Source organism: Coregonus clupeaformis, chromosome 1 (genome assembly GCF_020615455.1).
Source record: "Coregonus clupeaformis isolate EN_2021a chromosome 1, ASM2061545v1, whole genome shotgun sequence".
Taxonomy (NCBI): Eukaryota; Metazoa; Chordata; class Actinopteri; order Salmoniformes; family Salmonidae; genus Coregonus; species Coregonus clupeaformis.
The window spans coordinates 6,018,094-6,162,272 of record NC_059192.1 but is presented as its reverse complement, the minus strand read 5'-3'; the positions used below and the strand labels follow the sequence as shown (position 1 = coordinate 6,162,272).

At 46.2% G+C, this 144,179-nt stretch overlaps 2 protein-coding genes across 4 annotated transcripts; both read right to left on the bottom strand.

The window, feature by feature from the left end:
• Positions 1 to 10,441: 10,441 nt before the first annotated feature.
• Positions 10,442 to 25,866, bottom strand: LOC121575318 (transcription factor 20). The gene is made up of 6 exons (XM_041888358.2): positions 25,656 to 25,866; positions 21,574 to 24,209; positions 21,183 to 21,276; positions 12,197 to 12,246; positions 11,693 to 11,766; positions 10,442 to 11,360 (listed from the first exon to the last, which is right to left on the bottom strand). The coding sequence occupies exons 2-5, from the start codon at positions 24,202 to 24,204 to the stop codon at positions 11,719 to 11,721; spliced, it is 2,823 nt and encodes a 940-aa protein (XP_041744292.2). The 5' UTR covers positions 24,205 to 24,209; positions 25,656 to 25,866; the 3' UTR covers positions 10,442 to 11,360; positions 11,693 to 11,718.
• Positions 25,867 to 31,709: 5,843 nt separating this feature from the next.
• On the bottom strand, positions 31,710 to 103,505 carry LOC121575182 (myosin phosphatase Rho-interacting protein). 3 transcript variants are annotated; one of them, XM_045224838.1, is made up of 22 exons: positions 102,594 to 103,505; positions 91,016 to 91,093; positions 90,400 to 90,465; positions 67,447 to 67,598; positions 65,590 to 65,855; positions 64,944 to 65,388; positions 58,958 to 59,084; positions 57,413 to 57,517; positions 55,114 to 55,170; positions 53,909 to 53,977; positions 52,057 to 52,146; positions 51,171 to 51,848; positions 50,922 to 51,059; positions 46,739 to 49,357; positions 44,065 to 44,212; positions 43,677 to 43,794; positions 37,745 to 37,904; positions 34,851 to 34,964; positions 34,626 to 34,712; positions 34,322 to 34,487; positions 33,885 to 33,970; positions 31,710 to 32,693 (listed from the first exon to the last, which is right to left on the bottom strand). In XM_045224838.1, exons 1-22 carry the CDS (start codon positions 102,714 to 102,716, stop codon positions 32,625 to 32,627), a joined length of 5,961 nt encoding a protein of 1,986 aa, XP_045080773.1. In that variant the 5' UTR covers positions 102,717 to 103,505; the 3' UTR covers positions 31,710 to 32,624. The 3 variants fall into 3 exon arrangements, with proteins under 3 accessions (XP_045080773.1, XP_045080790.1, XP_045080808.1); XM_045224855.1 differs by having other exon boundaries at positions 64,947 to 65,388; XM_045224873.1 differs by lacking the exon at positions 46,739 to 49,357.
• Between the last annotated feature and the right edge of the window lie 40,674 nt (positions 103,506 to 144,179).

The window sequence follows — 144,179 nt, the reverse complement described above, 5'->3', positions numbered from 1 at the left end:
TGAAAATTTGCTTTAGGAGTTTTCTGTTTGACTAATTTCAGTAAAGGTTTCTGGATGCTCTAGTGCAGCGGTGTCAAACTCATTCCACGGAGGACCGAGTGTCTGCGGGTTTTTGGTTTTTCCTTTCAATTAAGACCTAGACAACCAAGTGAGGGGAGTCCCTTACTAATTAGTGACTTTCATTCATCAATCAAGTACAAGGGAGGAGCGAAATCCCGCAGACACTCGGCCCTCCGTGGAATGAGTTTGACACGTGCTCTATTGCCAAATTTTTACTTGGTCGTCTGCAACACTTTTTGAACAGGAAAATTAATACTGTTGCAACAGCTGGATCTTGTAAAATCACTGCATTTAATAGTAGTTGTTGCATGGAGTATTCTTTCTTCAGTTTATCATTTAGATCTAGTCCGATGATGTGGTAGACATTAATATTGCAAAGATAAATAAAAATATAAAAAAGATTTTATATAATATAAAAAAGATTTCGAAGCCACCAGATGGAGAAGAGTAAGGCATTAATTTATAATAATTTATAATAATTTTACAGATAACTTTATTCTGCCGTTGGCAGCAAGCCAAGATGTCCCAGAGCCTCCTGTCTGGAAACAGACAGATAGCTGTTAATGATGTCCAACACTTGATCCCTGACCCCTTAACAGACACGTATCTACTTCATGGCAGAAAAATATATTTTTACACATTTTAGTCAATTAATTTGATTGTTGTTTTGTTTTAAATGTCTTGATGTTGATGAATGGTGTATTGTTTGGAGTTTTGATTATTATTTCGACATTTAAATTCAAGCTGAAAAATACAGTGAAGATGTACACCATCGAATTAAAAAAAAAAATTGCATGACAAGTAACTAAAGCATATCTTTATGGAAAATTTGAACTGGCTTTACAAAAAAGTTATGTCAAGATTGTTGTGATGTGGAATTTTGCTGTAGCACAATTTCTTGCATTATATCCCGGTGGGAATATTGTTGTGACCTCTCATGACATCTTAGGGCTAGAAACCAGACAGAACAATAGCAACGGCTAGTTTTGATTCAATGTGTTGTGTTTGTAGGCCGTTGATGCTGTTTCCATCTCACCAATAATATCTAGGATCCAGAGCTATTGAGCTACAATATGAAATGTATCTGTATCTACAGTATATGGAGACTTTCTGGATCCCATAATAATGCATTTTCTGATCAGGTGTGTCGGTAGCTTCTAAATTCTCACGTCTTGAGAAGTTGCAAGGGAAATCTGGAGATGATTTCTCACTTCATTGCCAAGCAAAACGTCACAAGAAAAGAGTGATTTAATGAGTCATTGTAAAGTCCGAAATAAGATAGAAAAAAAATGATACAAAAAAACATGTGTGTTGTGATTTCCGGACATATTTGCATGAATCTGTATGTGCTGGAAAACAACTGTGGAAAAACTATTTTCTGTTTTGTTGTCACAAGCGATAGTATTATGTTGTTCACACTTGGGTGTATGAATGTTGAATAACAGTCAGGTGAAGTTACTTTCCTCTTTCGTCTGGCATCTTCCAACAACGAACTGTTCAGTACGGTTTGTAGCCAGAATTCGACCACGCCCCGGGTAGAAGTTGCCATTCAAATCCTCACCTTATCCATCCAAGGGTGAATCAGTGTCAGTGATTACTACACCTAGTGACAACCTATGAACTTGTGTTCGGACTCAAAACAACTTCCAGTCCCAATGCAGAGGGCTGTAGGGCCGGAGTTGTTTCTCTAACTAGAGGCTAGTGGTCACCAAACCTGGTCCTGGGGAACCCACTAAGTGTGCAGGGTTTTGTTCTAGCCCAGCACTAACACACCCGATTCATCTAATCATCAAGACTGAAGGCTGGAACCTGGGTTGGAGACCACTGCTGTAGACAACAGATGAGTTGGTTTCTGCAAATCTATCATGATGTAATGTGTTGGAAGTTGTGTAACGGAGTTCTTTGTTTTTCTTGTCCAGTGACATATTTTGACGCGGCATCGTGAATTTAGTGGAGTTTTAGTGAGTAGGGGAACACAGCTCTAGAACTCGTGTCCGATTCTGTCTCTGCAATACAATTGTCTTCCCTGTAAGCTCCGATTTAGTCGACAATAAAATGACAACTCTTGTTGGAATGAATGCTGGTGTGAGTTCATTCCCTGGACTCAGAGATATGTGCCTGTACTCTGCAGGAGACGGACTTGCTCTTCTCACATTTCTAGCCATTGCAGTATTCATCCCCCTTGGCTTTTTTCCTATTTTGTTGCATTACAACCCGTAATTTAAATGGGGTTTTATTTGGATTTCATGTAATGGACATACACAAAATAGTCCAAATTGATGAAGTGAAATGAAAAAAACAACTTGATTCAAAAAATTCTAAAAAATAAATAACAGAAAAGTGGCGCATGCATATGTATTCACCCCCTTTGCTATGAAGCCTCTAAATAAGATCTGGTGCAACCAATTACCTTCAGAAGTCACATAATCAATTAAATAAAGTCCACCTGTGTGCAATCTAAGTGTCACATGATCTCAGTATATATACACCTGTTCTGAAAGGCCCCAGAGTCTGCAACACCACTAAGCAAGGGACACCACCAAGCAAGCGGCACCATGAAGACCAAGGAGTTCTCCAAACAGGTCAGGGACAACGTTGTGAAGTACAGATCAGGGTTGGGTTATAAAAAAATATCAGAAACTTTTAACATCCCACGGAGCACCATTAAATCCATTATTTAAAAAATGGAAAGAGTATGGCACCACAACAAACCTGCCAAGAGAGGGCCGCCCACCAAAACTCACGGACCAGGTAAGGAGGGCATTGATAAGAGGCAACAAAGTGACAAAAGATAACCCTGCTCCACAGCGGAGATTGGAGTATCTGTCCATAGGACCACTTTAAGCCATACACTCTACAGAGCTGGGCAATACGGAAGAGTGGCCAAAAAAAAGCCATTGCTTAAAGAACAAAATAAGCAAACACGTTTGGTGTTCACCTAAAGGCATGTGGGAGACTCCCCAAACATATGGAAGAAGGTACTCTGGTCAGATGAGACTAAAATTGAGCTTTTGGCCATCAAGGAAAACGCTATGTCTGGCGCAAACCCAACACTTCTCATCACCCCGAGAACACCATGGGGATGTTTTTCATCGGCAGGGACTGGGAAACTGGTCAGAATTGAAGGAATGATGGATGGCGCTAAATACAGGGAAATTCTTGAGGGAAGCCTGTTTCAGTCTTCCAGAGATTTGAGACTGGGACGGAGGTTCACCTTCCAGCAGGACAATGACCCTAAGCATACTGCTAAAGCAACACTAGAGTGGTTTAAGGGGAAACATTTAAATGTCTTGGAATGGCCTAGTCAAAGCCCAGACCTCAATCCAATTGAGAATCTGTGGTATGACTTAGATTGCTGTACACCAGCGGAACCCATCCAACTTGAAGGAGCTGGAGCAGTTTTGCCTTGAAGAATGGGCAAAAATCCCAGTGGCTAGATGCCAAGCTTATAGAGACATACCCCAAGAGACTTGCAGCTGTAATTGCGGCAAAAGGTGGCTCTACAAAGTTTTGACTTTGGGGGGTTGAATAGTTATGCACGCTCAAGTTGTTACACAAGAAAAAATATTTTGCATCTTCAAAGTGGTAGGCATGTTGTGTAAATCAAATGACACAATCCCCCCCAAAAAATCAATTTTAATTCCAGGCTGTAAGGCAACAAAATAGGAAAAATGCCAAGGGGGGTGAATACTTTCGCAAGCCACTCATATAACACAGGCCAGTTAGCAACCGCAACATGTTACAGCAGCTCTGCAATAGTATTATGAAGATTCATGTTTTCTATGGGAAGTCTAAGACAATGAGAAGTTTGAAAGGTTGGTCGTCTATACTCTATCACAGGGTTCTTCAATTCCGGTCCTGGAGGGCCGAACACTTCTGTTTTTTTATTTCTACCTGGTAGTTAATTGCACTCACCTGGTGTCCCAGGTCTGAATTAGCCCCTGATTAGAAGGAGGATGAAAAACAGAGGTGTTCCAGGACTGGAATTGAAGAACCCTGCTCTATCACTATTATGTAACTACTTAACATGTTGCTATTAAAATCAGGACTTACACAAAAAAGGGGTTCTACAAAATACTTATTTTAGTTACATTTACCTCTGTTACCCAGAGGTAAACCACAAAGTACAAAATAGCATCTGTAAAGTTGCCTTAAAATAAAGAGGGAGAGATGAGAAGTGACATTCGCGTTGGCAGTCCTTGTCAAACCTTAACCAAAACACCACTGACTGACAACTAACACAGATGAGGCATTGGAATGCGGTGTGTAGATTACACCAGTAGACTGTAAGGAAAAGGTTTAACCAGTAGACTGTGTAAGGGAAAGGTTTAACCAGTAGACTGTAAGGGAAAGGTTTAACCAGTAGACTGTGTAAGGGAAAGGTTTAACCAGTAGACTGTAAGGAAAAGGTTTAACCAGTAGACTGTGTAAGGAAAAGGTTTAACCAGTAGACTGTGTAAGGGAAAGGTTTAACCAGTAGACTGTGTAAGGGAAAGGTTTAACCAGTAGACTGTGTAAGGGAAAGGTTTAACCAGTAGACTGTGTAAGGGAAAGGTTTAACCAGTAGACTGTGTAAGGGAAAGGTTTAACCAGTAGACTGTAAGGGAAAGGTTTAACCAGTAGACTGTGTAAGGGAAAGGTTTAACCAGTAGACTGTGTAAGGAAAAGGTTTAACCAGTAGACTGTAAGGAAAAGGTTTAACCAGTAAACTGTGAGGGAAAGGTTTAACCAGTAGACTGTGTAAGGGAAAGGTTTAACCAGTAGACTGGGCAAGGAAAAGGTTTAACCAGTAGACTGTGTAAGGAAAAGGTTTAACCAGTAGACTGGGTAAGGAAAAGGTTTAACCAGTAGACTGTGTAAGGGAAAGGTTTAACCAGTAGACTGTGTAAGGGAAAGGTTTAACCAGTAGACTGTAAGGGAAAGGTTTAACCAGTAGACTGCGTAAGGGAAAGGTTTAACCAGTAGACTGTAAGGGAAAGGTTTAACCAGTAGACTGTGAGGAAAAGGTTTAACCAGTAGACTGTGTAAGGGAAAGGTTTAACCAGTAGACTGTGTAAGGGAAAGGTTTAACCAGTAGACTGGGTAAGGGAAAGGTTTAACCAGTAGACTGGGTAAGGGAAAGGTTTAACCAGTAGACTGTAAGGGAAAGGTTTAACCAGTAGACTGTGAAGGGAAAGGTTTAACCAGTAGACTGTGAGGGAAAGGTTTAACCAGTAGACTGTGTAAGGGAAAGGTTTAACCAGTAGACTGGGTAAGGGAAAGGTTTAACCAGTAGACTGTAAGGGAAAGGTTTAACCAGTAGACTGCGTAAGGGAAAGGTTTAACCAGTAGACTGTAAGGGAAAGGTTTAACCAGTAGACTGTGTAAGGGAAAGGTTTAACCAGTAGACTGTGTAAGGGAAAGGTTTAACCAGTAGACTGTGAGGGAAAGGTTTAACCAGTAGACTGTGAGGGAAAGGTTTAACCAGTAGACTGTAAGGGAAATAATAATATCAGAAGCCAAAAACAAAACACAAACAACTCGTATCTTTAGAAGAATTGGAGCCCTGAGATTTAGACATGGAAACAACATTACAAACCAAACACATTTTACAACCATGGAAATAATAGTCCAAAAGCCATATTTGGTACAATGCATCCGTTTGATTAAAAACAGCAGTGGCAATATGGAACAACACCAGAGTGGCTGGCGCTCATTTAGCTCAGTATTTGATAAAAATCAGTTTCACTGCAGCACATAGAAAAACATAGATTTTTTTTTCCAAAGATTGCACGATATAACGAGACGTGTTGCTAGGCGGAAGAGGTTTTGATGTGTAGCTAGCTACGCTCCAATAGCTCTCTGAAACTCACTTTGATGATAGAGGTAGCAATACAAGGTTATAACATTTACAGAAAATATAAATAGATACTGTTGAAGTAATATGGCTACAGGTTCATCTGCCTCACCTAAAGCCCATTCTGGTGGGAAGCTGCTTAAGACACACCAAGTGCTAACAGTCAGTATCTGGATAACATGTGTGAAATGCTTGATCATGTATGTGATATCAATAGAGGTATACTTTCTGGGGGATTTAAATATTGACTGGCTTTCATCAGTCTGCCCACTCAAGAGAAAGCTTCAAACTGTAACCAGTGCCTGCAACCTGGTTCAGGTTATCAGTCAACCTACCAGGGTGGTTACAAACAGTACAGGAATTAAATCATCAACATGTATTGATAATATCTTTACTAATGCTGCAGAGATTTGTTTGAAAGCAGTATCCAAATCCATTGGATGTAGTGATCACAATATAGTAGCCATGTCTAGGAAAACCAAAGTTCCAAAGGCTGGGCCTAATATTGTGTATAAGAGGTCATACAATAAGTTTTGTAGTGATTCCTATGTTGTTGATGTAAAGAATATGTTGGTCCGTGGTGTGTAATGAGGAGCAAACCGACACTGCACTTGACACATTTATGAAATTGCTTATTCCAGTTACTAATAAGCATGCACCCATTAAGAAAATGACTGTAAAAACTGTTACATCCCTATGGATTGATGAGGAATTGAAAAATGGTATGGTTGCGAGGGATGAGGCAAAAAGAATGGCAAATAAGTCTGGCTGCACAACCGATTGGCAAACGTATTGCAAATTGAGAAATCATGTGTCTAAACTGAATAAAAAGAAGGAACACTATGAAACAAAGATAAGACATAAAGAATGATAGTAAAAAACTTTGGAGCACCTTAAATGAAATTTTGGGAAAAAAGGCAAACTCAGCTCCATCATTCATTGAATCAGATGGCTCATTCATCACAAAACCAACTGATATTGCCAACTACTTTAATAATTTTTTCATTGGCAAGATTAGCAAACTTAGGCATGACATGCCAGCAACAATTGCTGACACTACACATCCATGTATATCTGACAAAATTATGAAAGACAAGCATTGTAATTTTGAATTCCATAAAGTGAGTGTGGAAGAGGTGAACAAATTATTGTTGTCTATTAACAATGACAAGCCACCGGGGTTTGACAACTTGGATGGAAAATTGCTGAGGATAATAGCGGACGATATTGCCACTCCTATTTGCCTATCTCCAGGGCAGCTGTCTAGGCCCCTTGCTTTTTTCCATCTTTACTAATGACATGCCACTGGCTTTGAGTAAAGCCAGTGTGTCTATGTATGCGGATGACTCAACACTATACACGTCAGCTACTACAGCGACTGAAATGACTGCAACACTTAACAAAGAGTTGCAGTTAGTTTTGGAATGGGTGGCAAGGAATAAGTTAGTCCTGAATATTTCCAAAACTAAAAGCATTGTATTTGGGTCAAATCATTCATTAAACCTCAACTAAATATCGTAATGAATAATGTGGAAATTGAGGTGACTAAACTGCTTGGAGTAACCCTGGATTGTAGACTGTCATGGTCAAAGCATATTGATACAACAGTAGCTAAGATGGGGAGAAGTATGTCCATAATTAAGGGCTGCTCTGCCTTCTTAACAACACTATCAACAAGGCAGATCTTACAGGCCCTAGTTTTGTCACACCTGGACTACTGTTCGGTAGTGTGGTCAGGTGCCACAAAGAGGGACTTGGGAAAATTGCAGTTGGCTCAGAACAGGGCAGCACGGCTGGCCCTTAAAAGTACACAGAGAGCTAACATTGATGACATGCATGTCAGTCTCTCCTGGCTCAGAGTGGAAGAGAGATTGACTTCATCACCGCTTGTGTTTATGAGAGGCATTGACATGTTGAATGCACCAAGCTGTCTGTTTGAACTACTGGCACACAGTTCGGACACCCATGCATACGCCACAAGACATGCCACCAGAGGTCTCTTCACAGTCCCCAAATCCAGAACGGACTATGGGAGGCGTACAGTACTACATAGAGCCATGACTACATGGAACTCTATTCCACATCAGGTAACTGATGCAAGATTTTTAAAAACAGGTAAAAATACACCTTGTGGAACAGTGGGGACTGTGAAGAGACACACACAGGCACACATACATATAGACACTCACTCTACACATGGATGTTGTATTGTAAATATGTGATAGTGGAGTAGTGGCCTGAGGGAACACACTAAATGTATTGGGTAAAGTGTTATAACTAACACTCTGTCTAATGTTATAACTGCCTTAAATGTTGCAAGACCCCAGGAAGAGTAGCAGCTAATGGGGATCCTTAATAAATACACATACAAATAGCCATACCACTTAGAACGAATGCACAATACATTGCTTTATTCTAGGCGCTATACTAGTGTGGATAGTGGAACAGACACACACGCGTGAATCTCCTGCTGTGTGAGGAATCCTCTCTCAGGGAGCGGTCTGCTGTAAAAATTCACCATCACTGCTGTTCTGGCTCCCTGTACAGACTGACTGACTTCACTGAACTCAGACAGCACCACAATGCCCCTACTGCCACTATGGACACACAGAGACGACAACCACCAGACAGCACCAACCGACAGCACCAACCTACAGCAACCAGCCACAGTGACATCTCCTAAATGTACAGTCTATCAAACCTGCTGCTTAGATCTACGTCTGCAGCAGGAGAAGCGTGGTAGCTGTCCTGGTTAGTTGTATTGATGTAACAGACCACAACGTCCTGGTTAGTTGTATTGATGTAACAGACCACAACGTCCTGGTTAGTTGTGTTGATGTAACAGACCACAACGTCCTGGTTAGTTGTATTGATGTAAAAGACCACAACGTCCTGGTTAGTTGTGTTGATGTAACAGACCACAACGTCCTGGTTAGTTGTATTGATGTAAACAGACCACAACGTCCTGGTTAGTTGTATTGATGTAACAGACCACAACGTCCTGGTTAGTTGTATTGATGTAACAGACCACAACGTCCTGGTTAGTTGTATTGATGTAACAGACCACAACGTCCTGGTTAGTTGTATTGATGTAACAGACCACAACGTCCTGGTTAGTTGTGTTGATGTAACAGACCACAACGTCCTGGTTAGTTGTATTGATGTAACAGACCACAACGTCCTGGTTAGTTGTATTGATGTAACAGACCACAACGTCCTGGTTAGTTGTATTGATGTAAAAGACCACAACGTCCTGGTTAGTTGTATTGATGTAACAGACCACAACGTCCTGGTTAGTTGTATTGATGTAACAGACCACAACGTCCTGGTTAGTTGTATTGATGTAACAGACCACAACGTCCTGGTTAGTTGTGTTGATGTAACAGACCACAACGTCCTGGTTAGTTGTGTTGATGTAACAGACCACAACGTCCTGGTTAGTTGTGTTGATGTAACAGACCACAACGTCCTGGTTAGTTGTATTGATGTAACAGACCACAACGTCCTGGTTAGTTGTATTGATGTAACAGACCACAACGTCCTGGTTAGTTGTGTTGATGTAACAGACCACAACGTCCTGGTTAGTTGTATTGATGTAACAGACCACAACGTCCTGGTTAGTTGTATTGATGTAACAGACCACAACGTCCTGGTTAGTTGTATTGATGTAACAGAAGACAACGTCCTGGTTTCCATCGATCATGCTTGAGATGTTTCTACAACTTGATTGGAGTCCACCTGTGGTAAATTAAATTGATTGGACATGATTTGGAAAGGCACACACCGGTCTATATAAGGTCCCACAGTTGACAGTGCATGTCAGAGCAAAAACCAAGCCATGCAGTTTGTAGAGCTCCGAGAAAGGATTGTGTCGAGGCACAGATCTGGGGAAGGGTACCAAAAAATGTCTGCAGCATTGAAGGTCCCCAAGAACACAGTGGCCTCCATCATTCTTAAATGGAAGAAGTTTGGAACCACCAAGACTCTTCCTAGAGCTGGCCGCCCAGCCAAACTGAGAAATCAGGGGAGAAGGGCCTTGGTCAGGGAGGTGACCAAGAACCTGATGGTCACTCTGACAGAGCTCCAGAGTTCCTCTGTGGAGATGGGAGAACCTAGCAGAAGGACAACCATCTCTGCAGCACTCCACCAATCAGGGATTATGGTAGAGTGGCCAGACGGTAGCCACTCTTCAGTAAAAGGCACATGACAGCCCGCTTGGAGTTTGCCAAAAGGCACCTAAAGGACTCTCAGACCATGAGAAACAAGATTCTCTGGTCTGATGAAACCAAGATTGAACTCTTTGGCCTGAATGCCAAGCATCACGTCTGGAGGAAACCTGGCACCATCCCTACAGTGAAGCATGGTGGTAGCAGCATCATGCTGTGGGGAAATGTAAATTTGATATTTCAGTTTATTTTTAATACATTTGCAAAAATGTATAAAAACCTGTTTTTGCTTTGTCATTATGGGTATTGTGTGTAGGTTGATGATCCCTCTTTAGAGGAAGTACATTCACAAAATGAATATACGATACACATAAAACAGTTCCCTCAACAATTATTTATATCACTGTCAAATGACAAAACAAAGTGCAAGTAAAATCAGTTGAAAAGCACGCCTCTTCTCACCCTCAGAACTAAAATCAGATGAATCTGGCATTATTTTCATCACATGAGAATAAACCTGTCAATTTAGCAAAGTATGGTCTTCATGAATAGATATCACAGGTACCTGTATTGTAATCAGATATGGTTCTGTCGATAAACTTGTGGTCGATCTGAATACTAGACCATTCTGCACTGCTGCTATACGACCACCAGTTCCTCTACCAAGTGGAGTCTTCATCATCAGGGTTCTTACTCATAACTTAAGACGCATACGAAACACACCTCCAGGTGAATTGCTAAATAAAAACTAAAGCCACAAGATACCCCAAAAAATAAATAAGCAAAAATATAAATCACATACTTTGAAAGCTTTACAAAATAAAATATCTCCAATTGTTTGATCAACAATTCAATTTTTAAAAAAAGGGAGCGCATCCTTTTTCCTAATAAATAATTACAAAGCGATAGCACGCATTTAGCCATAAGCAACATGAAAACATTTCTCTTCAATCGAATGGTGACGGACATTGGCTTTGGGCCCCGCTCCCAACCTCCTCGGTTCTGTTCAGTCATTGGCCCATTTAGTAGCCACCGTTGCCAGTTAGTCCAGAACCACGAGAAGGACTGAAAGGTAGCAGAACGTTAGGACAGCCTTGGTCTCCTGCTTAGTCTTAGCAGTGCTTTTATGTGGTGGAGATAAGAGGACAGGTAGCCGAGGCGTAGAGAGCCAGTTAAGGTTTGTGGGTGTTTTGCCTTCAGCCCCAGCCCAGCTGTCAATCAATCAGAGGACAGTTAGTGTCGCCACGGTTACCAGGCTCACAGGGGAAACCCCGTGTAACGCCACAGATGAACGACGTCTGGAACAGAAAAAAAAAAAAAACTCATTCAGTATGAAAAATGTATGCACTCACTAACTGTAAGTCGCTCTGGATAAGAGTGTCTGCTAAATGACTAAAATGTAAATGTTTCCAAACAAAGAGATTCTAACATTTAGCACTTTGGATATAAACATAAATGTCCTATTACCATCATTGTGATCAAAGAATGTTAGAATATGTCAAAACATATACAGATGTGTGACGCACGTGCAGATCAGTAATGCTGAAATAAAAGTGGACGACGACCAGAAGAGAGGTGTTGTTGTTGTTGTTGTTGTTGTGTATAAATGTTAAAAAAAACAGCAACTAACCATGTCAAGTCTGTCTTCTGGTTACGTCACCAGTCATCTCTTCTGCTCCTAGAAGGGCCCTGGAATGACTTGTTCTGGGGAGGAACAGACACGCAGTAAATCCCAGTAACACACAGTGAAACCAAACCGGAACAGTGAAAGGAGATCCCAGTGCACTGTGCACTACAATCATCACAGTGGGTGAGTGCTGGAGAAATCCAATCCCAACGTTCACTCTGATTTTTGTGGGACCGTACAGAGCATGCAGTAGAGCTGTGTAGTCAGCGTGAGCATGAAGCAACGCTGAACTGAAGCAAGCCATACCTCATCTCAGCGATGCACAATAAAATCATAAAACGGAGGATTGCTAAAATTGTTGGCTCCGTGACAGCAAACTCTTTCACAAAGACAATCAATGAGACAGTGAGACAGAAAAAACACTGACAGCAACTGAGTGAGTGAATGAGATCAGCTTAGTAAGGATCAAACCTACCAGTCACTTCAATTAAAATCAACCCTCCATACCTTGTGCTTGGTGCATTTCATGGAGAAGTTCTCTTCATTGAGGACACAGTCTGTGGGGAGAAGAATGACTGGTTAAATGAAGACAGTCGGTGATTCATCAGACAGCAAAACGGCAGCTGAACCAGCCTCCACACATACCAACAGATAGAGGCTACAACACAGAACAGCTATTTACACATACACAGGGCACGCCCGTGGAGCTGGGATGGCATTACCGTTTTACAACCACAGTACTAGTGTTATAATATGGGGGGGTGGGGGGGGTTAGTGTTAGGACACAGACAAACACACTATCCAAGATACACTTCCACACGCCATCCCCCAGGTGGCAGCAACTGGGTCTAGTTGCTGAGCCAGGGCATGATAAGCACGTCCGGTGCTGCCAATCAGGGCCAGTCAGTGTCCCAGCTGGCAAGCCGTGGGGCTGCTGGTTGGGTTTGGTGGCCCTGGGGCCTTTCCTTGGGTTTTGAATCTTTAGGTTCGGCACGCCTTTGGTATTTTTCCACCTTTTTGTACATATTTATTTTTCGTCACCATCTGAACAAATAATCCACTTGGACTGGCCGACCTAGAGGTCAAGAGAGACAGAGCTGGCCCTGGACCAAGGTAAGGTTGCCCTCTCCCTGGGCACATGCACATTCAACACCTGGTCGCATAAGCTGATTTCACACAAATGCACACATTCATTCAGGTTACAGACCATGTAACTAGGACTAAGACCTCTAGACATAATGAGTCAGGTTACAGACCATGTAACTAGGACTAAGACCCCTAGACATAATGAGTCAGGTTACAGACCATGTAACTAGGACTAAGACCCCTAGACATAATGAGTCAGGTTACAGACCATGTAACTAGGACTAAGACCTCTAGACATAATGAGTCAGGTTACAGACCATGTAACTAGGACTAAGACCCCTAGACATAATGAGTCAGGTTACAGACCATGTAACTAGGACTAAGACCCCTAGACATAATGAGTCAGGTTACAGACCAGGTAACTAGGACTAAGACCCCTAGACATAATGAGTCAGGTTACAGACCATGTAACTAGGACTAAGACCCCTAGACATAATGAGTCAGGTTACAGACCATGTAACTAGGACTAAGACCCCCTAGACATAATGAGTCAGGTTACAGACCATGTAACTAGGACTAGGACCCCTAGACATAATGAGTCAGGTTACAGACCATGTAACTAGGACTAAGACCCCTAGACATAATGAGTCAGGTTACAGACCATGTAACTAGGACTAAGACCCTAGACATAATGAGTCAGGTTACAGACCATGTAACTAGGACTAAGACCCCTAGACATAATGAGTCAGGTTACAGACCATGTAACTAGGACTAAGACCCCTAGACATAATGAGTCAGGTTACAGACCATGTAACTAGGACTAAGGCCCCTAGACATAATGAGTCAGGTTACAGACCAGGTAACCAGGACTAAGACCCCTAGACATAATGAGTCAGGTTACAGACCATGTAACTAGGACTAAGACCCCTAGACATAATGAGTCAGGTTACAGACCATGTAACCAGGACTAAGACCTCTAGACATAATGAGTCAGGTTACAGACCATGTAACTAGGACTAAGACCCCTAGACATAATGAGTCAGGTTACAGACCATGTAGCCAGGCCTAAGACCCCTAGACATAATGAGTCAGGTTACAGACCATGTAACCAGGACTAAGACCCCTAGACGTAATGAGTCAGGTTACAGACCATGTAACTAGGACTAAGACCCCTAGACATAATGAGTCAGGTTACAGACCATGTAACTAGGCCTAAGACCCCCTAGACATAATGAGTCAGGTTACAGACCATGTAACTAGGACTAAGACCCCTAGACATAATGAGTCAGGTTACAGACCATGTAACTAGGACTAAGACCCCTAGACATAATGAGTCAGGTTACAGACCATGTAACTAGGACTAAGACCCCTAGACATAATGAGTCAGGTTACAGACCATGTAACTAGGACTAAGACCCCCTAGACATAACGAGTCAGGTTACAGACCATGTAACTAGGACTAAGACCTCTAGACATAACGAGTCAGGTTACAGACCATGTAACTAGGACTAAGACCTCTAGACATAATGAGTCAGGTTACAGACCATGTAACTAGGACTAAGACCCCTAGACATAATGAGTCAGGTTACAGACCATGTAACTAGGACTAAGACCCCTAGACATAATGAGTCAGGTTACAGACCATGTAACTAGGACTAAGACCCCCTAGACATAATGAGTCAGGTTACAGACCATGTAACTAGGACTAAGACCCCTAGACATAATGAGTCAGGTTACAGACCATGTAACCAGGACTAAGACCCCTAGACATAATGAGTCAGGTTACAGACCATGTAACTAGGACTAAGACCCCTAGACATAATGAGTCAGGTTACAGACCATGTAACTAGGACTAAGACCCCTAGACATAATGAGTCAGGTTACAGACCATGTAACTAGGACTAAGACCCCTAGACATAATGAGTCAGGTTACAGACCATGTAACTAGGACTAAGACCCTAGACATAATGAGTCAGGTTACAGACCATGTAACTAGGACTAAGACCCCCTAGACATAATGAGTCAGGTTACAGACCATGTAACTAGGACTAAGACCCCTAGACATAATGAGTCAGGTTACAGACCATGTAACTAGGACTAAGACCCCTAGACATAATGAGTCAGGTTACAGACCATGTAACTAGGACTAAGACCCCCTAGACATAATGAGTCAGGTTACAGACCATGTAACTAGGACTAAGACCCCTAGACATAATGAGTCAGGTTACAGACCATGTAACTAGGACTAAGACCCCTAGACATAATGAGTCAGGTTACAGACCATGTAACTAGGACTAAGACCCCTAGACATAATGAGTCAGGTTACAGACCATGTAACTAGGACTAAGACCCCTAGACATAATGAGTCAGGTTACAGACCATGTAACTAGGACTAAGACCCCTAGACATAATGAGTCAGGTTACAGACCATGTAACTAGGACTAAGACCCCTAGACATAATGAGTCAGGTTACAGACCATGTAACTAGGACTAAGACCCCTAGACGTAATGAGTCAGGTTACAGACCATGTAACTAGGACTAAGACCCCTAGACATAATGAGTCAGGTTACAGACCATGTAACTAGGACTAAGACCCCTAGACATAATGAGTCAGGTTACAGACCATGTAACTAGGACTAAGACCCCTAGACATAATGAGTCAGGTTACAGACCATGTAACTAGGACTAAGACCCCCTAGACATAATGAGTCAGGTTACAGACCATGTAACTAGGACTAAGACCCCCTAGACATAATGAGTCAGGTTACAGACCATGTAACTAGGACTAAGACCCCCTAGACATAATGAGTCAGGTTACAGACCATGTAACTAGGACTAAGACCCCTAGACATAATGAGTCAGGTTACAGACCATGTAACTAGGACTAAGACCCCTAGACATAATGAGTCAGGTTACAGACCATGTAACTAGGACTAAGACCCCTAGACATAATGAGTCAGGTTACAGACCATGTAACTAGGACTAAGACCCTAGACATAATGAGTCAGGTTACAGACCATGTAACTAGGACTAAGACCCCCTAGACATAATGAGTCAGGTTACAGACCATGTAACTAGGACTAAGACCCCTAGACATAATGAGTCAGGTTACAGACCATGTAACTAGGACTAAGACCCCTAGACATAATGAGTCAGGTTACAGACCATGTAACTAGGACTAAGACCCCCTAGACATAATGAGTCAGGTTACAGACCATGTAACTAGGACTAAGACCCCTAGACATAATGAGTCAGGTTACAGACCATGTAACCAGGACTAAGACCCTAGACATAATGAGTCAGGTTACAGACCATGTAACTAGGACTAAGACCCCTAGACATAATGAGTCAGGTTACAGACCATGTAACTAGGACTAAGACCCCTAGACATAATGAGTCAGGTTACAGACCATGTAACTAGGACTAAGACCCCTAGACATAATGAGTCAGGTTACAGACCATGTAACTAGGACTAAGACCCCCTAGACATAATGAGTCAGGTTACAGACCATGTAACTAGGACTAAGACCCCTAGACATAATGAGTCAGGTTACAGACCATGTAACTAGGACTAAGACCCCCTAGACATAATGAGTCAGGTTACAGACCATGTAACTAGGACTAAGACCCCTAGACATAATGAGTCAGGTTACAGACCATGTAACTAGGACTAAGACCCCTAGACATAATGAGTCAGGTTACAGACCATGTAACCAGGACTAAGACCCCTAGACATAATGAGTCAGGTTACAGACCATGTAACTAGGACTAAGACCCCTAGACATAATGAGTCAGGTTACAGACCATGTAACTAGGACTAAGACCCCTAGACATAATGAGTCAGGTTACAGACCATGTAACTAGGACTAAGACCCCTAGACATAATGAGTCAGGTTACAGACCATGTAACTAGGACTAAGACCCCTAGACATAATGAGTCAGGTTACAGACCATGTAACTAGGACTAAGACCCCTAGACATAATGAGTCAGGTTACAGACCATGTAACTAGGACTAAGACCCCTAGACATAATGAGTCAGGTTACAGACCATGTAACTAGGACTAAGACCCCCTAGACATAATGAGTCAGGTTACAGACCATGTAACTAGGACTAAGACCCCTAGACATAATGAGTCAGGTTACAGACCATGTAACTAGGCCTAAGACCCCCTAGACATAATGAGTCAGGTTACAGACCATGTAACTAGGACTAAGACCCCCTAGACATAACGAGTCAGGTTACAGACCATGTAACCAGGACTAAGACCCCCTAGACATAATGAGTCAGGTTACAGACCATGTAACTAGGACTAAGACCCCTAGACATAATGAGTCAGGTTACAGACCATGTAACCAGGACTAAGACCCCTAGACATAATGAGTCAGGTTACAGACCATGTAACTAGGACTAAGACCCCCTAGACATAATGAGTCAGGTTACAGACCATGTAACTAGGACTAAGACCCCTAGACATAATGAGTCAGGTTACAGACCATGTAACTAGGACTAAGACCCCTAGACATAATGAGTCAGGTTACAGACCATGTAACTAGGACTAAGACCCCTAGACATAATGAGTCAGGTTACAGACCATGTAACTAGGACTAAGACCCCTAGACATAATGAGTCAGGTTACAGACCATGTAACTAGGACTAAGACCCCTAGACATAATGAGTCAGGTTACAGACCATGTAACTAGGACTAAGACCCCCTAGACGTAATGAGTCAGGTTACAGACCATGTAACTAGGACTAAGACCCCTAGACATAATGAGTCAGGTTACAGACCATGTAACTAGGACTAAGACCCCTAGACATAATGAGTCAGGTTACAGACCATGTAACTAGGACTAAGACCCCCTAGACGTAATGAGTCAGGTTACAGACCATGTAACTAGGACTAAGACCCCTAGACGTAATGAGTCAGGTTACAGACCATGTAACTAGGACTAAGACCCCTAGACATAATGAGTCAGGTTCCAGACCATGTAACTAGGACTAAGACCCCCTAGACATAATGAGTCAGGTTACAGACCATGTAACTAGGACTAAGACCCCCTAGACATAATGAGTCAGGTTACAGACCATGTAACTAGGACTAAGACCCCTAGACATAATGAGTCAGGTTACAGACCATGTAACTAGGACTAAGACCCCTAGACATAATGAGTCAGGTTACAGACCATGTAACTAGGACTAAGACCCCTAGACATAATGAGTCAGGTTACAGACCATGTAACTAGGACTAAGACCCCCTAGACATAATGAGTCAGGTTACAGACCATGTAACTAGGACTAAGACCCCTAGACATAATGAGTCAGGTTACAGACCATGTAACTAGGACTAAGACCCCCTAGACATAATGAGTCAGTTTACAGACCATGTAACCAGGACTAAGACCCCTAGACATAATGAGTCAGGTTACAGACCATGTAACTAGGACTAAGACCCCTAGACATAATGAGTCAGGTTACAGACCATGTAACCAGGACTAAGACCCCTAGACATAATGAGTCAGGTTACAGACCATGTAACTAGGACTAAGACCCCTAGACATAATGAGTCAGGTTACAGACCATGTAACTAGGACTAAGACCCCTAGACATAATGAGTCAGGTTACAGACCATGTAACTAGGACTAAGACCCCTAGACGTAATGAGTCAGGTTACAGACCATGTAACTAGGCCTAAGACCCCCTAGACATAATGAGTCAGGTTACAGACCATGTAACTAGTACTAAGACCCCCTAGACATATTGAGTCAGGTTACAGACCATGTAACTAGGACTAAGACCCCCTAGACATAATGAGTCAGGTTACAGACCATGTAACCAGGACTAAGACCCCTAGACGTAATGAGTCAGGTTACAGACCATGTAACTAGGACTAAGACCCCTAGACATAATGAGTCAGGTTACAGACCATGTAACTAGGACTAAGACCCCTAGACGTAATGAGTCAGGTTACAGACCATGTAACTAGGACTAAGACCCCTAGACATAATGAGTCAGGTTCCAGACCATGTAACTAGGACTAAGACCCCTAGACATAATGAGTCAGGTTACAGACCATGTAACTAGGACTAAGACCCCTAGACAGAAGGAGTCAGGTTACAGACCATGTAACTAGGACTAAGACCCCTAGACATAATGAGTCAGGTTACAGACCATGTAACTAGGACTAAGACCCCTAGACATAATGAGTCAGGTTACAGACCATGTAACCAGGACTAAGACCCCTAGACATAATGAGTCAGGTTCCAGACCATGTAACTAGGACTAAGACCCCTAGACATAATGAGTCAGGTTACAGACCATGTAACTAGGCCTAAGACCCCTAGACATAATGAGTCAGGTTACAGACCATGTAACTAGGCCTAAGACCCCTAGACATAATGAGTCAGGTTACAGACCATGTAACTAGGACTAGGACCCCCTAGACATAATGAGTCAGGTTACAGACCATGTAACTAGGCCTAAGACCCCTAGACATAATGAGTCAGGTTACAGACCATGTAACTAGGACTAAGACCCCTAGACATAATGAGTCAGGTTACAGACCATGTAACCAGGCCTAAGACCCCCTAGACATAATGAGTGCAGCAAAATGAGTAGGCTAGTTATTGGTTTCATAACACTAAACCCACCTAACCAGACAGAGTCTGTTCTAATAAGATGTAAAGCAACATTATGATAAATCACGTCTCAGAACTGACTACGAACAACATTCATCAGTCACTGAGGTGGCTCAAACTTCTAGACTGATTGCAACCAGGTCCCATCTGAAAGTCTTGGCACGCGACAGACTGCAGTCACAGGCCCTCTCCTTAACACTTCAGCTCCACTAGAAGTGGTGCATTGCTTTGCCCTCAGCGTCATGTCATTGTGATGTTGTTTTGAGAGCAGAGAGGAAGAGGAGAGGAAGAGGAGCAGAGAGGAATAGGCGTAGAGAGGAAGAAGAGAGGAAGAGGAGAGAGGAAGAGGAGAGGAGCAGAGGGGGAGAGGAGCAGAGGGGAAGAGGATAGAAGATGAGGGGGGAAGAGGAGAGGAGAAGAGGAGCAGAGAGGAAGAGGAGAAGAGGAGCAGAGAGGAAGAGGAGAAGAGGAGCAGAGAGGAAGAGGAGAGGAGCAGAGAGGAAGAGGAGAGGGGGAAGAGGACAGGAGAAGAAGAGAAGAGCAGAGGAGAGGAGAGGAAAAGAGAAGAGGAGAGGGGAAGGGGAGAGGGGAAGAGGAGGAGAGGAGAAGAAGAGGAGAGGAGGGAAGAGGAGAGGAAGAGGAGAGAAGAGGAAGAGGAGAGAAGAGGAGGGGAAGAGGAGGGGGAGAGGAGAGAAGAGGAAGAGGAGAGGGGAAGAGAGGAAGAGGAGAGGGGGAAGAGGACAGGAGAAGAAGAGAGGGGAAGAGGAGAGGGGAAGAGGAGAGAAGGGGAAGAGGAGAGAAGGGGAAGAGGAGAGAAGAGAAGAAGAGGAGAGGGGAAGAGGAGAGAAGAGAATATTTATTATGGCATTTGCTCTGCACCCAATCCTACAGCTGTACAGCAAATCAGCAATCTGTTCTCTGGCTCACCCGACCTTTGTTGATTGACAGTTTGCTGGTCCAATCAGAGTTCAGAGTGTGCGTTTCACTAGCCAATCTGTTGCACTTTTTATTGCAAAGGCGACGCTGCGGCTACTGCCTCTTGCTGCGTGGAGAGTAATCCACAGAGGCTCCAAGTCCAGAGTCTTGAGGCTCCAAGTCAAGTCTCAAATTATTTTATTTTCTATCAAGTCGAGTCTCAAGTCAAATTTGTGAGACAAGGAGACTCACCTGATTGTCCCCATCCCCTGCTGAGACCGAGGAGGACACTCACCTGATGGTCCCAGCAGGGGATAAGGACAGAGGAAGAGACTCACCTGATGGTCCCAGCAGGGGATAAGGACAGAGGAGGAGACTCACCTGATGGTCACAGCAGGGGATAAGGACAGAGGAAGAGACTCACCTGATGGTCCCAGCAGGGGATAAGGACAGAGGAAGAGACTCACCTGATGGTCCCAGCAGGGGATAAGGACAGAGGAGGAGACTCACCTGATGGTCACAGCAGGGGATAAGGACAGAGGAAGAGACTCACCTGATGGTCACAGCAGGGGATAAGGACAGAGGAAGAGACTCACCTGATGGTCCCAGCAGGGGATAAGGACCGAGGAGGAGACTCACCTGATGGTCCCAGCAGGGGATAAGGACAGAGGAGGAGACTCACCTGATGGTCCCAGCAGGGGATAAGGACCGAGGAGGAGACTCACCTGATGGTCCCAGCAGGGGATAAGGACAGAGGAAGAGACTCACCTGATGGTCCCAGCAGGGGATAAGGACAGAGGAGGAGACTCACCTGATGGTGCCAGCAGGGGATAAGGACCGAGGAAGAGACTCACCTGACTGTAGAGAACACCTGTAGTGATACTTGTTGGGGCATCCTTTGAAGAAGCAGCCCAAAGTGGCACCTGGGTTATGGCAGCGAGAACACGTCTGAAAACAGGAAATACAATCAATTGGTTTTGGCTTGTGTTACGGGCCAAGACCAAAGAACAGCTGCTATTTATTATTATTTTTATAAAAAAAATAAAAAAAATAATTAGTATTTTGCATTGCTAAACAGAGTTCTAACACTATTACATACTACCTAAATGTTAAATAGTAAACAGGTTACAACAGCAGACATAGTCCCCCATGGGAGATCGCTATATGTTCACCCCAATCGTAAATCAATAAAGACCAACAAACACAGAGATACATCCGTTTCTATCCTGCAGGATTTACTCTTACCGTCTCCTGAGCCACCTTGACCGCCTCTTCAAGGCCGTAGACCCTCCCCTTCACCAGGAACACACCTGCAGACCAGATGCTGCAGTCCTCGTGGAGCCAGTACTCAAACTGGTCCAGAGGCACCACAGGGGGGATGTACCAGTCATCCACTGCAGCCCCGGCCTCAGATGTAACCCCAGGCCCAGCCTCAGTCCTGGCCCTCTTAGCTCGAGGGCTGCCTGAGGGGTCACTGTCACTGGTCCACCTCCCCAGCCGGCCCTCCTGGTTCAGCCGGGGGCCAGGTTTGTGGGGCCAGGGGACCCCCGGGGGCCGAGCACACTTTCTGCCCTGGCCTCTCACGCTGCAGGAGGAGTCAGAGTCACTGAAATCCTCCTCCTCTTCGAGGCCTGCTTTGCTAGCTGGGGCTTTAGTGCTGGGTCTGTATCCCTCAGGGTAGTAGGGCCCGTGGAGGTCCCCCAGGTCCATGGCGTTAGCCGAGCCTCCACAAAGGCAGCAGACCAGGGAGCTGTGGTACTGGCTGTGGGTGGAGATGCGGCCCAGGTGGAGGCAGGAGGTGGAGGGTACAGCCCCTGGGATGAAACCCCCGGATCCTGAGCCTCCAGCCTGCTGTTGCCCCTGGCCCTTCTGCCTGGGCTTCTCCTCCTCTGGGTAGTTGATGACAGCACAGTTGGCGGGGGAGGTGGAGGAAGGCTTACGCTCCACGTGGATGAACGGAGAGAAGGTTTCCACCCTCACGTCCCTCTTCTCCTCCTTGTAGTTGATGTATTTTAGTTTGATCTCAGGCTCCTGAGGGGAGAACATAGAAGACTGATCCAGTCTGGGTTTCTTCCGTTTCTTCTTGGGAGCAGGGGCCTTCCTTGATTTGGCTGTGGGAGAAGCTGGTTCACTGCTTGCGGTCTTAGCTTTATGCTTCCCGGGTTTCTTTGGAGATGCTTTAAGTGACGGTGATACAGTCAGTACATCCATCTCAGAGGAGGGCTCTGGACCTGACTCTCTGTGTTCCATCTCCTTCTCTGAATCATTGTCTGGAGCAAAGGGCAGGCTGGAGGTTATGGGAAATGTGCTGTGGTTGTTTGGGTATTTTGGAAAACGGGTGTGTTCAGAATCTGAGGTAGACTCTTTGCAGCTGTCTGTGTTCATGTAAATGCTATCCATACGACCTGTCGGTGAGGCTACCGCTGCCTTTACTTTAGCCTCTCCCTCTGCGCTAGATGCTGCTTTATTCTGGCCCTTCTTCACTACAGACAAGGTCTGTTTGTTAGGACTAACACCGGCTTTAGATGGACTGCTCTGGGTCAGGGGATTTGTCTGAGGATGGGCCTTTGAGGTCTTGGGCTTCTTAGTGGATCCTTTATACCAGTTAGGGTTTATGTTCATCACTATGGCCTCTAACCTGGTTCCCCTGCCAGAGCGAGGGGCGAGTTGTTTCCTCTCAGAAGTCCTCTGCTCTGCCTTCACATTACCATTCAGGTGAGTAGCAGCCGTCTGCCTGGGCTTCTTTTCTAAAAACTCTGGCACAGCGCTCTCGTCTTCTGTCAAGTCGACAATAGGCTCCGGAGCTGCCTTGGGTTTACGTCCTGGCTCCTGGTAGTCCTCGCTGTAATCTAACCTTGGTGTATTATCCCCATTAGACCTTGTCCCCTGTACTGCAGACAGCCCAGGCCCTCCTCTCTCCAGCTCATCCCAGCGGGTATCAGACGTCTCGTCTGCTAAAGAATTCTCAGCGCAGGGTGAGCAGGAGGCCTGAGGCAGAATGAAACCGTCCTCTACGTCATGCAGTGAGACAGAGGGAGAGACCGGGTCCTCCAGAGGGCTGATATACTCCCTATTTGGAGAACACAGGTCCCTGGGACTCCTGCTGTCCTGCATCAGGACTGGCTCCTCTGTTCTAGAGATGAGAAAAAGAAGTTCTGAAGCCCTCCTCTGTCCCTCCTCCATGTCTGTAGTGAGAGACTCTGGGGAGGAATCGACACAGATGGCAGAGTTGGACCAGCTGCTACTACCCTGGTCGTTCTGCAATCCTTCGTTGTCTGTGTCCTGAGAAAGAGTGCGTTCCATTGAACTCCCTCTCTGTTGAGGCTTGTATTTCTCCACTCCTCCGTTACTTGCAACTCGATCGCCATTGATTTCATGAGACTGCTGTATCAGACAAACTCTTGGGACATTCTCACCCACCACCTGGGCTGGAGGGATAGAGTCAAACATTTCAGACCGAGGCGCTAAGGCCAGAGGCCTATCCACCTGCTGCAAGTAGCCATCCATTGTTGAGAACCTGCTGATCGACGGGACGCCGTAGAGAGGGGAATGCTGGGAGAGAGTGTCATGGGTGGAGAAGACATGAGACCGGCTCACATACGAGAGGGTGACTGTAGTGTTGGAGAAGGCATTGTCCGGCTGGATGTGGTCTACTGGTTGAAGCATATGGTCAGTCTCGGGGAAGGAGAGTCCCTTGCTGCTCCCAGAGTTTGGGTACCAGCTGGGAGGTTTGACCACCCGTAGGGCCTCCATGGAGTTGGCTTTCAGGAGGCATTCCTCACCTTTTCTGGTCAGGTCCATCACAGCGGGAAGGCTACGGGTGGAGGAGAGGTCCTGTGGCTGTAAATCATCCGAGTCCCCCAGCGGTTTCTCCATAGCAACTGAAATTGAGCAGAAATACAGGAAGGTTAGATAAATACATGACATTGAAATGATCGAGCTGACCTCAGTGGGAACATGACTGGATATAGGCCAAGATTGGGTTCTATCATCAACACCAAGCACATTGGTGGATTGCAACTTTATCTAGCTAGCTAGCTGCAGAGTACAGACAACAACAAATAGATTTAGCTACCTAAATATCTTCGGTGAAAATCTACTTTCAGAGTGCAACAAGCACTGCACACAAGTCAGAGCTAAAAGCTAAACGTGAACTAACGTTGTTTTCGTTGGCTGTAAGCGTTCACGCAGTTTTCCGTTAGTACCGTTCAAAGTAATGCAGTTGACGTGATATCAGCTAGAATGTTGCAGATTCATTAAGTGGCTGGTTATGCAAATTCGTTTTTTTTTTTAAAAACGCAATTGCAACGATGTAGCGCGTTGGCACTAGCAGCTACAGTACAACCTGACTTCGGAAAAGTGGCCAAAATAATAAAACTGTAAACTGAAAATGCATCAAAATAATTTAGATGGGTTAAGAAAAGATATAGTGACAAAAGTTAGCAAACTGCCTCCGAACCTTTTTTTGTCCTTTTTCCTTCCACAAACAAATACATTTAGCTAGCTACATTTCTGTTTAGCTAACTTTCCGTAACCTGGAATGACAGCTGACAGTCCCATGCTAGCTGCTACTAGCTAGTTAAATGTTTTGTCGTCAGTCAAATGGGTTATGACTAGGGAGTAGAGCTACGACCAGAAGTGACTTTTTCCGTAACAGGTTAGGAGAATTAACATGGAAGGTTAGGAGATTTAAATTAAGGTTGGGGAAAAGGGTTAGGATTTAACTAAAACGCTCTCCTAACCTGTTACCAAAAGTCACTTCCGGTCGTAGGTGTACTCCCTCAAGTCCAGCTACGACCAGTCAAATGTGAAGGATGATTCGTGCCACAACAAGAAGAGCTACAGTACCTCGCTAGTTATCAGATTAACCTAGTTGTGTAAACAGGATACGTGTTATGGTTTGGTTAGTTCATGTAACCAGTTCACGAAGAACTAAACTAAACTGGCTAGGTAGTTAGCCGCTTACCACAAAACAATGTCGCATTCCATTCCCTTATAAAAGTTGCACCTTATCAAATACTCTTCTAAACTGACCAGTTAATCTGTAGCTGATATGGTAACGTCCTTTTATTGGGAAATAATGGTGGATGGCTGGTGGTTATAATAATGTAATCATTTAATATTTGCTGGTTTTTGCCATTCAGTGTTGGGGATCGATTTCCCGCAAACCACGGAGGGGTGGAGTGATGCATTTATTGGATGAAGCTAGCTAGCTACCGACTTTGATTTATTCATGGTTTCCTAGCTAGCTTGCTAAGCTAATTTGCTAGGCCCTTCGTATGAAACAAAAGAGCGAGCATACTGCCCTGCCGGAGACTGAAACTTACCCAAACAGGAAGGAGTGGGGGGCTTTACAAACGTCCAATTCAACAGTGAGTCCCACCCAGCATCTTGGTCAAGAGCCAATCTACCTCTTGTACCCTAAAACTCCGAATTAGATGTTTGAAAAACTCCTCATTTGTGTCAGTAAACGGGATAAAAAAAAATCCCTGTACTTTCCTGGACGCGCGTAAACTGCGCAGCATTTCAAGTCAGCGCTTGTCAGCTCTCAGCTGGCGATCACAGTGAAGCATTATGGGAAGTTGGGAAACGACGAAACTTCATAGACAGTCATTGGGACGAAAGCTGGCAGAGTTGCTTTTCATCGGCAGGTTTTCTTGTCATGGTCCTTAATTTATAAGCATACTTTTTTCCCACACATATTATATATGGAATAATCGGGACATATTGTATAAAAATACTTATTTGTTTTTAGAATATTAGCAACGAAATAATATCCTATTGGTGAGCCAACTTGTAAATGCAGAGGGTCTTTTAATTAATTATAAGGAATTCTTATCACTTTACAAGATCCCTGTAACACCTAAATATTTTGCCATTGTTTTAGATGCCATTCCCTCAGGTGTTGCTTTATTATTCAGGAACGTGTCAAGACCTGACCTTCAGAACATACAGTTGAAGTCGGAAGTTTACATACACCTTAGCCAAATACATTTAAACTCAGTTTTTCACAATTCCTGACATTAGATCCTAGTAAAAATTCCCTGTTTTAGGTCAGTTAGGATCACCACTTTATTTTAAGAATGTGAAATGTCAGAATAATAGTACAGATAATTATTTATTTCAGCTTTTATTTATTTCATCACATTCCCAGTGGATCAGAAGTTTACATACACTCAATTAGTATTTGGTAGCATTGCCTTTAAATTGTTTAACTTGGGTCAAATGTTTCGGGTAGCCTTCCACAAGCTTCCCACAATAAGTTGGGTGAATTTTGGCCCATTTCTCCTGACAGAGCTGGTGTAACTGAATCAGGTTTGTAGGCCTCCTTGCTCGCACACGCTTTTTCAGTTCTGCCCACACATTTTCTATAGGATTGAGGTCAGAGCTTTGTGATGGCCACTCCAATACCTTGACTTTGTTGTCCTTAAGCCATTTTGCCACAACTTTGGAAGTATGCTTGGGGTCATTGTCCATTTGGAAGTCCCATTTGCGACCAAGTTTTAACTTCCTGACTGATGTCTTGAGATGTTGCTTCAATATATCCACATAATTGTCCTTCCTCATGATGCCATCTATTTTGTGAAGTGCACCAGTCCCTCCTGTAGCAAAGTACCCCCACAGCATGATGCTGCCACCCCCGTGCTTCACGGTTAGGATGGTGTTCTTTGGCTTGCAAGCATCCCCCTTTTTCCTCCAAACATAACGATGGTCATTATGGCCAAACAGTTCAATTTTTGTTTCATCAGACCAGAGGACATTTCTCAAAAAAGTAAGATCTTTGTCCCCATGTGCAGTTGCAAACCGTAGTCTGGCTTTTTTATGGCGGTTTTGGAGTAGTGGCTTCTTCCTTGCTGAGCGGCCTTTCAGGTTATGTCGATATAGGACTTGTTTTACTGTGGATATAGATACTTTTGTACCTGTTTCCTCCAGCATCTTCACAAGGTCCTTTGCTGTTGTTCTGGGATTGATTTGCACTTTTCGCACCAAAGTACGTTCATCTCTAGGAGACAGAACGCGTCTCCTTCCTGAGCGGTATGACGGCTGCGTGGTCCCATGGTGTTTATACTTGTGTACTATTGTTTGTACAGATGAACGTGGTACCTTCAGGCGTTTGGAAATTGCTCCCAAGGTTGAACCAGACTTGTGGAGGTCTACAAAATGTTTTCTGAGGTCTTGGCTGATTTCTTTTGAATTTCCCATGATGTCAAGCAAAGAGGCACTGAGTTTGAAGGTAGGCCTTTAAATACATCCACAGGTACACCTCCAATTGACTAAAATGATGTCAATTAGCCTATCAGAAGCTTCTAAAGCCATGACATAATTTCTGGAATTTTCAAAGCTGTTTAAAGGCACAGTCAATTTCGTGTATGTAAACTTCTGACCCACTGGAATTATAAGTGAAATAATCTGTCTGTAAACAATTGTTGGGAAAATTACGTGTGTCATGCACAAAGTAGATGTCCTAACCGACTTGCCAAAACTATAGTTTGTTAACAAGAAATTTGTGGAGCGGTTGAAAAAAACGAGTTTTAATGACTCCAACCTAAATGTATGTAAACTTCCGTTTTCAACTGTACCTACGATTATCCCTGTTGACTCATCAGTAGGAAAGATTCGTTTTTCTTTGTGTCCATTCAACAACAATAGAGCTATAGGAGCCTTGTTTCAACAGGATGTTGTATCTATACCTTATGTCATGCCTTATTGGAATGGTTTTATTGATAATATCTGTTGGAAAAAAGTTTGGATGTTGCCACACACAAACCTACTTAATAACAAAATTAAGGAAGTTTCTTTTTAAATTATTCATAAATATTATCCTGCCAACCACTATATGAAGAAGTTAAAAAAAATACTGCTTGGATTCTTTACCAATGATAGAAATAAGTTGAAACAATTGTATATAATTCATTTCATTATTATTTTGGCCAAATTTCATATTCACAAATGTACATTTACATTTTCTTACCTTACAAAAATTAATATAACTATATTTTAAGACATTTAAATACTCTACCAGCAAAAAAGCTGGTAGAATTATATGTGTTTATGTCCCCTAAAGATCCTTGTGTAATGTCATATTATGCCCCCTAGCCCAATTGTCCTTTGTATATTCTTTTAAAATTATATACTTGTGTTCCCCCATGTACTTTTTGTACTGATTTGTTAATAATAAAAAAATAAAAACGGCAGAGTTCAATACATGAATGTTGTATGTCGTTTTACTTGAGTGAGACAACTTGTATGGTGTGAAAATGTTTGCCGTGAGTCATATATTAACAATATATTATAGACATTTCCATTAGTGCTGAGCGATTAGTGCTTTTTGAGGTTGGTTCAGTTCGATTATTAAAACATTATCATGGTTTTCGATTTCGGTTTTGATTATTTGGGTTGAATGCTGTAACACAGAATAAAACAATTAATAAAAGCCCCATGATGGTAGTGACTGCCCATTACTGCTTATCACTTATTAACCATCATTTATTCACATGACTTTCCTTTAATAAAATATTTCAGTTGTTGTGTATTATACATTTGTTTTATTTGATGACTTTATTTAATTCCAAGTCGTCATCTCACAGTGGCTTGTATTCATGGATGCCAAGGGAAGCCAGTCTTCCCCAAAAAATTGACAACAAAGAAAAAAAAAAAAAAAAATGTATCTTTCGTCTCTCTGTGTTTCATACATTTCCTTCAATTCGCAAGAGGCTGAATGTACAGTGTTTCACTGTAGAAAGCATCCAAGAGGCTGAATGTACAGTGTTTCACTGTAGAAAGCATCCGAGCGAGCCAAACAGCGCCCCCTCTGTCTCTTTGTGTGTAGGCCATCTATCTGATGCTGTCTGGTCCAAAAGAGTATGACATTGTTGCCGCCCGTAGCGTTGTATGCAAGGGAGCCAGCGAGCACTTGGCCTCCCTTGATAAAAAAAGTATAAAAGAATTGCCAATGAGCTAAACTGAGTGAGCTCAACTGTGAATGGTAATAGCACACCAAAAAAAATGTGTTGAGGGAAGTGTTGAGGGAAGCCAGTTTGGATTTGGCATCACTCCTATCAATTCACATCTAGAGCATACTTCATTGACAGAAACAACTTGAATTGTTGCATCTATACTGAAAAAAAATATATAAATGCAACCATTTCTAAGATTTTGCTGAGTTACAGTTCATATAAGGAAATCAGTCAATTTAAATAAATAAATTAGGCCCTAATCTATGGATTTCACATGACTGGGCAGGGGCACAGCCTGGGAGGGCCTGGAAGGGTATAGGCCCACCCACTGGGGAGCAAGGCCCAGGCAATCAGAATGAGTTTTAAAAAGGCTTTATTACAGACAGAAATACCCCAAAGCTGACATCAGCAAACCACTCGCCCACACGACGCCATACACGCTGTCTGCCATCTGCCTGGTACAGTTGAAAATGGGATTCATCTGTGAAGAGCACACTTCTCCAGCGTGCCAGTGGCCATCGAAGGTGAGCATTTGCCCACTGAAGTCGATTACGACGCCAAACTGCAGTCAGGTCAAGACCCTGGTGAGGACGACGAGCACGCAGATGAGCTTCCCTGAGACGGTTTGTGTTAACCCACAGTTTCATCAGCTGCCCGGTTGGCTGGTCTCAGACCGTCCCGCGGGTGAAGAAGCCAGATGTGGAGGTCCTGGGCTGGCGTGGTTATACGTGGTCTGGGGAGGTCCTGGGCTGGCGTGGTTATACGTGGTCTGGGGAGGTCCTGGGCTGGCGTGGTTATACGTGGTCTGCGGTTTTGAGGCCGGTTGGACGTACTGCCAAATTCTCTAAAACGATGTTGGAGGTGGCTTATGGTAGAGAAATGAACATTCAATAACCTGGCAACGGCTCTGGTGGACAATCCTGCAGTCAGAATGCCAATTGCACGCTCCATCAAAACTTGAGACATCTGTGGCATTGTGTTGTATGACAAAACTGTAGATTTTAGAGTGACCTTTTATTGTCCCTAACACAAGGTGCACCTGTGTAATGATCATGCTGTTTAATCAGCTTCTTGATATGCCACACCTGTCAGGTGGATGGATTATCTTGACAAAGGATAGAATGTTCACTAACAGGGATGTAAGCAAATTTGTGCACAGAATTTGAGAAGAATAAGCTTTTCATGCATATGGAACATTTCTGGGATCTTTTATTTCAGCTCATGAAACACGGGACCAACACTTTACATTTTATGCGTTTATATTTTTGTTCAGTGTACATATTAAATTACCCTTTGAGGTTTTCATTCAGTTTGACTTACTGTATCTTCAGATCGTCTTTGTGGCAGCCACATTTATTTTTAGACAACCACAAGAGACCAATTAAAAGCCATTATCAAACATCTGCTAACAGAGGTCACATATGACAACACAGAAAAACATTTGATAAACAATGTTAACCTCACCAACAATGGCCTCCAGTCTTCTTATGTCAAGGGCCTACTTGGCAACAGGTCAAAAGAGGTAAGTAGAATAGGTAAGTATATCAATATGAACATACTGTATATTTGCACACAAACACAGACTTATTAGCTAGCATGACAGAGGCTACATAGCTACATTTCAATGGGGATAGCAAACAGCTAGGCTAAACACAAATCTCTATAACAACAAAACAGCTAACCGTTTAGGTAGGCAATCTTTTTGATGTGGTAAAAAGTTATATAAAGGTCTTAACGACATGAAAGTATTCATAAAACATAATGGAAAGTTCAATTTACAGATGGTTCCAGCAATGAAAGACACCATGACAAAGGATGGAAGATGATTACATTCAGGTTTGTCAAAAATAGTAGTTAGCTAACAACCAACTACTTCCTGTTTTGTCTTCTGCGGTTGCGAAAAGTGTAGTCTGGCTGTACATCAAGGAGTGCAAATCTCTACCTGATTACTGGAAACTACTGTTTTCCTACCGAACACTGCAAAACTCTACTTGTGTATCTTGAGTAGTGCATGAACTACACATTCACTACAAGTCTATAGTCACTACTGCACCAATTACGTTTTGTGTAGTAATTCAGTAGTACTTTTTCATGAGGGAAGATGTCTTTGTTTTTAAAAGTATTTTTTTTATTTAGAAAATGTGGAGAAGGTTGTGTAGATCTGTTGGAAAGAAATCCAATTTAATCCCTTTTTAGATGTAATTTTAAGGCAGCAAAAATGTGAAGAATGTGCAAGGGGTGTGTAGACTTTCACTAGACACCGTAAGAGTTCTCTCTGGGCAGCTGAGCAATGAAATAGCAGACAGAAAAAATCTACTTGACTGGGGCCCTTGAGAGAAAAGTGTTGCAGTGTATAATTCGTTTAATCAGTTTGGAAAAAGATTAATACAGTTTAGTAGATTAAAAACACTCAAACTAAAAAGACAGGGTGCAAAAATATTTATTGCTAATAAACCTGGTGTCAGTTGGTGTACATTTGCTGTATATTTACAACAGTAGAATACAGAGGGATGGTCATGTGAGACAAAAAACACTTAAATAAATACAAAGGGACTGCCACTGAACAAGACTACAGACATAACTGGCTGCAACACGACATCCTCCCATACAGATGTGCCAATACGATTACAGAGAGAAGAATGGAAATATATTTATATTATAATCAGCTAATCCCATCCGTTCTGTATCATTTTTAAAATGGTCCTGTTTCAGAAAACATTCTATGATGTTAATAGATCATCATATACAAGCCAACACCTCGGGCAATGAAGGAGCAACATCCAACGTAGCAGATAGTTTACTTGTACAATGATGCAGGCAAACATTTTCTTTCCATAGCTTGTTAAGCGGGTGAAGGGAAGCGACCGCATGTGAACACCTGACCTCACCTAGCATAAACACGCAGGCCTGAAGGCAAGATTGTTCCTACGGTTTTGCTCATGTAAGTAATTATTCCATCATCATTATTGTAGTTGTATTTAGCCTTTACAACATTACATTTATTCCTTCGGCTATTAACACAAGACTAAGGAGTTTAAACAGTAGCTTACACTGTCATCTTTTTTTAGTGTATGCATGATAGATGCTTCATTAAAAACCGTACAGAGTATTTACAGTAAGCCATGGCGATGAAAACAAATTGTCATAGTAACTGAAGTGCATGGAATGAGCCTAGACATAAAATTCAATCTTCATACCATGTTTTTTTTTATTTTTTATATACGACGTGTGTGTGTGTGGTGACCAGTGTGTTTCTAAATAAGTAATTACAGAAAAAATATAGTGGCCTTTCTAAACATGCAGCAGGGTGGCTGGAGCGGTGCGACACAGGCCACGCTGTCAGAACTCCTTAGTGTCTTTGTCAAACAGGTGGAGGCGCTGCTCGGCAGTGAGCCCTTCCTTAAGACTCTGGGGGGGAGGGGAGGACAGGAGAGGAGAGAGAGAGAGACCGAGAGAGAGAGACAGAGAGAGAGAGACAGAGAGAGAGAGACAGAGAGAGAGAGACAGAGAGAGAGAGAGAGAGAGAGAGAGAGACAGAGAGAGAGAGACAGAGAGAGAGAGAGAGAGAGAGAGAGAGAGAGAGAGACAGAGACAGAGACAGAGAGAGAGAGACAGAGAGAGAGAGAGAGAGAGAGAGAGAGAGACAGAGACACAGAGACACAGAGACAGAGAGACAGAGAGACAGAGACAGAGAGAGAGAATGTTAATGACCGTGGCCAGGTTTAACTGTGACTTTCTGGTGAACAGGACTGAATCCTCGACGAGGAAGCAGATTGATGCAAACAGAGACGTGCACAAAATTCTGTCACTGGTAAAACTGATATTTCTCTGTAGTCCCACTGGTGCCAACGAAAAGGTGATCCCATTCAAACCCATTATCAATATGTGATTTTGGCTGTTAATGTGTGTGATCCAGAGGGCTTTTCTCTCATTCCGTACCCCTCATTCGTACCATAAACGTGGGGTAATAATACTGTAAAACTCTTCTATCCACACCCAGAGTGACGTTGGAGACAATTTAGAATGAGCAAAAGAGGGTATAGTGATTATTTCTGGGTGACACACTGCTGAAGGGTGAACATATAAACATAATGGTGGTACACCAATGGATGCACTCCTATTGGTGGTAGTCTGGTTTGGTAAGTGACCAATAAGGAGAAAGGTAGTCCTTTAGGGCAGAGGGCATATCACAAGACACAGACTGAGGAGAGAAGGTGGGGGACGACGACGACGACGACGACACACTTCTCTCCACATATTATACAATCATTTTAACCCACAATCAAATAGCACACAGGGATTTGTTTCAAGGTTTTAAGAGTAAAATATATTTTTTAACTGCCAATGGAGCAACACAATACAGTACATTCACCTGCTGGGGGAATTAAAGCGTCTGCTAAATGGCATATTATTATTATTATTATTATTTAAAAAGTTGCAGTGTAGTGCAGTAGTTAACCTGAAGGTGGCATTGTGTCACAGCTCATTGGCACTTGGTTGCAACTGAACTGTTCTCACACACAACCTTCAGCTGTGGGAGACTTCTCTACTGGGTAAAACACATGAAAGATGTCTTATTCAGGTGTTAAGAAGGCGTACCTTTGACCTCATGGTGCGCTCGGCGCGTTTGGCTGCAGCAGCCGCCATCTTGAGAATGTCAGGGTTGCTTTTGGACTTCATGATATCTGAGGAGAGATAAGACAACTACTTTAAAAAGACAAGTCCTTTGGAAAAGAGGGCTACTGCGGCTTCTGTACAGTTTACTATAGACACTACTGTAATAAACGGACTTCTCTGGCTGCTTGTTGTAAGGAGGTCAGTGGGTTGCAAGTCGGAGACTATATTTGACATTGAGACATCTTCTTGTGTAAATGCAGAGACCAAATTCAAATGTTGAGGCATTGTGGCACATTGGTTATGACTGAAACAAAAGGGCTCAGGGTTTTGGTCAAAGGTAGTGCACTAAGTAGGGACTAGGGTACCATTTGGTAACACACACATGGAGTAGAAGGCTAGAAAGTCTTCTATATTCCTACCGTATCCTCCTGCCCTCTCCACCTCCTCTAGTGAGGGTTCCCCCAGTGCATCGTGGGCCAGCTGCAGCTGTTCTCCGAGCCTCCCTAGGTCTCTCTCTGCTTTGGCCCTCACAATGCTCAGCTCCGTGTAGATGTCCTTGTACTTGTCCGTCGCATACTTCTTATCCTGGAGGGACAAATGATACATTGTTTACGGTGGTAGGGTGAGGAATACAACCTCAGCATAAAATAATGAGAAAAGAGCATAAAATACATTGAGAAAGTCTAAAAAGCAGTTTTAGGTAACTTGGGTCTTGGGACTTACTCGTTGTGCGGCCTGGAGTTCATCCTTCAGAGAGTTGATCTCCTGTTTTAGATACTGGACCTCTGACTCCTTCACCCTCAACATCACCTGCAAAAGACCAAAACGGTAAGATTAAGGGGTATAAACTTCAGCTGTGCATAAAAGCAACGCACCCTTTCGACAAACAGGAAGACTTCAGCGCATTTAAAATCGTCCAATCTTATGTTCACCTCGAGCGGAGCTTACCTCTAACTCGTACAGTTCCTTCCCATGTGTGATGTTGCAGGTGTTTCCACCCCCGTCTTCAGTGGCCATAGAGCGCATCTTCGTGATCTCTGCAGCTAGACGGTTGTTGAGCTCCTACAGACACAAGACACATGTCATGGTAAGTGTGAGGACTATTACCTGGGTGTGTGTGTACCTGGGTGTGTGTGCGCGTGTACCTGTGTGTGTGTGCGCGTGTACCTGGGTGTGTGTGTGCGCGTGTACCTGGGTGTGTGTGTGCGCGTGTACCTGGGTGTGTGCGTGTGTACCTGGGTGTGTGTGTGCGCGCGTGTACCTGGGTGGGTGTGTGTGTACCTGTGTGTGTGTGTACCTGTGTGTGCGTGTACCTGGGTGTGTGTGTGTGTGCGCGTGTACCTGTGTGTGTGTGTGTACCTGGATGGGTGTGTGTACCTGGGTGTGTGTGTGTGTACCTGGTTGGGTGTGTGTGTACCTGGTTGGGTGTGTACCTGGTTGTGTGTGTGTGTACCTGTGTGTGTGTACCTGTGTGTGTGTGTGTGTGTGCGCGTGTACCTGTGTGTGTGTGTGTGCGCGTGTACCTGTGTGTGTGTGTGTGTACCTGGGTGGGTGTGTGTACCTGGGTGGGTGTGTGTACCTGGGTGTGTGTGTGTACCTGGGTGTGTGTGTACCTGGGTGTGTGTGTGTGTGTACCTGGTTGGGTGTGTGTACCTGGTTGGGTGTGTACCTGGTTGTGTGTGTGTGTACCTGGGTGTGTGTGTGTGTACCTGGGTGTTTGTTAGTACCTGGTTGTGTGTGTGTGTGTGTGTACCTGGGTGTTTGTTAGTGCCTGGTTGTGTGTGTACCTGGTTGTGTGTGTGTGTACCTGGGTGTGTGTGTGTGTACCTGGGTGTGTGTGTGTGTACCTGGTTGTGTGTGTGTGTACCTGGGAGTGTGTGTACCTGGGTGTGTGTGTGTGTGTGCGCGTGTGTACCTGTGTGTGTGTACCTGGGTGTGTGTGTGTACCTGGGTGTGTGTGTGTGTACCTGGTTGGATGTGTACCTGTTTGTGTGTGTGTGTACCTGTGTGTGTGTGTGTGTGTACCTGTGTGTGTGTGTGTGTGTGCGCGTGTACCTGTGTGTGTGTGTGTGTACCTGGGTGTGTGTGTGTGTGTACCTGGGTGTGTGTGTACCTGGGTGTGTGTGTGTGTACCTGGTTGGGTGTGTGTGTACCTGGTTGGGTGTGTACCTGGTTGTGTGTGTGTGTACCTGGGTGTGTGTGTGTGTACCTGGGTGTTTGTTAGTGCCTGGTTGTGTGTGTACCTGGCTGTGTGTGTGTGTGTGTACCTGGGTGTTTGTTAGTGCCTGGTTGTGTGTGTACCTGGTTGTGTGTGTGTGTACCTGGGTGTGTGTGTGTGTGTACCTGGTTGTGTGTGTGTACCTGGGAGTGTGTGTACCTGGGTGTGTGTGTACCTGTGGGTGTGTGTGTGTGTGTGTGTGTGTACCTGGGTGTGGGTGTGTGTGTACCCGTGTGTGTGTGTGTGTGTACCTGGGTGTGTGTGTGTACCTGGTTGTGTGTGTGTGTACCTGGTTGTGTGTGTGTGTGTGTACCTGGGTGTGTGTGTGTGTGTACCTGGGTGTTTGTTAGTGCCTGGTTGTGTGTGTACCTGGTTGTGTGTGTGTGTACCTGGTTGTGTGTGTGTGTACCTGGTTGTGTGTGTGTACCTGGGTGTGTGTGTGTACCTGTGTGTGTGTGTGTGTGTACCTGGGTGTATGTGTACTTGGGTGTGTGTGTACCTGGGTGTGTGTGTGTGTGTGTGTACCTGGGTGTGTGTGTGTGTACCTGGTTGTGTGTGTGTGTACCTGGTTGTGTGTGTGTGTGTACCTGGGTGTGTGTGTGTGTGTGTGTACCTGGGTGTTTGTTAGTGCCTGGTTGTGTGTGTACCTGGTTGTGTGTGTGTGTACCTGGTTGTGTGTGTGTGTACCTGGTTGTGTGTGTGTGTACCTGGTTGTGTGTGTGTATACCTGGTTGTGTGTGTGTACCTGGGTGTGTGTGTACCTGTGTGTGTGTGTGTGTGTGTACCTGGGTGTATGTGTACCTGGGTGTGTGTACCTGGGTGTGTGTGTGTACCTGGTTGTGTGTGTGTGTACCTGGGTGTTTGTTAGTGCCTGGTTGTGTGTGTACCTGGTTGTGTGTGTGTACCTGGGTGTTTGTTAGTGCCTGGTTGTGTGTGTGTACCTGTGTGTTTGTTAGTGCCTGGTTGTGTGTGTACCTGGTTGTGTGTGTGTACCTGGGTGTTTGTTAGTGCCTGGTTGTGTGTGTACCTGGTTGTGTGTGTGTGTACCTGGTTGTGTGTGTGTGTACCTGGGTGTTTGTTAGTGCCTGGTTGTGTGTGTACCTGGTTGTGTGTGTGTGTGTGTACCTGGTTGTGTGTGTGTGTGTGTGTACCTGGTTGTGTGTGTGTGTGTACCTGGGTGTGTGTGTGTGTGTGTACCTGGGTTTGTGTGTGTGTACCTGGGTTTGTGTGTGTGTACCTGGGTGATTGTTAGTGCCTGGGTGTGTGTACCTGGTTGTGTGTGTACCTGGTTGTGTGTGTGTACCTGGGTGTTTGTTAGTGCCTGGTTGTGTGTGTACCTGGTTGTGTGTGTGTACCTGGTTGTGTGTGTGTGTACCTGGTTGTGTGTGTACCTGGTTGTGTGTGTGTGTGTACCTGGTTGTGTGTGTGTGTGTACCTGGTTGTGTGTATGTGTGTACCTGGTTGTGTGTGTGTGTGTACCTGGTTGTGTGTGTGTGTGTACCTGGGTGTGTGTGTGTGTACCTGGGTGTGTGTGTGTGTACCTGGGTGTTTGTTAGTGCCTGGGTGTGTGTGTGTGTGTGTGTACCTGGTGTTTGTTAGTGCCTGGGTGTGTGTGTGTGTGTACCTGGTTGTGTGCGTTGAGCTCCTGGTTCTCCCTCTGACACTGTCTGAGGGCCTGTCTCTCAGCCTCCAGGGCCTGGGCCAGGTGGGCGTTCTCCAGGCACTTCTGAGAATACTGCTCAGACAGCACCTCGATCTCCCTCTGGAACGAACACAGCTCCTCTCTGGAGAAAAAGAGAAAGAAAGAAAGAACAAGAGGGAAAGGGAAAGAGAGGGAAAGAGAGGGAGGGGGAGAGAGAGAGGGAAAGAGAGAGAGGGAAAGTCAGAGAGGGAACGAGAGAGGGAACGAGAGAGGGTGAGAGAGAGGGAAAGAGAAAGAGGGAAAGAGAGAGAGGGAAAGAGAGAGAGGGGAAAGAGAGAGAGGGAAAGTCAGAGAGGGAATGAGAGAGGGAAAGAGAAAGAGAGAGAGGGAAAGAGAGAGAGGGGAAAGAGAGAGAGGGGGAGCGAGAGAGGGAAAGAGGGAAAGAGAGAGAAAGAGAGAGGGGGGGAGAGAGAGAGGGAAAGGGAGGGAGGGGGAGAGAGAGGGAAAGAAAGAGAGGGAGAGAGAGGGAAAGAGAAAGAGGGAAAGACGGAGAGGGTGAGAGAGAGAGAAGGAAAGAGAGAGAGGGAGAGAGAGAGGGGGAGAGAGAGAGGGGAAAGAGGGGGAGGGGGAGAGAGAGGGAAAGAGAGAGAAGAGAGAGAGGGAAAGAGAGGGGAAGAGAGAGAGGGAAAGAGAGGGGGAGAGAGTGAAAGAGAGGGATGGGGAGAGAGAGGGAAAGAAAGAGGGAAAGAGAGGCAAAGAGAGAGAGAGAAAGAGAGAGTGGGAAAGGGAGAGGGAAAGAGAGAGAGGGGGGGAGAGAGAGAGAGAACACAGGAAAACACTCAGTAAATCAGACAATACAAGGCAACACACTCAGCCAATCAATTCCATACATTTACCACCAATACCACACTCAGCCAATCAATTCCATACATTTACCACCCAATACCACACTCAGCCAAACAATTCCATACATTTACCACTCAATACCACACTCAGCCAATCAATTCCATACATTTACCACCCAATACCACACTCAGCCAATCAATTCCATACATTTACCACCCAATACCACACTCAGCCAATCAATTCCATACATTTACCACCCAATACCACACTCAGCCAATCAATTCCATACATTTACCACCCAATACCACACTCAGCCAATCAATTCCATACATTTACCACCCAATACCACACTCAGCCAATCAATTCCATACATTTACCACCCAATACCACACTCAGCCAATCAATTCCATACATTTATCACCCAATACCACACTCAGCCAAACAATTCCATACATTTATCACCCAATACCACACTCAGCCAAACAATTCCATACATTTACCACCCAATACCACACTCAGCCAATCAATACCATACATTTACCACCCAATACCACACTCAGCCAATCAATTCCATACATTTACCACCCAATACCACACTCAGCCAATCAATTCCATACATTTACCACCCAATAACACACTCAGCCAATCAATACCATACATGTACCACCCTCTCTTTTCCCTCATAATAGCTGACCAAAGGAAACAGCAGCACAGAGCATAGAAAACCCCTTCATTCTGTAGGGTGAGTTGGAAAACACCAGACTTAGTTCATATTTTAGTTCTGGCCTGACACTGGAACGTCAGTCTATTCAGAGGCCAGACAGACTGGGCCAGACTGCTGCTAATCAGTTCCTTAATAAGCCCCAGACAGACGGATGGAACTGGAACCGTCTTCGGTCTGTAATTCAGAGTTTGGCAAGGTCACCAGCTGCCACCTTAGTTCCAGGTTGCCCTGGTTACAGCTGGCAAGGCACAGCCAGTCACAGTCACATACTGGCTTCGTTCCCATGGCGCTGGGTTGGGTTTGAAGTTCAATAAAAAAAAACAGCATCACAAAATTAAGTTATTTATCTGAAATATCCCCATTTTGACGGATGATGGACAACTTGTGGTCCTCTGTAGCTCAGCTGGTAGAGCACGGTGCTTGTAACGCCAAGGTAGTGGGTTCGATCCCCGGGACCACCCATGCACAAAAATGTATGCACGCACGACTAAGTCGCTTTGGATAAAAGCGTCTGCTAAATGGCATATTATTATATTATATTATTATTATTAACATTCCCCCCCAACTCTGTTTTTCTCCTCAAACTGACAGGAATGAAACATTTTCATAAAATCGGCCATGTCAGGGCATCTGCAGTTACACCTGTGACTGAGGTGAGATGTGTCATACGATAACATGCACTCTGGCCACGTGAGGAGAAATACCCGGCACACAGGTCACAACTAGTCATCAGCACAAGCCGTATAAACTCAGAGACCTCTGGATAACGAAGAGACCCTTTTTGGGACTCAGGCCAACTGAACTGGGGATAGAAGGAGGACGCCGGATTGGTGCACATTCAACAAATCTGTGTGTGTGTGTGTACCTGTGTGTGTGTACCTGTGTGTGTGTGTGTACCTAGGTGTGTGTGTACCTGGGTGTGTGTGTGTGTACCTGGGTGTGTGTGTGTGTACCTGGGTGTGTGTGTGTGTACCTGTGTGTGTGTGTACCTGGTTGTGTGTGTGTGTGTGTGTACCTGGTTGTGTGTGTGTACCTGGGTGTGTGTGTGTGTACCTGGGTGTGTGTGTGTGTGTACCTGGGTGACCTACCAAAGTGGATATTCGTCAAATCCGTCATGATTGATGCATTATAACAGGCCCACAATGTGGGTACTAAAGTCACATTTTGATATAATTTGGCTGTTTTCTCTGCATAACATTTAGAAGTTGTACCTTTTCAGGTTTAGAAGAAGTGCCTGCTAAATGCTAACTCCCGTTCGTATTCACTGGTAACATACCTTGTACACAGAAATCGGTGGTGGTAGTCAGTCATTTTGAACTGTAATGCAGTTGATTGGTGACGACGTTATGAACATGTATTGGGGTTGACATCCATACAAGCATTATCCTACGATTTTTTACCTCAAAATAGTGTGAAATACACATATAAACAACAGGCTAAATGTAGGAGACTCTGGATCTTTCCCCCTGCGTTTCCATGGCATTTCCATTGTTTTGGTTGATTTTGATTGACCTCTTTATCGCGTGTATGGGTCGTTCAATGAATAGAGCACATTTTGGGTAGTGTATCTTGGTCACAAAAAGCAAGTAATTTCACCTCATTTTAACATTGTCATAAAGAGCACATGTTCAACTCCATAAAAAAACATGTTTTCCCATCATAAATATGATTTATTACTATATTAAGTGCCAATAAAAGGCCATTAAAGTAACAGAGTTGACCGTAACAGGGTTGAGGTTTTCATCTTAAATCAGCAATGAATCCCCTTGTAACAGGGGGGCTGGAAGCTTGTTGTGTGCAAAAGGGAGGGTCGTTTAAATGCAAGCTTCACAATCTTTTTAATTTGTTAAAAAATTTCTAGCCTGTCTATGGGTAACAGGGTTGACGTGTTATGCTCGACGCGCTCAGTTTTCCACCACTAAACACCAGGAAATGGCCAAAAAGAGTAGAACCAGCGCACCTGCTTTTACACTATGATTTGACTATCAGATGATCGAAACTTGACATTTTGGGGTTAAGTGGTTTAAAAACTTCCTAGAAGTTGCAGATTTTTGGAACTTTAGCAAGTCTTTACTCATATAAAAATCGGATTTATTGAAATTTCCACGGTCTTTATTAAAGGGCACTTCATAAAGGCATTTAATTCAATATTGGTGCACAATTTCTCCTTAAAATATCAAAAGGGACGCAAAATGTACCCGTATGTTGTAAGGCAGTTCTTTGGGACTGAAGGGGACTTAAGTCCTCAGTTTTGACTCAAGAGGAATAGTAAACATTGTAAATATTGACTCAAGAAGAGTCAGGACTGGAAAATTGAGTCTTGACTCTTATTGAAGAGTGTACGATCTCGGAGAGTCTCTGTGTGTAGTATAATGTGCTTGTGGTACTGAGGGGATATGACAACTTTAAGATAATATGGTCTTGGAGATGGTAATATGCTTGCAGTACTGAGGGGACATGATATCACATTTTATCACAAATCAATTTATAACATTTTTGATTTTTTTGTCTCTCACTGTTCAAATAAACCTACCATTAAAATTATAGACTGATCATTTCTTTGTCAGTGGGCAAACGTACAAAATCAACAGGGGATCAAATACTTTTTTCCCTCACTGTAGGTGTTCCTCTTGTCCAGGTGAAATAGGGCAGTGTGTAGCGCAATGGCGATTGCTTCATCTGTGGATATGTTGGATCATATACAAATTGTAGTGGGCCCAGGGTGTCAGGTAAGGCAGAGCTGATTTGGTCCTTGGGACCAGCCTCTCAATGCACTTCATGATGACAGAAGTGAGTGCTACAGGTCGATAGTCATTTAGGCAGGTTATCTTGGCTTGCTTGGGTACAGGGGCAATGGCGGACATCTTAAAGCATGTGGGGATCACAGACTGGGACAGGGAGAGGTTGAATATGTCCGTGAACACTCAAGCCAGCTGGTCTGCGCATGCTCTGAGGATGTGGCCAGGGATACTGTCTGGACCGGCTGCTTTGCGAGCATTCACACGCTTGAAGGTCTTACTGACGTCAGCCACAGAGATCGATAGCTCATAGTCTTCTACAGCAGTGGGGGCCCTCATGGGAGGATCGGTGTTGATTACCTCAAAGCAAGCATAAAAAGTGTTTGCTCGTCTGGGAGAGCGGCATTGGTGTTCGCTGGTTTTCCATTTATAATCCGTGATGGTTTGTAGTCCTTGCCACATGCGTCTCACGTTGGAGCCGTTCAAAAGCGATTCCACTTTATCCCTGTACTGTCTTTTTGCATATTTGATTAATTTCAGGAGGTCGTAGCTGGTCTTTTTGTATTCATCCATATCCCCAAACACTCGGCCTGAGGTTAAATGCATTGGTCCGCGCTCTCAGTTTTGTGCCATTTACCCATGTTTTCTGGTTGGGATAGGTGCGAAATAGTCACTGTTGAGAGAATGTCCTCTGCATTTCCTGATGAACCCCATGACTGAGTCTGTATACTCGTTGATGTTATTGTCGGAGGCGACCTGGAACTTTGTCCCAGTCCATGTGATCAAAAGCAGTCCTATAGCATAGATTCTGATTGGTCAGACCAGCATCGAACCGATCTTACCACGGGTACTTCCTGCTTTAATTTCTGTTTATAGGTTGGTAGGAGCAGGATGGAGGCGTGGTCTGATGAGGCACTTTTCTCAGATTTCCTTTACAGCCGTGATTATAACCACTGGGAATTATCTCAGGAGATAGTGAGGTCAGCATTTAACCGTGAGGTATTCCAGATTGGGAGAACAGAAAGTCCTGAGGAATTGTAAGTTACCACAGTCACACCATGAGTTGTTGATAATGAAGCTAATCCCGCCTCTCCACGCGATATATACGGAAAACCCAGCAGGCTGCATAGCCGAATCCAGCACAGAGCCCATGAGCCACGTTTCAGTGAGGCAAATTACGTGAGTCTCTCGGGTCCCATTGGTAGGAAATCCTCACTCTGAGCTTGTATAACTTATTGTCCAGAGACTGTACATTTGCTAGTAAAATACTAGGAAGCATTAGGTGATTTGTCCTTCTCCTTAGTCGGACCAGAATGACAGCTCTCTTTTTGGTAGGGCTCCTGGAATGAATGGAACTGCTTCAGGAGAACTGAACAAAGGGTCCAGTTCTGGAAAGTCGAATCTGTCAAATTTGTGGCGAGTAACCGCCGATCTGATGTCCAGGAGTACTCGTCTGTCATACAAGATAATACTAGAAACATTCTGAGCAAATAAAGTAAAAAAAGAACACTAAAATGAACAAAAGACTGCAAAGTTGGCTAGGAGCAAGCAACAGGGGCGAACGTGTCTGTCGGTGCCATCTTGTCATTATGATATGCTAACTTACTCGTGTTGCCTGCATATCTCCTCTATGTCTGCGTTCTCTGTGTTGCTGTTGGACTTGCGGGCCTTGTCCAGCTCCTTCTCCAGCTCCGACCGGTGTGCGTTCTTCATCGCCTCGATTGCTGGGGCAACCAAAACAAAGAACGTTGTTATTGAGGAGAGATCATCTGGCATAGCCGGACCACGTTAGGTTATCGTGTTGTTTTAGAAAGAAAAATCCACTGTTTTAGAAAGCAGAGCCTGAAGACCATGGTAACTCACATTTATGGGTTTGTGTACACAAGTGAACAAAATACTTCATGTTAGCCTGATGCTACTGCTGTGCCTATATAATTACCAAGGTGCTACTGCTGATAGGGTTAGCGTTAGCTGCTATCGCAATTACTACTGACCGGCTATGGTAGCGGCAGTCTCCTCGGCTAGCAGCCTCTCCTTTTCCTCGTGTAGGTTCTCCAGCTCTCTCTGGTTTTTCCTCTGCAGCTCGTCGACCACCCTCTGGTGGGACTCCTCCATGGCAGCAAAGCCCCTCTCACAGGTGGCCTATCAACGGAGGGGAATGGGTGCAAAGTGAATCTACATGAAACCATAAGATAGGGCCAGGGAGTTTCCTGCGTGACCATGTGAACCTGACTAGGAAAACCTCTGGACCCTAGTTATAGGGTATAGAGTGCACTGGAATTTTTCCTGGTCAAACTCTGGACCCAGAACTCCTGACCCCAGCCACAACCACTGCTGATCATCTATTCACTGACGACAAACACCAAGCTAGCTACTTTAGCCATTAACAACACAAGCCTCTGGTACAGAATACACAATACGTTGAAGAAATGCGTAGGCAGCAAGAACACAATGTGATTGAGAAGCAAAACAAAACAGAAGGCTGTGTTCTGTAGCCTAATTATCCCTGCAACAGTAAAGGTATTCAACCACTGCCAGGTTTTTTAGCCAAGTAAACCCGCTCGCTCATAAAACACCTATTACAGATTGAGTTAATGTCTAGTGTCTCATATTGTTAGCCGTCTATAAATGTGAAAAACCTCTAATCTGTTTTTATTGGATAAATCTGGGTGGAATGTAGGAGGTTGAGATGAGACCAAATAGAACGATGGATAATAGTGGGGTGATTCCGTGGGGACAGACAGACAGTGTTGAGTCTGGTGTGTCTCCATCATAAGGGGCCAGGGACAGCCTGTCTGTGTCAAATGAGGCAGGATTGCCAGCTTAGCACCAACACCTTTTAGCAGTATAGAGAAAGTTGGCTGGGGAGGGGAGGAGGGGGTCTGATCAACACGGTTTTAGCAAGGGCCATTCACAACGCTATTATAATTACAGTGCATGTTTCCACAAGAGGGGATTTGAATGGCCTTCCGACCAGCTCGACCCAAATCCTACTTCCGTCCTCTATTCAGCGCTGCTAATCTGAGTACTCAGTCAACGGAGCTGTCCTATAAATTCCCAGCGCTCGGGAAACTGGCCTAGGTGGGAACAAACTTTGAGACAGAGTGAACCAATCCCCCCCCACCCCCCTACTAGATGGATCTATGGGGGGCACTTCCTGCTGTGACATCACAGCAAGCAACACCTGCCCTTTGTTTAGTGTGTAAGGGATGAAACCTGTCCTGCACACGGTCATCAAGGACCAGGAAGAGCACCGCTACAATGTTCCCTACTGACACTACAATGTTATTGCAGTTAGAGGACCGCACCACCAGTCTGTCCCTATACACAACAGCAATACAAAGATTACATCTTCAGCAGCGACAAAAGACATGGTGTAGCATATGTCAACGTGTCAGCTGTGCTCCCAAGCCGTGTCATAGGCCTGAGTAGAAGACCCCATGTTTCCTTCCTGAGGTTTACAACCCCATGTCATCTGCTTAGAAACAGCCTCTATTCAGGCCTAATAAAACCATGCAGAACTCAACAGCTCTTCAAACTATTCCCATAGAGCTGGCTGGCTTCTACACGTCTACAACACAACGTAATGTAGAGACCATGACAATGGATACAAGTTGTTGTTTTTTTACTTGAATTCTCTAAAGAAATACACAAAACCTAGGATCTATGAGGTATGAAAACATCTGGGTAACTATATGTTTACATACATTACCAAGGATTCTGGGTAGATGATCACGGTGGAATGTGGTTAATAGACTTTTCATTTGCGATTAGATCTCGTTTTTGCATTTCTTCCTTTTTTAGAATGACTTTTCCAAGAAAGTAAATATGTCTATGCTTCAAGCATTCTGCAATGTTTTGATAGCCTGTCAATTATCATTACTTGTTAATCAGCATGTCAGAAGGGGGAAAGTTGTTTGTTGTCAGTTAAAGCAACATCACATCAAAGACAAAGAGGTAAGCCCCATGCATCTTTAAATGCAGTTCATTTAGGCTTCATCATCCTCAAGAAAAAAAGCAATATGTCCACCTATCTAAATCATGTATCTGTTGAGGACAACAATAGGTAGACAGCTTTAAAAGGGCTTCAACCATTTGTCTAGGACACTTCTAATATATACGACGCCTACTGTAGCTGCCGAGGAACTCATTTCATCAGCAACTATACCTGCTGGGATGATCATTTCAAATTGAATGTGTAAATATGCTGATAGACACTAAATAACATGACCTGAATTATTTGTCAGCCTCACTTTCATGGGACTGTAGGACAGGTTCTGGTTGGTCTCCCTAAGCAGATGGGTTGCCTCCCACATTAACAATGTTCCAGTTGGGATTTCGGAGACTAAGTTCTGGTTAACTAACCTTTTCCTGTCAAACAAAACGGGTTCCTCAGCGCACAACTAGCGTCAACAACCACATGCACTAACAGTGGATTAGTCACCATGCAACACTGGAGGATACTGGTTTACAAAGGAAAGGGAGGTACGAGGGGGTCGGGAGGGTGGGGGGGGGGGGGGTAAGGGAGGGAGAAGGGGGTCGGGAGGGGGGAAAGGAGGTAGGAGGGGGGGGTCAGGAGGGTGGAGGGGGTCGGGAGGGTGGGGGGTTCCACAAGGAGACAAGGCATCACGGACGGAGAGAACAGAAAGGACAAGGTACGGCTTCCACCTTCAGATTCTCCAGGTCTTTGTCGTATTTCAGCCGGAGGATAGCTGCGTCGCCCTGGAGCTCCCTCCGCTTCATCTCCTCCGTCATGGCCGAGATCTGGGCCACCAGCTCCTGGATGCGCTCCTTGAGGGCAGAGGTTGTGGAGGTCTCAGGGGACATCGTCCCATCCTCTGCCCCAGTGGGATAGCCTACTCCTGGGGTGACATCCATCTGGTGATGGAACTTCTCCAGTAGGACGCTCCCCTCTGTCTCGTGTTTCTTCTTCAGGTTCTCCATGCAGACAGTCAGAGAGTCGATCTCCTTCACGTTTTCTTCACGTTCTAGACGCAATATCTCGGCCACCTTTGCCACCTCCTGTCTCAGATTTTCTGTTTCCTGTGCGTAGACGTCCTTGATCTCCCGCAGCTCCAGCTTGTGCTTGGCAACTATGTCTTGCAGCTGTATGGCCTTGTCCAGTGAGTCAATGGGCTCCCCTTCGATCTGAATGTGTGTTACTGGTCTAGTATCTTCACTCATAGTGCTTTCAAGGCATGGCAGATGATTCTGTAGATCCGCCAATTTGGATTGGAGATCTCGGTTCTGTTCTCTCAGTAGAGAGCAGTTGGCACAGTCAGAGTTGCCAATCTGAAGTTTCTCAACCTGTGTTTCTTTCAGCTCTTTCTCGTGATGGAAGTTCAGCCTGCTGATGAGATAGGACATGTGAGCTTCTGTGGCTGCGTCTTGAAGGTGCTCAGACCAACGTTTCTTAAGTTTGCCGGAATCAAAGCTAGCTAAGACCAAGGACAGGAGCTTGTCATTTGTGGACATCTCAATGGTGGAGGCAATTAGGTTAAACAAATACACTTTCTCTTGCAATGCCTCTGTTAGATCTTTCAAAATGTGCGTGTTGGTGTCATTATCAAGCCAGCTGCACCAATTCAAAAGGTCTGCTTCCATGGTCTGTGCAGTCACAGTAATCTCATTATCAACTTCCATCTTGGGTCGAGGAGAAATCCTGTTCATCAACAGCAACATGCTCTTCTCAGCTACCATACGCTGTGCTACACACCTTTCAAAACGACATGCACCTTCAGTCTCGCATGGGCTAACCTCTAGAGCGCTCAACAGACCACTCCAGAACGCTGCCTCTAATACCAACCTTTTCATTACTCTCTGACTTACTTCATCTGGCTCCTCTTCAAAGGATCCGAGGCCGTCTGTGATATGTAAAGTGCTTTTCAGATCAATTAGCGTTTTCTCCACACTAACATCTACCTTCACTAACACCTCTAACACCCGACTAAGGGCCTCAGACTTCATCTTTATCTCACTTACTACTTGCCTTACAACACTTTCGTCTGCTACCTGCCTCAACTCTTCACTAACATTCACTTCTCTTTCTCCCCTAGCCGACTTCGCCTCTACCTCCAACTTTCCTCGCAACATCCTAATCTCATTCTCTGCCTCTAAAAGTTTCGGCCTCTGGACTCTCTCCGATTCCTGGTTTCTAGCTTGAAGTTCAACATTCTGAGCTTTAAGTTCTCTACAGAGCTCTTCCTTTTCTAATAGCATGGCCCCTGTTGCCTCCAGCTGCTCTTTGAGTTGCTCCTTCTCCTTAGGAGCACCTTCCTCGGCCATCTGGAATCCCAGACCTTTGAGAGTGGCCTCTTTCAGCTGCAGTCTCCTCTCCCTGTCCTTCAGGCTGCTTCCTAGCACCTCCAAGGTGACCAGGGCTTCGTGAAGCTTCACAGACTTCTCATTCAGCTCGCTCTCATAGAACTCCCTGTCGATAGCGTTGGCTTGGCTCTCCGCTAGTCTGACCCTGACCCTGTTCAGCTCCTCTAGGACCAGTAGGTGTTGTTTCCCGCCTTGCAGGTTGATCAGCTCCGCTTTAAGCCTGTCGATCTCCCCATCTGCCTCAGTTAGTTGGTTCACTATCTCCTGACAGTGCTGGTACAGCGCTCCATTTTCGCTGTTTAGAAGTTCGACCCGCCGGGACAACGTCCCGATGGTTATCTCGTGGCTTTCCGAGCGGTCTTCGATTTGACACAGTGGTCCGTAAGGGGTCTTCAGGCTCTCCGCCTTCTGAACACTTCCCAACATGTCCTCCATGGCCAGGAGACGTGATTCGTAACTGCGGATGCTTTCGCCCGCCCTGGTCAAGCTCCTCTTCATGTTCTCATTCTCTACCTCTCGTTGAGACTTCCAGCTCTCCAAGAGCCTCTGGCAGCTACCCTGTTCTCCTATATCCTGACTACTCTCCAGGCTGACTTCACTGTGCGATCTTAGCAATCTAAACAGTCCCTTCAGAGTCAGGGGCTTTCCTGATATCAAGTCCTCTAGCTCTTGAATCCTGTCGGCACTATCTTCGATCAAAAAGCTAACAGTCTTTTTGACGGGTGGCTCTGAGGAAGGCAGGCTTTCCAGAGGGGTTGTTGTTTGGGGGTCGGAAAGGTAAGGTTCCGCGAGGGAGAGGTGAGAAAGCGAGAGGCCAAGCTGCGCCTGCATATTACGCTTTTTCAGTTCTTGCAGCTGCAGGAGCTCTTTGGTCTCCTGGTACTTCCTTGCTAAGCTCTGAGCTTGAGAACTAACCAGTTCCGGCCTCTTCGTCTGGGGCTCGAGATCGGACTCCAGAACCAGCTTGGAGAAGGGGACCAAAAAGTTGGTTAACACACATAGCAAAGGGTGAGAAGGCTAGCTAATATTTTTTAGATTAATACATCAATTATTTCCCTCTGGATTCAGAGCAATTAAACATTATGAAATCATAATATATGTCATTTTGAGTTCAACATTATACCATTTAACCATAATGATGAAAAAACATTGCAGAAGTAGAATCCAGCTTCTATCATTAATGATGAGAATTAGAGCGCTGGAAAGAGATTTAATGGTCATGATTAGTGAATCACAAAATAGCATGCACATTAAATGGATGAGAGTTATTTCATGGGGTAAGTGATGAAAAGTTAGTGCTAGCTAGGTGGTTTCATTAGAGATGGGAGGCATACCAGGCTCTAGGAATAAACGATGTTTTTGAACTATCATTTTTCTGAATTCTTTGTGTTCTTCACAAAAACATTTCTCAAAAAAAGGCACTCATCACATCGCATCACACTGTGTAATAGCAATGTAACAATGCTGGTCAAAACTAAAATCAAACAGTGTAATGAATGTGAAAATTGCTTCTTAAATTAAATAAACCAAAAATAAGTAAAAACAACATGAACAGGACATTTATTATTTACTCCTGAAATGACCTTTTATTTGGCTTTAGAAAAATGCAAAAGGCAGCATAAACTAATTACATTCTCTCCCTCTCTAAACATCAAAGTCGTCAACTCAAAAATGTCTCCAAAGCCCCTTTTGAACTGAATCTCATTTAATTTGTTACATCCAAGAAAACCTACTATTTTTGATAAACTCAGATTTACACAATACGTGGTGAAGAATTCAAAAAGCATACTTTAACCCTCCATACGGACACACTCTCACCTCTCTCCCTCTCTAACACACATAAACACAAGCAAACATCCAATAGAAAACTATTATCTGCATAATGGTATGGCTCACACATCAGTTAAAAAGAAGAATGGATGGTCGGAACATTAGTTCATAAAAAATCTGAAATCCATGCAAAGAATTCATTAGGAGACAAGCCGAACATGTTATTTAAATACAGTTCCGAGCCAAATGTCATCATTTCAACAACTATGGCTGTACTGTTGAAGTCAAGCAGCCTAACGCATTCATGCCATTTACAGCATCACAGGAACATCGAAAAGGAAACTTATCCATCTAATGTTAATCATTAAATCGGATGCATCACATTCAATACACATGCATGAGTTTGGAACATCTGTCCTACCTGAAAAGAAACAACATCAGCAAGAGGTGATGGACGAAAAGAAGCCGTAAAAGGAGAAAAACAAGATCTTCACGTTTCTCCTCACATGCAACCAACGGACTCATGCAAAAGGCACGTTCTGGAGCGGGTTTTGTAGCTTTGATGTCAGTTTGTTTGATGTTTTCTCACAATAAAAATACAACATGCAAAGGAGGTTACGAAATGGAAAGAGAACACACAGCTCAATCTGTACGGTTGAGTTTATGAAATCTGAACTTGGGTATGAACTCAACAGGACTGCCTATAGAGAATAGAACAGCTCTGAGGAGGAGAACAAAAATAGCTGGTGCTGCTTACCTGGGAGATGTATCCGGAACGGACGTGCTGCTCTCTCTCCAGAGCCGTCCTCAGCTGGACCTCCAGATTGTGTTTGTGCTGGTTGGAGTCCACCAACTGCTGGTGACAGTTCTCCAACTGCACCTTGAGCTCTTCTACCTGGGAGAGGCACGGTACAATGGACAAGGTGAACGTGTGAGGAGAGCACTGACCTATCAAGAATCTCTGACCTTTGACATTGCATTGATCTCGGTTCACATAAACACCCACCCCTTTCTTGTAGCTCTCCAGGAGTTTCTCCAGCTCGGCCGTCTCCCTGGTCTGCAGCGTCGAGGGCAGAGGTACCCGCCTCTCATCCCTGATGGGTGTCTGCTCCACCTGCTGCCAGTGCTGCTCCATCTCCTCCTCCGCCTTCTGCTGCATCTCCAGGGTGGGGGGACCCCCACCCTCACCCCCAGGGCTGCCTTCACTCTCTCCCCCCCTCTCATAGTCCATCCTCCCACCTTCAGAGCCTGTTGATTGGTCCACGGAGGAGCTAGTCACAGACTCATACCTCCTCCTTCGTTCTTCCCTCCGCCGACTCCGATCGGGGTCTCCGATGTCAGTCTGCAGGGGCTCGGACTTCTGGGCCCGCTGCTGGGCCAAAGCCTGGGCAATGGGTCGGAACTCTCCCCAGTCGAAGGTCTTGGAACGGCCCTGTTGTCGGCGCTCGCGTGCCCGGCTCTTCTTGGGGCCTGGCCCTTGCTCACGCTCCACGGACGAGGTCTCGGAGGGAGGGGAGTCCTGGGTCACGTCCGGCTGAACCAGCCCCTCCAGTGGGGAGAAGGAGCTGTGGTTGCTAGCCACGTCTGGAGCGGTGGAGGGTCTGACGTTCTTCATGACAGCCTGGATCCAGTTCCTCCGTATGCCTGCAGTCATGGCCGACAGGGTGTGTACGCCCTCCTGGGTCTGAGGACGACAGTTAGGGCGTTAGATTCACACTGTACAATAACAGCTATAGCATTGGGTGACAGCGAAGGGGTCTGTTACTTCCATACACTGAAGTGCTTTTTGATAATAAAACAAGTGACAAAAAGGGTTACATGAACGCAAATCAATCAAATCATTACTACTACCGATGATAATCTGAGACTGTATGTGAGTGATTGGGGCTTACATGTATCTGGAAGCCGTAGTTGCGTTGAGCCTGGTATTCAGTGACATTATAACACGTACACAGGTCTATTTCCCCGTCCAGATCTGAAGCCTGCAAAACAGCAGCATTACAGATCGTGAAGTCAGGAACAGAAGACTATTATCAGCGTACAAGCAGCCAGTTGCAGGAGTTAAACAATTATTTTGAAACTGTGTACTTACACTAAACAAAAATATAAACGCAACATGGAATAATTTCAAAGATTTTACTGAGTTACAGTTCATATAAAGGAAATTAGTCAATTGAAATAAATTCATTAGGCCCTAATCTATAAATGTCACATGACTGGGAATACAGGTATACATCTGTTGGTCACAGATATCTTAAAACAAAGGTAGGGGCGTGGATCAGAAAACCAGTCAGTATCTGGTGTGACCACCATTTGCCTCATGCAGCGCGACACATCTCCTTCGCATAGAGTTGATCAGGCTGTTGATTGTGGCCTGTGGAATGCTGTCCCACTCCTCTTCAATGGCTGTGCGAAGTTGCTGGATATTGGAGGGAACTGGAACACGCTGTCATACTCATCAGTCCAGAGCATTGTGTACAGATGCTTGCAACATGGGGCCGTGCATTATCATGCTGAAACATGAGGTGATGGCGGCAGATGAACGGCACGACAATGGGCCTCAGGATCTCATTATGGTTTCTCAGTGCATTCAAATTGCCATCGATAAAGTGCAATTGTGTCTGTTGTCCGTAGCTTATGCCTGCCCATACCATAACCCCAGCGCCCCCATGGGGCACTCTGTTCACAACGTTGACATCAGCAAACCACTCGCCCACATGACGCCATAAACGCTGTCTGCCACCTGCCCGGTAGAGTTGAAAACGGGATTCATCCGTGAAGAGCACACTTCTCCAGCGTGCCCAGTGGCCATCGAAGGTGAGCGTTTTCCCACTGAAGTCGGTTACGACGCCAAACTGCAGTCAGGTCAAGACCCTGATGAGGACGACGAGATGAGCAGATGAGCTTCCCTGAGACGGTTTGTGTTAACCCACAGTTTCATCAGCTGCCCGGGTGGCTGGTCTCAGACCGTCCCGCGGGTGAAGAAGCCGGATGTGGAGGTCCTGGGCTGGCGTGGTTATACGTGGTCTGGGGAGGTCCTGGGCTGGCGTGGTTATACGTGGTCTGGGGAGGTCCTGGGCTGGCGTGGTTATACGTGGTCTGGGGAGGTCCTGGGCTGGCGTGGTTATACGTGGTCTGCGGTTTTGAGGCCGGTTGGACGTACTTCCAAATTCTCTAAAACAAGGTTGGAGGCGGATTATGGTAGAGAAATGAACATTCAATTCTCTGGCAACTGCTCTGGTGGACATTCCTGCAGTCAGCATGCCAATTGCACACTTCCTCAAAACTTTTGACATCTGTGGCACTGTGTTCCGACACAAAAATGCACATTTTAGAGTGGCCTTTTATTGTCCCCAGCACAAGGTGCACCTGTGTAATGATCATGTTGTTTAATCAGCTTCTTGATATGCCACACCTGTCAGGTGGATGGATTATCTTGGCAAAGTAGAAATATTCACTAACAAGAATGCAAATAAGTTTTTGCACAAAATTTGAGCGAAATAAGCTTTTTGTGGGTATGGAACATTTCTGGGATCTTTTATTTCAGCTCATGAAACATGGGACAAACACTTTACATGTTGCGTTTATATTTTTGTTTAGTATACAAAGTTATCAATAGGAAATCAATACCGTATTGACTAACACGTATTCCATTTCTTTTAAAGATAACCACTGCCCTTGCTACAGTCGTCACAGTTGAACTAGCACGATTGACGAGTCTGGATGGATTTAGAGATAAGTCACCTCTTCAGCAATTGAGTCCTTGTAGTATCGGAGGCTGTGGTCTGTCAGTACGAACCAATACTTCTTCCACTGTAGGGGAGAAAGGGAACACAGAGTTCACTGGGAATACAGAAACGGTTCTGCTCCCCATGTAGACTGAGAATAAAACATCTATTTAGCGCCAGTGGGAGTTATGATGGAGCAATTTTACATTTTTTAAATTTTAGTCATTTAGCAGCCGCTCTTATCCAGAGCGACTTAACAGTTAGTGAGTGCATACATTATTTTTGTATTTTTCATACTGGCCCCCCCGTGGGAATCGAACCCACAACCCTGGCGTTGCAAACACCATGCTCTACCAACTGAGCTACACCCCTGCCGGCCATTCCCTCCCCTACCCTGGACGACGCTGGGCCAATTGCGCGCCGCCCCGTGGAATGACATCAGGAGCTTGGTTCTGTGTGCAACACATAGATTTTAGTCATTTAGTGGTGCGTCTTACAGTAGTGAGAGCATACGTTTTTTCATACTTTTCGTACTGGTCCCGTGCGGAAATCAAACCCACAACCGTGGCGTTGCAAGCACCATGCTCTTAACAACTGAGCTACACTATACCCAGCACAGACAAACACCGAAACAAACCCCTGGAAGAGGAGACTGGGGATGTTGGTAGCCCCTCTGAAAAGTAAGGATTTCTATGAAAGCTGTGTGTTAACTTGGACTGTGCAATAAATCAAATCAAAGTTTATTGGTCACACACACATTATTACAGATGTTATCACAGGTACAGCGAAATTCTACTGTATCTAGCTCCAACAACGCAGCAATATCTACAAATATATAGCGTTGGCGCATCGGTCTACACATTAAACATAGCTGTAAAAGAACATGGATCTGCTGTATAAAGAGAGGCACCACATAACCCTTTCAACTGTCACCCATTGAAGCTGTGCCATCAAAGACTGACTGACGCTCGGCTCTAAAGGCCATAGAATACTAGAACATTCTAAAAGGCATTAGATGAACCTTCAGATGACTGTTTGAACTGCAACTGACTCCCTGCTTTGATGATCTGACCTAAAAAATTAAAATACCATTTAAAGAAATCTCAAGGCATCAAATAATGTTCATTATTCAAGAGTTTAAATTTCCCAGGAACATATAAAAAAAAATAAAAAAAACATCAGTTGTTTTGGTGATGTTGGTAGGTTTGGTTTGTTGCTTACTTGTCCTTCCTCATCCAGCTTCACCATCCAACCTTTCTTGAAGTTCAGCAAGTCGGGCTGGACAAAGAAACAAAAATACATAACTTTAAATCTTTAAAAATGCCAATGAAATCAACCCGAGGTCCAGTAAAGTTAGTCTAGTGAACCCACACAGCAACATCATGCAAGATGAACCAAGAGATGCTGAAACGCACAGATACCAGGTGACCAAAGGTGCAGCCTTTTAAAAACAACATCCATCTGAGATCCACGTAGCTCTTCATAACTTTAACATGTCATACTTACAGGCGCCCCACAGCTGAAAGAAAGGTACGAGTTATCCCGACTAGGCGTCTACAATACATAGCTGGCAGATGCGTTGCAATTTCAACAAGCTGCATTTTCTGCACTTTGTTACATAGATGTTACCGTATTTCGACTATTTTGAACATTTGTAATGACTATTTTGAACATTTGTATGGTTCAAAAATACCCTTTAATTAGTTAATTTTGGTCAACCTTAAAAAAAAAACGTTATGTTTGAGAAAGAGCAGAAAAAAAATTATCCACATTCTGGCTCTGTTCAAGGTAGAAATTTCCCCTGAACACAGACCTAGGATCATATTACCTTACTGCCAATCCTACCCAATCATTTGGAGGATACAATAATAACTGACCCCGGACCAGTGGTTAGGGGAAACACGTACCTACTCCACTAGGCATCACAAATCCTGCTATAGAAGTCTTAGTGCCCAGTAAAACAGTTCATGTCTGTTGTGGTTTCACACAGTGGGAGAAAACACACACACACACACACACACACACACACACACACACACACAGTGGGAGAAAACACACACACACAGTGCCCTGGGGAAGCGGTGCTGGTTTGTGTCGCACACACACGCACACACACACTTGAGACAGAAAAACACACACACAAACCGTGCGGAATGGGTGCCAACACACAGAGGCCTGAGAGCTATGGCTGAACACAGGAGAAGCAGGAAGAAAACCTGGAGAGGAGAGGGAGCTGTGCTGCCCCCTGCAGCACGGAGGACTGCATTAGGACGTCCACGACACCAACCAACCAGCTCTGAAAAAGCATGTCCCAACCACGTCACCCATCACAGCCCCCATTGACTGTACTGCCCCAGCCACGTCACCCATCACAGCCCCCCTTGACTGTACTGCCCCAGCCACGTCACCCATCACAGCCCCCCTTGACTGTACTGCCCCAGCCACGTCACCCATCACAGCCCCCCTTGACTGTACTGCCCCAACCACATCACCCATCACAGCCCCCCTTGACTGTACTGCCCCAGCCACGTCACCCATCACAGCCCCCCTTGACTGTACTGCCCCAACCACATCACCCATCACAGCCCCCTTGACTGTACTGCCCCAGCCACGTCACCCATCACTGCCCCCCTTGACTGTACTGCCCCAGCCACGTCACCCATCACAGCCCCCCTTGACTGTACTGCCCCAGCCACGTCACCCATCACAGCCCCCCTTGACTGTTCTCTACAGTATCATCCTCTACCAACCCAGTCATGAAAACCCTGGCCGCTAAAACAGCCGAAAAGAGTAGGAACCGAAAGACACCCCCTACGAGGTGCAGACTAATAGATCATTAACCATAACAATCTCTAGACTGCCTGTTTTATTAAACTAACAAAAGGCACGGCGTACCAAAATGGGTTCATTACATCATTAGTACGGCCGAGCCAGGAGCTGCTGCAGGGACGTGTTCCCAGCCAATCCGGCACCATGCGGCTGAACGGACACAGTGACTCATCATCATAACGTTTACATTAGCTAAGGCCTGCTGCACCCTTTCTCAACCCAAATACTTTATGCCCTTATCTTTTATTATTTCTTATTGTTGTTGCGTTGTCGAGTGGGGAACCTGAAAGTAAGCATTTCATTGGACGGTTTATAGAACGTGTTTCCCGTACATACGACTAATAAAACTTGAATACTCTTAACCCAACCTATATACTCCACCAACCCCACAACCCCTTTAAACCTCCACTCAGCAGGGCTAAAGTCCTGCATTGCTGATGACCTCTAACCCCGCAGCTTTGGGAGAACAGTAGAACTATTGCGGTGTTGTCTGGACCTGGAGAGAAAGCTCCTACACACACACACACACACACACACACACACACACACACACACCCCCTTGGGTAAACAACAGCGCTAACGGATTACAATGTTCTCATTTGAAAACTCTCCCTGGTGAGTTTTGAGTATGTCAGACTGACCCCATAGAAAGACTGAACGACAGAAGAGAGGAGAGTGAAATGGTACTCACGGTCATGACGGACTCGGTGGTCCTGCGGTCCAGGGACTTGGCTCGTCTGAGAGGCGGCAGAGTGGAGGGGAAGTCCAGGCCCTGGCCCAGGTCATGTCTCTGCCCCTGAGACACACAACATAACATCAATAATCCAGCAGCCATTTGGGTCAAAATGGTCAATGTCTGAAGACAGGGGTCACATCAATGTATCATGAGCCTAATTCCGTTCCTATAGAACACCTACCTACCTCATGGATTTCAGAGGAGCAAATCATATCATACTATAGCCTTAATGTATGTTATTTGTTTTTATGATCAGAACATCGACTCCTTCAATGTGAACAGTTTAACGTATGCTAAAATGAGATACCATCTCTGCACAGCTGTCATAAGAAGAACAAGTATTTTTCTATCAGAATCACACATCTTCAAACCAGAACTTGAACCCAACAGCCTTTCACTAAACCAGAGAGAATGGAAACCAAGACCACTCAGACATTGAAGAAAACAAGCCCCATCCAGGAGCAGTGTGTGTGTCTCAGAAAGAGCGAGAGAGAGTGAGAGAGAGATGGAGGGAGACAGAGCGAGAGAGAGAGAGAGAGAGAGAGAGAGACAGAGACAGAGACAGAGACAGAGACAGAGACAGAGACAGAGACAGAGACGAGAGAGAGAGAGAGAGAGAGAGAGAGAGAGAGAGAGAGAGAGACAGAAAGAGATGGAGACAGAAAGAGATGGAGAGAGAGAGAGAGACAGATAGAGAGAGAGAGACAGAGAGAGAGAGAGACAGAGAGAGAGAGAGAGAGAGAGAGAGAGAGAGAGAGAGAGAGAGAGGGGGGGGGGGGGGGGAGAGCGAGAGAGAGCGAGAGAGAGATGGAGGGAGACAGATAAAGATAATGGGTGTGTACGTGCAGGTGTTATGATGTTTACTATAACTGCCCTTTATTTGTGCCAGTCTGAAAATGCCAAACATGCTCGACAATACAGACAGGACAAACATGACAAAACAGACAGGACAAACATGACAAAACAGACAGGACAAACATGACAAAACAGACAGGACAAACTTTGTGTACAGGTCTTAAAAGTAGCTTTTAACAGTCTGACTTCTGGGGACATTTTTCTCTGGAATTTTTTTTGGGGGACAATTGCTCTCTTTTGAGGTCTTTCTGTTGTTGATGTTCCGGACCAGGCCAGAGCAGAGTCACGGTGGGAAAGGGAAGTTAGTATCATCAGGGGAATCGAGCCACAGAATGGAAAATGCAAATGAATACAGCACACGCTCCTGACCTCAAAATAAGGAAAGAGGGAGACTGTGTGTGTGTGTGTGTGTGTGTGTGTATATGAGAGAAAGAATCTGCTTCATATGCAACAGCTAACAGAATCTAGCTGAGCTATTTCATGTGATGTTGCTTGTAAAACACTGGGCTATAAAACAAGTAGACAATGTCCTGTGTCAGCTAGGGCTATCATATCTGGGCAGACGCTTTTCTCATACTTGATAACCTCTCTATGATCAGCGAACTGAACGGGTTTAAAGGTCATAGTATGACCCTGTAGTTGTACCTCTGTGTGGAAGCGTCGGTGTTCGCTGCGGCTCTGCCTGACTCCAGACCTCCCAGTCTCCTCCACCTCCATCCTCTCCGTGTTCTCCAGCTCCAACGCCTCCAGCTTCTCTATCACCCCAGATCGGCTGCAACACACAGGGAACAAGGTTAAAGGTCAGAGGTGAAGGGTAGAGGTTAGATGCCTTTAGTTGAACTTTCATTACATTTTCCTGTGGATAAAAAAAAAATGGATACAGCGAAAGATAGAATTCCTTCTCAGGTGGAGAGAATAAAATAACCATTGGATAGTTCAGTTTTGCGTGTGTGTGTGTGGGGGGGTCGTTCACCAAGTAAACATCGCATAATCCACATGCATATAAATGAACATTACTTTACACTGCTACATGAAACTGAGAAACCGTTCTAACTTCCACAAACAAACACAGACACACTGACAGCATTCCTCCACACACACATCTTTCTTTTAACCTTCTCTTTAGATAAGGAGGAGAGCTATTCGGCTTACAGGGAGCTTGGAAATATAACATTACTGTTTTTATTCTGCCCTTATTAGGGGAATCCTCTGCGGTAGCTGGCTTCCATAAAAGGCAACAAGCGAAGGAGGGAGAGAGAGAGAGAGAACGGAAGAAAAAAAGAAAGAAAGAGGTATAGACAAGAGTGGCAGCGTGTGTGTGTGTGTGTGTTACATTTACATCATTTAGCAGACGCTCTTATCCAGAGCGACTTACACATTGGTGCATTCAACTTAGGATAGCCAGTGGGACAACCACATCTTGATCACAGTAAGTACACTTCTTCAAACAAGCAGCTGTGAGCAAAGTCAGTGCAATCAGGGACAACTACGTCTCGATCCCAATAAGTACATTTCTTTAAACAAGTCAGTGCTAGCAGGTGAAATAAGTCAGGTGTTAGTTTAGACAAAAGACAGTGGTAGTAAAGGGGGGGTAGAATGATTACTATTATACTATTCCAGGTATTCCTTAAAGAGTTTATAGTTAGTTATAATTCAGTAATAGCGTGCTAGTTGGCTGCTGGGGTCCGTTGGCGGCGTTCCCAACTGAAACCAAACGGACAATCAGTCTACAGGACCGTCCTCCTCTCCTCCTTTCAGGACCAGTTCTGGATGAGGGGACGAGGCGGGTGGGGGTTGGATCTGGGAGGAAGAGGATGAAGCACACCCCGGTGTGTGTGTGTGTGTGTGTGACCTCTTGACCCTTTTCCCAGAACAGAGTCAGGAGTGGATGATGAGCGTATGGAAAGTACAAAGCCTGTTTATTCAGTGTGTTTATGTTGAACCTCAGCCCTGATAAAACCACAGGGAAAGATTATTATCAATAATCAACATAGTTCATGGGAAGCATACTGGATCTGTGGAAGACAGAGATTCACACATCTTACACTGGCTGGATTTCACCAAATACAGCCTTTTCCTCTGGGACTGAGTGTGTGTGTGTTGACGCAGGTGCGTTGGGGGTGTGTGTGCATCACAAGGATGTGTGTGTGTGTATGTGTGTGAGTTTAGAAGCAGAGACTGTGTATGTTGCTGCGTCATGGGATTCTCTACAGATGTCATTCTGCTAGTCTAAGATGGCAGTCAGACAGTTCACTAACCTGGTTTACCAGTCTATGTCAGTACCTGATTAACAGATAAAGCTTTACCTAGATAAATATATCCCGGGTAACAAACGGTGATTGCAGTCAGAATCACCTCCTCTCTGAACTAAGACAGGACAAAGACTCACCTCCTCTCAGGACTGAACACGGCCTCTCTCTAACGTCTCTCTGAACTAAGACAGGACAAAGACTCACCTCATCTCAGGACTGAACACGGCCTCTCTCTAACGTCTCTCTGAACTAAGACAGGACAAAGACTCACCTCATCTCAGGACTGAACACGGCCTCTCTCTAACGTCTCTCTGAACTAAGACAGGACAGACAGGACAAAGACTCACCTCCTCTCAGGACTGAACACGGCCTCTCTCTAACGTCTCTCTGAACTAAGACAGGACAAAGACTCACCTCCTCTCAGGACTGAACACGGCCTCTCTCTCCTGTCTCTCTGAACTAAGACAGGACAAAGACTTACCCCCTCTCAGGACTGAACATGGCCTCTCTCCTGTCTCTCTGAACTAAGACAGGACAAAGACTCACCTCCTCTCAGGACTGAACACGGCCTCTCTCGAACGTCTCTCTGAACTAAGACAGGACAAAGACTCACCTCCTCTCAGGACTGAACACGGCCTCTCTCTAACGTCTCTCTGAACTAAGACAGGACAGACAGGACAAAGACTCAGCTCCTCTCAGGACTGAACATGGCCTCTCTCCTGTCTCTCTGAACTAAGACAGGACAAAGACTCACCTCCTCTCAGGACTGAACATGGCCTCTCTCCTGTCTCTCTGAACTAAGACAGGACAAAGACTCACCTCCTCTCAGGACTGAACACGGCCTCTCTCTCCTGTCTCTCTGAACTAAGACAGGACAAAGACTCACCTCCTCTCAGGACTGAACACGGCCTCTCTCTAACGTCTCTCTGAACTAAGACAGGACAGACAGGACAAAGACTCACCTCCTCTCAGGACTGAACATGGCCTCTCTCTAACGTCTCTCTGAACTAAGACAGGACAAAGACTCACCTCCTCTCAGGACTGAACATGGCCTCTCTCCTGTCTCTCTGAACTAAGACAGGACAAAGACTCACCTCCTCTCAGGACTGAACACGGCCTCTCTCGAACGTCTCTCTGAACTAAGACAGGACAGACAGGACAAAGACTCACCTCCTCTCAGGACTGAACACGGCCTCTCTCTAACGTCTCTCTGAACTAAGACAGGACAAAGACTCACCTCCTCTCAGGACTGAACACGGCCTCTCTCTCCCGTCTCTCTGAACTAAGACAGGAGAGACAGGACAGACTCACCTCCTCTCAGGACTGAACACGGCCTCTCTCTCCTGTCTCTCTGAACTAAGACAGGACAAAGACTCACCACCTCTCAGGACTGAACACGGCCTCTCTCTAACGTCTCTCTGAACTAAGACAGGACAGACAGGACAGACTCACCTCCTCTCAGGACTGAACACGGCCTCTCTCTAACGTCTCTCTGAACTAAGACAGGACAGACAGGACAGACTCACCTCCTCTCAGGACTGAACACGGCCTCTCTCTAACGTCTCTCTGAACTAAGACAGGACAGACAGGACAGACTCACCTCCTCTCAGGACTGAACACGGCCTCTCTCTAACGTCTCTCTGAACTAAGACAGGACAGACAGGACACTCACCTCCTCTCAGGACTGAACACGGCCTCTCTCTAATGTCTCTCTGAACTAAGACAGGACAGACAGGACACTCACCTCCTCTCAGGACTGAACACGGCCTCTCTCTCCCGTCTCTCTGAACTAAGACAGGACAGACAGGACACTCACCTCCTCTCAGGACTGAACACGGCCTCTCTCTCCCGTCTCTCTGAACTAAGACAGGACAGACAGGACAGACTCACCTCCTCTCAGGACTGAACACGGCCTCTCTCTCCCGTCTCTCTGAACTAAGACAGGACAGACAGGACAGACTCACCTCCTCTCAGGACTGAACATGGCCTCTCTCCCGTCTCTCTGAACTAAGACAGGACAGACAGGACAAAGACTCACCTCCTCTCAGGACTGAACACGGCCTCTCTCTCCCGTCTCTCTGAACTAAGACAGGACAGACAGGACACTCACCTCCTCTCAGGACTGAACACGGCCTCTCTCTCCCGTCTCTCTGAACTAAGACAGGACAGACAGGACAGACTCACCTCCTCTCAGGACTGAACACGGCCTCTCTCTAACGTCTCTCTGAACTAAGACAGGACAAAGACTCACCTCCTCTCAGGACTGAACACGGCCTCTCTCCCGTCTCTCTGAACTAAGACAGGACAGACAGGACAAAGACTCACCTCCTCTCAGGACTGAACACGGCCTCTCTCTAACGTCTCTCTGAACTAAGACAGGACAAAGACTCACCTCCTCTCAGGACTGAACACGGCCTCTCTCCCGTCTCTCTGAACTAAGACAGGACAGACAGGACAAAGACTCACCTCCTCTCAGGACTGAACACGGCCTCTCTCCCGTCTCTCTGAACTAAGACAGGACAGACAGGACAAAGACTCACCTCATCTCAGGACTGAACACGGCCTCTCTCTAACGTCTCTCTGAACTAAGACAGGACAGACAGGACAAAGACTCACCTCCTCTCAGGACTGAACACGGCCTCTCTCTAACGTCTCTCTGAACTAAGACAGGACAAAGACTCACCTCCTCTCAGGACTGAACACGGCCTCTCTCCCGTCTCTCTGAACTAAGACAGGACAGACAGGACAGACTCACCTCCTCTCAGGACTGAACACGGCCTCTCTCGAACGTCTCTCTGAACTAAGACAGGACAAAGACTCACCTCCTCTCAGGACTGAACACGGCCTCTCTCTAACGTCTCTCTGAACTAAGACAGGACAGACAGGACAAAGACTCAGCTCCTCTCAGGACTGAACATGGCCTCTCTCCTGTCTCTCTGAACTAAGACAGGACAAAGACTCACCTCCTCTCAGGACTGAACATGGCCTCTCTCCTGTCTCTCTGAACTAAGACAGGACAAAGACTCACCTCCTCTCAGGACTGAACACGGCCTCTCTCTCCTGTCTCTCTGAACTAAGACAGGACAAAGACTCACCTCCTCTCAGGACTGAACACGGCCTCTCTCTAACGTCTCTCTGAACTAAGACAGGACAGACAGGACAAAGACTCACCTCCTCTCAGGACTGAACATGGCCTCTCTCTAACGTCTCTCTGAACTAAGACAGGACAAAGACTCACCTCCTCTCAGGACTGAACATGGCCTCTCTCCTGTCTCTCTGAACTAAGACAGGACAAAGACTCACCTCCTCTCAGGACTGAACACGGCCTCTCTCGAACGTCTCTCTGAACTAAGACAGGACAGACAGGACAAAGACTCACCTCCTCTCAGGACTGAACACGGCCTCTCTCTAACGTCTCTCTGAACTAAGACAGGACAAAGACTCACCTCCTCTCAGGACTGAACACGGCCTCTCTCTAACGTCTCTCTGAACTAAGACAGGACAAAGACTCACCTCCTCTCAGGACTGAACACGGCCTCTCTCTCCCGTCTCTCTGAACGAAGACAGGACAGACAGGACAGACTCACCTCCTCTCAGGACTGAACACGGCCTCTCTCTCCTGTCTCTCTGAACTAAGACAGGACAAAGACTCACCACCTCTCAGGACTGAACACGGCCTCTCTCTAACGTCTCTCTGAACTAAGACAGGACAGACAGGACAGACTCACCTCCTCTCAGGACTGAACACGGCCTCTCTCTAACGTCTCTCTGAACTAAGACAGGACAGACAGGACAGACTCACCTCCTCTCAGGACTGAACACGGCCTCTCTCTAATGTCTCTCTGAACTAAGACAGGACAGACAGGACAGACTCACCTCCTCTCAGGACTGAACACGGCCTCTCTCTAACGTCTCTCTGAACTAAGACAGGACAGACAGGACACTCACCTCCTCTCAGGACTGAACACGGCCTCTCTCTAACGTCTCTCTGAACTAAGACAGGACAGACAGGACACTCACCTCCTCTCAGGACTGAACACGGCCTCTCTCTCCCGTCTCTCTGAACTAAGACAGGACAGACAGGACACACCTCCTCTCAGGACTGAACACGGCCTCTCTCCCGTCTCTCTGAACTAAGACAGGACAGACAGGACAAAGACTCACCTCATCTCAGGACTGAACACGGCCTCTCTCTAACGTCTCTCTGAACTAAGACAGGACAGACAGGACAAAGACTCACCTCCTCTCAGGACTGAACACGGCCTCTCTCTAACGTCTCTCTGAACTAAGACAGGACAAAGACTCACCTCCTCTCAGGACTGAACACGGCCTCTCTCCCGTCTCTCTGAACTAAGACAGGACAGACAGGACAGACTCACCTCCTCTCAGGACTGATCACGGCCTCTCTCTCCCGTCTCTCCTCACCAGGACTCCTCACTCTGCTCCTCTTCTCTGCCTTCCTGGCCTCGGCCTCCAGCCTCCTGGACCGTGGTGTATCATGGTGCCCTCCAAGGGCCAGCCCTAACCGCCCCGCCGGGTGGCTCTCTGCGCTGGCCACCGTGCTGCCGCTGGCGTCAGAGTCCAGCGAGCTGACCGAGCCACTGATGTGGGAGCCGTTGGACAGCAGGGAGCTGCCGGAGGGGAAGGGGTCGCTGGGGACCGGGGAGAGACAGCGGGGCACCCCGCCCAGGCTGGAGCAGGAGCCTGTGGGGGACAGGAGGTCCTGGTGGGGGAGGGGGACCGAGCCGTGGAGGCCGCTTCGGTCCACCTCATCACCGTTGACTGAGCCGGCGTCTGAGCCCCGGCCCACGGAAGCACAGTCACCTGGAGAAGGCAGGGGGTGGAGGGTCAAAGATGGAGACGGACAGACGAGATCATCTCCAAATTGTAATGTTATGTTTTACCACTGTGCTGCTTGCTAACACCATACCAATGCTTTCAGATATATTTGATGTACTATTTATATTAGACTATATAATGGGGACTATGGGACTAGATGTGTAGTGCACTGTGGTTCCTCCATACCTGTAGAGGGCAGTGGTGAGCCCAGCCGGGCCAAGTCAGCAGCAGGCCACAAGGCCGCCCCTTCAGCCTCTCTGTGGCTCAGCTCCTCCTGCCAGATTATGGAGCTGGAGTCTGGAACGTTCTCCGAGCCCGCCTCAGGGATACCTGACCCCTTCACCGCCACCTTTGCTGGTCCTGGCTCCTGAGAAGTGTTGGGCTCCACCTTGCGCTTCTTCTTCTGGTTCTGCTTGTTGGTCCTGGGATACACCACCAGCTGTTCTGTCCAGCTGGGCAGAGAGAGAGGAACAGAATGTTAACCTGGGCATAGAGAACACACACCAGACACACACACCAGACACAGAGAACACACACCAGACACAGAGAACACACACCAGACACAGAGAACACACCCCAGACACAGAGAACACACACCAGACACAGAGAACACACAACAGACACACACACCAGACACAGAGAACACACCCCAGACACAGAGAACACACACCAGACACACACACCAGACACAGAGAACACACACCCCAGACACAGAGAACACACACCAGACACACACACCAGACACAGAGAACACACACCCCAGACACAGAGAACACACACCAGACACAGAGAACACACAACAGACACACACACCAGACACAGAGAACACACCCCAGACACAGAGAACACACAACAGACACACACACCAGACACAGAGAACACACACCAGACACAGAGAACACACAACAGACACACACACCAGACACAGAGAACACACACCAGACACACACACCAGACACAGAGAACACACCCCAGACACAGAGAACACACAACAGACACACACACCAGACACAGAGAACACACACCAGACACACACACCAGACACAGAGAACACACACCAGACACAGAGAACACACACCAGACACACACACCAGACACAGAGAACACACCCCAGACACAGAGAACACACACCAGACACAGAGAACACACCCCAGACACAGAGAACACACCCCAGACACACACACCAGACACAGAGAACACACAACAGACACACACACCAGACACAGAGAACACACAACAGACACACACCCCAGACACAGAGAACACACACCAGACACAGAGAACACACAACAGACACAGAGAACACACCCCAGACACAGAGAACACACACCAGACACACACACCAGACACAGAGAACACACAACAGACACACACCCCAGACACAGAGAACACACACCAGACACAGAGAACACACAACAGACACAGAGAACACACCCCAGACACAGAGAACACACCCCAGACACACACACCAGACACAGAGAACACACCCCAGACACACACACCAGACACAGAGAACACACCCCAGACACACACACCAGACACAGAGAACACACACCAGACACAAACACACCAGACACACACACCAGACACAGAGAACACACCCCAGACACAGAGAACACACACCAGACACAGAGAACACACACCAGACACAGAGAACACACACCAGACACAGAGAACACACTCCAGACACAGAGAACACACCCCAGACACACACACCAGACACAGAGAACACACACCAGACACAAACACACCAGACACACACACCAGACACAGAGAACACACACCAGACACAGAGAACACACAACAGACACAGAGAACACACACCAGACACAGAGAACACACACCAGACACAGAGAACACACACCAGACACAGAGAACACACCCCAGACACAGAGAACACACAACAGACACAGAGAACACACCCCAGACACAGAGAACACACAACAGACACACACACACCAGACACAGAGAACACACCCCAGACACAAACACACCAGACACACACACCAGACACAGACACACACACACCAGACACACACTTACCCATTGATGATTTCTTTGTTCTCCCCGCGTATGAAGTACTCCTGTTCGGGAGTGAATATGCAGAGAGCGTTCTTCTGGCCCGTCTTGGGCTCCGCGTCGATGACGTCAGTACACAGGTTCATATTCACCGTGCCCTGGGGAAGAGTGCTCGACTAGAGGGGGAAGAACAGACGAACAACATTCAGCCACAGGTAACGGCCAAACCTGACATGACACACTGTATACCAGGGGTAATACCAGTAGAACATGACTAGAATCAACACAATGATGAGAGGTGATTGCCCTTTAGCAAACTGGGAAATGTAGTCTACATCCGATTAGTCCCTTTCAACAGCCGCAGTGGAAACGTCAACTTCTGATAGGTCCTAGATCTGTCTGACAGGTGGATAGATCTCAGTCTGTGCCTAAGCAGCTGCTATATAACAGGTGGATAGATTTCTGCATCGCAGTGCTAGCTGTGCCACTAGAGATCCTGGTTCGAATCCAGGCTCTGTCGTAGCCGGCCGCGACCGGGAGACCCATGGGGCGGCGCACAATTGGCCCAGCGTCGTCCAGGGTAGGGGAGGGAATGGCCGGCAGGGATGTAGCTCAGTTGGTAGAGCATGGCGTTTGCAACGCCAGGGTTGTGGGTTCGATTCCCACGGGGTTATGAAAAAATGTATGCACTCACTAACTGTAAGTCGCTCTGGATAAGAGCGTCTGCTAAAATGACTAAAATGTAATGTACATGTAATTTCAGTCTGTGCCTGAGCAGCTGCTATATAACAGGTGGATAGATCTCACGTCCCTTCTCTGTTCATCTTCCCTCCCTCCTTCCACACAGAGAGAGGACGTGTATGGTGGGCTACTGTAAGTTCACGCCACTGTTATCCAGAGGGTTGCCATGACAAAGAGGGGGGATTCGCTTCGGTTCCAGAGAGGGCACAGCGGAGTGAATGGAAGAGGTGACAGCCCTGGGAGGCTGGACTAGAGAAGCGCGCGTGTGTGTGTGTGTGTGTGTGTGTGTGTGTGTGTGTGTGTGTGTGTGTGTGTGTTACTACTAACGCACATGTGTGGGTCTGCATATACAGTACCAGTCAAACGTTTGGACACACCTACTCATTCCAGGGTTTTTCTTTATTTTTTACACTGTAGAATAATAGTGAAGACATCAAAACTATGAAATAACACATATGGAATCATGTAGTAACCAAAAAAGTGTTAAACAAATCAAAATATATTTTATATTTGAGATTCTTCAAAGTAACCACTATTTGCCTTGATGACAGCTTTGCATACTCTTGGCATTCTCTCAACCAGCTTCATGAGGAATGCTTCTCCAACAGTCTTGAGTTCCCACACATGCTGAGCACTGGTTGGCTGCTTTTCCTTCACTCTGTGGTCTAACTTGAATGAGTAGGTGTGTCCAAACTTTGGACTAGTACTGTATGTGCATGTGTGCCTTTGGAGGGGCACAATTCATCACGGTTTCTCCCAAACTCGTCACCTCAGAATTCCCAGAAAACCCTAGGGTACTCTGCCTGTCCTGTCTTGGTGATTTCAGACCCAGACAGTACTGTACTCTGCCTGCCTGGTGATTTCAGACCCAGACAGTACTGTACTCTGCCTGTCCCGTCTTGGTGTTATCAGACCCAGACAGTACTGTACTCTGCCTGTCCTGGTGTTATCAGACCCAGACAGTACTGTACTCTGCCTGCCTGGTGTTATCAGACCCAGACAGTACTGTACTCTGCCTGTCCTGTCTTGGTGTTATCAGACCCAGACAGTACTGTACTCTGCCTGTCCTGTCCTGGTGTTATCAGACCCAGACAGTACTGTACTCTGCCTGTCCTGTCTTGGTGTTATCAGACCCAGACAGTACTGTACTGCCGCCTGTGTATCAGACCCACGTATGTACTTGCTGTCCTGGTGATCAGACCCAGACAGTACTGTACTCTGCCTGTCCTGTCCTGGTGTTATCAGACCCAGACAGTACTGTACTCTGCCTGTCCTGGTGTTATCAGACCCAGACAGTACTGTACTCTGCCTGCCTGGTGTTATCAGACCCAGACAGTACTGTACTCTGCCTGTCCTGTCCTGGTGTTATCAGACCCAGACAGTACTGTACTCTGCCTGTCCTGGTGTTATCAGACCCAGACAGTACTGTACTCTGCCTGTCCTGTCCTGGTGTTATCAGACCCAGACAGTACTGTACTCTGCCTGTCCTGTCTTGGTGTTATCAGACCCAGACAGTACTGTACTCTGCCTGTCCTGGTGTTATCAGACCCAGACAGTACTGTACTCTGCCTGTCCTGGTGTTATCAGACCCAGACAGTACTGTACTCTGCCTGTCCTGGTGTTATCAGACCCAGACAGTACTGTACTCTGCCTGTCCTGGTGTTATCAGACCCAGACAGTACTGTACTCTGCCTGTCCTGTCTTGGTGTTATCAGACCCAGACAGTACTGTACTCTGCCTGTCCTGTCTTGGTGTTATCAGACCCAGACAGTACTGTACTCTGCCTGTCCTGTCTTGGTGTTATCAGACCCAGACAGTACTGTACTCTGCCTGTCCTGGTGTTATCAGACCCAGACAGTACTGTACTCTGCCTGTCCTGGTGTTATCAGACCCAGACAGTACTGTACTCTGCCTGTCCTGGTGTTATCAGACCCAGACAGTACTGTACTCTGCCTGTCCTGGTGTCATCAGACCCAGACAGTACTGTACTCTGCCTGTCCTGTCCTGGTGTTATCAGACCCAGACAGTACTGTACTCTGCCTGTCCTGGTGTTATCAGACCCAGACAGTACTGTACTCTGCCTGTCCTGGTGTTATCAGACCCAGACAGTACTGTACTCTGCCTGTCCTGGTGTCATCAGACCCAGACAGTACTGTACTCTGCCTGTCCTGTCCTGGTGTTATCAGACCCAGACAGTACTGTACTATGCCTGTCCTGGTGTTATCAGACCCAGACAGTACTGTACTCTGCCTGTCCTGGTGTTATCAGACCCAGACAGTACTGTACTCTGCCTGTCCTGGTGTTATCAGACCCAGACAGTACTGTACTCTGCCTGTCCTGTCCTGGTGTTATCAGACCCAGACAGTAATGTACTCTGCCTGTCCTGGTGTTATCAGACCCAGACAGTACTGTACTCTGCCTGCCTGGTGTTATCAGACCCAGACAGTACTGTACTCTGCCTGTCCTGTCCTGGTGTTATCAGACCCAGACAGTACTGTACTCTGCCTGCCTGGTGTTATCAGACCCAGACAGTACTGTCCTCTGCCTGTCCTGTCCTGGTGTTATCAGACCCAGACACTACTGTACTCTGCCTGTCCTGGTGTTATCAGACCCAGACAGTACTGTACTCTGCCTGTCCTGTCCTGGTGTTATCAGACCCAGACAGTACTGTACTCTGCCTGTCCTGTCTTGGTGTTATCAGACCCAGACAGTACTGTACTCTGCCTGTCCTGGTGTTATCAGACCCAGACAGTACTGTACTCTGCCTGTCCTGGTGTTATCAGACCCAGACAGTACTGTACTCTGCCTGTCCTGGTGTTATCAGACCCAGACAGTACTGTACTCTGCCTGTCCTGGTGTTATCAGACCCAGACAGTACTGTACTCTGCCTGTCCTGTCTTGGTGTTATCAGACCCAGACAGTACTGCACTCTGCCTGTCCTGTCTTGGTGTTATCAGACCCAGACAGTACTGTACTCTGCCTGTCCTGTCTTGGTGTTATCAGACCCAGACAGTACTGTACTCTGCCTGTCCTGGTGTTATCAGACCCAGACAGTACTGTACTCTGCCTGTCCTGGTGTTATCAGACCCAGACAGTACTGTACTCTGCCTGTCCTGGTGTTATCAGACCCAGACAGTACTGTACTCTGCCTGTCCTGGTGTCATCAGACCCAGACAGTACTGTACTCTGCCTGTCCTGTCCTGGTGTTATCAGACCCAGACAGTACTGTACTCTGCCTGTCCTGGTGTTATCAGACCCAGACAGTACTGTACTCTGCCTGTCCTGGTGTTATCAGACCCAGACAGTACTGTACTCTGCCTGTCCTGGTGTCATCAGACCCAGACAGTACTGTACTCTGCCTGTCCTGTCCTGGTGTTATCAGACCCAGACAGTACTGTACTCTGCCTGTCCTGGTGTTATCAGACCCAGACAGTACTGTACTCTGCCTGTCCTGGTGTTATCAGACCCAGACAGTACTGTACTCTGCCTGTCCTGGTGTTATCAGACCCAGACAGTACTGTACTCTGCCTGTCCTGTCCTGGTGTTATCAGACCCAGACAGTAATGTACTCTGCCTGTCCTGTCCTGGTGTTATCAGACCCAGACAGTACTGTACTCTGCCTGCCTGGTGTTATCAGACCCAGACAGTACTGTACTCTGCCTGTCCTGTCCTGGTGTTATCAGACCCAGACAGTACTGTACTCTGCCTGTCCTGTCCTGGTGTTATCAGACCCTGACAGTACTGTACTCTGCCTGTCCTGGTGTTATCAGACCCAGACTGTACTGTACTCTGCCTGTCCTGGTGTTATCAGACCCAGACAGTACTGTACTCTGCCTGTCCTGTCTTGGTGTTATCAGACCCAGACAGTACTGTACTCTGCCTGTCCTGTCTTGGTGTTATCAGACCCAGACAGTACTGTACTCTGCCTGTCCTGTCCTGGTGTTATCAGACCCAGACAGTACTGTACTCTGCCTGTCCTGGTGTTATCAGACCCAGACAGTACTGTACTCTGCCTGTCCTGTCTTGGTGTTATCAGACCCAGACAGTACTGTACTCTGCCTGTCCTGGTGTTATCAGACCCAGACAGTACTGTACTCTGCCTGTCCTGGTGTTATCAGACCCAGACAGTACTGTACTCTGCCTGTCCTGTCTTGGTGTTATCAGACCCAGACAGTACTGTACTCTGCCTGCCTGGTGTTATCAGACCCAGACAGTACTGTACTCTGCCTGCCTGCCTGTCTGCTGCAGATTTAAAACAGGTGTTGTTTCTCTCCTACTTTTAAGGCCATTCACATGGATCCTGTTTTAATGCAGGCTGCCAGTAAACCCTGTGGGCTTCCAAATATGGCTATTACACTGGGTCATACTTGTTATGGTGCATAGGGGAGGAGGGGGATAGGGCTGGGAGAGGGTTCTCTGTCTCATAAAAGATGCACCTCTATCTTTGTGAAGGAGAAAGCTTGAAGGTATTACATGGCTTTTCCCTTGTTCCCCCCAAATGGTGGATAGGATTGAGAGAAGATAAGATGATTCTAGATCTGTGCCAGAGCAAGTCCAGTCCACACGGACAGAGAGGGCCAGTCCAAATGGAGAGAGAGGTGTGTTCTTTATGTAATGTTGTCTGATCTGATACAAGCGTCAACACAAAGAATCCTCCATCTGCCAACAACACTGCCATTGATCCTCTCTGGCTAAGTTCCAAATTGCACCCTATTCCCTATATTAGTGCACTACTTTTGACCAGAGCGCTATGGACCCTGGTCGAAAAGCAGTGCACTATATAGGGAACAGGGGGGCCACTTGAGATGCAGTCCATATGCTGTAGTGGGTTTGATTTCTCCAGATCCAATTCCATAGCCTCCTACTGTGCTACCCCACCGAAGACATTCTTTAAAAAAAAAAGTATACTCGGTCATAACAGACTTTATATGGGCAAATAAAACTCTGAGAATAAAAAGGAAAGTTTTACATCTTCCTAAATCTGAGCGTGGTTTTAACCTTCCAGACTTGGAATTGTATCAACTTGCCACCCAAGGCTTTTACTTGCAACATACTGTATAGTTAAATGCACTAAAGATGCGCACGCTCATCCCCAGAATCTTTTTACATGTCTATTTTCAAAGGATAAAGCTATGAACATTAACAACTTCATAGTTAAGAACACTATAACAATATTGAAGAAAACGTAACGTATTCTACAAGAACCAATATCACTTCCTAAAAACACAACCTCATGGAACAATCCTTGGATAGCTTTTCAGAATTCATCGATAAATTGGCCCACATGGAAAACTAAAGGTATAGACATTGTAAATTACTTGGTAATAGGAAATACATGCATTTCCATGACAGAATTAAAAAGTAATTTTGGACTGAACAAAAATATAAACGCAACACGAAACAATTTCAACGATTTTACTGAGTTACAGTTCATTTAAGGAAATCAGTCATTTGAAATAAATTCATTAGGCCATAATCTCGGGATTTCACATGACAGGGAATACAGATATGCATCTTTTGGTCACAGATACCTAAAAAAATACAAAGTAGGGGCGTGGATCAGAAAACCAGTCAGTATCTGGTGTGACCACCATTTGCCTCATGCAGCGTGACACATCTCCTTCGCATAGAGTTGATCAGGTTGTTGATTGTGGCCTGTGGAATGTTGTCCCACTCCTCCTCAATGGCTGTGCGACGTTGCTGGATATTGGCGGGAACTGGAACACGCTGTCGTACACATCGATCCAGAGCATCCCAAACATGCTCAATGGGTGACATGTCTGATTAGTATGCAGGCCATGGAAGAACTGGGACATTTTCAGCTTCCAGGAACTGTGTACAGATCCTTGTGACATGGGGCATTGCATTATTATGCTGAAACATGAGGTGATGGCGGAGGATGAATGGCCCGACAATGGTCCTCAGGATCTCGTCACGGAAACTCTGTGCATTCAAATTGTCATTGACAAAATGCAATTGTGTTCGTTGTCCGTAGCTTATGCCTGCCCATACCAAAACCCCACCGCCACCATGGGGCACTCTGTTCACAACACTGACATCAGCAAACCACTCGCCCACACAACGCCATACACGCTGTCTGCCATCTGCCCGGTACAGTTGAAAATGGGATTAATCTATGAAGAGCAAACTCCTCCGGCGTGCCAGTGAAGGTGAGCATTTGCCCACTGAAGTCAGTTACGACGCCAAATGATAGCCTAACTCATAAGTCATGTTGTAACCTATAGGCCTATATAAACGGTGTCAGAGTGAGACTCGCAGAGCCAGCTTTAGAATTAAGTGGAGTACACCCACTCCATAAATGATCAATTCTTCCGGGGGTTTTTATTGGCCGGGCCGGTGGCAAGTAGCGTCAGAAACCACTGCTCTGCTCTGCTCTGGGGTTGGAGTGAAGCAGGAAGCTGCTGTTTAATATGCCATATGTGCCTCGACACGCCGCTGCATCAAACAGAATACACACTACTCCTACCTTCCTTCCTTCCGCGGACAAAGAGACAGACAGTCTCGGTCACTCACTATAGTTTCTAGTCCCGTCGGCTGAATACTTAAATACCTCAGTGAATACTAGGGTTAAATACCTCAGTGAATACTAGGGTTAAATACCTCAGTGAATACTAGGGTCAAATACCTCAGTGAATACTAGGGTCAAATACCTCAGTGAATACTAGGGTCAAATACCTCAGTGAATACTAGGGTCAAATACCTCAGTGAATACTAGGGTCAAATACCTCAGTGAATACTAGGGTCAAATACCTCAGTGAATACTAGGGTCAAATACCTCAGTGAATACTAGGGTTAAATACCTCAGTGAATACTAGGGTTAAATACCTCAGTGAATACTAGGGTCAAATACCTCAGTGAATACTAGGGTCAAATTCCTCAGTGAATACTAGGGTCAAATACCTCAGTGAATACTAGGGTCAAATACCTCAGTGAATACTAGGGTTAAATACCTCAGTCAGGGGATCACAACGGCACTGTGAATTCAACACCTGGTGAAGACAGAGGTCCCAGGATGGTATCTACTCTGCTCCCTAGCATTATATCAGTCAAGTGTGGACTGTGGAGAGAACTAGACGACCCTGTTTCCTGTCACTCACTATCCTCCTGGTCATTGACCCTCTGGCCCAGGGTTTCTCAACCATTTATCATCAGGGACTGAGGAGCTGTAGTCCTCCTTCTTAGGAGGTCCGTTTAGATTAAAACAAGCACTTCAGAACTGCCCAACTGGTGTCAGTCGACTACCTAAGGGACTGTTCTGCAGCATCTCAGGGACCGGTGTCAGTCAACTAATGTTAGTACTATGTTTTGTGCTGCTGCCATGTTGTGTTGCTACCGTGTTGTTGTCATGTTGTGTTGCTACCGTGTTGTTGTCATGTTGTGTTGCTACCGTGTTGTTGTCATGTTGTGTTGCTACCGTGTTGTTGTCATGTTGTGTTGCTACCGTGTTGTTGTCATGTTGTGTTGCTACCGTGTTGTTGTCATGTTGTGTTGCTACCGTGTTGTTGTCATGTTGTGTTGCTACCATGTTGTTGTCATGTGTTGCTGCCATGTTGTGTTGTTGTCTTAGGTCTCTCTCTATGTAGTGTTGTGGTGTCTCTCTTTATGTAGTGTTGTGGTGTCTCTTTATGTAGTGTTGTGGTGTCTCTCTTTATGTAGTGTTGTGGTGTCTCTTTATGTAGTGTTGTGGTGTCTCTCTTTATGTAGTGTTGAGGTGTCTCTCTTTATGTAGTGTTGAGGTGTCTCTTTATGTAGTGTTGTGGTGTCTCTCTTTATGTAGTGTTGTGGTGTCTCTCTTTATGTAGTGTTGTGGTGTCTCTCTTTATGTAGTGTTGTGGTGTCTCTCTTTATGTAGTGTTGTGGTGTCTCTCTTTATGTAGTGTTGAGGTGTCTCTCTTTATGTAGTGTTGAGGTGTCTCTCTTTATGTAGTGTTGAGGTGTCTCTCTTTATGTAGTGTTGAGGTGTCTCTCTATGTAGTGTTGAGGTGTCTCTATGTAGTGTTGTGGTGTCTCTCTTTATGTAGTGTTGAGGTGTCTCTATGTAGTGTTGAGGTGTCTCTCTTTATGTAGTGTTGTGGTGTCTCTCTTTATGTAGTGTTGTGGTGTCTCTCTTTATGTAGTGTTGTGGTGTCTCTCTTTATGTAGTGTTGAGGTGTCTCTCTTTATGTAGTGTTGTGGTGTCTCTCTTTATGTAGTGTTGTGGTGTCTCTCTTTATGTAGTGTTGTGGTGTCTCTTTATGTAGTGTTGTGGCGTCTCTCTTTATGTAGTGTTGTGGTGTCTCTCTTTATGTAGTGTTGTGGTGTCTCTTTATGTAGTGTTGAGGTGTCTCTCTTGTCGTGATGTGTGTTTTGTCCTACTTTATTTGTTTAGCCCCCGTCCCCGCAGGAGGCCTTTTGCCTCTTGGTAGGCCGTCATTGTAAATAAGAATTTGTTCTTAACCGACTTGCCTAGTTAAATAAAGGTTAACTAAAATACAAATAAATATCCAAGGGAATGGCCTGCAGCAACATCTCAGTGACTGGCGTCAGTCAACATCACAGGGACTGGTGTCAGTCAACTACCCAAGGGACTGGTGTCAGTCAACTACCCAAGGGACTGGTCTGCTTCAACATCTCAGGGTTGGAGAAACACTGCTACAGTCTCCGTCTCTCGTCTCTTCTCATTCTCTCACCATATGTCTCTCACCTTCTCAACGCCCAATCCCAATCCGATGTAGTAACATTACATTAGCCTACATTAGATCTGGGTGCTTGCAGTGGCAGGCTGCGTGTGTGGAATGTTTTGGTCTGGGGCATATCTGGCGTTTCCGTGTGGTTTTGGGGTCTAATGCTCTCTCTCTCTCTCTCTCTCTCTAGCCCCGTTAGTTACTTGGAGTCCGCTGCACTTCACCAAATATGGGCATATCAGAGGAACGCTGTGTAGAGCCTAGACCTCTGAGCATCTCCTGGTCAGTCCGTCTCCTCGTGGGCTGAAATAGTCCAGTTACAAGAACACACTAAACATCTTCAGTGAAACCTTCCCTTAATTCTTCCCTGAAAGCCCTTATTTTTTATAACATTCCCCTAACTATTTCGCGTATATTATGTGTCACACGCAAAACAACATCTTGTGGGGAAATGTGGCCTTCCAATCTGCCTTCCACGCACGTCATGACGCACGTCATGGTTCCATGGCAACAAACAACCTGCTCAATGAATCATGACATGGGGAGATCATTAAGATCAATGTTTGAAATCCATCTACCCGTGAGATAGCTTTATATTTACCAGGATTCATCAAGTGCTGCTCTAGTCATTGTTGATGTTTCCACTAATCCCGTCGTGGCGTCGGCCCAGCCCTTCTACCCCCGTGGGTTGGGCTGGGTTACCTAACTCTGGCCTCTTCAGCTGGCCAAGAGCACAGGAATGACTAACAGTAACCACCACTTTTGGAGGAGAAGGGATACAGCAGTCCATATTGGGTCTTTTATGGGGGTAAAGTAGCAGACAGTCTGTCAGAGCAGAGGAGAATCAGGGCTGAGGTTCGTATTCTCTCTGGCACATCCCAGCTAGCTAATATCAACAACACATCTGTTAAGCGTGGTCATTCTCTGGCGCTAAGCGAAACCATCTTTAGCATTGTCAGGTGGCTGGCTAATCAAGAACATCTTCTGTCGATACAAGAGGAGAGTGTTAGAATGATCAGAGAACAATGGCATCTTTATCACTGGGAAAGCGAGGAGAGTACTGTACAGTGAGATATGGAGAGAAAAGCTCCTCAGAAAGCTGAAGGGCTGAGCAATAGAAGACAATATCCCTTCATCAAAAAGAGAGGTAGAGATATTAGTGCCATGTTGTATAGGGCCAGGATATAGACTATAGAGATATTAGTGCCATGTTGTACAGGGCCAGGATATAGACTATAGAGATATTAGTGCCATGTTGTACAGGGCCAGGATATAGACTATAGAGATATTAGTGCCATGTTGTACAGGGCCAGGATATAGACTATAGAGATATTAGTGCCATGTTGTACAGGGCCAGGATATAGACTATAGAGATATTAGTGCCATGTTGTACAGGGCCAGGATATAGACTATAGAGATATTAGTGCCATGTTGTACAGGGCCAGGATATAGACTATAGAGATATTAGTGCCATGTTGTACAGGGCCAGGATATAGACTATAGAGATATTAGTGCCATGTTGTACAGGGCCAGGATATAGACTATAGAGATATTAGTGCCATGTTGTATAGGGCCAGGATATAGACTATAGAGATATTAGTGCCATGTTGTACAGGGCCAGGATATAGACTATAGAGATATTAGTGCTATGTTGTACAGGGCCAGGATATAGACTATAGAGATATTAGTGCCATGTTGTATAGGGCCAGGATATAGACTATAGAGATATTAGTGCCATGTTGTATAGGGCCAGGATATAGACTATAGAGATATTAGTGCTATGTTGTATAGGGCCAGGATATAGACTATACTGGTATCTGTATTATGTAGGCATATATGTCAAGCAAGGGGAAATTCTCTCTCTCCTATATACAGGTGGCCTATATAGCTCTCTACTATATACAGGTGGCCTATATAGCTCTCTACGATATACAGGTGGCCTATATAGCTCTCTACTATATACAGGTGGCCTATATAGCTCTCTACTATATACAGGTGGCTTATATAGCTCTCTACTATATACAGGTGGCCTATATAGCTCTCTACTATATACAGGTGGCCTATATAGCTCTCTACTATATACAGGTGGCCTATATAGCTCTCTACGATATACAGGTGGCCTATATAGCTCTCTACGATATACAGGTGGCCTATATAGCTCTCTACGATATACAGGTGGCCTATATAGCTCTACTATATACAGGTGGCCTATATAGCTCTCTACGATATACAGGTGGCCTATATAGCTCTCTACGATATACAGGTGGCCTATATAGCTCTCTACTATATACAGGTGGCCTATATAGCTCTCTACTATATACAGGTGGCCTATATAGCTCTCTACGATATACAGGTGGCCTATATAGCTCTACTATATACAGGTGGCCTATATAGCTCTCTACGATATACAGGTGGCCTATATAGCTCTCTACAATATACAGGTGGCCTATATAGCTCTCTACTATATACAGGTGGCCTATATAGCTCTCTACTATATACAGGTGGCCTATATAGCTCTCTACGATATACAGGTGGCCTATATAGCTCTCTAATATATACAGGTGGCCTATATAGCTCTCTACTATATACAGGTGGCCTATATAGCTCTCTACTATATACAGGTGGCCTATATAGCTCTCTACGATATACAGGTGGCCTATATAGCTCTCTACGATATACAGGTGGCCTATATAGCTCTACTATATACAGGTGGCCTATATAGCTCTCTACTATATACAGGTGGCCTATATAGCTCTCTACTATATACAGGTGGCCTATATAGCTCTCTACGATATACAGGTGGCCTATATAGCTCTCTACTATATACAGGTGGCCTATATAGCTCTCTACTATATACAGGTGGCCTATATAGCTCTCTACTATATACAGGTGGCCTATATAGCTCTCTACTATATACAGGTGGCCTATATACAGACATTTGGAGCTGCTGACGGGAGAGGTTGTGTTTTCTCTAGCAGGAGAGGTAAGCTTGGCTTCGTTTATGGTGTTGAGTTAAGCTTAAACCATGTATTTAGTTTGTAGGTAGGTATTGTAGTTTGGTATTATAGGTAGCTTACTCCGGTAGTTATTGTAGGTTATTATTGTAGGTAATTATTGTAGGTAAGGATTTTATTCGGCGGAGCCCAGGCGAAGCACGAGGCTAGCTTACCCACTACCTGGACCAACAAAGCTAGCTAGCTAGAGGGTAGCTACCGGTAACTTTTAGCAACTGTGGGTAACTTTTAGCAACTGTGGTTAGCTGTTTCCAATGTTATTTCACGCTTAAGAGTACCTGTAATTGAGCCAGCTAGCTGCCACCTTCAGCTGTTTTTTCTAACCTCATTATCATTAACGTTAGGTGGTCGGTAGCTGCTGTACCTAATTTCGGCTACTGATTGCAGTCTGCCAGTTTGGCTTTATACATAGCTTGGGCTTTGTCGAGTAAGGCTTAAACTATGTATTTAGATTGTAGTTAGGTACTATAGGTAGGCATCGTGGGCTGTATATTATTAAGTAGTATAGGTAGGCATCGTGGGCTGTTGCGGGTAGCTGTTGTGTGTAATTATTGTAGGTTACTTTTGTATTCGGCGGTGCCGGATGTAGCACAAGCTAGCTAGCTAACTCACCTCCTGGATTAGCTGGCGAGTAGCTATTAGCAACGGTAGCAACTAAAAACAATATCCTTTTAGCCAGCTACATTCGCTCACAGCGACGCCGTTTTTCAAACAAAGTCAACACAGTAGCCATTGCTAGCTAGCCAACACTACCAGCAGGCTGTGGTAGCTAAATACAATGTCTTTGTGCTAGCTACCCAACGTTTAATCATTGCTGCGTTATGAAAGGTAAGCTTGGCTTCTTATATGGTGTTGAGTTAAGCTTAAACCATGTATTTAGATTGTAGGTAGGTATTGTAGTTTGGTATTATAGGTAGCTTACTCCGGTAGTTATTGTAGGTTATTATTGTAGGTAATTATTGTAGGTAAGGATTTTATTCGGCGGAGCCCAGGCGAAGCACGAGGCTAGCTTACCCACTACCTGGACCAACAAAGCTAGCTAGCTAGAGGGTAGCTACCGGTAACTTTTAGCAACTGTGGGTAACTTCTAGCAACTGTGGTTAGCTGTTTCCAATGTTATTTCATGCTTGAGAGTACCTGTGATTGAGCCAGCTAGCTGCTACCATTCAGCTGTTTTTCTAACCTCATCCGAGGCATTAACGTTAGGTGGTTGGTAGCTGCTGTACTTAATTACAGCTACTGATAACAGTCTGCTGTAGCTTACAACAATTCTAATTTCTAAAGTGGAAGTTGGGAGAGTTTTATTCGGGTGGTTCAGTGAAACAATTATAGTTTCTGAGGTGGAAGTTGGGAGAGTTATATATTTATTTATTTTTTGGTGAGGGAGGCCTGCTCTCTCCTTTCCCTGATGTTCAGTTCATTTCATCCCGATCTCCTCTGCATTATTGTAGCCATCTGTTGCAGCCTGTCAACTATGCCTCTGCCTATCCCTGTTCTCTCCTCTCCGCACAGGCTACACAAACGCCCCACACCGCGTGGCTGCTGCCTCTCTAACCTGGTGGTCCCTGCACGCACCCCACACCTGGAGTTCCAGGTCTCAGGCAGCCTCTGGAACTGCCGTTCTGCTGCCAACAAAGCTGACTTCATCCCAGCCTATGCTAATCTCCAGTCCCTCGACTTCCTGGCGCTGACGGAAACATGGATTACCACTGAAAACACTGCTACTCCTACTGCTCTCTCCTCGTCTGACCATGTGTTCTCGCATACCCCGAGAGCATCTGGTCAGAGGGGTGGTGGCACAGGAATCCTCATCTCTCCCAAGTGGACATTCTCAATTTTTCCCCTAACCCATCTGTCTATCTCCTCATTTGAATTCCATGCTGTCACAGTCACTAGCCCATTTAAGCTTAATATCCTTGTCATCTATCGCCCTCCAGGTTCCCTTGGAGAGTTCATCAATGAGCTTGACGCCTTGATAAGTTCCTTTCCTGAGGATGGCTCACCCCTCACAGTTTTGGGGGATTTCAACCTCCCTATGTCCACATTTGACTCATTTCTCTCTGCCTCCTTCTTTCCACTTCTCTCCTCTTTTGACCTCACCCTCTCACCGTCCCCCCTACTCACAAGGCAGGCAATACGCTTGACCTCATCTTTACTAGATGCTGCTCTTCTACTAATCTCACTGCAACTCCCCTCCATGTCTCCGACCACTACTTTGTTTCCTTTTCTCTCTCGCTCTCCTCCCACACTACTCACTCTGCCCCTACACAGATGGTAATGCGCCGCCGCAACCTTCGCTCTCTCTCTCCCACTACTCTCTCCTCTTCCATCCTATCATCTCTTCCCTCTGCTCAATCCTTCTCCCTCCAATCTCCTGATTCTGCCTCCTCAACCCTCCTCTCCTCCCTTTCTGCATCCTTTGACTCTCTGTGTCCCCTATCCTCCCGGCCGGCTCGGTCCTCCCCTCCAGCTCCGTGGCTTGATGACTCATTGCGAGCTCACAGAACAGAGCTCCGGGCAGCGGAGCGGAAATGGAAGAAAACTAAACTCCCTGCCGACCTGGCATCTTTTCACTCCCTCCTCTCTACATTTTCTTCATCTTTTTCTGCTGCTAAGGCCACTTTCTACCACTCTAAATTCCAAGCATCTGCCTCTAACCCTAGGAAGCTCTTTGCCACATTTTCCTCCCTCCTGAATCCCCCCCCCCGCCCCCTTCCTCTCTCTCTGTGGATGACTTCGTCAACCACTTTGAAAAGAAGGTTGACGACATTCGATCCTCGTTTGTTAAGTCTAATGACACTGCTGGTCCTACTCACACTGCCCTACCCTATGCTTTGACTTCTTTCTCCCCTCTCTCTCCAGATAAAATCCTGCGACTTGTGACTGCAGGCCGCCCAACAACCTGCCCGCTTGACCCCATCCCCTCCTCTCTTCTCCAGACCATCTCCGGTGACCTTCTCCCCTACCTCACCTCGCTGATCAACTCATCCTTGACCGCTGGCCATGTCCCTTCCGTCTTCAAGAGAGCGAGAGTTGCTCCCCTTCTCAAGAAACCAACACTCGATCCCACTGATGTCAACAACTACAGACCAGTATCCCTTCTTTCTTTTCTTTCCAAAACTATTGAGCGTGCCGTCTTTAGCCAACTCTCTTGCTATCTCTCTCAGAATGACCTTCTTGATCCAAACCAGTCAGGTTTCAGGACTGGTCATTCAACTGAGACTGCTCTTCTCTGTGTCACGGAGGCTCTCCGCACTGCTAAAGCTAACTCTCTCTCCTCTGCTCTTGTCCTTCTAGACCTGTCTGCTGCCTTTGATACTGTGAACCATCAGATCCTCCTCTCCACCCTCTCCGAGCTGGGCATCTCCGGCGCGGCTCACTCCTGGATTGCGTCCTACCTGACCGGTCGCTCCTACCAAGTGGCGTGGCGAGAAGCTGTCTCCGCACCACGTGCTCTCACCACTGGTGTCCCCCAGGGCTCAGTTCTAGGCCCTCTCCTTTTCTCCCTATACACCAAGTCACTTGGCTCTGTCATATCCTCACATGGCCTCTCCTATCATTGCTACGCTGACGATACACAACTAATCTTCTCCTTTCCCCCTTCTGATAACCAGGTGGCGAATCGCATCTCTGCATGTCTGGCAGACATATCAGTATGGATGACGGATCACCACCTCAAGCTGAACCCTGGCAAGACGGAGCTGCTCTTCCTCCCGGGGAAGGACTGCCCGTTCCATGATCTCGCCATCACGGTTGACAACTCCGCTGTGTCCTCCTCCCAGAGTGCGAAGAGCCTAGGCGTGACCCTGGACAACACCCTGTCGTTCTCCGCCAACATCAAGGCGGTGACCCGCTCCTGCAGGTTCATGCTCTACAACATTCGGAGAGTACGACCCTGCCTTACACAGGAAGCGGCACAGGTCCTAATCCAGGCACTTGTCATCTCCCCGTCTGGACTACTGCAACTCGCTGTTGGCTGGCCTCCCTGCCTGTGCCATTAAACCCCTACAACTCATCCAGAATGCCGCAGCCCGTCTGGTGTTCAACCTTCCCAAGTTCTCTCACGTCACCCCCCTCCTCCGCACACTCCACTGGCTTCCAGTTGAAGCTCGCATCCGCTACAAGACCATGGTGCTTGCCTATGGAGCAGTGAGGGGAACGGCACCTCTGTACCTTCGGGCTCTGATCAGTCCCTACACCCAAACGAGGGCATTGCGTTCATCCACCTCTGGCCTGCTGGCTCCCTTCCTCTGCGGAAGCATAGTTCCCGCTCAGCCCAGTCAAAACTGTTCGCTGCTCTGGCACCCCAATGGTGGAACAAGCTCCCTCACGACGCCAGGACAGCGGAGTCACTCACCACCTTCCGGAGGCATTTGAAACCCCACCTCTTTAAGGAATACCTGGGATAGGATAAAGTAATCCTTCTACCCCCCAAAATTGTAAAGTGGTTATCCCACTGGCTATAGGGTGAACGCACCAATTGGTGAGTCGCTCTGGATAAGAGCGTCTGCTAAATGACGTAAATGTGCCCTTGAGCAAGGCACTTAACCCTAATTGCTCCTGTAAGTCGCTCTGGATAAGAGCGTCTGCTAAATGACTAAAATGTAAATGTAAATATATAGCTCTCTACTATATACAGGTGGCCTATATAGCTCTCTACTATATACAGGTGGCCTATATAGCTCTCTACTATATACAGGTGGCCTATATAGCTCTCTACTATATACAGGTGGCCTATATAGCTCTCTACTATATACAGGTGGCCTATATAGCTCTCTACGATATACAGGTGGCCTATATAGCTCTCTACGATATACAGGTGGCCTATATAGCTCTCTACTATATACAGGTGGCCTATATAGCTCTCTACGATATACAGGTGGCCTATATAGCTCATGGGGTTGGGGTCCGATCAGGGCTGAGGATGTATGTTGATGATGAATAAGAAAACAAAACGTATCCATTTCCATCTTCTCCTGACGTGCGCTGAGCTCAACGCTGAACTCCCAAAATGTTGTATCAGCTACATTTTAGGAGCGTTCCTATTCTAGAGGGCTGGGCGCACAGTGACGGCAACAAAGCGGCCATTTTCCTGACCCAGTTTCCCGGTGCCGTTCCGGAGTGTTCCCTGAGCTGAAGATGAAAAGGCAGGAGGACAATGAGGCCCACCGCGTCAGACTAGCCTAACCAGGGTAACAATGAGAGGAAAACCCTGCTGCAACCCAACGAACAGGTGTCAGTCACACACAATTCACACTGGAAAAATGGACGCACGCAAGAATAGTCGGTGCACACACACACACACACACACACACACACACACACACACACACACACACACACACACACACAGAGAAACTGTGATGTTTCCTCCCTTTGTCATCGCGTGCGGAATCCATGATAACAAGAAGATAATTATTATGATTTCAAACATCTCATCTCCACAAAGCAACCACCTACACAAAAACACAGTGCCCTGGCCCACATCTCAGCAGTCATAACCAGCATTAACCCAGTGCCCAGGCCCACATCTCAGCAGTCATAACCAGCATTAACACCGTGCCCAGGCCCACATCTCAGCAGTCATAACCAGCATTAACCCAGTGCCCAGGCCCACATCTCAGCAGTCATAACCAGCATTAACCCAGTGCCCAGGCCCACATCTCAGCAGTCATAACCAGCATTAACACCGTGCCCAGGCCCACATCTCAGCAGTCATAACCAGCATTAACCCAGTGCCCCAGGCCCACATCTCAGCAGTCATAACCAGCATTAACACAGTGCCCAGGCCCACATCTCAGCAGTCATAACCAGCATTAACCCAGTGCCCCAGGCCCACATCTCAGCAGTCATAACCAGCATTAACCCAGTGCCCTGGCCCACATCTCAGCAGTCATAACCAGCATTAACCCAGTGCCCAGGCCCACATCTCAGCAGTCATAACCAGCATTAACACAGTGCCCTGGCCCACATCTCAGCAGTCATAACCAGCATTAACCCAGTGCCCAGGCCCACATCTCAGCAGTCATAACCAGCATTAACCCAGTGCCCAGGCCCACATCTCAGCAGTCATAACCAGCATTAACACAGTGCCCAGGCCCACATCTCAGCAGTCATAACCAGCATTAACCCAGTGCCCTGGCCCACATCTCAGCAGTCATAACCAGCATTAACCCAGTGCCCAGGCCCACATCTCAGCAGTCAAAACCAGCATCCTCTCTTCATCATTTTGGATTGCAGAGAACTGAGGGTTTGATCCAAGTGGGTTACTATAGGCCAGCGACTGAAGCAGCAGTGTGTAAAGGCCTCTCACACAAGCAGCCTAATCTCCAGCCTGATCTCCAGCCTGATCGGCCAGTGGGGTTGGTCACCCGTGTCACATTCCCCAGTGACGCACACACACAAAGAGGGGACGTCCTAAGCTGTAAGGGAATCTCTCTAGTCTATGTTCCTCTGTTTCTTTCTTTCACAATCTGTATTATTCTACCTCTGTTCCTCTGCTTCATACACTTCTCTCTCCCTCCTCTGTTCCTCTGCTTCATACACTTCTCTCTCTCTCCTCTGTTCCTCTCCTTCTCCCAGGGATGACCCCGACAAAAAAAAAATCTTTAGTAGCCCGAGAGTCATCTGTTCTTTCGACCAATCGGTTGGTCGACATTTTAAAACATGTATTTTTCCATACATAGAAAGAGCCCATGTTTGAATAAAATCAACTATATGTAGGCTACTGAGCTTGTCTGATGCTTTAAGCACTGCCATTAAACATTTAAGACACACAACATTACTAAAGAGGGAGCCAGAGATCAATACAGAGTAACCAGAAGAAGAAAACCTGTTCCCGACCCTTCTCCTCCCGCTGCTCCTGGCCTTTCTACCGTAATGCTCCTGAAGTTGCCGGTGATAGGCTACCAACCCTTTCCATTTAGAGTGCCAAGTTATCGTACCATTTCGACTGATCTGCGCGCCAGTTATGATTTTCATATGCACATTTTCGTGGAACAGTTTTCATTTCATTTATAATAAAGTCTTTGTATCTCAAAATCATTGAATGATATGATCCAAACCTAAAAAGTTACATCTATTGCCATTGCAAACTATGTAAAAATAGCCTCCATAAAGCCAACAAATAAAACCATTGTAGCCTGCAGGTAGAAAATATCCTGATAAAAATAAATATCCTATAAATCATATTGGCTACTAGTGGCCTGTCTGCAAGGAACTTGAAACATTGTATCATCCATCAGGTCCTGCCTGAAGCTGGTGCTAGCAAACTAGCAACATTGTATAAAATATTCTGGGCCCTCAGCGTTTCCTGTGCCAGTGAACTCCGGACAGACACAGCTGTAGACTATTTGCGCCAAGGGATAAGAAGTAATCAGGTAGGCCTGTACTATGACGTTTCCAGCGGATCAGAGCATGACGTGTTTTTCCTCTTTCATGCTGAGTCGGTTATCGAAAGGGAGAGAGCTGGAAAGATTTTTCAAATAGATTACGTTGAGGAACTATTGTCATTCTCAATGGATGTAAAAACAGACTTTGTTTACTTGCTGTTTGAGGCGAATCAAAAAATTGCTTTGAGAAGCTCCACAGTGATGGTGAGTTAAGACAATCAGAAATAGTATCAGATCCCCAAATGGGCACATTTATAGGCCTACATTTGCGCGTAGGCCAGGTAGCCTATAGGCCTACTTCTATATGCATAATTAGGTGCGTACCTACTCAAGACTGACAGGAGCGCTCGAAACAAAAGACAATGACTAAATGTACAACTCGTGAATGAAATAAACCAAAACCTTTCTTTGTGTAGCCTAGGTTGTGTACTCTGCAAACAACATGTCCACTCCTACAATGACAACGGTAAGACTGGAATAATAATATATTGAATGCATTAACTGAAATGAGCGTAACCAAACAAACATAGTAGATTAGACATTATGGTAATTAATGTAAATGTACTACTGGTGATGCTGGTGTACCACCCCCGCAGCTTCCGCAATGGATTAGTCCACTCAGACAGGCCTGAATCAGACAGGTGTCTGGACTAGTCCACTCAGACAGGCCTGAATCAGACAGGTGTCTGGAGTAGTCCACTCAGACAGGCCTGAATCAGACAGGTGTCTGGATTAGTCCACTCAGACAGGCCTGAATCAGACAGGTGTCTGGATTAGTCCACTCAGACAGGCGGGAATCAGACAGGTGTCTGGAGTAGTCCACTCAGACAGGCCTGAATCAGACAGGTGTCTGGATTAGTCCACTCAGACAGGCCTGAATCAGACAGGTGTCTGGATTAGTCCACTCAGACAGGCCTGAATCAGACAGGTGTCTGGATTAGTCCACTCAGACAGGCCTGAATCAGACAGGTGTCTGGATTAGTCCACTCAGACAGACCTGAATCAGACAGGTGTCTGGATTAGTCCACTCAGACAGGCCTGAATCAGACAGGTGTCTGGATTAGTCCACTCAGACAGGCCTGAATCAGACAGGTGTCTGGATTAGTCCACTCAGACAGGCCTGAATCAGACAGGTGTCTGGATTAGTCCACTCAGACAGGCCTGAATCAGACAGGTGTCTGGATTAGTCCACTCAGACAGACCTGAATCAGAAAGGTGTCTGGATTAGTCCACTCAGACAGAACTGAATCAGACAGGTGTCTGGATTAGTCCACTCAGACAGGCCTGAATCAGACAGGTGTCTGGATTAGTCCACTCAGACAGAACTGAATCAGACAGGTGTCTGGATTAGTCCACTCAGACAGGCCTGAATCAGACAGGTGTCTGGATTAGTCCACTCAGACAGGCCTGAATCAGACAGGTGTCTGGATTAGTCCACTCAGACAGGCGGGAATCAGACAGGTGTCTGGATTAGTCCACTCAGACAGGCCTGAATCAGACAGGTGTCTGGATTAGTCCACTCAGACAGGCCTGAATCAGACAGGTGTCTGGATTAGTCCACTCAGACAGGCCTGAATCAGACAGGTGTCTGGATTAGTCCACTCAGACAGGCGGGAATCAGACAGGTGTCTGGATTAGTCCACTCAGACAGGCCTGAATCAGACAGGTGTCTGGATTAGTCCACTCAGACAGGCCTGAATCAGACAGGTGTCTTGATTAGTCCACTCAGACAGGCGGGAATCAGACAGGTGTCTGGATTAGTCCACTCAGACAGGCCTGAATCAGACAGGTGTCTGGATTAGTCCACTCAGACAGGCCTGAATCAGACAGGTGTCTGGATTAGTCCACTCAGACAGGCCTGAATCAGACAGGTGTCTGGATTAGTCCACTCAGACAGGCCTGAATCAGACAGGTGTCTGGATTAGTCCACTCAGACAGGCCTGAATCAGACAGGTGTCTGGATTAGTCCACTCAGACAGGCCTGAATCAGACAGGTGTCTGGATTAGTCCACTCAGACAGGCGGGAATCAGACAGGTGTCTGGATTAGTCCACTCAGACAGGCGGGAATCAGACAGGTGTCTGGATTAGTCCACTCAGACAGGCCTGAATCAGACAGGTGTCTGGATTAGTCCACTCAGACAGGCCTGAATCAGACAGGTGTCTGGATTAGTCCACTCAGACAGGCCTGAATCAGACAGGTGTCTGGATTAGTAAACTCAGACAGGCCTGAATCAGACAGGTGTCTGGATTAGTCCACTCAGACAGGCGGGAATCAGACAGGTGTCTGGATTAGTCCACTCAGACAGGCCTGAATCAGACAGGTGTCTGGATTAGTCCACTCAGACAGGCCTGAATCAGACAGGTGTCTGGATTAGTCCACTCAGACAGGCGGGAATCAGACAGGTGTCTGGATTAGTCCACTCAGACAGGCGGGAATCAGACAGGTGTCTGGATTAGTCCACTCAGACAGGCCTGAATCAGACAGGTGTCTGGATTAGTCCACTCAGACAGGCCTGAATCAGACAGGTGTCTTGATTAGTCCACTCAGACAGGCGGGAATCAGACAGGTGTCTGGATTAGTCCACTCAGACAGGCCTGAATCAGACAGGTGTCTGGATTAGTCCACTCAGACAGGCCTGAATCAGACAGGTGTCTGGATTAGTCCACTCAGACAGGCCTGAATCAGACAGGTGTCTGGATTAGTCCACTCAGACAGGCCTGAATCAGACAGGTAATTTGTTAAAATATATTTGCCGCTGCTAGAATAAAATAATCTGGGTCGACCAACAGCCTATCGACCAAACAATCGACCAGTCGACTAAATGTGGTCAGCCCTACTTCCTCCATAGACATGCGGTAGGGTGGGCCAGAGCTAGGCTAAATGGAAGAGATAAGAAGGCTACCCAGTCATCTATTTTCCAGGCAGGTACCACTGATTACACCAACACTACACAGTCATGTCCTTCAACTTTCCAACATACAAGGGACCACATGAAACACTACTCTTCCCTGTCACCTTGGCTCTGCATGAACCCAGAAGGCAGGACAGCTAGTGATATAGCTGCGTCTGTGACCAGGTTAAGGAGCGCTGTTAGGCTGTTGGGTAGGAAGCAGAAGTAGCATGGCTTGACGCGACAGATCCTTACCGATTCGTCCAGGGCGAAACGCAGGCAGCCATGTTCATACAGCACAAAGAACCTCCGCTGCCATTTCTGTCGGGAGAAAGAGGAACGCCGTTAGACCTTCATCTGAAGACAGTTTAGAAACAGCCTAGAAACTAATACTGTACGTCTGCAGGGAGAGAAAGAAGCATTGTTATTGGGCTGATACATACCACAGGACTACTAGTGTGTAGTGAACATTCAGCTAAGAGAAGCTTAAAAAGATGCAGTAACTAACATGACGACCCTGCAACGGACCCTTAGGCCTACGTCCACTGTATCCAAGCACTACCTACGCAGGCTTAAGAGTCCTTTTCTCTGACTAGAAGATCATAGGTCTGTATTGTTTCAAACTCTTCCATTACCGCCCCAAAGAAGATCCAGCTTACTTCCCCAAATGGATTTGAAATGGATGAAAACCTCCTGATGGTCCAAGTTTACTCATCCCCTCTCTCACCGTGGGGTTCTGCTGCCTGGGGAATGGTGTTCGTCTAAATGTTTATCATGTGACTAGTGCTATGGAACAGCGAACGTACATTCTAACCCATCCCCCCCATTCCATGTGAGCGCACACACACGCGCGCCTCATGGGTGCTCTTACCCGGGATCTCTGCATGGGATTGCCAAAGTCTGTTCCCTCGGGGGCCAAGCACAGCCATCCGCCATAAATAGGTTTGGCCTGTAAAACAGAGGAAAGAGCAATTTAGACAATCATTAAAATGGTGGGGGAGGGGGGGGGAAGGCAGTGAAAGAGAAAGTCGGGGTGAATGAGTAGACAGAGAGAGACCCTCAAGGCGAGGCCATTTTAAAACCACACCAGTTAGCAAGCCTGTCAGCGTAATCAGCAACATTTGATGCCTTTCCTTCAAATTGCTTAGATGAGTCTAGAATTAAGCTTTCTTATTTTTGCTGTATATATGTACAGTTGAAGTCGGAAGTTTACATACACCTTAGCCAAATACATTTAAACTCAGTTTTTCACAATTCCTGACATTTAATCCTAGTAAACATTCCCTGTCTTAGGTCAGTTAGGATCACCACTTTATTTTAAGAATGTGAAATGTCAGAATAATAGTAGAGAGAATGATTTATTTCAGCTTTTATTTCTTTCATCACATTCCCAGTGGGTCAGAAGTTTACATGCACTCAATTAGTATTTGGTAGCATTGGCTTTAAATTGTTTAACTTGGGTCAAACGTTTCGGGTAGCCTTCCACAAGCTGCCCACAATAAGTTGGGTGAATTTTGGCCCATTTCTCCTGACAGAGCTGGTGTAACTGAGTCAGGTTTGTAGGCCTCCTTGTCTGCCCACACATGCTTTTTCTATAGGATTGAGGTCAAGGCTTTGTGATGGCCACTCCAATACCTTGACTTTGTTGTCCTTAAGCCATTTTTCCACAATTTTGGAAGTATGCATGGGGTCATTTGGAAGACCCATTTGCGACCAAGCTTTAACTTCCTGACTGATGTCTTGAGATGTTGCTTCAATATATCCACATAATTGTCCTTCCTCATGATGCCATCTATTTTGTGAAGTGCACCAGTCCCTCCTGCAGCAAAGCACCCCCACAGCATGATGCTGCCACCCCCGTGCTTCACGGTTGGGATGGTGTTCTAAGGCTTGCAAGCCTTCCCCCTTTTTCCTCAAAACATAACGATGGTCATTATGGCCAAACAGTTCTATTTTTGTTTCATCAGACCAGAGGACATTTCTCCAAAAAGTATGATCTTTGTCCCCATGTGCAGTTGCAAACCGTAGTCTGGCTTTTTTATGGCGGTTTTGGAGCAGTGGCTTCTTCCTTGCTGAGCGGCCTTTCAGGTTATGTCGATATAGGACTCGTTTTACTGTGGATATAGATACTTTTGAACCTGTTTCCTCCAGCATCTTCACAGGGTCCTTTGCTGTTGTTCTGGGATTGCTTTGCACTTTTCGCACCAAAGTACGTTCATCTCTAGGAGACAGAAAGCATCTCCTTCCTGAACGGTATGACGGCTGCGTGGTCCCATGGTGTTTATACTTGCGTACAATTGTTTGTACAGTTGAACGTGGTACCTTCAGGCATTTGGAAATTGCTCCGAAGGATGAACCAGACTTGTGGAGGTCAAAAATATATTTTCTGAGGTCTTGGCTGATTTCTCCATGATATCAAGCAAAGAGGCACTGAGTTTGAAGGTAGGCCTTGAAATACATCCACAGGTACACCTCCAATTGACACAAATTATGTCAGTTAGCCTATCAGAAGCTTCTAAAGCCATGACATCATTTTCTGGAATTTTCCAAGCTGTTTAAAGGCACAGTCAACTTAGTGTATGGAATTGTGATACAGTGAATTAAAAGTTAAATAATGTGTCTGTAAACAATTGTTGGAAAAATTACTTGTGTCATGCACAAAGTAGATGTCCTAACCGACTTGCCAAAACTATAGTTTGTTAACAAGAAATTTGTGGAGTGGTTGAAAAACGAGTTTTAATGACTGCAACCTAAGTGTATGTATACAGTTGAAGTCGGAAGTTTACATACACTTAGGTTGGAGTCATTCAAACTCGTTTTTCAACCACTCCACAAATATATATATATATATATATTATTTTTTTGTACCCCTTTTTCGTGGTATCAATTGGTAGTTACAGTCTTGTCCCATCGCTGCAACTCCCATGCGTCCTCCGAAACACAACCCAACCGCACTGCTTCTTGACACAATGCCCGCTTAACCCGGAAGCCAGCCGCACCAATGTGTCGGAGGAAACACCTGGCGACCGTGACACCGTGCACTGCGCCCGGCCCGCCACAGGAATCACTAGTGCGCGATGGGACAAGAACATCCCTGCCCTAACCTGGACGACGCTGGGCCAATTGTGCGCCGCCCCATGGGTCTCTCGGTCTCGGCCGGCTGCGACAGAGCCTGGACTCGAACCAGGATCTCTAGTGGCCTTAGACCACTGCGCCACTCGGGAGGCCCCTAGAATGAAGCTTTCTGTGGGAATGACAACAGCTCCCGCCTATCAATCAACATTCACCTCATGGAAGCTGTTTGAGCCAAAAAACCTTCTTGTTTCCAATGAAAACACGGAGGACAAGTTCAAAAGATGTGGAAACGTATAAACATGGAGCAGAGTTCCGACAGGGCGAGGGGGAGAGACGTTTAAAATGGGTGCTCTTTGCACTCTATTAAAACTCTGTCTGTCTCTGATTTTTACTGTTAAACATTACCAAGCAGCAGCTGTCTGCTGTCTGTCAGGCCTGTTTGGCTCTTTTCTACCCCTTAAATTCCAGGCTAGCGTCTCACCTGCAGTAGTGAAGTGTACGATTATTAGTCTGCGGGGATATTCACCGTGTCGCTAGCTAGCCCGTGTCCCTGCATGTCTGTCATAAATCCATATGTGCCTTGTTTCAGCTTGCAAAGAACTGCCTGAATAATAGAGACAGATAGATGAAGTGGTTCCTTTTAAAGGTGATTGAGGTAAACGTGTCACGACTTCGTCCTTAGACATCTGATAAGTAAGAGTCTGGCATTTTGACGGAGGATTTGACTGATGATTAGCATACACCACAGACGATCCAAAATGGATGTTTCCTGTCCTCAGATCCTATATGGGGCGGCAGATAGCCTAGCGGTTAAGAGCGTTGGGCCAGTAACCGAAAGGTCGCTGGTTCGAATCCCGAGCTGACTAGGTGGAGGGGGGAATCGTTGTGCCCTTGAGCAAGGCACTTAACCCTAATTGCTCCAGGGTCGCCGTCAATAATGGCTGATCCCAGGACGTGACCCCACTCTTCGAGTGCCTCATGGGGAGTGGGGTATGCACGAAACATTTCCAAATATATATAATAAATTATTATGGCTATAAGGGTAATGTTATCAATAAATGAGCCCATATCACACAGGTAAGTGGTGTTTTAAAGCATAACTTGTGCGAGAGACAGCGGCAGAGTGAAACAGAGCGAGCGAGAAAGAGACTGACAGGAGAGAATGAGAGAGTCAAAAGGAGAGGTAGAAGCGAGCGAGCAGCTGTGGCACGTAGTGATGTTGGTGGGCCTGAGGAGCCAGGAGGCCTGGAGAGGAGTGACACACCCTTGCACTCCGCCTCCACACACAGGCCTCACTTCCTCTACAGTGGTCCTCCCGTTACCTCGCCGTCCCCTCTCAGCTCTCCCCCACGGCCCTCCTATCCTCCCCCAAGGCAAGCCCTACCACTGGCAGTGAGGTTAAAGCTCAATCCCAATAGAGAGCAATAGTAATGGAGTCTTTTCCTAGGCACTAACTTCGCCATTGCTCGTTGGCCAAAGCCTATGGGGAAATTAATGTTTTTTGGGGGGTATTTTACCCCCCCTTTCTCCCAAATTTTCGATCTTGTCTCATCGCTGCAACTCCTCAACGGGCTCGGGAGAGGCGAAGGTCAAGTCATGCGTCCTCCGAAACATGACCCGCCTAACCACACTCCTTAACACCTGCCAGCTTAACCCGGAAGCCAGCCGCACCAATGTGTCGGAGGAAACACATGGCGACCGGGGTCAGCCCGCAGGCACCCGGGCCCGCCACAAGGAGTCACTAGAGCGCGATGAGCCAAGTAAAGCCGTCCTGGCCAAAGCCTCCCTTAACCCGGACGATGCTGGGCCAATTGTGGCACAGCCCGGGAATTAACCCGGATCTGTAGTGACGCCTCTAGCACTGTGATGCAGTGCCTTAGACCTCTGCGCCACTTGGGAGGCCCAATGAATGGGTTTTTTGTAGGGTTTTTGGATAAAAACGCAGAAAATAAGATCTGCAGTAAACACAGGCTTAGGAGATCTCAGGGTGCCGATGACGTGGACGTCGACTAAGGCAGACCCCCGCACCTCTCCGATTCAGAGGGGTTGGGTTAAATACAGAAGACATTTCAGTTGAATGCATTCAGTTGTGCAACTGCCTAGGTATCCCCTTTCCCTGACTTCTTACACGTTTTGTTCTATGAGATAATAGTCATCAGCTAACATCACTTTGTGAATTTTAAAGCATTTAAGTAAATCAAAACGAGTACATTGATGCTTCATAATTCATAAAGGTCATGTTAACTGACTGATATTCTCATAACCTCAGACGTTTATCCCAAAATACCATTCTTTCCCCATTCATTTCACCCATAGGAACGGCTGAACGAACCTGAGGTAACTAATTTCCGGCTTTTAGTCTTCTCTCTCCCTCCTCCCCACCATCTCCCAGTCTTCTCTCCCTCCTCCCTGCCCCCCACCATCTCCCAGTCTTCTCTCCCTCCTCCCTGCCCCCCACCATCTCCCAGTCTTCTCTCCCTCCTCCCTGCCCCCCACCATCTCCCAGTCTTCTCTCTCCCGCCTCCCACCATCTCCCAGTCTTCTCTCCCCCTCCTCCCACCATCTCCCAGTCTTCTCTCTCCCGCCTCCCACCATCTCCCAGTCTTCTCTCTCCCTCCTCCCTGCCCCCCACCATCTCCCAGTCTTCTCTCTCCCGCCTCCCCGCCTCCCTGCCCCCACCATCTCCCAGTCTTCTCTCCCTCCTCCCACCATCTCCCAGTCTTCTCTCCCTCCTCCCACCATCTCCCAGTCTTCTTCTCTCCCTCCTCCCTGCCCCCCACCATCTCCCAGTCTTCTCTCCCTCCTCCCACCATCTCCCAGTCTTCTCTCCCTCCTCCCACCATCTCCCAGTCTTCTCTCTCCCTCCTCCCTGCCCCCCCACCATCTCCCAGCCTTCTCTCTCCCGCCTCCCCGCCCCCACCATCTCCCAGTCTTCTCTCCCTCCTCCCACCATCTCCCAGTCTTCTCTCCCTCCTCCCACCATCTCCCAGTCTTCTCTCCCGCCTCCCTGCCCCCCACCATCTCCCAGTCTTCTCTCCCTCCTCCCACCATCTCCCAGTCTTCTCTCCCTCCTCCCTTCCCCCACCATCTCCCAGTCTTCTCTCCCTCCTCCCACCATCTCCCAGTCTTCTCTCCCTCCTCCCACCATCTCCCAGTCTTCTCTCCCTCCACCCTTCCTCCCACCATCTTCCAGTCTTCTCTCTCCCTCCTCCCTTCCCCCCACCATCTCCCAGTCTTCTCTCCCTCCTCCCACCATCTCCCAGTCTTCTCTCTCTCCTCCCTTCCTCCCACCATCTTCCAGTCTTCTCTCTCCCTCCTCCCTTCCTCCCACCATCTCCCAGTCTTCTCTCTCCCTCCTCCCTGCCCCTCACCATCTCCCAGTCTTCTCTCCCTCCTCCCACCATCTCCCAGTCTTCTCTCTCCCTCCTCCCTACCCCCCACCATCTCCCAGTCTTCTCTCCCTCCTCCCACCATCTCCCAGTCTTCTCTCCCTCCTCCCACCATCTCCCAGTCTTCTCTCCCCTCCTCCCACCATCTCCCAGTCTTCTCTCTCCCTCCTCCCACCATCTCCCCAGTCTTCTCTCTCCCTCCTCCCTGCCCCCCACCATCTCCCAGTCTTCTCTCCCCCTCCTCCCTGCCCCCCACCATCTCCCAGTCTTCTCTCTCCCTCCTCCCTGCCCCCCACCATCTCCCAGTCTTCTCTCTCCCTCCTCCCACCATCTTCTCTCTCCCTCCTCCCTCCTCCCACCATCTCCCAGTCTTCTCTCCCTCCTCCCACCATCTCCCAGTCTTCTCTCCCCTCCTCCCTGCCCCCACCATCTCCCAGTCTTCTCTCTCCCTCCTCCCTCCTTCTCCCGGTCTTCTCTCTCCCTCCTCCCACCATCTTCTCTCCCCTCCTCCCTGCCCCCCACCATCTCCCAGTCTTCTCTCCCTCCTCCCACCATCTCCCAGTCTTCTCTCCCTCCTCCCACCATCTCCCAGTCTTCTCTCTCCCTCCTCCCTGCCCCCCACCATCTCCCAGTCTTCTCTCTCCCTCCTCCCACCATCTCCCAGTCTTCTCTCCCCCTCCTCCCTGCCCCCCACCATCTCCCAGTCTTCTCTCTCCCTCCTCCCACCATCTCCCAGTCTTCTCTCTCCCTCCTCCCACCATCTTCTCTCTCCCTCCTCCCTGCCCCCCACCATCTCCCAGTCTTCTCTCCCTCCTCCCACCATCTCCCAGTCTTCTCTCCCTCCTCCCACCATCTCCCAGTCTTCTCTCTCCCTCCTCCCTGCCCCCCACCATCTCCCAGTCTTCTCTCTCCCTCCTCCCACCATCTCCCAGTCTTCTCTCTCCCGCCTCCCCGCCCCCCACCATCTCCCAGTCTTCTCTCCCTCCTCCCACCATCTCCCAGTCTTCTCTCCCTCCTCCCACCATCTCCCAGTCTTCTCTCTCCCGCCTCCCTGCCCCCCACCATCTCCCAGTCTTCTCTCCCTCCTCCCACCATCTCCCAGTCTTCTCTCCCTCCTCCCTTCCCCCACCATCTCCCAGTCTTCTCTCCCTCCTCCCACCATCTCCCAGTCTTCTCTCCCTCCTCCCACCATCTCCCAGTCTTCTCTCCCTCCTCCCTTCCTCCCACCATCTTCCAGTCTTCTCTCTCCCTCCTCCCTTCCCCCCACCATCTCCCAGTCTTCTCTCCCTCCTCCCACCATCTCCCAGTCTTCTCTCTCTCCTCCCTTCCTCCCACCATCTTCCAGTCTTCTCTCTCCCTCCTCCCTGCCCCTCACCATCTCCCAGTCTTCTCTCCCTCCTCCCACCATCTCCCAGTCTTCTCTCCCTCCTCCCATCATCTCCCAGTCTTCTCTCTCCCTCCTCCCTTCCCCCACCATCTCCCAGTCTTCTCTCCCCCTCCTCCCACCATCTCCCAGTCTTCTCTCTCCCTCCTCCCTTCCCCCACCATCTCCCAGTCTTCTCTCCCTCCTCCCACCATCTCCCAGTCTTCTCTCCCTCCTCCCACCATCTCCCAGTCTTCTCTCCCCCTCCTCCCACCATCTCCCAGTCTTCTCTCCCCCTCCTCCCACCATCTCCCAGTCTTCTCTCCCCCTCCCCCCACCATCTCCCAGTCTTCTCTCTCCCTCCTCCCACCATCTCCCAGTCTTCTCTCTCCCTCCTCCCTGCCCCCCACCATCTCCCAGTCTTCTCTCTCCCTCCTCCCACCATCTCCCAGTCTTCTCTCTCTCTCCCTCCTCCCATCTCCCAGTCTTCTCTCTCTCTCCCTCCTCCCACCATCTCCCAGTCTTCTCTCTCCCTCCTCCCTGCCTCCCACCATCTATCCTGAGTGTGTTCTCCCTCTCGCTGATGCCACAGGAACTACAGAGCAGTGTAGCTCAGCGATAGCCTAGATCCAGAAAAACAACCTTTAAAATTATCTCCTCTCCCAACAGAACGTACAAACTGCTCTCTCTGGCACACACCACATGAGTTTACAGGCATTTAGGCCTCAGTCTACACTAGGGAAATAAGTCATTTTTTCAGACTAAACTAACTGCAAAAGGAATCTGCTCCGACGCTCCCTCTCCTCCCACAGTTCCATCTTCCTCCCATTTGTGCGGTGTATAACGAAGGACATTGTTTATATTGGATACGGTTCCTCCACATTCTGTTCCTTTTCCTTCAGATAACGTATCCATGTGGGCTAGGATTTTTTTCTTTTTCGTCAATGCTGCAATCACGAGGGAGGTTTGATCAAATGACTTGTAAAGAGTGAAAGTTTGAGCTAAGCAACTCCCTTTTCCTTCATGTCTAGATTGAGAATAACTTGCTTTTAAAATTTAGGGCTCAAATTCAGTTAAGATTAAGGAGAGCCTCTCTTGGAGCCATTCATAGTGATTTTAACTTCATTAAGACACCACTGAAGCACCCTGACCTCTAGTAATCTACTTACTAGAGGCCCAGTGGATGGAAGTGGAACCACCCTCCATGTTTCACTTCTGATTTCTACCCTCCCACTTTCCTGTTCTTTTCATTTGGTCCACTCATCCCAAAAGAAGTCATTACAGAATACGAGAGAGCGGATAGGCTAGTTTTCAATCATGTTTACGTTGTCTTGTCGAAAATGGCGGTCAATGCCATGGATAGTTCCTTAGAATGGATTTGGGCTAGAAATGTGTTTATTTTAAAGTATTGTTTTATTTTATGAAATGAGGTCTAGCAAGCGTACAAGGTTGTTTCCATTGTCAGGTAAAGATTCCCTGGTAGGAGACCAACTCATGTCTAGCCCTAGATGGAGAGAGCAGCGAACAGAAGCATCTCTGGTTCCACTGGGCGAGAGCAGGGAAAAGTCTAAACAGGATCCTTGGGACTTCCCAACTCTGATGTCACCCCATTGAAGTGGACATTTAAAATGGTTTGGTAAGTGTTAGGGTTAGGTAAGGGTTAGGGGTTAAGGTATAGACCTCCCAAGGATCCGGATAGCACTAACCCAGAGAGCAGGGTTGGGTCTCAGGGAGATTAAGAAAGTGATGTAATCGCTTTAAGATTCTAGTCCTGACTCAGCAGTCCGGATCTGAAGGGGTTAACCCCGCAGCAATCACAAGCAGGCCGTCACACACACACTTTCTCACTCGCACATGCAGAGAAACACACTTTCTCACTCGCACATGCAGAGAAACACACACAGTCTCTGTGGAGGCGAGGATGCTTGCTGATGTTGCTGTTCTTAAGCCACGTTCAACGGCCCATCTGGACGTCATCGCATGGGATCAATTACAGGATACAACAGAGACTAGTTAACGATCTCGGAGAGAGATTGTCTCACTCATTATTTCACTGGCTGAAGGAAACCGGGGGGGGGTGAAGGAAAGGAGAGACGAGGAGAGGGAAGCTTTTTTTTTTACTGGAAACGTGTCATTCAACCAAAGACTTGTTTATAACGTGGACTTGAGTACACGCACGTGAGGACTTTGTTTATGTGTATACTTAAGTTACGTCTAGAGCTTCATATTTTCAGTTTTGTGCACAAACATCTTGAGATGGGGTGTAACGGTACACGTATTCATATCAAACCATTCGGTACCTCTGTTCGGTCCGCACTGTGAACCGGATGAATACATAAAAACAACATTTAAAAGACAACACGCCTATAAGGCTGCATTGTATGCCTCGAGTAAATCTGAGCTGAAAATTCTGTTAAAACAACTAGAGCCTATGCAGACGTTGTTATCTAAATTCAAATCTTAACTGGCACATTTCAAACTGTCCTTTAGTGAGGCGCAGCCAGGAACTAGTTCTGGACGGTGGCGAGTGGTGGGGTCCATAAACCAGGAGGATGCTCATCATCGTTTAAATCTCTAGTTTGGGAACATTTTGGCTTCCCAGTAGATTACAATGGCGATGGACATAGAGAGTATGTTGCCACTGCTCAACGAGAATAGCCTGTGCAACTGCCAACACCTCAAATACGTTGACACATTTACGCCGACATCACCCCAGTATTCCTACCACCGGAGCGAGACGGAAACTCAAAAAAAAAAACTTCTCCCCTCTGCATTAAAGCACCCCTTCGCAGCAGATTCTGACCGGGCCAAATAACATTACAAGGTATGTTTATAGCCATGGATATGCATCCATTCTCAGTGGTTGAGAATAATAGGGGTTTTTCAGTACATTTACATCATTTAGCAGACGCTCTTATCCAGTGCTCGAACCACGTCACAAACTTCGACGTCTCGCACCCATTTCAGCAAACAAGTAGCAACCGCTCTATGTAAGAAAGCAAAAGAAAGCAAAAGTTGTCAATGAATTGGCCAATGAACCCTGTGTTGCACTTGTCAGCAATCAAGTTTTCAAGATATGTAACTTTCAAAATACAGAAATCCTCCGCGTATGATTCATTGTTGATGAGTAATCGTGTGTTTTCATTTAAGAAAATCCAAAGTGTTGTTATTCCTGATGGTGCTCTCATCAGGCATTATATGACCGATGATCATATTTGGAGTCAGGAATAACAACACTTTGGATTTTATTAAATAAACAAAAATTAAACTGCTGTAACTTTTGGCATTTCATTTTCCCGCTGTTTACCGAAACTGAACTGTGACCCCGAAACCGCAGTAAGTACCAAAACGTGGCTTTGGTGAACCATTACACCCCTAATCTTGAGTCAGCTCAGCTGCAAAGAACCCATGGCCAGGGTCACGTTCAGGAGGGCAAAACCTTATCGTTTGCGGCCACAGTTATCTGTGTGACAGACAGTCCCTTGAGTCAGCTGGTGACCCTGCATGCCAGTGACAGACCTATGGGACAAGGGGATCTTTCAGGGTAATGTCTCCCAAATATTGGGCCAGGATCCATGATGGGTCAGCTGATTCCTCCTTTTGGGTGGGTGGTGTTATTTGCCAGTTAGAACTGTTATTCCTAACCAGAAGCTGGTCAAAAAACCTGGCTCATCTATCTATCCAAATCTAATGTTCATCTGTGGCTTTCCACCTTGCTTTATCTTGGCCAGGTCGCAGTTGTAAATGAGAACTTGTTCTCAACTGGCTTACCTGGTTAAATAAAGGTTAAATAAAATAAAATAAATATTACCACAGCTTATTCCTCATTTTGAACCAGTGGTTGATGAATACTAATTGTACTTATTTTGCACTATAGCCTATTTATTGCCTTACCTCCATAACTTGCTACATTTGCACACACTGTATATATTTTTTATATTTTCTGTTGTATTTTTTGACTTTATGTTTTGTTTTACCCCATATGTAACTCTGTGTTGTTGTTTTTAATCGCACTGCTTTGCTTTATCTTGGCCAGGTCGCAGTTGTAAATGAGAACTTGTTCTCAACTGGCTTACCTGGTTAAATAAAGTTGAAATTAAAATAAAAAAAATGGTGAGAAACACTGGTTCAGAACCACACCTTAGTTTATAGTCAGGCTGAAGCGGGGTCAACACCATTAGTTACTGAATGAGGATACAGCCTGAATGTCTCACTCACACACACACACACACACACTATTGGCAATAGGAACGCTGATTAATAGACTTGAGGAACACAAGCATTTCGCTACACCCGCAATAACATCTGCTAAATACGTGTATGTGACCAATAAAATGTGATTTCATTTTAAAGATGGCAAAGTAGACAGCATGAAATATGCCAACATCGTGTCACAATTTAAAAATGCGTTAGAATGTTATTAGAACCTACAATACTATGCGAAGATCCATTGGAAGTTTGACTAACTAACCGGCTAATTCGATTGTTACACAACTTGACCGCAACAGCAACCTTGATACGCCCAAATGGTTACATTGTAGCTAGATTAACAAGGAGTTCGTGGACGTTAACAAACACCTATGCTACAATGTGGCAACATCATCACAACAACAACGAATTACCTGATTCAGATCTTGATCGGTCAAGAGATGCAACTCCCGAGGTTTGAAGCAATTCTGACATTTACTTTTATTAAAAATGTTCGCCTGGAATTTCCTGCATGAGTTCTCTTTCGCCGTAGACATTGTATTTTGCCTCCGTTCACCGTAAATTGCAAATGTAAAAAAAAAAAAAAAAAGTGTATATACCAACAGTGTATATACCGTTGTTTTCTTTAGCTACGTTTCTTTCATCCAATTTGGTACATGGGCCCAGCAATCCAATGCATGATGATCCAAATAACTAGCTAACTAGTGGTCTTGAGTTTTGCACACACAATCCATATTCAAGGTCTTGTGTTGTTTAGTTGTACCCAATTTATATTATCCAAAATAATAATAGTGCTAGCCATCAAGCTAGTTAGACACCATTCGGGTGCGTTATTCAGTCCATGGCCAGTATCCACAAAGCCAAACGAGCAAGCGAGTAACAAGGTAGTTTTGTTGTAATCAATAGTTAGCTAGCTAACTAGCTAATGTTATTGTGCGAACCGCAAAAATAGAAATTGCACTGTGTTAACAGCCTCGTAGCTCCAATGCAAAAGCTTCCATCGGGTGGTAACCTACACCCATTTGAAGAAAAATCACAAAAGTGGAGGTAGCTGGCTACAATCGTAGCAGTTGCTCTTTGCGAAGTTTACCACCACTGTTTATTCGCTGGCTAGCAAGCTAGCTATTGAAATCCTCTCGCCTAGCTAGCTATTTAGCTAGGGTAAAAAAAATCCAGAATACAAATCTTCTGCATAATTCACTCCCCGCGGACACATTGTACTCCGACGAAGCGCTTCTTGCAGAATCATTGAAGCATAAACTAGTTTTCCGGTTTTGTTTTCATTGCTAGCTGCGCCCCCGGGTTTATTTTCTTCCTTTTTTCGGGAGAGATCTTTCCCAATGGAGGGAGGTGGCGAGCTCACAGATTTGCTGGAATTTTTAATGACATCTCGCGATAGTTGCTCTACAACGCCATCTTGCTAGGGATAGGGCAGCATCAATAATATATAAACACTAGATTTAGTTTTAGCTATGTATTGGCCAATGATAGGCTTTGAAGTTCCAGTCGGCCATATTGGTACTCCCCAGAGACGCAGTCCTCCATAGGAATTAAGGAAATTTTACAGTATTTCAATTAAATGTTTAAAGGACGAAAGTGCATGTATTTAAGTATTTTTGTTGTTGTGGTGGGGACAGTAACATTAGTAATCTAAAAAAATGACCCTTTAAGGAAAATGTATTTCTAAATGTTTACCTCACATAATATACTTTAAGAGCATTATGCAATAAAGTATCTGTAATAGAATAAACGTGGCAAAAACGAAAGTAGACATTCATAAATGCTTTTCTATTGCTTCTAAAATCGTTGTTTGGATAAAAGCGTCTGCTAAATGGCATATTATTATTATTATTATTATTATTATTATTATTATTATTACAACGGTGGGGGAGTAGTAAAATGGAGGAGTGGTGGCTTCAAAACAGCACCCACTGCTAGTCATCTAGTTTATATAAATCATTGGACACAGGGAGCGCTCCAATTACCATTTGTGCCTCTGAAAACGGATCTAGAATCAGATTTCTCTTCTGTTATTTCATCCTAAAGCCAACCCAGGATCAGTAGCTAATGGAATAAGTACCAAGGACAAACCAGTAGCGGTGCATGGGTAAAATCACTGAGGAAGCCAAGCCAAGACAGTAAAAAAGACATATTACAACCTACATTGTGATAATTGCTTTGTTTGCTCTATAACATTTTACATTTTTACATTTTAGTCATTCAGCAGACGCTCTTATCCAGAGCGGCTTACAGTTAGTGAGTGCATACATTTTTCATAACCCATTCGTTCATACGCCACCGTGATATACAACAAGGCTGTGACAACAAAAAGACAACATTCACACAATGGCAGAATAAATTGTTTCATCACAAAACCAGAGAGCAACATCTGTTCGGTGAAGTCCACAAAGCAAATATTGCATGTAACAAACCTGCGGTATGGTCACCTGCGGTATGGTCACCTGCGGTATGGTCACCTGCGGTATGGTCAAGCAGGTTCATGTTTTCAACAGTTTACTAAACAACTACTGATTTAGAACCACAGAGAAAGTCAGCACAAAGACAACAGGATCACTGCCTCCGCTCTTCCACCACCATTTCAACTTAAACTGCTTCAAGTTAGCATTCTAAAGCATTTTAAAACTGTGACACAATGTTGTCATATTTCGTGCTGTCTGTCTACATCCTCAAGTCTATTAACTGATGGGCATCAAAGTGTCTTCTGTGATTATAGCTCAGCTTTCCTATTGCCAAACATACAGTAGAACATCCCATTTACGCAAACATGCTTTCAATCCATAGAGTTTCTATCATGTTTTCTGACACATCACTGAAAATCACAGATCTTATCACGTACCATTGTAATATTCCTACTGTCTAGTATCACAAGTTTGTCCTACTATCTGTGGTGATAAGCAGAAGGCCATGTGAAACACCCCAACCATCCTCGGTCTTTATGAAATGAGAGCGAATCGAAATGGTTTTCCCATGCATGCGCAAATAAAAGCTTTAGTATATTGAGATCGGACTGCCTTCAATAGTGGTTTTTCCACCACATAAGTCAGGCCTCAGATGTCAGTGATAACATCTGCCTACAGAGGTAACCTACTTGTTATCAACATAGTCTGCATGCCCATAGTGGACCTCTGAAATAGATTTTGGGCACTACATATGCCTACTAATAAAAGTAACAATCAACAAAGTGTGAAAAAGCATACATCTGTAGAATCTGTTCACAGTGATGTTCAGTTATTTTGTTGATGCAGTGTAGATGGAGTGCGAGTCATCACACAGTTGCAGTTCAGTTTCAGTAATTGGGGCGGCAGGTGGTTTAGTGGTTAAGAGCGTTGTGGCGGTAACCGAAAGGTCGCTGGTTCTAATCCCCGGGAAAAATCTGTCTGTGCCCTTGAGCAAGGCACTTAACCCTAATTGCTCCTGTAAGTCGCTCTGGATAAGAGCGTCTGCTAAATGACAAAAATGTAATTAGTACGTCACACCTCAACACCCTTTCTCACAGCTTTGCTACTTTAAAAGCTGATTGGTAACCTAATCCTTAATCAGTGACAAGTAAGCGTCTGAATAGTTCTGATGCTAACAATAAGCGTATTGTTAGACAGAGTTAATACATTTGAACTGACAGAGGGATAGAGGCTTAGACCTGTTACCTAACTGAACCTGGAAAACAACAGGGGATTAGCTCCTTACGCAAGCTGTAAGTGATCCGAGAATAACCCAGATTACAGGTGCGTGTGTGAGTGTGTGAGTGCTGTAGCCGTATAGCCTATGTGTTAACCAGGCGATAACCCAGACAGATCCCTAGGCCTTGTGTCAACCTACCAGTGCTGTGGTCCCTGCATACAGAGCACAAATATCCCTTTTGTTTATGAGAATTGGTGTCACGATAAATTATATTTGTTATTGTATAGGGCAGGTAAGGTCATGTGTTTATGTCCCCATTTCCTCCCTGGGGGTATTCAGGGACTATCCTGGAGGCATTTAGAGACTATCCTGGAGGCATTTAGTGACTATCCTGGAGGCATTTAGTGACTATCCTGGAGGCATTTAGTGACTATCCTGGAGGCATTTAGTGACTATCCAGGGGGGCATTTAGTAAATTTCCTGGATGCATTTAGTGACTATCCTGGAGGCATTTAGTGACTATCCTGGAGGCATTTAGTGACTATCCTGGAGGCATTTAGTGACTATCCTGGAGGCATTTAGAGACTATCCTGGAGGCATTTAGTGACTATCCTGGAGGCATTTAGTGACTATCATGGAGGCATTTAGTGACTATCCTGGAGGCATTTAGTGACTATCCAGGGGGGCATTTAGTAAATTTCCTGGATGCATTTAGTGACTATCCTGGAGGCATTTAGTGACTATCCTGGAGGCATTTAGTGACTATCCTGGAGGCATTTAGTGACTATCCTGGAGGCATTTAGTGAATATCCTGGAGGCATTTAGTGACTATCTTGTAGGCATTTAGAGACTATCCTGGAGGAATCTAGTGACTACCCTGGAGGCATTTAGTGACTATCCTCGGGGGCATTTAGTGAATTTCCTGGAGGCATTTAGTGACTATCCTGGAGGCATTTAGTGACTATCCTGGAGGTAGTTAGTGACAATCCTGGAGGCATTTAGTGACAATCCTGGTGGGCATTTATTGATGATCCTGGAGGCATTTAGTGACTATCCTGGAGGCATTTAGTGACTATCCTGGAGGCATTTAGTGACTATCCTGGAGGTAGTTAGTGAATTTCCTGTAGGCATTTAGTGACTATCCTGGAGGCATTTAGTGACTATCCTGGAGACATTTAGTGACTATCCTGGAGGCATTTAGTGAATATCCTGGAGGCATTTAGTGACTATCTTGGAGGCATTTAGAGACTATCCTGGAGGCATCTAGTGACTATCCTGGAGGCATTTAGTGACTATCCTCGGGGGCATTTAGTGAATTTCCTGGAGGCATTTAGTGACTATCCTGGAGGCATTTAGTGACTATCCTGGAGGTAGTTAGTGACAATCCTGGAGGCATTTAGTGACAATCCTGGTGGGCATTTATTGATGATCCTGGTGGCATTTAGTGACTATCCTGGAGGCATTTAGTGACTATCCTGGAGGCATTTAGTGACTATCCTGGAGGTAGTTAGTGAATTTCCTGTAGGCATTTAGTGACTATCCTGGAGGCATTTAGTGACTATCCTGGAGGCATTTAGTGACTATCCTGGGGGGCATTTAGTGAATTTCCTGGATGCATTTAGTGACTATTCTGGAGGCATTTAGTGAATATCCTGGAGGCATTTAGTGACTATCCTGGAGGCGTTTAGTGACTATCCTGGAGGCATTTAGTGAATTTCCTGGAGGCATTTAGTGACTATCCTGGAGGCATTTAGTGACTATCCTGGAGGTGACACAGTGCAAGGCATTTAGTGGTGACAGGCAACTTGGTCCGGCCCAGAGTATATTTAGCTGTTGTCCTCAGACACTCTTTACATGGCCAGTGTGTCATCGATGCTACCTAACTCACCCTGCAAAACCCTGGAGGCTTACATGCACAGCGGAAAGACAGGGATATACATAGATCAACTACTGTACATGATTGGGGCTACTGGTCTGGCTATACTTTAGTGATATTTTCAGTGTGAGGAGTAAAGTACACTCTTAGAAAAAAGGGTTCCAAAAGGGTTCTGCGGTTGTCCCCATAGAAAACCCCTTTTTGGTTCCAGGTAGAACCCTTTTTGGTTCCAGGTAGAGCTCTTTTCGGTTCCATGTAGAACCCTCTGTTCTACCTGGAACCCAAAAGGCTTCTACCTGGAACCAAAAGGGGTTCTTCCAAGGGTTCTCCTATGAGGACAGCCGAAGAACCATTTTTGGTTCTAGATAGCACCTTTTTTTCTAAGAGTGTAGGGGTAAAATAGAAGTGTTTGCTCTCTAGGTGGTTAAGTGGTGTCTTGGGCATATGCATGCTCCTATCCAATCCTTGTAGATCTAGAGCCTTGGGGTTTGGGGTGGGTTTGGAAGTTGGCCCTGGGGTTTGAGGTGGGTTTGGAAGTAGGCCCTGGGGTTTGGGGTGGGTTTGGAAGTAGGCCTTGGGGTTTGGGGTGGGTTTGGAAGTAGGCCCTGGGGTTTGGGGTGGGTTTGGAAGTAGGCCTTGGGGTTTGGGGTGGGTTTGGAAGTAGGCCTTGGGGTTTGGGGTGGGTTTGGAAGTAGGCCTTGGGGTTTGGGGTGGGTTTGGAAGTAGGCCTTGGGGTTTGGGGTGGGTTTGGAAGTAGGCCTTGGGGTTTGGGGTGGGTTTGGAAGTAGGCCCTGGGGTTTGGGGTGGGTTTGGAAGTAGGCCCTGGGGTTTGGGGTGGGTTTGGAAGTAGGCCCTGGGGTTTGGGGTGGGTTTGGAAGTAGGCCTTGGGGTTTGGGGTGGGTTTGGAAGTAGGCCCTGGGGTTTGGGGTGGGTTTGAAGTAGGCCCTGGGGTTTGGGGTGGGTTTGGAAGTAGGCCTTGGGGTTTGGGGTGGGTTTGGAAGTAGGCCTTGGGGTTTGGGGTGGGTTTGGAAGTAGGGCACAGCTTTCCTCGGGAAGGGTTCAGAGTCAAACCCATATGACTGCCTCTACATGCTGAAATGTGACCCACGTGTTTCTCTGTCATCCTCATTCACATCTCTACATGAATATAGGAAGAGAGGTGTTGAATGTTGTCCTGCGGTAGACACCTGATCACCAGCATTCTTCCAAAACCCCAGGTTCATTCCTCAAATGTAGAAATCATGTTACACTGTGTTTACCACAGTTTAAATATCTGTTATTTGATAACATTATGGTGAGATATTATTTCTGTTTGTCAATGATACAGAAACATGATGGGAACTTAAAATATTGTACATCACAAACCGAAATACAAAACAATCACATATTAATTTACCAATGGCCCCTCTCTCTCTCTCTCTCTCTCTCTCTCTCTCTCTCTCTCTCTCTCTCTCTCTCTCTCTCTCTCTCTCTCTCTCTCTCTCTCTCTCTCTCTCTCTCTCTCTCTCTCTCTCTCTCTCTCTCTCTCTCTCTCTCTCTCCCCTCCCTCTATCACTCTCCTGCAGCAGATGGCGGTCCCCAGTGTGATGGATGGCGCTGCCCATGCTGATTGTGGTGGCTGCTGGGATCTTCTACATCTATAACCAGATCAGTCCAAGGTTAAGAACAAAGAGGAGGTCATCACTGATGTCAGGAAGTGGGAAGTGGTGGGGATTTTCCATAGTCTTATTCGTAATTCAATCTCAATTCAAATGGGGGAAATTTGAATGGACTGTATAATGCATCTCCATTCAAGAATAGCCTGGGAAGAATAACATTATATTAATGCTAATAATGTAATATTGTTCAATGCAGAAACAGAGGCATCCACCTTGGACTGGGTAAATACCACAGTTGACTAAATCCATCCCTCTCTCTCTATCTTTCTCTCACACTCCTCTCTCCCTCCATCCCTCCCTCCCTCTCCAGAGCGTGCTATTCTCTTCAGTAAGGGTGGTGCCAAGCTGATTCTGTGTGGGGCCAGCTGGGACAAGATGTAGTGTCTGTACAACACATTGACCAGCGGGGCTGACCCCAGAGTGGTGAGTCATTAACCAGCGGGGCTGACCCCAGAGTGGTGAGTCATTAACCAGCGGGGCTGACCCCAGAGTGGTGAGTCATTAACCAGCGGGGCTGACCCCAGAGTGGTGAGTCATTAACCAGCGGGGCTGACCCCAGAGTGGTGAGTCATTAACCAGCGGGGCTGACCCCAGAGTGGTGAGTCATTAACCAGCGGGGCTGACCCCAGAGTGGTGAGTCATTAACCAGCGGGGCTGACCCCAGAGTGGTGAGTCATTAACCAGCGGGGCTGACCCCAGAGTGGTGAGTCATTAACCAGCGGGGCTGACCCCAGAGTGGTGAGTCATTATCCTACGGGGCTGACCCCAGAGTGGTGAGTCATTATCCTACGGGGCTGACCCCAGAGTGGTGAGTCATTATCCTACGGGGCTGACCCCAGAGTGGTGAGTAACAACACTAATAGGAGCAAAAGAAGAGTTTCAGTTAAAGGTCTTGTCATAGTTTTGTGTGTTGTCTCTATCTCCCCAGTCACCAGTCCTCTTCTGGTGACAGACAATGGCAGGATATCCCCTCTGATATACTGTCCTCTGGGTGTCTCTCCTGCGCAGTGCAGAGCAGTGGTGTGTTCATGGAAAAATAACATACAGTGGGGAAAAAAAGTATTTAGTCAGCCACCAATTGTGCAAGTTCTCCCACTTAAAAAGATGAGAGAGGCCTGTAATTTTCATCATAGGTACACCTCAACTATGACAGACAAATTGAGAATTTTTTTCTCCAGAAAATCACATTGTAGGATTTTTTATGAATTTATTTGCAAATTATGGTGGAAAATAAGTATTTGGTCACCTACAAACAAGCAAGATTTCTGGCTCTCACAGACCTGTAACTTCTTCTTTAAGAGGCTCCTCTGTCCTCCTCTCTTTACCTGTATTAATGCCACCAGTTTGAACTTGTTATCAGTATAAAAGACACCTGTCCACAACCTCAAACAGTCACACTCCAAACTCCACTATGGCCAAGACCAAAGAGCTGTCAAAGGACACCAGAAACAAAATTGTAGACCTGCACCAGGCTGGGAAGACTGAATCTGCAATAGGTAAGCAGCTTGGTTTGAAGAAATCAACTGTGGGAGCAATTATTAGGAAATGGAAGACATACAAGACCACTGATAATCTCCCTCGTTCTGGGGCTCCACGCAAGATCTCACCCCGTGGGGTCAAAATGATCACAAGAACGGTGAGCAAAAATCCCAGAACCACACAGGGGGGACCTAGTGAATGACCTGCAGAGAGCTGGGACCAAAGTAACAAAGCCTACCATCAGTAACACACTACGCCGCCAGGGGACTCAAATCCTGCAGTGCCAGACGTGTCCCCCTGCTTAAGCCAGTACATGTCCAGGCCCGTCTGAAGTTTGCTAGAGTGCATTTGGATGATCCAGAAGAGGATTGGGAGAATGTCATATGGTCAGATGAAACCAAAATAGAACTTTTTGGTAAAAACTCAACTCGTCGTGTTTGGAGGACAAAGAATGCTGAGTTGCATCCAAAGAACACCATACCTACTGTGAAGCATGGGGGTGGAAACATCATGCTTTGGGGCTGTTTTTCTGCAAAGGGACCAGGACGACTGATCCGTGTAAAGGGAAATAATTAATGGGGCCATGTATCGTGAGATTTTGAGTGAAAACCTCCTTCCATCAGCAAGGGCATTGAAGATGAAACGTGGCTGGGTCTATCAGCATGACTATGATCCCAAACACACCGCCTCGGCAACGAAGGAGTGGCTTCGTAAGAAGCATTTCAAGGTCCTGGAGTGGCCTAGCCAGTCTCCAGATCTCAACCCCATAGAAAATCTTTAGAGGGAGTTGAAAGTCCGTGTTGCCCAGCGACAGCCCCAAAACATCACTGCTCTAGAGGATATCTGCATGGAGGAATGGGCCAAAATACCAGCAACAGTGTGTGAAAACCTTGTGAAGACTTACAGAAAACGTTTGACCTGTGTCATTGCCAACAAAGGGTATATAACAAAGTATTGAGAAACTTTTGTTATTGACCAAATACTTATTTTCCACCATAACTTGCAAATAAATTCATAAAAAATCCTACAATGGGATTTTCTGGATTTTTTTTCCTCATTTTGTCTGTCATAGTTGACGTGTACCTATGATGAAAATTACAGGCCTCTCTCATCTTTTTAAGTGGGAGAACTTGCACAATTGGTGGCTGACTAAATACTTTTTTTCCCCACTGTATGTCATCAACACCAACACTAGAAAGAGGAGATATGATGATGAGGAAAGACAGCAGCTATTTGGTGTGTTAGGGGATAAGGTAAATGTGTAAGAGGAGTTTAAAGTTAGGGTTAAAGGTTAAATAATCCTTTATTTCAAGCACAATTAGATACTCTAGCGCTGGCTGTCTTCAGACCTTCACACCAATGTTGCTATTGTGTTGCTTAATGTAAAGTCTTCTTAACAGTATAAAGTCACTCTTCTCTCCTCTCCGCTCTCCTCTCATCCCTCTCTCCGCTCTCCTCTCATCCCTCTCTCCTCTCCTCTCTCCTCTCTTCTCTCATCCCTCTCTCTCCTCTCATCCCTCTCTCCTCTCATCCCTCTCTCCTCTCATCCCTCTCTCCTCTCCTCTCTTCTCTCATCCCTCTCTCATCCCTCTCTCCTCTCTCTCTCCTCTCCTCTCTCCTCTCCCCTATCTCCTCTCTTCTCTCATCTATCTCCTCTCTTCTCTCATCCCTCTCTCCTCTCTTCTCTCATCCCTTTCTCCTCTCTTCTCTCATCCCTCTCTCCTCTCTCCTCTCCTCTCTCCTCTCATCCCTCTCTCCTCTCTTCTCTCCTCTCTCCTCTCATCCCTCTCCCCTCTCTCCTCTCTTCTCTCTCCTCTCTTCTCTCATCCCTCTCTCCTCTCTCCTCTCCTCTCTCCTCTCATCCCTCTCCCCTCTCTCCTCTCTTCTCTCTCCTCTCTTCTCTCATCCCTCTCTCCTATCTCATCTCTCCTCTCTTCTCTCATCCCTCTCTCCTCTCTCCTCTCTCCTCTCATCCCTCTCTCCCTCTCTCCTCTCTCTCTCTCTTCTCTCATCCTCTCTCCTCTCTCCTCTCTCTCTCTCTCCTCTCTCTCTCCTCTCATCCCTCTCTCCTCCTCTCTCCTCTCTCCTCTCTCCTCTCTCCTCTCTTCTCTCCCTCTCCTCTCTCTCTCTCCTCTCTTCTCTCATCCCTCTCTCCTCTCTCCTCTCTCCTCTCTTCTCTCATCCCTCTCTCCTCTCTCCTCTCTTCTCTCATCCCTCTCTCCTCTCTCCTCTCTCCTCTCTCCTCTCTTCTCTCATCCCTCTCTCCTCTCTCTCTCTCTCCTCTCTCCTCTCTCTCTCATCCCCCTCTCTCTCTCCTCTCTCCTCTCTCTCTCTCTCCCTCCTCTCTCTCTCTCTCATCCCTCTCTCCTCTCTTCTCTCATCCCCCTCTCTCTCTCCTCCCCTCTCTTCTCTCTCCTCTCTCCTCTCTTCTCTCATCCCCCTCTCCTCTCTCCTCTCTCCTCTCTTCTCTCATCCCTCTCTCCTCTCTTCTCTCATCCCTCTCTCCTCTCTTCTCTCATCCCTCTCTCCTCTCTCCTCTCTCCTCTCTCCTCTCTTTCCTCTCTCTCTCTCTCATCCCTCTCTCCTCTCTCCTCTCTCCTCTCTCTCCTCTCTTCTCTCTCATCCCCTCTCTCTCTCTCTCTCTCTCATCCCTCTCTCTCTCTCTTCTCTCATCCCTCTCTCCTCTCTCCTCTCTCCTCTCTCCTCTCTTCTCTCATCCCTCTCTCCTCTCTCCTCTCTCCTCTCATCCCTCTCTCCTCTCATCCCTCTCTCCTCTCTCCTCTCTCCTCTCTTCTCTCATCCCTCTCTCCTCTCTCCTCTCATCCCTCTCCCCTCTCTCCTCTTCTCAGACGTTCCCTCCCAAGCTGGTGCTGCAGTGACATGGACAGTATGACTGAGATGGTGGATGAGGGGGTGGATGAGGGGGTGGATGAGATGGTGGATGAGGGGGTGGATGAGGGGGTGGATGAGGTGGTGGATGAGGGGGTGGATGAGGGGGTGGATGAGGGGGTGGATGAGGGGGTGGATGAGGTGGTGGATGAGGGGGTGGATGAGGGGGTGGATGAGGGGGTGGATGAGGGGTGGATGAGGGGGTGGATGAGGTGGTGGATGAGGGGGTGGATGAGGGGGTGGATGAGGGGGTGGATGAGGGGGTGAATGAGGGGGTGGATGAGGGGGTGGATGAGGGGAGGATGAGGTGGATGAGGAGGTGGATGAGGTGGTGGATGAGGGGGTGGATGAGGGGTGGATGAGGGGGTGGATGAGGTGGTGGATGAGGTTCCCTTCAGAACCTCCTGTATGGATGTATTACATAGTTCCCTTCAGAACCTCCTGTATGGATGTATTACATAGTTCCCCTTCAGAACCTCCTGTATGGATGTATTACATAGTTCCCCTTCAGAACCTCCTGTATGGATGTATTACATAGTTCCCCTTCAGAACCTCCTGTATGGATGTATTACATAGTTCCCCTTCAGAACCTCCTGTATGGATGTATTACATAGTTCCCCTTCAGAACCTCCTGTATGGATGTATTACATAGTTCCCTGCTGCATTCCACACACTTTCTATGAGATGAAAAACATGTTGCACTTTCACAGAGGAACTTGTAGTTCTCACAGTGTGGTGCACAGGATTCCTGAACAGTACAAGATAATGATTAGGAACAGTATCTCTTCTGCAATGTATGGAATGAGCCTCAGCAATGGGTTTGTGTGTGTTATTTCAGACTCTGCCTCTAAGCATGCGGTGCAAGTCGAGGCGGAGGAGTATGGGAGAGTAGTCAGCACTTTTAGCAACACCTTAATCAACGCAGCTGCCCCCTCCAAGCACACTGCTAAACCTCAGAAGGGCCTGCCTGCATATACTGTAAATACAACAGACAACATACTTAACATACGCCATACCGAACATACACCATACTGAACATACACCATACTGAACATACACCATACTGAACATACACCATACCGAACATACACCATACTGAACATACACCATACCGAACATACACCATACCGAACATACACCACACCGAACATACACCATACCGAACATACACCACACCGAACATACACCACACCGAACATACAGCACAGCGAACATACACAACATTGAACATACACCACATTTAACATACACCATACCGAACATACACCATACTGAACATACACCATACCGAACATACACCACACCGAACATACACCATACCGAACATACACCACACCGAACATACACCACACCGAACATACACCACACCGAACATACACCATACCGAACATACACCATACCGAACATACACCACACCGAACATACACCGTACCGAACATACACCATACCGAACATACACCACACCGAACATACACCATACTGAACATACACCATACCGAACGTACACCACACTGCACATACACCATACCGAACATACACCACACCGAACATACACCACACCGAACATACAACACACCAAACATACACCACACCAAACATACACCACACCGAACATACACCACACCGAACATACACCACATCAAACATACACCACACCGAACATACACCACACCGAACATACACCACACCAAACATACACCACACCAAACATACACCACACCGAACATACACCACACCGAACATACACCATACTGAACATACACCATACCGAACGTACACCACACTGCACATACACCATACCGAACATACACCACACCGAACATACACCACACCGAACATACACCACACCGAACATACACCATACCGAACATACACCATACCGAACATACACCACACCAAACATACACCACACCGAACATACACCACACCGAACATACACCACACCGAACATACACCATACTGAACATACACCATACCGAACGTACACCACACTGCACATACACCATACCGAACATACACCACACCGAACATACACCACACCGAACATACACCACACCGAACATACACCATACCGAACATACACCATACCGAACATACACCACACCGAACATACACCACACCGAACATACACCACACCAAACATACACCACACCGAACATACACCAAACCAAACATACACCACACCAAACATACACCACACCGAACATACACCACACCGAACATACACCACAGCGAACATACACCACAGCGAACATACACAACATTGAACATACACCACAGCGAACATACACAACATTGAACATACACCACATTTAACATACACCATACCGAACATACACCATACCGAACATACACCACACCGAACATACACCACACCGAACATACACCACACCGAACATACACCACACCGAACATACACCATATCGAACATACACCATACCGAACGTACACCACACCGAACGTACACCACACCGAACATACAGCATACCAAACATACACCATACCGAACATACAGCATACTGAACATACACTCAAAAAAATTAGGGGTTCAACAAGGGTTATTCTAAGATCCTCAAAGTTCTTCGAAGAACCTTAAGGTTCTTGGCACTGAAAATTGCCCCCAAAAGGTTATTCCAAGAACCCCATAGGAGGTGGGGGTTCTTGCAGGAACCTAACTGGCCAACTGAAATATTTGGATTTGAATGGACGGCAGGTGCAGGCACGTAACAAAACATTTTAAGATCTCCTCAATTTAAGCTAAAGTTTGTCCCTTGTATGATCTAAAATCTTTCTAAAACAGAAAATGGACACAATTCAGGATATCAAATCAACAAAGAGGTAAGAATATGTAGGCTATAAGAATATGTTGAAGGCTAACTGTATTGGGTGCAGATGACTGAACTGCTCACTTTTGTGTCTGTAGGTATACAGACGAGGAGGCATACAAAGGTATGTCAATTGGTATTGGTATGTTATGCAGGGGGGGTAGTTCAAAAATGAACCCCAAAAGGTTATTCAAAAGTTTATTTGAGGATCTAATATGGTCCTCTGTAGCTCAATTGGTAGAGCATGGCGCTTGTAACGGCAGGGTAGTGGGTTCGATCCCCGGGACCACCCATATGTAAAAATGTATGCACACATGACTGTAAGTCACTTTGGATAAAAGCGTCTGTGAAATGGCATATTATTATTATCTATTAAAAGGGGTTCTTTTAAGAACTTATAGGAGTTCCCCCACAGTTTCAATTTGAAGAACCCCTAAAGGATACTCCAGGAACCTTTACTTTTTAGAGTGTACACCATACTGAACAGACACCATACTGAACAGACACCATACTGAACAGACAACATACTGAACAGACAACATACTTAACAGACAACATACTGAAGAGACAACATACTGAACAGACAACATACTGAAGAGACAACATACTGAACAGACAACATACTGAACAGACACCATACTGAACAGACAACATACTGAACAGACAACATACTGAACAGACACCATACTGAACAGACAACATACTGAAGAGACAACATACTGAACAGACAACATACTGAACAGACAACATACTGAAGAGACAACATACCGAACAGACAACATACTGAACAGATAACATACTGAACAGACAACATACTGAAGAGACAACATACTGAACAGACAACATACTGAACAGACAACATACTGAACAGACAACATACTGAAGAGACACCATACTGAAGAGACACCATACTGAACAGACAACATACTGAACAGACAACATACTGAACAGACAACATACTGAACAGACAACATACTGAACAGACAACATACTGAACAGACAACATACTGAACAGACAACGTACTGAAGAGACACCATACTGAACAGACAACATACTGAAGAGACAACATACTGAACAGACAACATACTGAACAGACAACATACTGAACAGACAACATACTGAAGAGACAACATGCTGAACAGACAACATACTGAAGAGACAACATACTGAACAGACAACATACTGAACAGACAACATACTGAACAGACACCATACTGAACAGACAACATACTGAACAGACAACGTACTGAAGAGACACCATACTGAACAGACAACATACTGAACAGACAACATACTGAACAGACAACATACTGAAGAGACACCATACTGAAGAGACACCATACTGAACAGACAACATACTGAACAGACAACATACTGAACAGACAACATACTGAAGAGACACCATACTGAACAGACAACATACTGAACAGACAACATACTGAACAGACACCATACTGAACAGACAACATACTGAACAGACACCATACTGAACAGACAACATACTGAAGAGACAACATACTGAACAGACAACATACTCAACAGACAACATACTGAACAGACAACATACTGAACATACACAATACGGAACAGACAACATACTGAACATACACCATACTGAACATACACCATACTGAACAGACAACATACTGAACAGACAACACACTGAACAGACAACATACTGAAGAGACACCATACTGAAGAGACACCATACTGAGCAGACAACATACTGAACAGACAACATACTGAACAGACAACATACTGAAGAGACACCATACTGAGCAGACAACATACTGAACAGACAACATACTGAACAGACAACATACTGAACAGACAACATACTGAACATACACCATACTGAACAGACAACATACTGAACAGACAACATACTGAACAGACAACATACTGAACATACACCATACTGAACAGACAACATACTGAACAGACAACATACTGAACAGACAACATACTGAACAGACAACATACTGAACAGACAACATACTGAAGAGACACCATACTGAGCAGACAACATACTGAACAGACAACATACTGAACAGACAACATACTGAACAGACAACATACTGAACATACACCATACTGAACAGACAACATACTGAACAGACAACATACTGAACAGACAACATACTGAACAGACAACATACTGAAGAGACAGCATACTGAACAGACAACATACTGAACAGACAACATACTGAACAGACAACATACTGAACATACACCATACTGAACAGACAACATACTGAACAGACAACATACTGAACAGACAACATACTGAACAGACAACATACTGAAGAGACAGCATACTGAACAGACAACATACTGAACAGACAACATACTGAACAGACAACATACTGAACAGACAACATACTGAACAGACAACATACTGAACAGACAACATACTGAAGAGACAGCATACTGAACAGACAACATACTGAACAGACAACATACTGAACAGACAACATACTGAACATACACCATACTGAACAGACAACATACTGAACAGACAACATACTGAACAGACAACATACTGAACAGACAACATACTGAAGAGACAGCATACTGAACAGACAACATACTGAACAGACAACATACTGAAGAGACAACATACTGAACAGACAACATACGGAACAGACAGCTCTCTCTGTCTAGTGCAGGGGTGGGCCAACCTTTTGGCTCAAGGGCCACATTGAGATTTTGAAACCAAGTGAAGGGCCACATACTATATGCGTGACAAAACATGTGAAGCCTTTATTCATTTTCACATTGACACGCAGCTACTAGTGTACTGTAGGTGTCCATATGCTTGCAGAACAATTCTACCCTTGTACCATCTCTACCCTGGTTTTTTGTGAACACATTTTCCACAAAAATGATATAATTTATAACATCACAGACACAGTCAAACACACACACAGATTCTGCATCTCTACCCTTGTAAAGTACAATCAAACTTACAGTCACAATATAGAAACTTAAAAATAGATATTTATTATATGACTGGAGACATGCTAAATGTAACAGCAGGTGTGTCGTAGTCCTGCGTAGCTCAGTTGGTAGAGCATGGCTTTTGCAACGCCAGGGTTGTGGGTTCGATTCCCACGGGGGGCCAGTATGAAAATGTATGCACTCACTAACTGTAAGTCGCTCTGGATAAGAGTGTCTGCTAAATGACTAAAATGTAATGTGTAAAAAAAAAAAAGCATTCTAAAATTTGAGTGAAACATACGGTAAGAGCATCTGTTTAATTTGGAACGGTCTGTTTTTGAAAGCATATTAAGGAACAATTATCTCCATTGTGAGCCATATTTACAGTTATCCAATCACCTCAGCCCAAATCTGACTGATTAGTTATTACCTGTATCCAAGTGCATTGCTGGATAATTCTCACTGCATAACCAACACTATGAAAAAGCGTAATCCTACCCCAGTCACGGTTATTCGAGTCTTAAAGTGAACAATGGGTCTGGTCACCTCTCTTGGCAAGGGCATCAAAGTCTGGTGTCATCTTTGATGTAGAGATTCTCAGAACAGCTGACAACTGGTCATTTGTTAAATTTGACCTGTGACGGGATTTGTTGTAATTCATGACTGAGAACGTTTGTTCACACACATATGTGGACCCGAATAAAACAAGCATCCTTTGGGCGTGCTTTTTAATGTTTGGAAACTTTTTTTCATTCAGTGAGCCATAGAACTGGTCTATTGTTGCTGTTTTGTACTTCTCCTTCAAAGCACTGTTACATTGGATATCGATGAGCTCCAATTGTGTGTCTGGTGGTGCTTTCTCCCTGTTGAAAGACAGGGGGCATGATACAAGCTCCAGCTCAGTCTCAATCTTGGTGAAGTCTGAGAAGCGGCGGGAAAACTCAGCATGCAGGTCGATCAAAGTGCTACTGTATGTCTCAGTGCGGCACTGCGGTGTGGGCGCGTTCAGTGCGGCCAGTGTCGGAAAATGAGCGAGAGACCGGCTGCTCATTTGCCTGGAGAACAACATAAGTTTGGCCTTGGAATGCTTTCACATTGGAACACAGTTCACGCACAAAAACACCCTTTCCCTGCCGTTTCACATTTAGATTGTTCAGTTGCCCCAATATGTCCACACCGAAAGCAAAGTCGCCCAGCCAGTCTGTGTCTTTCAACTCTGAGAAGTCGTCAGATTTACCAACCGTATCAAGGAACATACCGATCTCCCCTCTCAGTTCCCACACACGGCGAAATACTTTTCCCAGGCTTAGCCAGCGCACATTTGAATGGTACAACAAGTCCTGGTGCTCTGCCTCTGTGTCATTGAGCAGCTGAATGAACTGACAATGGTTAAGACCCCTTGCCATATAAAGTCTTACAACCACTTTGACATTTTCCAGCTTTAACACACTTTTACACAGGGCTTCCTGATGAATAATACAGTGAAGAAATATCAATTCCTCTGAGTTAGGGCTTTCTTCTTTTACTTTGCTTGAAAAATGACGATTGAGATTATATTCCTTAAAAAACGGCAACACTTTCTTGGCATGTCAGACATACCGCCTTATGTCCAATATTAGTAAAAATGTATGTTGCTGTCCATTCTTCTTTAAACACATGATATTCAGAGTCCACTTTTCTCATTTTCGCAGCACTCATTTTTCACGTCAAAGTCATCAAGCAATGAAGTGGCAATGATGACTGAACGCATTCTGAATCTGACTGTAGGCCCAAATACAGAGCGCGCTGCCAGGCTACAGCGCCATCTACTGGAGGTTGTTTTGTATATCATGGAATTAGTCATTTTAGGCCAAAAATCGTAACTCAAATATAATAATATTTAATACGCTTAAAAAATGTATCGCGGGCCGGATGTAAGTGCCCCCAACCCCCCTTGGTGTAGTGTCTCCAAACACATGCATATACACCGATAGTTACCGGAGTGTAACTCCAGTTCTATGAGTGGAGCAGAGCCCCATAGGGGAGCTCTGCTCCTATTGGTTTACCCTCTGCCCTAAGGCAGCAACAGCCTGAGACAGACGCTGTTTTGAAAGTGGTCTACCTAGTGCAGCCATACCGTGACACACAAACAGCTGAGGCGATGACCTAATCGCTGCTGTGCGCTCAACGTAACACGCCAAAGCGCGCACTGGGCACAGGCGATGGAGCCTTTCCTCTCTCCTCTCCCCATGAGGAGGGGGAGAAAAAGCCCACAGCTCCACGGTCTGTGACCTATATGAACTCCTAATAACCTTCAGCACAAATGCCGGGTTAGGAAGTAACACCGCTCTGCTCAAATCGCCATTAATGGCAAGGCAGTCGGGTCTCGTCGAAAGAGCACACAAATCACTGACACGCTTAGCAGTAGTCAAAGCGAGCAACAGTGCCGTCTTCATAGACAGCATCTTGAGGGGTATTTGATTCAATGGCTCGAACGGCGACTCACAGAGCGCTTCGAGTACCAAGGCTAAATCCCACTGAGGAAGCGTGGCTCTAGGCATTGGCCTAAGCCGCCGCGTTCCTAATAAGAAACGTTTCACTAGAGGATGGCTGAAGACATTGTCTCTGCCAAACCCCTTGTGACAAGCTGAAATCGCCGCTGCAAACACCTTAATGGTGGCAGGCGATAGCTGCTTATCAAACATAACCTGTAGGAAAGAGAGAACACTCTCAACCTGACAGTTCATGGGGTCTACATTCTCTGTGACGCACCATTGTGAAAAAACGTTCCATCTACTGGCATACATCCTGGAAGTGGAACTTGGACGTGAACCCTGTATGGTCCTGATCACTGCCTCAGATAACCCACGGCGCTCTAGCCTGTCCCTCTCAGCAGCCAAGCCTTCAGTGGTTGGCCGATTATGGGCAACAATGCAGAGAAAGCGGGCGAGCGCGAAGCTGTGGTACATTCAGTAGGAAGGACCTGTATTCCTCGATGGCCCTTGCCGCCGCTGTTCTCCAGCACTGAGGTGGTGGAACAGCCCAAGGCGGGCCTCCCATGAAAGGGAGAGGAAACATCAGCGCGTTCTGAGAGAAATGGGGGCGCCAATACGTTGGTTACACCAGTAACTCTAGTATTCCGACCCTCTGTGAACGCAGCACGGGTCTGAGCTGCACTGACTGAGGCGTTAGCCTGAGACAGAGCACCATCCCCAGATAGCGGTCGCGTCATCATGCCATTATCTGGCTGAGACTGCTGCCTGCTATGTGAGACACTCACTACAGCACTCCTAGGGGTCTGTGACGTGAGGTCTCTAAGAGGTGCCACAAGACGGCACCTTGATACTTTTTAACACTCGCCTTTTTAACACGCACCCCTGGTGGGCTGAGCTACACTCAGAGTGGTGAACATCAGCGCGTTCTGTGAGAAACGGGGGCGCCGATACGTTGGTTACATCCGTAACTCTAGTATTCCGGCCCTCCGTGAACGCAGCACGGGTCTGAACTGCGCTGACTGAGGCATTAGCCTGAAACAGGGCATCATCCCCGAATAGCGGCTGCGTCATCATGCCATTGCCTGTCTGAGACTGCAGCCTGCTATGTGAGACCTTCACTACAGTACTCCTAAGGGTCTGTGGTGTGAGATCTTTATGAGGTAAGCTAAGGCTGCGCCTTGCTACCTTTCTCCTCCTCGCCTCCTGTGTGTGCTCAGCTACGCACCTTAGGTGGGCTGAGCTACACTCAGAGTGGTGGGGGAGAGACATAGGGCGTCAAGTGTCCTGAACGTTCTCAGACGTATTATGGAAAAGAGCTCTCTTGTGACAATGTCAATGGGAGCCAACTCTTTATTAAACACATCAAAACAAACAGTCTCCTCCATACCCTCAACAGAAGGGTGGGGGGGAATAGTGGGCTCAGTCGTACCCCGCGCCGAGCCAGCTCCCATTCTCTCCCCCTCGTCCCGTCATTGACGTCGCCTCTTATTCGCCCCCTTAGGGTGCTGCCAGGTCGACGTCTTGATCACCTCCCTCGCCGGTGGAATCGTCGTAGCTACAGGTGCTGCTGGGGGGGAGGGGCCCACTCGCCTGCTGCTCGCGGCTGAGGCCTGACGCCTGGCACGCCGCCTTGCTGTAGATCCTACTCTACTGGGGGCGTTGGAGGTAGACGGCTTCTGTGGCGTGTGGCTAGACTTCCCTGCCAATGGCAGGTGTCTTGCCAGCTGCTTCTTCTCCTCGTCCATCTTTTGCAAAAACGCTCCGTCACCTCTTTGACGCTCTGTCGGTCTCCTTCATGGCCGTCAAAGACAGCCAGAGGTGTCGCTCCGTGACCACCGAAGTGGCCACGGACCTCCCCGCACATACAGCTGACGCCTGAGTTAGGAGAAGAATAGCGCCAGATATTCTAGACGCCTCTTCCACCTCCTCCCTCGTGAGCTCAGTTCTACCCGTTGTTAAACGGGATAGAGAGGCCGCGAGGAGGGCAACATTGTTAGCTGCTGCTACAGCCTGGGCTCCCAACGTGAAGGACTTCTCTGCCAGCTGCGCTGTGAGTCTGTCCTTTTGTGTTGGCAAAGTGGCTTTTTTGGAGGAGGGCCAGGGACTCGAACCCGGCACTAGATACGCCGCCATGGCGCTCTCGAGCCTGGGGATTCCCTTGGCAGCCATCTCCCTTCCTTCCACTCTAGTGAATGGGCAGTACATTTTAGCTGGCGAACGCGCCGCTAAAGGTGCCTCCCATGAGCCCTCAACGTATTTGCTGAAAGAGGGCATGGCTGGAGCCAATGGCTCTGCCGCCCTTCTCGGCCGAGAATACGGTCCGCCCTCCATCATATCCACTTCCGCAGCGGGGGGAATGGGGGGCAGCGCTATCTCTAGTCGTTTGGCAGCCCGTTCAATGAGCCCAGGAAAGTCTGAGCGCAGAGAGGCCGCTGCGAAGGACAGGGCTACTGATCTCTCAGAGCCTGTGTCGTCATAGCCTAGGGAACTACAAGCCCTCTCACTCTCCACTGGAAAGGGGGTCTTGAAAGTCTGGGTCAGAGGGACGGATTGTTCCATTGGAATATCCATCTCTTCCCCATTCTCCCTGTCATCCTCAGAGTCGGCACCCTCAGATGATGCCTCAGAGGCTGAGGCTAGCACTGAGAGCACATCCTCCAAGGGGATATCCTCCCTGAAAAACGCCCAGCGCTGCTTCCTCTCCTTTAAAGAAAAGAGGGCGCAGCTGGCGCAATTAGGGGGATCGCTGACGCCCTCCTTGGCGTGCTGTGAGCCCAAACACATGAAACACAGCCGTCATGGAGGTGCAGCGGCATTGGGCTCTGAAAATAGCTTTTGGGGGTGGAAAATTCCCTGGTGTGCTCATTGTAGGACGACGTCGATGACTGGAAAATCCGACGGCGTATCTCGTCCTGAGTCTTCTCTTCGTCTCTTCTTGGCTTCTTCAGTCTAGTCCAGTCTCTGAAGATAAAGGGAGGCTGATTGAGGGGAGGCATCCCCTCTTATAGGGACACCTGTACTCCTATTGGCTGCAGGTGGGTGCATAATTTTGTCTCAGGCTGATGCTGCCTTAGGGCAGAGGGTAAACCAATAGGAGCAGAGCTCCCCTATGGGGCGGAGCTCCACGATATAGAACTAATGGTTTCCGTTTCTGTTTTGAGACCTTTCATTTTCGACCAATCCCTGTTATGTTATGCTAACTCCTGTCTTCCTCCTTCTCTCCTCAGTTGGCGTGCGGCCGGCCAATCTGGCCAATGGGATTGTGTGAACGGTGAGCAGGAAGAAGAAAGAGGTTCTGCTGGCCCACCCCCATCACCATGGTCGCTCTCTACCTCCGCTCCTTCTTTCGCTCGTTCTTCTTTGCCGCTGGAGTGAAGGACTTTGGCATGGCAGAACAGACGCAGTGGAAACAAGGGAAGAGAGAAAGGAAGAGAGAAAAATAAAGAAGGACAATATAATGTATAGTGTATGACAGCACAGTGCAATACACTGTAATCTAACCCATCAGGTTAGAAGCCTATATTCTACATGGCAATGGCCTCTGATGACATTGCAGTTTGCCGTGGTTCCTGTAGATGGCAGCAGTTAACTGTTATTGTATTCAAATCAAATCAAATGTTATTTGTCACATACACGTGTTTAGCAGATGTTATAGCGGGTGTAGCGAAATGCTTGTGCTTCTAGCTCCGACAGTGCAGTAATATCTAACAAGTAATATCTAACAATTTCACAACATATACCCAATACACACAAAACTAGTAAGGAATGGGATTTAAGAATATATACATATATGGACAAGCAATGACAGAGCGGCATGGACTAAGATACAGTAGAATATTATAGAATAGAATGCAGTATATACATATGAGATGAGTAGTGCAGGATATGTAAACATTATTAAAGTGACTAGTGTTCCATTTCTTAAAGTGGCCAGTGATTTCAATAGGCAGCAGCAGCCAATAATGTGCTAGTGATGGCTATTTAACAGTCTGATGGCCTTGAGATAGAAGCTGTTTTTAATTCTCTCGGTCCCAGCTTTGATGCACCTGTACTGACCTCGCCTTCTGGATGATAGCGGGGTGAACAGGCAGTGGTTTGGGTGGTTGGTGTCCTTGATTATCTTTTTGGCCTTCCTGTGACATCGGGTGCTGTGTGTGTCTTGGAGGGCGGGTAGTTTGCCCCAGGTAATGCGTTCGGCAGACCGCACCACCCTCTGGAGAGCCCTGCGGTTGCGGGCGGTGCAGTTGCCGTTCTTCTGACGTGCCTGTGCCAAACGTTACACCACTTACCACTAACAAAATGCACTTGTTTGGCTCCCACTTTAAATATAGTTCTTGCTATTGGATATTTCACTGTGTAGACTAACCACATTATATGGCCTCATATGAAGATGTTGTTTTGTAGGTGATGGTTGTCTTTTCATTTGACCTTATCCTGTATCCAATACACTTGTCCGTGTGAATTACTTTCTTTGTCTGTGATTTTTATAGAAAACATTGATGTAAATATTTGATTGATTTCATTTATATTTTAGTGCTATTGTATATTGCATTAATGTCGAGCAATAAGACATACTTGGGGTTGATTTTGCTAACAACAAACACACGCGCGCACGCACGCACGCACACACACTCAGCCATGTGACCACCCATCCCTTGCTTGCACACACACACACACACACACACACACACACACACACACACACACACAAAGCATTGTGACAACCATTTCTGTGATGACCCCTCCCTGTGAAATTGTCATGTAAATGAAGGAGTCAGAAAGAAGGTTGAAGGTTGGGCATTAAGTCCCAGCCAATGTCATGTCTAGTTTAGTGGATCCATGTCTGTGAAATGTTGTCTATTGTTTATTGTCTATGTTTCTTATAAAATAAAATAAAATAAAATCTTACAAAACAAATATATGAAGGAGTCAGTGAGTGAGGTCATCATCTCTAAGCCTGCACGTGTGTGTGCCATATTCAAGTGTGTGTGTAAGTGTAATGACGCTCCAGGAGAGTGAGGATCCATTTGCAGTTTTATTACAATCTGGGTCATACAAACAGGGTCAATCGCCAGCAGACACAACAGTAGGGATAAGGCAACTCGTAAACCAGGTACAGGCATAAGGTCAGGGCAGGCAGCAAGCTTACCAAAATCAGTCCAGTAAAGAATATAGTCCAGGGCAGGCAGCAAATAATCAAGGAGGGAAAAACAGTCCAGAGTAAATCCACGGGCAGACAGACACAGGCGAAAACGCACAGAAATGATCACCAGGGTAAACAAGACTTCGCAAGGGGAGAGAGTTTGAGAGCACCTAAATAGTCTACTGATGGGAGTCAGGTGCAACGGTAATCAGAGCCAGGTATGTGGGAAATGTAGTTCAGGGGTTTAATACTCAGGAGAGGGTTCCCTCTGGTGGTGAGCAGGAGGAACAGCGGAGTCTCGTTTGTGACAGAGCCCCCCCCCTGCGAGCGGCTCCTGACGCGAAGAGGCGAACGACGCCGGGGTCTTCCTCGAGGTCGGGGGCCCGGTTTCTCCGGGTGCGTCCTATGGAACTCAGTCATGAGTGCGGGGTCGAGTATGTCCTCTGTATTAACCCAGGATCGCTCTTCCCGGTCCGTACCCCTCCCAATCCACCAGATATTGGAGGAGCCTGCCCGGCGTCTGGAATCGAGTAGATCTCGAACCTGATATGCCTCCTCGCCGTCCACCAAGATGGGTGGGGGGCCCTGATCACTGGTCTGCTCCTCCTCCTCCGCTCTCGGACCACCAGCGGGTTTGAGAAGTGATACATGAAAAGTGGGAGAGATACGATAATTAGAGGGTAATGCCAAACGGAAGGAAACTGGTGTAATCTGTTTAACAATTTGGAAGGGACCTACATACCTGGGACTGAGTTTCTTGCAAGGAAGTCTGAGGCGTAGGTCTCGAGTGGATAGCCAGACCCATTGACCTGGAGTATATTCGGGATTGGGGCGACGGTGACGATTGGCCTGCAACTTCTGTCTCCTGACAGCACGTAGCAAGTGGGTGTGAGCCTGACTCCAGATGTCCTCGCTTCTCTGGAGCCAGTCGTTGACAGAGGGTACCTCGGTGGGTTCCCCTGACCATGGAAATAGGGGAGGTTGGAAGCCCATTACACATTGGAATGGAGTTAGACCGGTGGAGGGTTTCTGGAGTGAGTTCTGTGCATACTCCGCCCACATGAGGAATCGACTCCAGTCTGCTTGGTTCTGATGACAGTAGGCTCTGAGAAACCGGGTGATCTCCTGATTGAGGCGTTCTGTCTGACCATTAGATTGTGGGTGATATCCTGAAGTGAGGCTAATGTTGATGTTAAGTTGTTGGAAGAATGCTGACCATACTCTGGATGTGAATTGGGGCCCCCGGTCCGACACGATGTCCTCAGGCAGGCCATAGAAGCGAAACACAAGGTTGCACATGAGTTCGGCTGTTTCCAATGCTGTGGGCAGTTTGGGAAGTGGAATCAACCGGCAGGCCTTGGAGAAGCGATCTATGACAGTGAGTATTGTGGTGTTCCCATTGGACTTGGGAAGATCGGTAATAAAGTCTATGGCAAGATGGGACCATGGTCGGTGGGGAACTGGCAGTGGTTGCAGTAGGCCCGATGGTAGTTGTCTGAGATGTTTGCTTGTGTTACAGGTGGTGCATTCGTTAATGAATTTTATTGTGTCTGCCCGCAAGGTTGGCCACCAAAAGCTGTTCTGAAGCAGGTGAACAGTGGCAGCGATTCCAGGATGACCGGAGCTGAGTACGGAGTGAACTTGCTGTAGCACTTTCTGACAGAGATCCTGAGGTACAAAAGTTTTGTTAGGGGGCATTCGGGAGGAGGGTCTTTTTGTGAATTGGCCTGGGTGAGCTCTGTCATGATGTCCCACTGAATAGGGGCCACGATTAATGACTCAGGAAGCAGGGTTTCCTTGGATTCAGTGGGAACTACACCGTCGTGTTGGCGTGATAATGCGTCTGCTTTGGTGTTCTTTGAACCGGGACGATAGGTAACGGTGAAGTCAAATCGTGTAAAGAAGAGAGCCCACCTCGCTTGTCTGGGATTCAGTCTCTTGGCAGATCGCAAGTATTCCAGATTCTTGTGGTCAGTTAGAATCACAAACGGGTGTTTAGCTCCCCTCCAGCCAATGACGCCACTCCTCCATAGCTGCTTTCATGGCCAACAGTTCTCGGTTCCCGACGTCGTAGTTCTGTTCGGCTGGACTAAGTTTGCGGGAGTAATAGGCGCACGGATAAAGCTTGAGTGGGGATCCGTGCCGCTGTGAGAGGATGGCTCCAATGCCCGTATTAGAAGCGTCCACCTCAACTGTAAACGGGATTTCAGGATTAGGGTGGTGGAGGATGGGGGCAGATGTGAAACGTGACTTGAGTTCTGCGAAAGCCTCCTGTGCTGTAGTTGACCAGGTGAGGTGTGGTGCATTTCTCTTAGTCATAGAGGTTAAGGGAGAGGCTACCGAGCTGAAATTCCTGATGAAGCGTCGGTAGAAGTTCGCAAATCCCAAGAAGCGTTGTAACTCCTTTAAGGTTACTGGCAGTGGCCAGTCTAGAACGGCCTTGACCTTCTTCTCGTCCATGGCGACTCCCTCCTGGTTGATGATGTAGCCCAAGAAAGACGTGGAAGTCTGGTGAAATTCGCACTTCTCTGCTTTGGCGTATAATTGGTGATCAATGAGTCGTTGTAATACTGTTCTCACGTGTTGCACGTGTTCCTCATAGGTGTTGGAATAGACGAGAATGTCATCGATGTAAACAATTACCCAACGATTAAGCATGTCCCGAAAGACGTCATTGATAAACGACTGAAATACGGACGGACTATTGGACAGCCCGAAAGGCATCACCAAATACTCATAGTGCCCAGTGCTGGTAGAGAAGGCTGTCTTCCATTCATCACCGTCCCGGATGCGAATGAGATTGTAGGCGCTACGGAGGTCCAGTTTGGAGAAGTACTTGGCTTTGCGGAGTTGTTCTAGGGCAGCTGGTACCAGCGGTAAAGGATATCGAAACTTGACGGTGATGTCGTTGAGACCCCGGTAGTCGATACAAGGGCGTAGGCCACCGTCTTTTTTTTAACAAAGAAGAAGCCAGAGGCTGCAGGTGATGTCGACGTTCTAATGAACCCCTTCGAAAGTTCCTCCTCGATGTAGTTGTTCATGGCTTCTGATTCGGGTTGTGATAGGGGGGAAGATTCGGCCCTTAGGTGGTGTTGTGCCTGGTAATAGTTCGATGGAACAGTCGCTTGATCGGTGGGGGGGAGTTCCATCGCCTTGGTCTTGCTAAAAGCTTCGATGAGGTCAGAGTATTCAATGGGAAGAGTGGGGAAAAGGACCGGCTCGTCCTTTAGCGTGACGGTCTGAATGGAGAGTGAAGGGCTGCCAGTTAAGCAGTTGGCGTGACGGGTCCCATTTGATGATACGACCCTCCCTCCATGAGATGAGGGGATTATGTTGACGTAGCCAGGGGAGTCCAAGAATAACCGGGTTATGAGGTGATGAGATGACGTAGAAACGAATTACCTCAGTGTGAAGGGTACCGGTCTGTAGTTGAAGGTCCACGGTGGTGTGCAGGACCCTCCCATCGCCGAGAGGCCGTCCATCTAGCGCCTCCACTGCCAATTGAGAGTTACAGGAGATTAATGGGAGTTGTTGTTGTTGGGCAAACTCGTGAGACATAAAGTTCCCGGCTGCTCCTGAGTCTAATAGAGCTGATGTGGATATATGATTGCCCTCTAGAGATAATACTATAGGTACTTTGATGCAAGAACTGGAATGATGTGCTTGAACACAAGGACTCACCGAAGAGGGATTACGAGGAGGTGGTCTTGTGGGGCAAAACGCCCTCAGATGGCCCGGTTGACCACAATAGAGGCAGAGATGTTGACGTATGCGGCGTTCTCGTTCTTCCGGAGTCAGGTGAGTATATCCGAGCTGCATGGGTTCAGTTTGAGACAGAGTGACCGGGTATTGTGTGCTGGTGGGTACCGTTCTGAGTGGACGACGTGAACGAATCAGATTGTCAATCTGAATGGTTAGTTCGATGAATTGATTCAGCGATTTCCCTTCATCTCGGCAGGCCAGTTCGGATTGCAACTCCAAGCTGAGTCCCTTGCGAAAGAGCAGTTTAAGTGTGCTCTCCACCCAGTCGGTTTGAGCTGCTAGAGTGCGAAATGTCAAAGCATATTCTGCTGCGGTATTCCTGCCCTGGCTCAACGCAAGTAGTCGGTCATCAGCTCTCATACCTCCCTCCGGGTGTTCAAATATTTCCCGGAAGCGTTGAAGAAAGGTACCAAACGATGGAAAAGCAGTGCCATCCTCTCTCCAAACCGCCGTCACCCACTCTAACGCCTTGTCAGCGAGGAGTGAGCATACCAAGGAAATCTTGCTGGCGTCGGTGACATACATAGCTGGTTGTTGATCAATGAATAATGAACATTGCAGTAGAAATCCCTTACTTTTAGTTGGGTTGCCGTCGAACTTATCAGGGAGAGCCAGACGTGGGTTAACTGTGAGTGACGGTGGTGGAGAAGCGCCCACACTCACGTTCGGTGGAGGAGGGGCTGGGTTTGTTAGCGACACCGGCAACCTCTGTAGCGTCCTGACGAGTTCCTCTGTTACTGTAGTTAAATGGGTTAGCTGCTGTTGATGAATGGCGAGTTGGTGAGCTTGAGTGGAGATCTCCGTGGACATCTGAACCAGAGCTGCTGGATCGTGTGTTGGCGAAGTCTTCTGTAATGACGCTCCAGGAGAGTGAGGATCCATTTGCAGTTTTATTACAATCTGGGTCGTACAAACAGGGTCAATCGCCAGCAGACACAACAGTAGGGATAAGGCAACTCGTAAACCAGGTACAGGCATAAGGTCAGGGCAGGCAGCAAGCTTACCAAAATCAGTCCAGTAAAGAATATAGTCCAGGGCAGGCAGCAAAGAATCAAGGAGGGAAAAACAGTCCAGAGTAAATCCACGGGCAGACAGACACAGGCGAAAACGCACAGAAATGATCACCAGGGTAAACAAGACTTCGCAAGGGGAGAGAGTTTGAGAGCACCTAAATAGTCTACTGATGGGAGTCAGGTGCAACGGTAATCAGAGCCAGGTATGTGGGAAATGTAGTTCAGGGGTTTAATACTCAGGAGAGGGTTCCCTCTGGTGGTGAGCAGGAGGAACAGCGGGAGTCTCGTTTGTGACAGTAAGTGTGCATCTGTATTTAAGTGTGTGTGTGTCCCAGTCTGAGGTGCAGCTGGCCTGCAGGTCTCTCTCTCTAGGGAAACCTCTTCTCTCCCTCCGTCCTTGAGAGGAATCTATCTCTGACAGGCAAATGAATAAATGCAACTCGCTGACATTTTGAAATGCAAAAAACTGAGGGATTTATTTGAGTGCTCAGCTGGACCTTCCAAATTGACGTTTTGATCTGCGGTATTTACGTCTGTCATGGTGGAATTATGTATGTTTTGGTGGAATTATGTATGTTTTATTGTACGCAATAAAGGCTGTATAATTCACTTATCCATGTTTCATGAGTAAAGGTGGACCATGCATGGGAAATTAAATGATCATGCATATTTGGGTATTTTGTGACTTTCAAATGAGTGTCAATTCATGGTGAACAGCTTTGAATGACTGAACCAGATATATTGTGCAGTTGGATGCAATGACAACTAAAGACTAATTACACATTTACAGTCTCTCCCCATTCACTAATATAACAGAGCTGAAGCCATTATGTGAAGTGACATGTCTTAAATATTAGCCATGACACCATGTACCGATACATACCCCCTCAGGCATGGGCTGTGAGAGAGGGAGGTGATCACCCTTATCCATATTTAAAGGCTCTGTGTTGACTCTATCCTGAGTTATGGAGGTTATATAGAGGGCAGGGTAATGATCGTCCAAACCTTTAATCTACACAACACCAGCAGGCTAGGTTTACTACTAGGCCTAGAGTAGCTGACATATCGGATACTGCCAACACTGCTGCTTGACTAGGCCTAGAGTAGCTGACATATCGGATACTGCCAACACTGCTGCTTGACTAGGCCTAGAGTAGCTGACATATCGGATACTGCCAACACTGCTGCTTGACTAGGCCTAGAGTAGCTGACATATCGGATACTGCCAACACTGCTGCTTGACCAGGCCTAGAGTAGCTGACATATCGGATACTGCAAACACTGCTGCTTGACTAGGCCTAGAGTAGCTGACATATCGGATACTGCCAACACTGCTGCTTGACTAGGCCTAGAGTAGCTGACATATCGGATACTGCCAACACTGCTGCTTGACTAGGCCTAGAGTAGCTGACATATCGGATACTGCCAACACTGCTGCTTGACTAGGCCTGGAGTAGCTGACATATCGGATACTGCCAACACTGCTGCTTGACTAGGCCTGGAGTAGCTGACATATCGGATACTGCCAACACTGCTGCTTGACTAGGCCTAGAGTAGCTGACATATCGGATACTGCCAACACTGCTGCTTGACCAGGCCTAGAATAGCTGACATATCGGCTACTGCCAACACTGCTGCTTGACTAGGCCTAGAGTAGCTGACATATCGGATACTGCCAACACTGCTGCTTGACTAGGCCTAGAGTAGCTGACATATCGGATACTGCCAACACTGCTGCTTGACTAGGCCTAGAGTAGCTGACATATCGGCTACTGCCAACACTGCTGCTTGACTAGGGCTAGAGTAGCTGACATATCGGATACTGCCAACACTGCTGCTTGACTAGGCCTAGAGTAGCTGACATATCGGCTACTGCCAACACTGCTGCTTGACTAGGCCTAGAGTAGCTGACATATCGGATACTGCCAACACTGCTGCTTGACTAGGCCTAGAGTAGCTGACATATCGGATACTGCCAACACTGCTGCTTGACTAGGCCTAGAGTAGCTGACATATCGGATACTGCCAACACTGCTGCTTGACTAGGCCTAGAGTAGCTGACATATCGGATACTGCCAACACTGCTGCTTGACCAGGCCTAGAGTAGCTGACATATCGGATACTGCAAACACTGCTGCTTGACCAGGCCTAGAGTAGCTGACATATCGGATACTGCCAACACTGCTGCTTGACTAGGCCTAGAGTAGCTGACATATCGGATACTGCCAACACTGCTGCTTGACTAGGCCTAGAGTAGCTGACATATCGGATACTGCCAACACTGCTGCTTGACTAGGCCTGGAGTAGCTGACATATCGGATACTGCCAACACTGCTGCTTGACTAGGCCTGGAGTAGCTGACATATCGGATACTGCCAACACTGCTGCTTGACTAGGCCTAGAGTAGCTGACATATCGGATACTGCCAACACTGCTGCTTGACCAGGCCTAGAGTAGCTGACATATCGGCTACTGCCAACACTGCTGCTTGACTAGGCCTAGAGTAGCTGACATATCGGATACTGCCAACACTGCTGCTTGACTAGGCCTAGAGTAGCTGACATATCGGATACTGCCAACACTGCTGCTTGACTAGGCCTAGAGTAGCTGACATATCGGCTACTGCCAACACTGCTGCTTGACTAGGGCTAGAGTAGCTGACATATCGGATACTGCCAACACTGCTGCTTGACTAGGCCTAGAGTAGCTGACATATCGGCTACTGCCAACACTGCTGCTTGACTAGGCCTAGAGTAGCTGACATATCGGATACTGCCAACACTGCTGCTTGACTAGGCCTAGAGTAGCTGACATATCGGATACTGCCAACACTGCTGCTTGACTAGGCCTAGAGTAGCTGACATATCGGCTACTGCCAACACTGCTGCTTGACTAGGCCTAGAGTAGCTGACATATCGGCTACTGCCAACACTGCTGCTTGACTAGGCCTAGAGTAGCTGACATATCGGCTACTGCCAACACTGCTGCTTGACTAGGCCTAGAGTAGCTGACATATCGGATACTGCCAACCAGGGGCGCAACTTTGGTTTTAGAAGTGGGGGGGGGGGACATAATAGCAAAAAAAATACAGTACCAGTCAAAAGTTTGGACACACCTACTCATTCCAGGGTTTTTCTTTATTTTTACTATTTTAAACATTGTAGAATAATAGTGAAGATATCAAAACTATGATTTAACACATATGGAATCATGTAGTAACCAAAAAAGTGTTAAACATATCAAAATATGTTTTATATTCTTAAAAGTTGCCACCCTTTGCCTTGATGACATCTTTGCACACTCTTGACATCCTCTCAAACAGCTTCACCTGGATTGCTTTTCCAACAGTCTTGAAGGAGTTCCCATATATGCTGTTTGAGAGGATGCACTTGTTGGCTGCTTTTCCTTCACTCTGCGGTCCGACTCATCCCAAACCATCTCAATCGGGTTGAGGTCGGGGGATTGTGGAGGCCAGGTCATCTGATGCAGCACTCCATCACTCTCCTTCTCGGTAAAATAGCCCTTACACAGCCTGGGGATGTGTTGGGTCATTGTCCTGTTGAAAAACAAATGATAGTCCGACTAAGACCAAACCATATGGGATGGCATATCGCTGCAGAATGCTGTGGTAGCCATGCTGGTTAAGTGTGCCTTGAATTCTAAATAAAACACAGACAGTGTCAACAGCAAAGAACCACCACACGATAACACCTCCTCCTCCATGCTTTACATTTACGTCATTTAGCAGACGCTCTTATCCAGAGCAACTTACATTATTTAATTTTAGCACCTTTTTTTATTTTTTTTATTTTTTATACTGGCCCCCCGTGGGAATCGAACCCACAACCCTGGCGTTGCAAACGCCATGCTCTACCAACTGAGCTACATCCCTGCCGGCCATTCCCTCCCCTACCCTGGACCAATTGTGCGCCGCCCCATGGGTCTCCCGGTCACGGCCGGCTACGACAGAGCCTGGATTTGAACCAGGATCTCTAGTGGCACAGCTAGCACTGCAATGCAGTGCCTTAGACCACTGCGCCACTCGGGAGGCCCGGGTGGGAAATACACATACGGAGATCATCCGTTCACCCACACCGCGTCTCACAAAGACACAGCGGTTGGAACCAAAGGACACATTTCCACAGGTCTAATGTCCATTGCGCATGTTTCTTGGCCCAAGCAAGTCTCTTCTTCTTATTGGTGTCCTTTAGTAGTGGTTTCTTTGCAGCAATTCGAAAGGCCTGATTCACACAGTCTCCTCTGAACAGTTGATGTTGAGATGTGTCTGTTACTTGAACTCTGTGAAGCATTTATTTGGGCTGCAATTTCTGAGGCTGGTAACTCTAATGAACTTATCCTCTGCAGCAGAGGTAACTCTGGGTCTTCCATTCCTGTGGCGGTCCTCATGAGAGCCAGTTTCATCATAGTGTTTGATGGTTTTTGCGACTACACTTGAAGAAACTTTAAAAGTTCTTGACATTTTCCGTATTGACTGACCTTCATGTCTTAAAGTAACGATGGACTGTTGTTTCTCTTTGCTTATTTGAGCTGTTCTTGTCATAATAGGTCTATCTTCTGTATACCTACCTTGTCACAACACAACTGATTGGCTCAAACGCATTAAGAAGGAAATAAATTCCACAAATTAACTTTTAAGAAGGCACACCTGTTAATTGAAATGCATTCCAGGTGACTACCTCATGAAGCTGGTTGAGAGAATGCCAAGAGTGTGCAAAGCTGTCATTAAGGCAAAGGGTGGCTACTTTGAAGAATCTCAAATATAAAATATATTTTGATTTGTTTTAAAAAATGTTGGTTACTACATGATTCCAAATGTGTTATTTCATAGTTTTGATGTCTTCACTATTATTCTACAATGTAAAAAATTGTAAACAAAATGAAGAAAAACCCTTGAATTAGTAGGTGTGTCCAAACGTTGGACTGGTAGTGTATGTATAAAAATAAAAATCATTTTTTTTTCTTCCCCTAACCCTACCATCCCTCCCCTAATTGGAGTAAACTAATGGACAACAACACTTAGGCTTCTAATTCCAGCTTGCACATACTATATACATTTAACGGACACAGTATATTTTACAATAGTTATCTTTTGTTTGCTTTTAGTCCCATCCTTCAGCTCCACTCAACCCCTCCCATCTATCTCTGAAGACCATCCAGTTTTGATTTAAATTTTGCATATATTTTTCAACTGTGCTGTGATGTTTCACAAAACCTTTATATTCTCATAGATTCCACATTTTTGCTAAGTGTATTATTATATTATTGATCGTTTGCTGGACAAAGAGAATAAAGTGTTGTATCTGCAAAAATTCACCTCACCTCTGTCACAGACTGGTCTTCCCTGGCTGCCTGACTCTGCTGTGTCCCCTGTCACCATCTGATCCTCCTTAAATGAGGCATGACAAAGAATTACCTTGGGGGGTTTGTATCATTTGATTTACACAACATGCCTACCACTTTGAAGATGCAAAATATTTTTTTTGGGTGAAACAAACAAGAAATAAGACAAAAAAAACGGAAAACTTGAGCGTGCATAACTATTCACCCCCCCCAAAGTCAATACTTTTTAGAGCCACCTTTTGCAGCAATTACAGCTGCAAGTCTCTTGGGGTATGTCTCTATAAGCTTGGCACATCTAGCCACTGGGATTTTTTCCCATTCTTCAAGGCAAAACTGCTCCAGCTCCTTCAAGTTGGATGGGTTCCTCTGGTGTACAGCAATCTTTAACTAGGCCATTCCAAGACATTTCAATGTTTCCCCTTAAACCACTCAAGTGTTTCTTTAGCAGTATGCTTAGGGTCATTGTCCTGCTGGAAGGTGAACCTCCGTCCCAGTCTCAAATCTCTGGAAGACTGAAACAGTTTTCCCTCAAGAATTTCCCTGTATTTAGCGCCATCCATCATTCCTTCAATTCTGACCAGTTTCCCAGTCCCTGCCGATGAAAAACATCCACACAGCATGATGCTGCCACCACCATGCTTCACTGTGGGGATGGTGTTCTCGGGTTGATGAGAGGTGTTGGGTTTACGCCAGACATAGCATTTTTCTTGATGGCCAAAAAGCTCAATTTTAGTCTCATCTGACCAGAGTACCTTCTTCCATATGTTTGGGGAGTCTCCCACATGCGTTTTGGTGAACACCAAACGTGTTTGCTTATTTTTTTCTTTAAGCAATAGCTTTTTTCTGTCCACTCTTCCGTAAAGCCCAGCTCTGTGGAGTGTACGGCTTAAAGTGGTCCTATGGACAGATACTCCAATCTCCGCTGTGGAGCTTTGCAGCTCCTTCAGGGTTATCTTTGGTCTCTTTGTTGCCTCTGATTAATGCCCTCCTTGCCTGGTCTGTGAGTTTTGGTGGGCAGCCCTCTCTTGGCAGGTTTGTTGTGGTGCCATATTCTTTACATTTTTTAATAATGGATTTAATGGTGCTCCATGGGATGTTCAAAGTTTCAGATATTTTTTTATAACCCAACCCCAATCTGTACTTCTCCACAACTTTGTCCCTGACCTGTTTGGAGAGCTCCTATGTCTTCATGGTGCCGCTTGCTTGGTGGTACCCCTTGCTTAGTGTTGTTCCAGACTCTGGGGCCTTTCAGAACAGGTATACTGAGATCATGTGACAGATCATGTGCCACTTAGATTGCACACAGGTGGACTTTATTTAACTAATTATGTGACTTCTGAAGGTAATTGGTTGCACCAGATCTTAAATAAGGGCTTCATAGCAAAGGGGGTGAATACATATGCACACACTTTTCCGTAATTTATTTTTTCTACTTTTTTGAAACAAGTTATTTTTTCCATTTCACTTCACCAATTTGGACTATTTTGTGTATGTTCATTACATGAAATCAAAATAGAAATCCATTTAAATTACAGGTTGTAATGCAACAAAATAGGAAAAACGCCAAGGGGGATGAATACTTTTGCAAGGCACTATAGCTTTAAGCTGAAGCTGCTGTCCTGTGGCTACTGTAGGTCTACCCATCAATTCAAACTTTGTATCATTCACTGAATATACTGCAAAATTCACCTGAGCTCTGTAGACTGGTCTTCCCTGGCTGTTTGACCCTGCTGGGACCTCTGTCACCATCTGATCCTGCTAAAACATGATGAGTATAGTGTTGTGTTGTATCTGCAAATCTCTAGACCACCTTTACTCCACACACAGAGATGCGTACAAAGCTCTCCCTCGCCCTCCATTTGGCAAATCTAACCATAACTATATCCTCCTATCCTCCTGATTCCTGCTTACAAGCAAAAACTAAAGCAGGAAGCACCAGTGACTCTGTCAATAAAGTGGTCAGATGAAGCAGATGCTAAGCTACAGGACTGTTTTGCTAGCACAGACTGGCATATGTTCCGGGATTCTTCCAATGGCATTGAGAAATACACCACATCAGTCACTGGCTTCATCAATAATGTCGTCCCCACAGTGACTGTACGTACATACCCCAACCAGAAGCCATGGATTACAGGCAACATCCGCACTGAGCTAAAGGGTAGAGCTGCCACTTTCAAGGAGCGGGACTCTAACCCCCATTTCAAACTACATCCAGCGTATTGGCTGATATAGCCCAGTAATACAATGTAAGGTCCATGTGAGAATCTCTGGTAATTTAACCTATTTCTTAAGTTATTTTTGCGCATTTGATTTTGCCTATAGGGCTCAAAATTGCTGAGACCATGGCTGGCACGTGAGCTGCGTCACATACTCCTAAAATAATATTGCGGGAATGCGGGTGGGAGTCGGACAGAAAGCCAGTGGGTGCGGGCGGGACGGGATGAAGAAATCGATCCCTTCCAGACCTCTACTGTGCACCATGACAGTGAAGCCTGTAACGTTAGAGCTGTTTAATACTGTGTCCGTGTGAAAAGTAGGGAATTAGCTACTTTTTCCATCACAGCTGTCGTGATTTTTTAAAATATGGAATGTGTTAAGTTGCGTCAATTCAAATCTGGTATAGGGACAAAAAGAGGTCAATACACGTCTTCTAAAATAGACTAGTATTTTAATTAATGCAAAACACTTCAATGGTAAATATGATGTTCATATATATGGGTCCACTGAAATACCACGCAGGGCAGACAGAGAACTGAGCCATCATTCTAAGTTCTTCTTTAAATACTCTGACAGAGCGTGGTTTAGACTTACTCAGCCTATCGTTGGCGCACAGGCTGGTCCCAGTCCCTTGGCGCTTCACTGTTGCCAGGTGTCAGTTGTTTTCTCCACAACTTGTCTCGAGTCAGCAACCCCAGACACAGTTTGTCCTTGAGCGATTTAACAAAGAGGCAGTGTGTGTGTGTGGGTCACAAGTCTGTCTCGGTTCCCCACATTAATCACAGCTTGTTATATTAAACAGTCTATATCAGTACAGCACAAACCTATTATGTTTAATCATTAATGTATTCTTTCTAAGCTAGGCATCACATCTAGTTATAAGAAAATAGATCCCCACAATCCCCCTTTTCACACCCGCTGAGTGTGAACCCAAAATAAGAAATTTCAGGGAAATTTAGGATTCCCCCTTTTGACACCCACTAGGGTGTCACTCATTAAAATACAATACAAACAAAAATAATCACACTTTTATTAATAGGCAATAATGATAATAAAAAATAAAAACCCTCAGTCCTTCCATCTACACCCAACTTGTACTAGGTTGGCTACCAGCCACCCAGGAACTTCAAACCTTCACATAAGGAAAGACAAACATTCACAATGGTTAACTTGATCAATAAAGCATAAAACATAAACAGGGAAGTAAACTTTGGCCCCCTTTAGACACCCTCTAGGGTGTCACTCCACGACCTCACCAATAGCAAACCAAGGGTCATCCTCAGTCAACTTCATCTCAGTGTCTGCATCCCCTTCTTGAGCCCCTAGGAGGGGCATCATACCAGCCGTATGCACGACATCTCTGACAGACTTTCTCAAACAAGGAATTACACAGGCAGTACAGCACATTAATATTAGAAACACAACTACTAGGGTCAGAAATCCAGTAACCACCAATGATGCGAACTTACCAAACCACTCCCCCAACCAGGAGAACAGTCCATTTCCCTCCATTCCAGCCATGCTCTTCATTTCAGCTGATAGTTTATCTAAACCAACTAGGGCTTTAGAGATACTCCCGTCAGGACTGGTATTGTTAGGGATAAACGTACAACAATGGCTTACCATTCTATAGACACCACCCCTTTCTGCCTGATCTAGAGCCAACCTCTTTTTACTAAGTCATAAGAGTGAGATGGCGGATAATTGTTCAAAAGATCCCTTCCGTTGCATCCCTAGTCCAGCCAATAAATCGTTGTTGGTCGTAATAGATAAAATTAATCCAATTCACAATTTTGTTTATTGTCACCCACCAAAAGAACGTGGTAGTAAACCCTTCCCCTAATTGTTTCATAGCTCGGTATCCATCCGATACCCCCCTTGGTATCCCAATCGCATCCATCTAAGTAGGGCTATTCTCCTTCTTGTTAAAACTCCTCCTACATCTGTTTAATCCTTGGTTCCTGGTGACTAATTCTAACTAGCTGAACCAGTAGAACCAGGGCGCACGTATCTAGCCACCCTTTTGGAATTCTCTGCCTTATACTGCCTTTACTGGCACACGCCCACCACACATCGGTTACAGGGGCTGTAAGGTTCAAAATTATCTCCTGTGCTTCCGAACTTAAGTCCGTCACATCACTACTATCTCCAATTGATAATTGGTGATGTCTTTGTTTCTCTTTACCCCCCATCTGGATGCCCAGCCCCCTCGGTCTCATATCCCCACCCCCAAGTATATTTAAACACTTGAGTCTAGGAACAATCCGCCGTGGGGTCCGAACACGAATATAATAGGATTTTATAATCCCAAGTTGCTTATTGAAATGTACCCCACCCGTTGGCTACGTCCCTAACCCTTATTTTGAATCTGACAGTCTGCCCTTCTCTGACTCCATTTTGTAGGCCACTCGTCATTGACGGTCAGTATGTCGGGTCGCTTCTCTTCTCTTTTACTTCTTAACAATGGTAAGGGCATAGCATAATTGGTGGTGGATCTTGACATATCAAGACCATTACAGAGACTATTATGCAACTCAAGTTATCCATATTCCCCAAAACCGCCAACCCTCTCCTGTCCTCAGTCTTTCTGCTTGGTACTACCCCATACTCACACCCTGAGAACACACTACAGTGACGATAGGTCGGGGTAGGAGATCTTCGTTAACAGAGGTGATCCCCAGACCCTATTGGTCCAGTTCTTCTCTCTAACTCTGCTCATGACGGTGGGCGAAACGGAGGGGAGCGCTGTGGAGAAGACTGGTGGAGGAGGTGAGAGCTGTGGAGAAGATGAGCGCTTCAGTCGGGAAGTATCAACACAAAAAGTAGCAGTAAAGGGTGATTTTTTTGTTTGTTGCTACAGTCAGATGATTTATCTTACTGGTTTCTTCTGCATGTGCACAGCAACAACCACGATGACCCTCTCTGTTACAGATGAGGTATCTTCTTTTGAGTCTGATAATCAGGAGGAGGACCCTGACCTTGCCCCCCTGTCCTCATCTGCATCAGACCCAGATAAACAAGGCCCAGGTAGGGATGGAGAAGATGTCCAATGTGGGGATTCTGCAGACGCTGCCCACCAAGGACCCCTCACCTGTTCCCATTGTGGAAAATGTTTCAAGAAGAAAGGGTTTCTGACGAGACACATTCAGTCCCATACAAAACCCTACAGCTGGTCTCCGTGTGGGAAAGGTTTTGATCTGGCCAAACAGCTTGAGGAACATTCCGTTAAACAACGCATAGAGAACACCTTCAGTTGTACCGACTGCGGGGCGATGTTTCGCCGTAAATGTACTTTGCAGTCACACATGAAGGGTCACAGAGTGGAGGAAACGGTCACATGTAGAGTTTGTGAAAGAACGTTTCTAGGGGAAAAAAGACTGGAGTGGCACAAGTGCTCTTCCTGCCCAGAGATATTAAAGACCAGAGAAGGGTTGTCTTATCACGAGGAGACACATTCAGGGGAGAGGAAATATAGGTGTGAAACATGCAGCAAAACGTTCTTAACCACTGTGTCCTTAAAAACCCATATGATATCTCATAAAGAGAAGGGTCATAGCTGTACTGTATGTAGCCAACATTTCAGCGATGCACCTGCTCTCAGAAAGCATATGTTGGTCACCCACCCTGGAGAAATGCCTGAAAAACATTGCGTCTGCGATGTGTGTGGCAGATGTTTCGCCAAAAGGACCCATCTGCATAAACATATCAGGACACACAAGGAAGAGAGAACATTTTCTTGCGACGTTTGTGGCATAAAGTTTAATTCTTCCGGTAATCTCAGCAGACACAAGAGAACTCATACAGGCCAGAAATTGTATTGCTGTGACCTTTGTGGTAAAAGCTACACCCAGTCCGGAACCCTGAAGACGCAAAAACTAAACACGCACACTGTCGGTGAAGAAAAGCCTTCTTTCAAGTGTGAGATTTGCGGGGAAGTTTGTTCAAGTCGTTATACCCTAAAGAATCATATGGTCACTCACACAGGAAAGAAACCATATCATTGTAGCGTTTGTGGGAAAGGTTTCTTTAGCAATCATCTTCTTAAAGTTCACATTCACACAGGGGAGAAACCATTTGAGTGTGATCAATGTGGGAAGAGGTTCAGCCAGAAAAGTCATCTAATATATCACGAGCGTGTGCACACCGGTGCCAAAGCGTTCGTGTGCGGCATCTGTGGGAAGGCCTATGCAAATAGACAGAATCTAAATCTCCACAAGTGCAACGCTTCTGCAAAATTGTAGTCATCTAGCGGCACAGCTAAATAATTGCTACCCTGTCAATGAACAATGTATTTTTGAATGGACCCATTCATTAATGTTCCTCCCATGTGAAGGGGAAAATACAAAAGGATCACTAAGGAAAATGCTAGGTGTAGAAAATGATTTGTTGTTCCTGTTGTTATGACTGTACTCCATTCTGTGTCCTAAAACCAGACACACAGTGGCTTGCTCTTTATCACAATATCACTGTGCTAGTTTCACTGTGAATGTATTGATCCTGCTGATTTTAATAAGAGACGTTCATATCGTTGGAGTCTCTTATAGATTTTTTTTTGAGTACTCATTATTAATCAATATTTCAGCTCAATTTCCAATGCCGTCCGGTTGGCGTGTGTTTTTTTTGTTGTTGACTGAGGTCGTTACGGATTTAACTCCTTTCTTAGGCAAATGTCTGTTTGCTTTGATATCTAGATGAAATCAATGTTTTCCTGCTTCCTTTTTC

Bases quoted from the DNA above. Each gene is read 5' to 3' on its own strand.
- LOC121575318 (XM_041888358.2), bottom strand. From the start codon at position 24,204: ATGGAGAAACCGCTGGGGGACTCGGATGATTTACAGCCACAGGACCTC. The intron at 21,277-21,573 runs GTAAGAGTAAAT...TCCTGTTTTCAG, and splicing joins TCAAGGTGGCTCAGGAGACG to ACGTGTTCTCGCTGCCATAA. The intron at 11,767-12,196 runs GTATGGAGGGTT...GTTCCTCCCCAG, and splicing joins TGAAATGCACCAAGCACAAG to AACAAGTCATTCCAGGGCCC.
- LOC121575182 (XM_045224838.1), bottom strand. From the start codon at position 102,716: ATGTCTACGGCGAAAGAGAACTCATGCAGGAAATTCCAGGCGAACATT. The intron at 57,518-58,957 runs GTACAACTACAG...TGTGTGTCTCAG, and splicing joins ACCGACGCTTCCACACAGAG to GGGCAGAGACATGACCTGGG. The intron at 49,358-50,921 runs GTAAGCAGCACC...CCCTTCTCCAAG, and splicing joins GTTCCGGATACATCTCCCAG to CTGGTTCTGGAGTCCGATCT.